Here is a 144,179-nt window from a genome sequence, read left to right as displayed (position 1 = left end):
TTTATTGTAATGCTAATGTAGTGCATCTGGAAAGTATATTCCCACTGAAATCAAAACTCGATACGCCTCAAAAGGCAAGTATATGATACCTTGCTTCAAAAAGGCTTGAAATTGAATCTAAGACAGCAGTAAAGGTAGAAAGAGAGCCTAGTGGATTAGTGAACAAGCAGGAGCTCAAAGGCAAGATATCCAACAGTTAGTTGTAAAGGAATGAATTCCAGGAAAAGATATATGTAACAAAGGGACCCAGATAGCCAGGTGGGCTGGTGAAGTAGATATCTTGTAGGGATAAAGCAGTTTACTCTGGAGAGGGTTAGTTGGAGAGAAACTATAGAGGCCTTTGTCCTAGTTCTATAGTGAATGCTATTATGCTAATGATATGTAACTTGAAACTTACATGCCCTGGAGAGGCATGCTGTGTTGAACATTTTCATGCCTAAGAGAAACTGAGATATTTAATGTTTAAAACATCAGCATTTACCGTCATATATTTAATAGAAGCTGATCTCATAGGCAACTGAATTTGACACACATTTAAGATGGCGTACATATCAAGCGCATCAATTTGAGTGTACTAAAATTGCGCTTAGTAATAGGGTTTAGGTCGGTTTATCGCCCATGAAAACAGACGCCTGGTAGACTTTGTTCAAGCATACCCATTTCAGCTGGAAAAGCACATTTCCAGCTGAATATCTAGCTCGACTGCCATATTTTCCAGCTGGAAAAAAATGATATTCCAGCTAGAGGCTTGACTGGAGGTGTAAATTTTTCGGCTGGAATTTTTCAAATTTCCAGCTGGACATGACTTCTGGTTCCATAATCTAGCAGAAAATAGATGTCATTCTAGCTGGAATTGCTTTTTCCCAGCCTGAAAGCACAGTTTTCCAGTTGGATAATTTCGGTACACGGTTCAATAATCCAGCAGGAAATTAAGTGTTTTTTTCGTCTGGGATGAGCTTTAACATCCCAGAGCGACTCAGGCTATGCGACATGCTAAAGTGGAGGGCTCCGTAAATGTTTACCACCTATGCACTGACATCGCATAGCACATGGACACCTTGCTTTTTGGCGCTGCCAAAAAACGGTTTCCACAGCCATGAATCGATCCCATATTCTTGAATAGAGCAGTCGAGCACCCAATCACTGAGCCATCAGGTTGGAGCGCTATTTAAATACTTATACTTATCATGTAGATTGTTCTATATATAGACATATGCAAATCAAATGAAAAAAACTGAAGGTATCTATAAGCGGCAAAATGAAACTGCATTTTCACGTCACTGTACCATGCATATTCTGCAGCATACAGTTTTACTGATTCTGACATAATGTATATGATAATATCGATAGTATTAATTGGTAACTCATGGATGCATTTGGAAACACTGAGCTTTGTTCACCACTTTATGCAGCATATAACTACAGTAGAACCCCGCTGTAATAAACTCGGATATAGTAAAGTGAAACTGAAGTCCCATCTTCCGTAGACAGCTGTACTTTTCCCCCTTTTATAGTAAAGATATTGTTGGTAAAAATTGGTTATAGTAAAGTGGGCCTGGCCGCGGCGACGACTCCCAAGATATGACATCGCCGCCTGCGCACTACCTAGAATCGCGAGAAAAATATTTTTTTTTTTTTTGTATTTAAAAACAAAAATAACACCGAGTGTCTTTTTTAAGTGGCTTTACCACCAGGCCTATCAATATTCAGAAGAAGCCTACTTTACGAAGGCCTTGGAGCCGTGAGGGAAAGCACGCAGCGCGTAGGAAAAAAAACGTAAAGCTGTCTACAAACATGGAAAAGAGGTGGCGCGGTCCGTTCAGAAAATAAGGGAGAGTAAAAAGTGCACCAAGAAATAAGGAAGGGGAAGACACGGGCGAACGTTCCCAACACTGTGCAGCACAATGCAATGAGGCAGCAGAGCCAAGAAGGGGAGGTGCAGTGTGTGTGGTCTTGCAGCACTTGACTGCCACGCACATTTTCGTTTATTGCCTTTTAAAAGACAGAAACAACAAAAAGTGACACTATGTTCATACAAGACTTTGATTTTTACATGGAATCAAACTTGGTTGTATTTGTAGCCACGTCCTCATGCTTAAGAGGTACTTCCACTAGATGTAAAAAATTTTTGTAACTGAAAAAAAAAAAAAAATTGCATGAAGAGATGATAAGGGAGGGATGAAAGCTATTTCAGAGTGTTTTTTTTTTTTTTTTTTCATTAAGCAACAAGACATGTTCATTAAGTGCCCATTCAACTACTAGACAGCATCTTCAGGACCATGTCATCACCAACAACTGATATAGCAAAGACCCTGATATAGTAAAGACTTTTGCTGGTCCTAATGACTTTACTATAAAAGGATTCCACTGTATGTCTAGTGCAGGAGGGCTCTCACATGAACCTTGTTGTGTCAGCTATAGTGGCTGACACAGCAGTCAGCTCAATCGCCATAATGTGTTAATGTGAAGATATGAAGCAATTTGAGAACAAATTATGTGTTCCATATGACAAGAAATGAAGCTCACTAATGTAGCAGTTTGAACATGTTTGTGTTGCATAATTTTTGATGCACATATGAAAGGGACAGAACCGATTACATATATTGCAAAGAGAGTGTCACAGTCTGTTGGCATCCTTTGCAGATGTCTCAGAATTTTCTTCAAATCTAAAGTTGATAATCTACAACACAATATTTCAATCTTAACTATCGCCATTTGGTCTGGGCCACCACATCAAGCACTAACATTATTAAGTTACTAATGCTTCAAAAGAAAGTAATTAGATTAATTGTCGGGGACAGTTATACAACTCATAACAGCAGATGTTTTTCTTAAATATGAGATTATTTGTATTAATGTCCTCTCTAAATACCAGCTAGTATATTATCTGAGGTTCTCTTCTCTAACAGCAGCTGCTTTTCCTGTGTTCCTCGCTAAATTAAAACAAAAAGAGAAATATATTTTCACCCGATGCACTGATAAATGGGTTCTGCCACCCTTAAGAATAAATTATGCAAGACAGTGCAGGTGCTACAGTTCTCATTGCTTCATTTAATTGGTAAATAAATATACTTCCAAGGTAAATGATTTCTTTTCCCCATCTCTGATGGCACTGAAGTTGCATTTCGTCCTGAGTATGGTTGATGTACACCAACATTATTATTCCATTATATATAATATGTATACATATATAAAAAGTTAGCGTGTCAATGGAATTGCATAGCGCAGCAGCTCTTTCCGCACCTTTGCCTGGATCCACATTCGTTTCCGCTTCGTGGCCCCCTGAGGACGTTACGCATCCGTCGTCGCCTCATATGGATAGGGCGGAGGCATGGCATCGAGCACAACGCTATCGTCGAAGCATACTCCAGCACTTGGCCAACCCTGAGCAACTATATCGCCGCCCAGATAGCTCAATCCGGAGAGTGGAGGCAGTACTCCTTCGCCGAGCCCAGACTGGTCAGCTTCTGTCACCCGCGAAGCTGCACCTCATAAACCCGCAGGTATACCCTTCTCCTCAGTGCCCGACATGCCCGGCCAGAGGCACGGCCGAACATCTGTGGAGCTGCCCTACTTTTGACGCAGTACGGGAGAGAGCACTCAAGTCCCTGGGCGGGCTTCGACCTGCAACCCTGCAGGCATGGGTCGATCCCCCATCGCACATCGGGCCATCAGACGCAACCCGGCTCTGGCGAACTTTTCTTTCTTACTTCAAGGAAGAAGAAGGACCAGGCCATTACTTCGCGGAGCCGACCTCGGGACGACCCTACGTCGAGGAAGAAGTGGACACCGGTCCCTCATATCTATCCCAACCTTCACCCCCACCCCCACCCATACCCTCACCCCCACCCTTAACCGCTCCCCCACCCCTACATCCATGAAGCAACTTAGTTCTGCCGCAAAGTAAACGCCTACCGTAAGCAGAAATAAAGACGTAATAAAAAAAAAACAGGTTTGGGATGCGACCTGATGCCGGTGAACACCTCCGGCAACGCACTCCCTCACCAGAACAGGAGTTGGCCACCCTGGTGCAGTAATTGGCCGCAACCTCTCATGATAAGCTCCACAAAACCCCGGCCCTCAGTCACCAGCGGCTGCGGAACAACTGACCACGGCGGCGGTCAGACCTGTGACGCAGCAGGGGGTGCTAAGAATGCCTGGCTCCGCTGGACAGGCCGCCATTGGAAACTGACTCTGGCAATGTTTAATACTAGAGCCCTAGCTAGTGAAGCTAGTTTAGCAGTGCTGTTAGAGGAACTAGATGGTATGAAATGGGATGTCATAGAGCTTAGTGAGGTTAGGAGGCCGAATGAGGCATATACTGTACTGAAGGATGGGCATGTACTGTGTTATCGAGGTTTACCAGAGAGGTGACCACTAGGAGTAGGTTTCCTTGTCAATAAGTACATAGCTGGTAATATAGATGAATTCTATAGACCTCCTTCATGTTTTCAAACAAACAAGACGATCGAGGTGGCGCTGCTCTCGTCAGCGATCCCACGGTAGGCAAAAAGCACGACCGCGGCCGCGGCACTGTGGCTAAGCTTGCCAAGGCCGTGTGATCTGTAGGCGCCTTCTTGGCAGACGAAATGACCATGTGCTAGTATTTCGTGACCCTCAGCGGTGAAGACAAATACGATACATTGAAACGTACACGGCGTGCAGCGTACGCACCCGCACGCCGTACCGATGGAGATTGGGTTCAAGGCGCCCAAGAGAAGCGTTGCTGCCAGCCAGAGAAAATGGCCGACGTTGACATCTATTCGCTGTTTTCTCCCAGAAAATTAGGCGCGGAACGTATAGAGAATTACAAAGCTTCGGATGCTTACAACTACTTTGAGTCGAGTAAGCTGACGGTGATTTTTCTCGCCATAAATTGCGCGCGCAAACCGCGTACGAAATAGTCCGCTCGAAGCATCATTGCGTTATCGGATGATTCTTCACACCGAGCGGCAAATGAGCGTTCTTGATAAGCACCAAGCACCTCGATTGCGTCGAGTGGCTGTATGGTTAGGATGATTTAGGTCAGCACGGCAACAGTAGCCTTGACACCGCAAGGATTTGCGTACCAATTCGTTGAAATCACAAAGCGGCGCTTCTTTGATATCTGCTCTGTTCGTGGGCGGCTGTCGTCGTTAATGCTAGCAATTTTATCCCGGGTAGTCACGCTTAAAGCTTCCATTACCATTACGAGCTGCAGTGGCCGCTGTGGTTCCGTGGGTTCCGGCAAAATCGTCCCAGGAAAAAATGGTCCCGGAAAAAATGGCCCCAGATAAAACGCCCCCAAACAGATGGAATCAAACGTACTGCAAAGTCGAGCTTTCGCCTTGCCTGGTGCTTGGCTTATCAGCGATGAATAGCGCTCATTCTAATCAACTTTTACTGTTCTTATCTTACATCTGCGTTTGTGATTTTAGCTTGAACATTATTTATATCTTGAATCCCGCCGTTTTATTTTTTTTTTTCACGTTTTGTAGTTCTGTTTACTAAAGGCGTAGACTGAGTTTCCTCGTGTCTATAGCCGCAGTAATGTATGCTACAGTGATTCTTTCTACCCGTCCACTTGAAATTTGCAAAACATGGTACTGATGCTATGCGTTTACAAAAAAAGAAATCATTATGGCGCCGAAATTTGTGCGGTCGAGGACAAGCACGTCTCTCGAATGTGTAATATTACCCGAGTGATTAGACCTATAATAAAGAGAGATATTTCCCAGCTTGGAAACTGACAACTTATGCACTGCATAATACTCGCTGGATGTTATATAGTGGTGGGGTTCTTTTCTTTTTTTTTTTTTTTTCGCAATGCTTTCTCGCCAAGCCTTCTCCAGTTCCTGTAAATGTGTAAAGCACCCAGATGACCCAGTGCCCCGACAATGGTTATATCTATTTAAAAAAAAAAGGCATCCAATAAGATGTTCAGTTTTTTGTGAAGTGAGTTCCGGGCAGATTTTCAATCAATTTCTTCGGTGACATTTTTTCCTAGGAGCCGCTTCCTGAGGGTACCTTTCTGCACGTTTTTTTCGGGGCCGTATATTCCACGGACCTTCTTTTTCGGGGCTGTATTTTCTGGGGACCTCTTTTCTGGGGTCGTTTTTACTTTCACCCGTGGTTCCGTAGTTAAGGCGGCCCAGTTCGGTCTCGGCCACTGTGGCCGCGTCAATGTAGGATAAGCCCTCCCAACTCGCATTCACAATCAACCGCTGTGAATACAAATAAAAGCACTCAGCATAAATAAAAAAATGCAGCTCCAACCCTATTGATTAGTATAGCTGCCAACGTGAAGTGGGAATGTTCATCAGGAAGTAGATTAAAATAATTTGACGTGAACGTGGCCAAGGTTATGCAACATATATATACCACGGATCGAGGAGTGCAACACTGATCTCTCGCGTAGCAGCTCACTGCGCATACATACAATTACCAAAGTAAAAAAAAAAAAAACGGGCTTGAGGAACAGTTTACATAGGTAAAACATCTATGCATGCTCCAACAAAGAAACAGGCCTACGCATTATAACATATATATGACGGCCTCGTCTACATATGTTACCTGCGCACCCGCACCCGCGCCCGCACCGGCACTAAAACAGTACCAAGATCCCATCACGCGTCGTAAGAAGGCCAAACCCGAGTTATTCGCGACCTTTAATCCGGTAGATCGCTCTGGCGTAAAGGTGAATAAGCTCCAGCTTAGCCGTGACGAAGTGTTTGCCGCATATTCGATGAGCAGGCATCGGTAGCCAGCCTTGGCGCTTCACCGCGGCGGCCCACCACTGTTTACGGCGACCATTGTAGGGCAAGAAACCTGTGCAAGCTTACTAAACTTCCTCTAGTGTGCCTTTCAGCACATGTCATAGCGACGCGATGAGTCGGCATGGTGCTCTGCATTTCCCGGCAGCAGCAAGCCATCGCGTAATCACGGTAGGCAAAGCGACAGAAGTGTTGTTTTGCCTACCAGGCGAAAGTCACTAACGACGACAGCGCCACCGCATTTTCGTGACGTAGCCGGAGTGAAGGAGGTCTATAGTATTAATGAGAGGGTGGCAGGCATCGTAGTTAGGCTTAAGCGGTATAAACTGAAGGTTGTACAGGCCTATGCAGCTACCTGTAGTTATGATAGCCAGGCAGTTGAAAGCTTCTACGAAGATGTAGAATCGGCAATGCGAAAAGTAAACGCAGTATACTGTACTAATGGGCGACTTCAATGCCAAGGTAGGGAAAAAGCAGGCAGGAGACAAGGCAGTAGGTGACTATGGCATTGGTTCTAGGAATAGCAGGGGGGAGCTACTAGTTGAGTTTGCAGAGCGCAATAACTTACGAATCATGAATACCTTCTTCAGTAAACGGAAGAACCGGAAATGGACATGGAAAAGTCCGAGCGGGGAGACAAAAAATGAAATCGACTTCATAATGTGTTCAACCCCCGCCATTATACAAGATGTAGAGGTAATCGGGAAAGTGCGATGCAGGGACCACAGGATGGTGAGGTCCCGAATTAGCCTAAATATGAAGAAGGAGCGCAACAGATTAGTAAGAAAGAAACCCATCAACGAATTAGCGGTGAGGGGGAGGGCAGAATAGCTCAGGATCTCGGTACAGAATTGGTATTCAGCTTTTTTAGGATGGCGACATTACCCTAGACGCAAGGAACAATAATTTCAGAGATATCATTACTGAGTGCGCGGTAGAAGTAGGCGGTAGGATAGTTAGAGAGGATACCGGTAAGCTGTCTAAGGAGACGAAAGATTTGATTAAGAAACGCCAGAGTATGAAAGCTTCCAATCCAACAGACCGGATCGAATTGGCCGAGATATCAAAGCTAATCAATAAGCGCAAGGTGGCCGATATAAGGAAGTATAACATGGAGAAAATTGAGCATGCTGTAAATAACGGGGGAAGCCTTAAAGCGGTAAAGAAGAAATTGGGCATAGGCAAAAACCAGATGTATGCGATAAGGGACAAGGCGGGCTACGTCATCACGAATATGGATAAGATAGTCAAAGTAGCCGAGGAGTTCTATACAGATCTCTACAGTAGCCAAAGTAGTCAGGACCGTAATGATATTGGCGGTAGGGAAAAACAGTCAGACGTTCCTGACGAAGGACGAGGTCAAGAAAGCATTAGAAACTATGAAAAGGGGGAAATCAGCTGGAGAGTATCAGATAACTACAGATTTGCTGAAGGACTGGGGGGATATCGTGCTAGAAAAACTGGCCACCCTGTATACGCAGTGCCTGGTGTCATCGACGGTACCGGAACCATGCAAGAATGCAAACATTATCCTCATTCAGAAGAAAGGGGACTCTAAGGACCTTAAATATTACAGACCAATCAGCTTACTGCCTGTTACGTATAAGGTATTTACTAAGGTAATCGCTAATAGAATCAGGACAACCTTAGACTTCAATCAAGCAAAGGATCAAGCAGGGTTTCGGAAACGGTGCTCTACTATCGATCATATCCATACCATCAATCAGGTGATAGAAAAATGCTCGGAATATAACCAGCCTTTATACATAGCATTCATTGATTACGAAAAAGCATTTGACTCAGTTGAAACCTCGGCGGTGATGCAGGCATTGCGAAATCAGGGAGTAGACGAGCCGTACGTGAAAGTGCTGGAAGATATATATATCGTGGCTGCACAGCAACCATAGATCTGCATAAAGAAAGTAGCAAAATTCCCATAAAGAAAGGTGTTAGGCAAGGAGACACAATCTCCCCAGTACTATTCACAGCTTGCTTAGAGGAAGTATTCAGAGACTTGGAATGGGAGCAGTTAGGGATAAGGGTAGATGGAGATTACCTCAGTAATCTGCGATTTGCTGATGACATTGCCTTGCTAAGCAACTCGGGGGATGAACTGCAAATAATGATTGATGGCCTAGACAGGAAAAGTAGAAAGGTAGACTTGAAAATCAATATGCAGAAGACTAAGGTAATGTTCAACAGCCTCGGGAAGGAACAGCAGTTTACATTAGGTAGCGAAGTACTGGAAGTAGTAGGCGAATATGTCTACTTAGGAAAGGTAGTCACCGCAGATCCGGACCATGAAAAGTAAATAACAAGAAGAACAAGATTGGGATGGAGCGCATTTGGCAAGCACTCGTAGATTGTGACTAGCAGCTTACCGGTATCGCTAAAAAGGAAAGTATATAACAGTTGCATCTTACCTAAACTCACCTATGGCGCTGAAAAGTAGAGGCTAACCAAGAGAGTTCTACTTAAGTTGAGGACACCCCAGAGGGCTATGGAACGAAAAATGGTAGGGGTAACATTAAGAGATAGGAAGCGTGCAGAGTGGGTCAGAGAAATAACTCAAGTTACCGACATTCTAGTGGAAATTAAGAAGAAGAAATGGACATGGGCAGGACATGTAGTGCGAAGAGAGGATAGCCGATGGTCGCTTAGGGTAACAAACTGGATTCCAAGGGAAGGAAAGCGTAGCAGGGGGCGGCAGAAAGTTAGGTGGGCGGATGAGATTAAGAAGTTCGCAGGGGTCCAGTAGATGCAGCTAGCACAGAACCGGTTTAAGTGGAGAAATATGGGAGAGGCCTTCGCCCTGCAGTGGGTATAGTCAGGCTGATGATGATGATGTGTGTGTGTGTGTGTGTGTGTGTGTGTGTGTGTGTGTGTGTGTGTGTGTGTGTGTGTGTGTGTGTGTGTGTGTGTGTGTGTGTGTGTGTGTGTGTGTGTGTGTGTGTGTGTGTGTGTGTGTGTGTGTGTGTGTGTGTGTGTGTGTGTGTGTGTGTGTGTGTGTGTGTGTGTGTGTGTGTGTGTGTGTGTGTGTGTGTGTGTGTGTGTGTGTGTGTGTGTGTGTGTGTGTGTGTGTGTGTGTGTGTGTGTGTGTGTGTGTGTGTGTGTGTGTGTGTGTGTGTGTGTGTGTGTGTGTGTGTGTGTGTGTGTGTGTGTGTGTGTGTGTGTGTGTGTGTGTGTGTGTGTGTGTGTGTGTGTGTGTGTGTGTGTGTGTGTGTGTGTGTGTGTGTGTGTGTGTGTGTGTGTGTGTGTGTGTGTGTGTGTGTGTGTGTGTGTGTGTGTGTGTGTGTGTGTGTGTGTGTGTGTGTGTGTGTGTGTGTGTGTGTGTGTGTGTGTGTGTGTGTGTTGTGTGTGTGTGTGTGTGTGTGTGTGTGTGTGTGTGTGTGTGTGTGTGTGTGTGTGTGTGTGTGTGTGTGTGTGTGTGTGAAGGAAAGAAGCCAACAGTCGGCGAGGCGAAGGAAAGCATTGGGGAGTACTTTGTTTTTTTTTTATTTTTACTTCTAATCACACAAATTAGTAATGTAATCTGTCTAGGGGAAAGATAAAGATTTATGCGATTAGCGAAGTAAAAATTTAAAAAGAGACAAAGTACAATCCCCAATGATTTCCTTCGCCTCGTCGACTGTTGACCTCTCTCCTTTATGTATTATACCCTAATTTCCCTATATATATATATATATATATATATATATATATATATATATATATATATATATATATATATATATATATATATATATATATTGCCATGTAACAGTTAGCTTTGTTTGCAAACTCCCTTGTATGCCATTTTATTAATTATGTTGATTTTGTACTGGGTCACGCACTTTCAAGATACAGAGTGGTAGCTTTTTCGTCTGCTGTCGCTGAGTCACAACCATTCTCCAAGCAGAATTTAAGGTACGTGTGGCATCGAGGGTCCATCGAAGGGATAGATGGTGCAAGATGGTTGAAGGTCAAAACTAGTTGAAAGTACGCAGCAGCACTCACTGTTGTGTCAGCTACAGGCATAGTGGTGCCATGGTAACATCTTGCCATCATGGCCGAAAAGGGAGGGGGAAAGAGACAGGCGAAAATGTTTATGGCGTGAACATTACCAAGTGCAAGCTGCTGTGGTCAAGTGTAAAATATATAATGTTCATTCATTCATTCATTTTATGGTTAAGGAGACATGAAGCAGTAATCTACTGCTTTTGAGTACTGCAATTACTTTATTTATATTTGCAGCCTTCTGAAAATGAAGCTTCCAGTACAGCACTTGGAAAATATTATTTAAAAGATAAGATTGTTGGGACTGTGGTTGTTTCAAGTACCAATGAAGAGAAACAGGCCATATATATCTCCTGCTTGCTAACTTCACCTTGAAAATAAACTTGCGTCCGACGTACAGACCAAACGCCTAGCCACTTGAACTGAAATTAGTATAAAACCTTGCTACAGCAAACACGGTTACATTTAAGGAAAACTCAGGTCCCAGTTCGTCTTCCGTAGACGACTGTAATTTTTTTCACTTTTATAGTAAAGGCATTTTTGACAAAAATTTGTTATAGTAAGGTGCGTCTGGCCGCACCGACGTACTTCCCATGAATTAAATTACATCGCCGCTTGCCCGATATACCATAGAATCTCAAAAGCAAGATTTTCTTAAACTATACCACTAGGCTCAGCAGTTCTGATAAGAAGTTAACTTTACATAGGCCCTGGTGCTATGAGGGAAAGCATGTGAGGGAAAGGATGTGTAGGAAAAAACAAAAGTAGAGCTGGATACAAACGTGAAAAGAAATGGCGTGGTTCATTCGCAGAATAAAAGGGCAGCGAGAAGTAGGGAACGAATAAAACGGCCATCCATTCGCAGCAATTAATGTGCAGCGCGAAGCGCGAGGCTTGCAGTGGCAAGAAGTGCATGGGGACGCAGCATGTGCTCCTTTGCTGCACTGTACATTTCCCGTTTATTGCCTCTTCGATGACATAGCGGAAAGTGATGCTGTACGTCTTCTTGCAAGGCTTTGGTTTACACATGACATCAAACTCATTTGTATAAATTTGGTCGTTGCATACATGTTAAGAGCTCGAGGTATATATATACCTTCAGGCTGTAAACACAAAACGTTATAACTGAAAAAAAGAAAGAAAATTGCACAGAGAGACGATATGAAAGAGATATGGAAGGTATTTAGAGTTTTTTTATAAAGAAGTATTTGATTAGGCAGTTTAATTACTAGACCATGCTGGTAAAAATCGTAACTGCTTACATGGATTATAGAACAATTCCCTGTTGGTTCCCAAATTCAGTTCCTAATGAGTTCCCATTGCAACCAATGGGAACTTAGTTGTAACTCAATTAGAACCAACTGGTACCAGCTAGGAATTGTTCCATAAACCAGTAAGACCAGTTACGTTTTTCAATAGTATCTGCATGGGATATTATCACAATTACCCTAGCTGATATAGTAAAGAAATTTGCTGGTCCGACTGACTTTACTATAAAGGGGTTCTACTAGTACTTATTCAACCTGAATCAATGCTTTTGGGGCTTGCATTATACGAGCTCACTCAAAAAAGACCAATTGGATATTTTCAACTGCAACCATTTAATTTTCCAACTGGAACCAATGGTGTTTTTGGACACTTAACCCATTGCAGTCAATGGGTGAGACCAATTGCACTCAGTGGGTCCAATGGGATGTGCCAATGGTATGGGTCACACTCATTGCATACAATGGGTCCAATGGAACATACCGAATGGGACAATAGGAAGACTGACTGACAATTTGCATGGAAACTGGTAACTACATGCTTGATGGAAATCAAGGAGTACAAGCAAGCATACGTCTCGCATAAGAAACAATACTGTACAGTTTCACAGAAGATTCCATACACCCAGCAAACATACTTCTTCCTACTCTCATGCTGGGGCCAGTCTTGTCATTCGAGTGCAGTTATTTCATTTAATTTTGTAGGCGCAGCGATAGTAAGAGGACCAATTTGGTTTTACAGGTTAAACTACTGATAGTCATATATCCAAACCAACTCGTCCAGTTTTCCGTCTTCCAGACGTTTACTGCTGATAGTTGTTATTACGAATATTGTGTTTGTTTTATTTGTGAAAAATGGAAATGTTCCCATAGATACACTCAATGCAGTTGGCCAGACCAATTGGACTCAGATGGTAAGTCTCACTGTATGCAGTGGGTTTGACAAAGTGGGCTAACCAGTTGGCAAAGATTCATCTCACCGAGTAATCATTTCGAACATATATGAACTGATTAATACTATAGTTATGCACAGATGACACTCTATAGACTACTTTGCACAAGTAGTAGCAGGATCCAATTGGCCTATCAAATTGGAATCAACTGGAATGAGATATCCATATGGAATACACTGTTCCAAATAGACTTTCGAATGGGTTTCATATGGAATATGAATTTCAACTGGAACCCATTGAGCCCAATTGGGCTGTCACTTGGAAAGAAAATTCCAATTGCAAAAAAAATTGAGTGCATCAGTACCGACTGACATTCCAGTTGGTTCCAATGTTTTTTTTTTTTTTTTTTTTTTTTTTTTACTGGGGCCACTTTAACTCCCTTTTTGCCATTGCACAGATGAATCGTAAGTGTATTATACTTTTTTTGTGGTACACTAGCTTCGACGTTGAGATTTGTTAGCACTACATGTTGACAGAATTTACCAGACAGAATTTTCAACCTCTAGTTGCTTATTTCATCTGGCAGTTTTCTAAATGACATGAAATGAGGAAAAAATTTGGTCATATATAAAAGACGAAAGAATATTTTCCAAGGGCCTTAAAAAGGTTATTCTAAGCCACCTCGACATAGCCAAGCACAATATTTTATCAAAATCTCGGCTTTCGAAAGGGCAGGTCGATCCGCCCTTCTATGGTTAAAACATTAAGGCTGACAAATGCACTTTTGGCATTTTTGTTTTATTTATTATGCCATGTAACTCTTCTTAATAAATTAGATTGCTATGGTGTCCATGCTCTTTTGCAATCATATCTAACCGGCTGAACTTGGTACATTCACATCAATGGCTATCATTCAGATTTGCTATTCCAGGTGAAAACCTTAACTGGTCTAACTGATTTAAGAAACAAATTCCCAGTAAATCGCAGTTGAATTACAGTTGGAGATCCATTGTTATCCAACTGAGATGAACTCTAAATTTGTTCCTTAAGCCAGTTAGATGGATTTGCGCCTATGTTCCGCAGGGCAGCCTTCTTGGGCTGTTCTTAAATCTAATTTATACATAAATGATCTCATGCATCAGCTTAAGTTTTTTTTAGCTCAACTAATAAACTTGATATATTTGAAATGACTAACAGCTAGTGCACTGTAAAAACTACTTGAACTACCAAATAAACAGCCTAAACATTGATGAAACTAAAATCGAAGGAATTTTATTTGCGCCTAAAAACAAACATGTTTCCCCAAGCCTCAATTTAAAATTAGGAAGTCATGAAATTAACGTTGTGAAACAGCATAAAATCCTAGGTGTATATTCTCAAGTCAACTGACATGGGATATTCATATTGAGCAGGTATCCAAAAAACTGTCCTGTGTTGTAGGTATGCCCTCTTTCAGGCCCAGTATCAAGTTTACCATGTCATATTCTGTTCCCACCTCAACTATTGCATGCTGGTATGAAAGGCAACTACTAAAAGAAAAAGATGTCAATGCACTTCTGCCTCTAGAAAAAAAAAGCCGTTTGTTGCATAAACAATATGTACTGTCAAGCTTCAACACAGCTAATCATTCAGCATCAAATTGTCTATCTATATTATTTCTTTATAATTTATAATTACCATCTTTTTTATCACTTGCACTTTGATAAAGAAAAATGTCAGCAATTTAATAACCGAATCAGGGGCAACATTGCTTTAATATTTTGTACCTGTGAAAAAAAGGATGATTTCAGATTGCCAAACTAATTACCTCCTTCAGTCTTTTAACTTGTACAGTGCTGGTTCTACTAAATAAACTGTGTATTTTTCCAATATCAACCATGTGAGTGACAAAGTTTTGTGTTCAATATTTCTAGAGGGACCTGTTTTCTATTTTACTGTGCAATGCATGGTACCTCATTCATTGAACCTATAAACGGGAATTTCGTGTGCATTTTGCTATGCTATTTTAGGAACAGTAATTTTGCATATTGGCGGTACTTTGGTTCATCTTTCATTTATATGCATGCACTCAGAAAAGGCTGAATTTGTTAGAAATTTCTTGTTTGAACTTTTGATAATTCTGTCACTGCAGCCTTCCTTACTTCGTCCTTAAACTGTCTTTGCAGCTTTTTGTTGGAGAGTTCGTAAATGAAATGTTTAGCATAAATTCGATGAACTGAATTAAAATGATTTGAATTACAGCTGGGCTTTTGAACGGGAAATCACTTCTTTCCAGCTGGAAACCATATTCCTGCCAGAATGACATAGTTTTGAAGCTCGATTATTGAACTGGAGAACCTGTCCATCTGGAATGTATTTTTGTTTCCAGATGGAAAACTTACATCGCCAGTCAAACAGCTAAATAATTTTTAGCTAGAGTGACTCCAACAAGTCATATAGTGACATATATATGACCCTGCAAAACACTAAACAACATATACAACTCAGTGCACTCGCGTCGATACCATGCATGGAGCCAATTGCATATAATAACCAGGCCATAAATAAGATGTGCTATATAGTACCTGGTTTTATATGCTAGTGTACTGATTGTGTTTGTGTGATATTATGTAGATATGTTAACGTAAAACTGAATGTCAGACCAGGTGGTTCATATGAGTGGGTGAAAATGAGTAGCCAGAGCCCTCTCCTTTATTGTTCATGTAAATAGAAAAAAAAAGGGTGCCCCATGGGGTAGTGATGAATGGGTAGTAAGCAAACCTTTCTAACAAAACACTATATCTGTGCATGCGCTCTGTTGCGGGCAGAATTTAAGGGATTTAGTTGCAATGTAACGTTAGTTAAAAATGTCTTTGCGGTAAGAGACAGGGGGAAAATTCCGCAACCCACTGCTTCAAGTATATTTTTATTATGTTGTTTTATAGTCATTATTGAAAAAGTATATAACAATGTAGAGAAGACTATATCAAAGAGATTTTGCTTTGTAATGTTCAATAATGTTTATAATACAACATAATAATATTCTTTGATAATTTATAACAACATAATAATTATAACATTGAAAAGATCAGCTAATTACTTATGTAACACAAACAATAATACAACTTACAGAATAACTTTATTATTCTAATGTTGCTACCTAGCTGAAGAATTATTTGGCAATTGCTGATTTGCTTCTTGTTCATTGTTTATTGGCATAGATGAAGCATGTATCTATGAGCGAAAACAGGTCTTGTCATCACCTTTGCATGCGGTTCTCTCTGCGGACAAGCACTTTACATTAACATAACCAATACATGTGCAGCAATCCCGTCCTTTGAGCTAAATTGTAGAATATAGTTGCAGCAAAAGTTATAAATTTTCGACATGGATCTTTTTTATCACATTAACCGATCCCTAACACTGCTTTGCCGGCTTCCGCCCACGATGCAGCATGACAGCCAGTGAAAAGGATATCGGGTACTTTTTTGTAAAAAAAAATATCATATAGGGTGAGCTTTACAGCAACATAAGTTGACATGCACTGTTGACTGTTTGTCCGTTTGTATACTGAAAACGTCCTTGCATTCCATCGTTCTACAGTGTTTTCTTTTTTTTTTCCTCTTTCAAAAACAGCGTACCTGGAAAATCATTGGGACGAGGCAGTAAGTAGATATTTTCCAGCGTTGAAAAATTCGGCAGGTGTGTGCCACGTGACTATCGTTCAACCAGCATGCATTAAATAACGATTTTAGTTTTTTATTATTATTTTGCACGATCACCACAGCTCGTTTCGTAATATATTCCACCAGCTGTTATGCCCAAATGCGAGCACCCTGTTCTTTCTGTGGTATATATGCCTCACTTGTATATGTGGCCCATATGATAACCTGCCGCGCGCACTACCGCAACTCTAGTGTGATTCGCATTTCATATAACCTAGAATTGCTTACACGGAAGCTCCACGGATAATATATAGCTACGCTTCGGCGTCGTTTGGTCGGATGTCCTGTTCACTGCAATTCTCTGAGACACTCGAAGTTGTATACTATCTCGTGTATAGGTTGTATCCACTGTCGGCTGCCGCGCGGGGGACGACAGGAAAAATGAAGCATTTCCACTTCCGGTCCGCCGTAGCCTTGGTAATCGTCGTCGTCTGCGGAGGTTTCATTTGGGTAGTTCGGAAGAACTCTGTGAACTCTGTAATTTGCTACAATAATGGTCAATTGCGCTGTCTACGGATGCGTCAATAGGTCCTGCAGGTGTAAAAACTCCGAGAAGAGCACAGTTGTCAACTTTTTGGGGTAGACGCCTGCTGTGGCGGGTCTTGCAATGTTGCTTCTGTTGCGTCTAGTGGTTAGAGCGCCCGTCTCGGCTGCGGGAGGTGGTTAGTTCGAAACCCACCGCCGGATACCCACCGGTAAAAATGGGTACAAGCGTCCCCCGGCCTGGCGCTCGGCTTTTCCAGGGGTGTGCGTTTGGGAGAGGCTCCGTAAACCCCGCTGCGCGCCCCTCCTCCGCAGTGGGCCCAAACCCAGTTTCGAACCTCGCAGCCTGCAAAGGTGGTTCTGTTTGTCTTGCAAAGGTACTTCCTTTGACCCTCACCTGAAGTGCTCCCTTAGAGCCTCAGCTGCAGCAGTCCTCTTCACAGGGACCATATTACTACACTGAGAACACTTCCCGCATTGACTGTTTTGGTAAGGCTCTGTTAGCATTACTGAAGGTTATATAAAAAGAATTCACAGTGTATTTATTGCATCAGTCATTTATCGGAAATTTTGCGCATAGATACTTCAATCATTTGTGCTCCTGGAAACTAAGAGGTACGGTTTCTTCACGTCGTTGGGATACAAGCGGGAGAGTGTGTGTACTTGGGAGGTTTGTGTACAGTGCGAGTTGCTTACAGCACCTTCGGTCACGTATTCTCCAAGTGTGCAGTTCTGTACTTACAGTAGTACGTAGTACATGTTATGTTGGTGCGGTAGCTACCCGTATAGCTACTCGTTGTTGCAGTACTTTTTTTTTATGTTGCTTTCCCGAGAACTGGCCCTCATATGTAAGTACATCGTTGTTGCTTTCAGCTGTTTTGCCCCCCCCCCCCCCTCCCGCTCCACTTTTGCCCTTAGGCACAGCCTGCCTGTATGCTAGCACACCGTTTGTTGTGTGTGCTTCGCCCCTCTGTACCTGTGTACTGCAAAGAAGCACCAGGGCAGATGACCATCACTGTATTTTAGTTCATGTCATGGGCCGCCGGGACTTCATGTTCTGCCTTGTTGTTCATGCTTACACTTTCGTTAACTGTTAATTTGTGAAATATAAACAAAGGTAAACTTTTCTCATATAGCTGTAAATATTTCGTCATACTGTCCAGGATGCCAAATGAGTTGTTGGGATGTCAGGCTGACGCTAGAAATATATTGATCCTTGTTTACCCTTTTGTGCTGTGCTACTACCACAAATTCTGAACAGGACCAGTCAATTCATTTTTTATTGCTGTCCAAAAAAAAATTAAGTATACTTTCTTCATCAGTTTAAAAGCACTTATGCTTGTGTTGCCTCATATATGTTCTGTTTTCACCCAGAACCTCTCCACCTTCCCCGGTACTTCAAAAAATAAAAGTAGTCACTGAGCCGAGCTTAAGTGTCCTTTGCTACTTTCACTAGAAGCACATGACCCTACTAGTCCATGTCATGGGCACGGTTAATGCAGACTTTGCAGAGTATGCTTTTCTTGTCTGCAATATTTGGACATTTTGAAACGATATTCATCACTGCTCGTAGCGGGCATGCCCAAGTGGACGAAAATACTGACTTTTCTAGTTGATGTTGGGACTTGGGTCACAGGTGCTGACTCTGTAACTACAAAAGGCCTCGAATTCAACCGGGAAGGGCATTCTTACACATCTCTTGACTGTGGACCAGTGCACTTGTGCTATTTTGAAAACATGAAATAATACAGATCAAAACAGGATTGCTGTGCTGTGTGTTTAAATGTTTGGTTACTGGACAGTAGGTACAGCAATTTCGCAAAAGTCCATGTGCCTAGTACCTTGTCACAAGAATGCACACTAAGAGACATATATATTACTTTGGTTGTTTTTATTCAAAAAGTCTTGTGAGCTTGAAAAATTCCTTCATGCTGACAAAAGTATGTTCTCTGTGCGAGTTCAAAGTGTTGTGGTGGTGCCTGCTGGCCACAAGGTCAAAAGACATGCACCCAGAGAGAGAAAGACCCTTTACTGGCGTTTAAATTTCGCTTACATGCTACTCTGTGTAGGAAGGGGAATTCGGGAGGTAAAGATGGAAAAAGAATCCTGAGGAGATAAAATGCGGCCATTAAGTGTGTTCTAAGGTACATCGTGGAGTAATGGTATAAAATTAAATGATGAAATGCATAGTTAGATAAATGTGCTTATAGAGTTCACAGCGTGAAAAATGCCCAAGGGTAGCATTTAAGATGAACTTAAAGTTTTTCTAAAAGTCCAATGTCTTTCAAATACGTAAATAAAAAGTTCATTGCAAGTCTCTGTGCCTAGGGCAGCCTAAGGGACTTAAAACAATGTCCATTGTTAAAGGCACTGGGAAGAGCTTTTCCATGCTATGTTCGTAGTATGCACGCTCGTCAGCGTACGCAGGACATTCAAAAGACATGCACATGTTTATTCAAAGCTTTGGGCACTAAAAACAATATTACTGCTTAGAAGTGTGCTTCCTGTCGTAGCAGTATGCGCACACATGCATGTCCTTTTAAGAACCAGCTGGCAGTAAATTTACTGCCAGTAGAATATTATACCTACAGCTGTATGCGCTCACATTTTCTGTGATTCAGTTAACTTGCTACTCCTGTGTGGGTAAAGAAAGATCACTTGGGCCTTACTTCTTTAGTTAATGGGTTTAACGTCTCAAAGCAATTCAGGCTATGAGAGACGGCATAGTAGAATAGTCCAGAAATTTCAACCTTCTGGGTTTTACAACGTGCACTGACATCGCACAACCCAAGGGCGCCTTGGTTTACCCATAACAAAAGGGGTCGCCGCGGCATGGAACTTAGGGTCTACCTCAGTCTTTTTGTGAGCCCAAGTATTCAATGTAAGTGTAGTTAATGCAAAAATGGTCATACTTATATCTGTACTTTAGCAAAGAGATGCCGCTCTTTTGCTGTTATACACATCTGAAAAAAATTTAAGGTTTAATGCGGGAAATTTAATAAAGCAAGCAAGAACACTAGTTTGGTGTAGTTTACTTTGATATACGTGATATATGGTGTATGTAGATGACTTTGTATCTTCTTGCCTGCTGTTCCTTGCATCGCTTAGCGCATGTTTCTCGACATTTGACAGCTGCCACAAAGGACCAGGTCTGCTATCTTGAGGTTGAAGATCAGGACAGTTTACATGGGTAAACGACATGAAAACGTGTTGCTGCTGACGTCACACGCAAATTTAACGCAAGCAAACACAAAGGCAAGTAATTTTAAGACAGATGATGTCACAGAAACAGCCGAAAAGTGGCCAGCCATGCCACCTGCCAGAGGCATGCTGTGAGGTGGGCCGTAATGTGTGCTGCTCAAACTGCCAGGAGTGACATAGATATAAAGCCCAACTTTAACCAAGCCATATGAATGTGCTTGTGTGACCTAGGGTAGCATGTCTAGCCTGGGACCCAAGAGTCCTGAAGGCGATTCTGATCTCGCCCTCCCATCTCAATGGCGAAGCTAAAGTTAGCAGCATTTGCCGATTCAACCGTGACACGTGGTCTTGTGACGTCACGGGAATCACCTGTTCGTGTTACCTGCCAACTGCAAGAGGCATCCTCAAATAGTTGAATACAGAGGCCACGGCATCATACATACCTCACATCTTTTTTATTTACTCCATGCTATATAGCTTTTGCAGTAAATTTGAATTTGACATAATTTTTTTGCTTTTTCTTGGTTATTGAAAAGTCCTACCTTTGTTAAAAAGCTAAGGTGCCATTTAAAAGCACTTTATGAAGCAGAATGTATATAATAGGTCACAATCTTTTGACTCTTTTATGAGGTACAAGCAGCCCAAAGCTAAAGATGTATGTAAGGTGAGGATGGGTCTTGTCTGCTTCCCTGAGAAACTTTGGCAGCTTCACAAGTTCCCCATTGTGCAGCTTGACTGCACACCCTAAGGCATGGGGTCTTTTGACCAACCATTCAGGTAACCTGCATGCAACAAGTGTGCTACAAAACCTTTAGTGAAAGTTCACGAGGAATCTGTGCTTGGCTTACTGACTAATGCTATTAAGCCTTATGGGCCACAGTGTCATGCAAAAGGTGCTGTCACAGATACCAAAGCCAAGGGAGTAAGTAGACTGGGCATTGCGACAAAAGCAAGCATTTTTGAAGAGTAACAAAATTATAGGAAGTGCCAGGCAACTCTACTCTCTGTTCTTGCAGAGAATCAAGGATGCCATTATTGTACTCTCGGTGGGGTGGCACAAAGAAAAAATGGGGGAGAGTACTGCTCTTCATAAACATAATTCAAAAGAAAACAAAAAACTATTGTAACAATGAGAGCCTCACATGCTTACCAAGAAAGAGGCATTATATGAAAGTGTTCTTTCTGTCAGGGCCCGAAAGGGGCTATCGGATAGCTTTGTAGATGGTGCCCGCCTGCCACCGTCTCTCGCCTTCCTTTGCCATAGTCATTGCATACAGTGCACACTAGGAGTGCGCAGTAACTGTTTAAGCTTTGCAACCTGTCACCAAAGCTGCAAGATCACTTGACTGGGTGGCAGCAGTGCCCTGAGCACTGCATTGGCTAGAGATGGCCTTAGAGCTTGAGTTTAAAGTTGCGGCCCCATACGCAGAGTTTCAATGTCTATTTATATGGGGTTTTATGGCGCATAAGCAACTTTGGCTATCATGCACCAAACACAAATGTCTGGGCTTTTGATTCATTATTGTGAAGTGTAGTACACGTAGGGTGTTAGAGCAGGGACATGGATAAAATAAACTATGGTGTGTGCCAAAAAAAGTCAAGGTTTATATACCTACTTTTTTACTTTTACCCCGCCACAGTGGCTCGGTGGTTAAGATGCTCAACCACTGAACCAGGGTACCGTGGTTTGATCATGGCCGTGGCAGCCATGTTTGGATTGATGCAGAAAGCATAGCACCCGTGTACTGTGCACAGTCAGTACCTGTTAAAGAAGTTAAAGGTGATCGAAATTATCCAGAGCCCTCCCCTACAGTGTCGCTCATAGCCCAAGTTGGTCTGGAATGTATCCAGCTGTTGTGCTTTTCGTGCGGTTCGATCATGAATTCAACCCATAAAACTATTGATTAAAGATTGTAATTGCACTGGCTGCGAGGATGTTTTAATATTTAGACATAGCCGGCGAAAAAATATGACTGAATAAACATGTTTAGTAAATGCTAAGTAATTTATCTGCATGTGTATGCAACATTCTCCATTAAGGCCCTTGGAACGTCCGATCACTGTTAAAAAGGGAGCTGTCACTAATTTAACTGCATGTGTATGCAACATTCTCCATTTAGGCCCTTGGAACGTCCGATCACTGTTAAAAAGGGAGCTGATCAGTGTCACGCCTTAACAAAGGAGAACTATTTAGTTATTTGTTTCATGGAAACCTGAAGTAAAAGCAAATAACTCTGTTGGTAGAAAGTCGTCCTAATAAATGGCGTCGCTGGTCAGCTCCGGCGCAGAATGGGGAGACTACTATTCCTCCAGTAGGTGCGCTGAATGGAGCGCCTCTGCAACATCCAGTCAAGGAACAGGCCTACTGGTAGAGTCTACCAGATATGGTTCCCTCACCACCTTGGATACACAATGCAGTCCCTGCCTATAGCGGTCGTTTGTGTGCAGCAGCCGAGTGGTCTGGCTTATATTAGCTGTTTACTTGTTCTGGTCTCACAGGAGAATGACAAAAGAAAGCGATTTACGCCAAAGGCTTGCTCTCAACAATGCCGTAAGCTAACCGGTCAAGTGAGTTGGTAAACGAGAACACAGATGTCATTTGCCCTGTGCAAAAACATGTTTAGCTATTTCTGTCTGCTCGTACAAAATCATGACTGCGACATGATGAAAAATATTGGTCCACGTAATTCACTGTCCTAGTCACCATACAGCCACCACATGACACACTATTTGAAGGTGAGCAAAAGTAAGGAACATCCCTTTAAACTGAACCGCTCAGAAATGTTCACATCCCTAAAGCTAGACTCTAGCACGCGACGATATGCACAAAAGGCCGGAAGGGCTATGTAATATATGCAAAAGACTGGCTCATTCCTACCAAATGCCTATACCTGAATTGAGCAATACTTTACATTACCAACTACTGTTCTGGAGCACCCGGGTTCGAACAAAAGAATAATAAGGCAACTTGTAGCGTAGATAAGACAGCAAGGCAGCAATTGACTACTCTCCAGCCGTTCTGTATTTCACTTCCTCGTTTTCTTGCGTGCACATGTGCAACAACACTTGGTCTTTGTCACATTTCCACCGCACTTAAACACTTGCTGGCAAATGGCTAAATATCCTCTAATACATCACAGTCTTTTAAACCTTGCGGGAAGCTTCTTTTCACATATACTTCTGCGGGGAGAAGGAAGAGTAGTAGTAGTTGCTGCTGTTGAGGCACACTTGGGTTGAGGGGGGTCTGTCGGTTCTGTGTCGGGCAAAGCCAGAAATGAGGAAGCTACCGGGCTAACATCTGCGTTATTGGAGTTATGCGAGGTTGGACTCTGCGTTTCTGGTACGTGGACTGGTCGACACTCGCGTGCAGTCAGTTGGCAACAAAATGTTTGCGGGGAGAGCCATCGAAGCCGAGGGCGGAGTTCGGCACTGAACAACTGCTTTCCTAACAGCTCATAATTTGGACGAGTGCCACTCTCGCCCATCATCCAGCAGGTATGAGACTGGGCCAATTCGCTCCCCAACTCTTAGAGGCTCCGAAACCAAGCAGCCAGCTTGCCTCGCACAATCGGCTTGCGAACTCACACATAGTCGCCAATCTCAAAGTCACAGTGCTTGGTTCCACTCCGCTGGTCTGCATAAAGCTTATATTTGGCTTGCTTCTGCTCTAGCCGCTGACATTAGAGCTTCAGCGCTCATTTACGATCAGTTGAGAAGCGCTGATCCGGGCAGGCACACAGCGTTAAGTCTTATGCCAGGCATCTGGCCATGAACTAGGATGGCTGGTGCGATTCCTGTCGTGGCATGTGGCGCACAGTGGTAGATACAGAGTTCAATAATAGCTGTACGTAGGTTACGTCGCTCGCAAAGAGCCATCTGAACATATGCCCTGAAAACCCTATTAAACTTCAAGTCCATTCGCTTAAGGGTCACAAACTTAGGAGTAGCAGTTACGTATTCCCCGAAGATGAGAATTGCGGTCCGTGATCCGACACAATCTCTTCAGGGTAACCCTCGTGAACAAATGTACCTAGAAGCAATTCTTGAACTGTGGCAGTTGTGAAAGAAGCCTCCGGCCATTTACTGTAATAGTCAGTGGGTGTTATCGCAAAGCGACAGTTACAAGGAGCTTGGTCGAAACGCCCCACGATGCCAATAGCGGGCTTATCCCAAAGCTTGTCTGGCAAAGCAACAGGTTGCAGAGAAATAGTAGAGACCTGTACAATAGCAGCACTGCTGGAGGAATCATCTTCGACTTTCTGCACTTACTGCAACGATCAGACGACTTGCAGACAGATTCCAAATGGCCCACTTTGCCGCACCGACGACATTTTCATTTGCGGGCTTGTCATGTGGAGTCGTTCGCCAGGTGGGCAGGAGAACCGCAACGATAGCACGAGCGCTCCAGAAGTGCAGATGAAGATTTACATACGTGGAAACTGCATTTGATGCAAGGGACCTGAGGGACCCGTTCTGATGTGCACTCGCATCCCACGCGCTGTAGTGGAGCGACCTCTTTTGACAGCTCCTTTACTTCGCGGGAAGCTTGCTGGCGCTGTCTAGCAAAGGCCAGGGCGCGCGACAGAGTAAAGAAGGAGATGGCGTTCACTGAAATGGTGACTAATGGTCTTCTTCACCAGCTGTTTCCTGATGTAGTCCGCGAAGCTCCCATAACCGCAGTCGCTTACACGGCTGCGAAGGGCAGCGATGTACTCATATGCTATCTCTCCGGCAGTTTGTACTCAACGGTGAAAACGGTGGCGTGCGGCGATCACATATACGGAAGATTTGTAGTGCGTCGCCACTATAAAGATAGCATCGTCACCGGAGTGCGAGGCAGCAGCGGTAGGCGCTGAAGGGGACGACAGCGACAGTGTGTAGAAGAAAATTCATTGGCAGGATAGCCCTCTCCGGTTAGCAGGAAGTGTGGAGGTATCTAGTGGAGGCACCAGACGCCAGCATGTATCTGTGGAACGACAGCTCCCATTACTCCCACGGAAGGGCGGAGGCGGCTGAAGACACGAAAAGTTTATGATGGACGGTCAGCAGTCCACGCCGAGGTCCTGGTTTAAACTAACATCCTCGTCGCCAAAATATGTAGTATCTTACACAAGACAGGAACGCAGCAATTGACTGTTTTTCTCGCTGCGCGCGTGCAACACTTCGTCTTTACCACACAACTCACAACACAAAATAATTCATGCGTACCAATAGCAATAATTAACACCGCCGCAACAAAATTAACGGCTTTAAAGCTATGACAACGAGCAAATTTCACACATATGAAACGCCACTCGGATACGGTCTTCACCTCTCTTTCTTCTATTTCTTCTACCATGGTACAAAGCACTTTCGGTGCGCCATTTTAAACAGACGCGCGCAACCACTGACGTCATCATGCATGGGTCACATGAGTGTAACGTATTTTCGTGCGTGGCAGCAGGTGAAACGTGTGTGGGATCGGCTGCTGCCACGGGTGTGACTCCAGCTTCGGCCAATATATTATTTTGTAACCCTTGGTTCAAGTTAGCTGGGACACACGGTATAGCGGCTGCGCAGCAACCATAGTTTTACATAAAAAGTAACAAAATCCCCGTAAAAAAAGGTGTCGGGCAAGGAGACACAATCTTCCCTGCACTATTCACAGCTTGCTTACAGGCAGTATTCAGAGATTTGGAATGGGAGCAGTTAGAGATAAGTGTTGATAAGTGTTGAACAGTGAGAGATAAGTGAGTAAATGGCGATTCGCTGATGACATTGCCTTGCCAAGTAACCCAGGGGATGAACTGCAAAGAATGACTAATGACCTACTCATGAAAAGCAGAAAAGTAGGCTTGAAGATCAATATGCAGAAGAGAAAAACCTGTGAGTGTGAATGAAAACAAAGTGAGGTTTCAAGTACACAGTGCAGCAGCAGTAGTAATATCAACCAAACACGACTATGCACAGATGAGAATGTGCTCAACGACAGTGTGGACATGGAATAAAAGTGAGTAAAGTTCACTGAAAAGTCAAAGCCCAACTGTTTCAACAACCACAAACGAAAAAAAGCATACCGTAGAATTTGTCACTTGGTGGTGAGCTCATACCTCTGTTGGATGGACAACAGCAGAATAAAATGGGTTTCTTAGTTTAAGACTATAATCTGGTAGCTACAGTTTATGCTCCAGGAAAGTTCACACGGCACAGTGTAAAAGCACCTGGACGTTCTTGTAGAAGCATTAGATATATTACCCGAAAAACGTCTTTCCAGATGACTAAACAAGAAGCAATCCCTGAAGCCATAACGAGCTACAGAGTGCCTGCCTGCACAAATCCGCATTTAGAAAAAAAAAAAAGACCGTGGAAACCATGGGTAGAAAATGACATAAAAGAGCATCCCCCAGCCAATGCAGTGTAAACGTGACATCAAAGGGGCATTCCTGATGGGCACGACCGAATCTATGTTCACTTCTGAACTGGTTTTGCTTGGAATAGGTGCTTCCTTTATCGCCTTTACTACCATAATGATGTTTCACTAAGCATTCCAGCCTTTATTTGCCTCTTTGGTACGTGGTTGAAAATAGCAATAGTAAAAAAGCTCACAATTGCTACATGAAGCACTAAAACAAGAGTGCCACATGCTTCCTATTCTAGATTATGTCTCTTCAAAATTGCAACTACAGCTGGGATACTGGCAGTACAGCCTCAATAAGGAATCAGGTCTCAATACTGTGTTTCAAATAACCAGCAGTTGATACTAATGGCTCCACCTATTATTTGGGCCAGTGGTCAGCAGTGAAATCCTCTAAAAGAAGCTGTAAATGGCACTTGAAGGCCTCAACGAAGTACTTTATACAGCACTCGACATGCTTGTTTATGAAGCCCGCGAAACTTAAAAGGACACTCATGAAAATCCTAACAGAAGCTTTGAAAACTATTTTTGTTGCCACAGACAGATGGAATAATGTCTCAACAAGATTGAGACAAATCTGCTCAATCACACCCATTCTGTAAATAAATGCTATATGAAATGGTACTCCAAGTACAAAGGTATATCATCAACATTGAATACAGACCCAAGAAAGAACATCCTTTAACTGACACTGCGTCAAGGGCATTTCTTCCCAATCAAAACAGTGAAAGTGAGCTCAAAATAACCAACGTCTTGATCTAGCCACTAGTGTGCAAGGAAGCTAGAAAAAATTCGCGATGCTACGAAAAAAGATGACTCCCTGCAGAAGCTAATGCAATCATCTTGTCAGGAAGGCCGCAAGAAAGCACCAAGTGACCACTGCCCATTCACTCGAAGATCAACTCAAAGTAGAGAATTACCTGATTCTAATACCTCCACATTGCGAAGTGAAAAACAACCTCTACTCATCACACATGAGCATCAAAACGCGGCTTCGACATGCATTGTCGGGAGGGCTCTCTTCACAAAAGGGGAGGTCCTTTACAAAATGGCCCCATCGTTTTTTGAGAGTGTTTTGTCATACGGTCCACACAGTAAGTTATAACAATGAAGAGTACAGTATGGTGAATTCGAAAACTTTCTGTGTATTTGGTAATTGCTGAATATTCAAAAAATTCCTAATATCAATTCTCCAAATATTTTTACACTCCTCGAGAAAACATGTTAAAGAACCTCTTGTGATGAAAATTAATACAGGTTTCTCCACTACAGTACATTTCACAGCCCCCATGCAGTTTCAGTGCATCGAACCACAATAATAGACAGGAACTAGCAACTAGAGCACACAAATATGTGTAGGTGCGGACATAAGTAAACGGAGCGCGCTTTTCCGTTCAAATTACAATCACGCTTTTTGTATTGGAGATAACAAAACATTACTTGCGCAAATTAATGCGCATAGAAAGAAATAGCATGCTCCGTCTACTTTTCTCCGAACCAGTATAGCCACCAAGACACTTGAGCAGGGACTCTTGCTCACACAGACATCTTTAAAATGATAGGTTGTGGGGGCTAGTAGTGCATGATACCCAGGAACAGAGGTGCAATAAGTTGGTAAAGATCTTATCCAAAGCAGTAATCAGTCAATGAAACCAAGTCTGAGTCAAACATAATGCCGCGAAACCTTCAAAGCTGTATTTGTTTTTTTTTTAACAATCGCCGGCATGCGGGCTTATCACTGTGATCCTGGCACGCGTATCAATTATTTATCCCGTGTTTGTTCATGTTCGCTGTCGCGATACGACGCGTTATCATTTTCTTTGTTGCGAACGATGCGCCGAGATCTGTCTCGAAGATTCCGATCACTGGCGTATGTTTCTACAATGTTCCAGGTTGTGCTAGTAGCAGTTTGCGACGTCATCTGGATTGTTCTTGGCAGCCTTTAAATTGAGCGTTGACGAGTGTGACGGGCATTCTTTGTTCGACGATCGACGAGCACGTTTGCTGCTATCACCGCCGCCGTGTTTCTTAGTTCTTTTGCGGGCGCGTCAGCCCAATAAAGAGTTAATTTCAGTACCATCAACCTTGTGTCTTCTTTTGGCGTCTATGGCCTCGTCACCATTACGTGACATCTGGTGGAGGTTCTGCCTTTGATCCTTCAAGCGAAGACCCCAGCCTTGTTCCTGTTACCCTGGAGGACCAGCCAACAGGCCACCGAACCAGTCGCCGGCTTTAAGGGCTCCAACCGACTGCTGCCGACCCCATTCGATCTCGGAAGGCATCGACGCTAATGACCCAGCCTACAGCACCGGTTGTTTTCGTCCAACCCCGTGAGCCCCCCCGCTTCCATGGACGACCGGACAAAAATTCGGAAGACTGAATGGACCTTTTCGACCGTGTGGCAGAATTCAACGGCTGGAACGATGCTGCGGAACTCAGGCAAGTCTACTTTGTTCTTCAAGGACATGTCCGAGTTTGGTTCGAAAATCACGAGATTTCTTTAAAAGATACACAGGCATATGCACATAGCACACATGCACACTCATGTACAGTTCACACGCATACTTATGCACTGTTGTGGTCAGAATGCAAACCTTGCTTTAGTGTAAACATTCTCCTGATTTACGGCAGGAAGAAAATTTCTGCTTATATATGTACAAGTAATCCAACACCATTTGCCAGTGCAAGCATTAAGTGCCATTCGATAGCAAGGAAAGTTGTTAGAATAGTCTAATCAACAAAGTATGCTACATTGTTATCACTCTACAATAATCGCAACAATAAGAACGAAACACAGCAAGAGTTGTAAAACCATATCATCGATACATATAGTTCAAAGAAAATTAGTAGGTAAGGCGTATACGGCATAGACCTGACTGTTTTCAACAGATGAGTGCTTGAAAGTACATCTAAGGAATGATTGTCCCTATCAAGGATCTCAATTATCATATCACCGTATTTTCTAGGCTATAGTCTGTGGACTGAACATGTTTAAAAGGTGACAGTTTACTATGTGTCGACTATTTGTTCGTGCGGATTATACACTGTTTAATTTTATAAGCTCGTTTGTCAGAGTTGCAGAAGCTTAGCCTGGCTGTCAGTGAAAAAAGGACCTATCTGTGTGTGCCAAATTTTACCGCTCTAAATAGCTTAGCAAAGTTAAAGTCCGATATGCAGGCAGCTTTGATACGTACATCAATATTGCTCATGATGGCCGCTTTCTATTGCTTGGTTTTTTAAGCTCATGCACAAAATATCGACGATTAATTCCAGGGGTGGTGCAGTCCTTGAATAATGGTTGCGATAGCTTCAAAAAGATGAAAAGCCTTTACAGCAGCATTTAAACTCAAATTAGTTTAGCATGAACCCAATCTAAATAAAACCTATAAACAGCGATAAGAATTCAATACATTGATGAAAAAAGTGGATGTGAGCTGCTTCCCTCTCACATCTGAAAAATACTTGCATGAAAACAGGCATGGAGATGGAGGATACTATTTGGGTCCACCCACAAAAAAGCTGGCAGTGTGGGCAGGACAGTGGAAAGAAACCAGGAATAGGGTACTGGCCATGAAAGTAAGGCTCACTGCTCGTATTTATGCTTTCAAATAACGCATCCAAAAATTCAAGCGCGGTGTGTCATAGAGCACAAGGTTTATGAAAAGGAATCGTTGTTTCCGAAACTACCTGACGGTTGGTGAAAGTGAGTCAGAAGGCTGGCACTAGAGGACTGGCACTAGTTGTATTCTGCTAACAAGCAATCTATGAGCACATCTGCAGCTGACATTTCTCACTGTGGACTGTACACAAGGTGACAGCTAACTAGGCTTATAGGAAAGGAAATGTGCAATATCTGTCACACTTTTTGGGCACTTGACCCGCACGGTAAGGGAGAGGGGAAGCGGGAGTGAGAGGAGAAATAGGTGCCACAGTGGAAGGTCACGGAGCAACCTCGTCCACCTTGGCAATTATCCCAGCGAAAACTTACTTACCCTTGCAGGCTATACAACGCTTCCAGTCTATAACTCAAGAAAATTGGATAGTCCCACTTTATTAAACGGGCACAGTGACGTTCGTAAGGCCGTGAATTCCAGCCAACCTCTAGGTTATTTGCACCGTGCGGATGTCAGTAAAAAAAAAAAAAAAGAATGACAAAAATCGGCGCTCGGAAACGAGAGTTATTCGGTTTATAAAATACTAAATACAAGAGAAAAAAACAGCGCGTCTGAGCTGATGCGAGAGGGAGCCGCTCTCCCATTTCGCTCGCCCAGCGCTCGACTTGGGCGGAACCTAAGAGAAAGCAGCTTTCTGCAGACGTATCACAAGCTATCCACCATGGTTGCCTGTCCAACCCGACCTGCAGCTGCACCTTTTGGCAGCGCCGTTACCATGGTAACGACGCTGCGAAGCTGTGTTATAAGGACTGGCTTCTTCGTTTGCTCAAAGCTAGCCAACCCCCCAAACGCTGCTCCAAACCATATTTGCCATCTAAATGTAGTGCCCACATATCGTTCAATGCTGACAATGCTTTCCAATCCAATTGCGGGTGCGTCAACGAGGTGGACCCGACGGTCAGCAAATCTGCGTCGCAGCTTTGGTGTTCTGCCGGCGTCCATCGCTGCTGCTGTCACGGATCACTAAAGCGCTACTTGTGCGAAAATTCGAGAACGAGTGCGAAAGGCGAAGACGTGGGAATGGCGCACACGAGCGAAGGCGAAGCTATAGCGAAGCCTACCCTGTACGGAAGCGAGCGTGCTTCACGAGCGATCTCGACACAACTAGTGCAAAAGGTTTCAAGCATGTGTCGCTCGCCACTATAAGGATCGGATGACAGCAAAGATGGCTCCGTCGGTGAAAGCGGCTCTTTATGGGATTCTGACGTTCTGCCAGACATGCGCAGTGCTCCACTTCATGAATTTCCCTCATCAGTGACGTCTCTAGCATGGGCTATAAAAGACTGTCCTCAGTGATACTTCACCAGTGGGCTCGGCGGGGCGACGGGGATCATGTCGCTAACGCAAAGATTCTTGCTTACTGTCCAGGTTAGTAGTGTTTGTTCGTACAGAAGTGACGAGATGTGTCTTGTCGTTATGCCATGCCCACATATGGTTTTAACTATTGTCTATGAGTGTTTCTCTACATTGATGCTATTGTTCTGCGGAGACGTTGAGCAAAACCCTGGTCCTGATCCCACTGTCACGGAATTGCTTCAGCAACTTGTTGAAGGCCAGGAAGCTATACGCAGTGACTTGGCCAATGTTATCAGTAGGCTAGAACAGACAGGAAGACCTCTCGCGAGCTTTGGCTTGCGCGTGAACGAACTCGAGGAAAACGTGAAAATAATAGCCGCAAAAACGAAGGAAATTGATGCCCTACACGAAAGCTTAGCAGAAGTGCAAAAATCATTGAAATCGCAGAGTGCAAGGTTAATTGACCATGAGAATAAAATTCGCAGGAACAATTTGATTGTGTTTGGCACTAAAAAAGAAGTAAACGAGAGCGAAGAAATATTGCGCCGTAAGGTAATCGACCAAGTTTTCTACGATAAACTTGGCCTTACGTGTAATTCTGTTACCGGCATTCACAGCTTAGGTGGACGAGGTGCGAATTCACCAGTTATCTTATACTTCAAGGATTACTTTGAAAAACAACAGGTTTAGAGTGGTGCTGGAAAGCTAAAAAGGACCGGAGTGTCTATTCAAAACGTCTATTCAGCGGAGACAGTTAAAAGGCGTAAATTACTTTGGCAGAGTGCAAAAAAAAAATGAAGGTGACAGTGGTAAGAAGATTTCCCTTTTGCATGACAAACTGCGAATTGATAACACCTACTACGTGTGGGACGATTCATTGAATACACGTGTTCCAGCACCTATCAGAGGAGGCGAGACTTCTGAAAGATAGCAGTTGCAGGCCCAAGCACATGATCTACGCGTGTTGTTCCTTAACGCCAGAAGTATTAAGAATAAAACTGACGCCCTTGAACTACTACTACTTTCTTATGACCCACACGTTCTTGTTCTTTCAGAAGCATGGTTGCATAATAAAATAAGAAATGGAGAGATTGTTCCGCCTGGCTATCATATTGTTACGGGGATGCACTTAATGTAACAGCACTGCGATGGGCTGAACTCGGCGCTGAGACTTCAGTAGCCGTGCAGTGTCCACTCTGTGTGCGTCGTCCTCTTTCTCAACGCTTTGTCGTCGTCGTCTTCGTCAGTGAGCACATCACTTTGGTACCGCGTTTCCAGGTAACACTACCCCCCTCGGCAAAAGGCAACGTCCCGGTGCGTATTACGCGTGCGATGTGGAGGGGGAGTAATATGGCTTTAGGCGGGCGACATGTACGATTTCGGAAGTGGGTGTAGCAGTCGGTGACTTTGGGTGGAGCGGTGAAATCTCATAGGTAACGTCGGTCACTGGGCGTAGTACACGGTAAGGACCTGTGTAGTGGGGCAGAAGTTTTTGACACAACCCCACACGACGGCACGGAAGCCAGAGCAACACCAGAGATCCGGGAGGGTAGTGCACATCGCGGTGGTGAGCATCGTAGCGGCGTTTTTGAGTTTCTTGAGACATGGCTCGATTCTGACGAGCAATCTGGCGAGCAGCGTCGGCTCGGGCGATGGTATCGCGGGCATAGGTTGTGACAGGGCTAGCGGCGGAGAGCAAAGTGTCGAAGGGCAGTAAGGGGTCTCTTCCAAAGAGAAGATAGAATGGAGAGTACCCCGCACCTCCACCAAGATGTTACGGGGATGCACTTAATGTAACAGCACTGCGATGGGCTGAACTCGGCGCTGAGACTTCAGTAGCCGTGCAGTGTCCACTCTGTGTGCGTCGTCCTCTTTCTCAACGCTTTGTCGCCGTCGTCTTCGTCAGTGAGCACATCACTTTGGTACCGCGTTTCCAGGTAACAATATCTTTAGAAGGGATCGTGGTTCACGGGGCGGGGGTGTCGCAGTGATTGTAAAGTCATTTTTGCAAGTCAGTCCTCAACCAAATTCCTGATCATGAAAGTCTGTTTTTAAATATGTCCTGTTGGGGCTTGACCTTTTTATTATGTGCAGTTTACCATGCTCCTGACACTGAAATCGTATTTTTTGAGAGCTTATATGATCACTTGCTATCCAAGCGTGAAAATAATGTGATTGTGACAGGGGATTTTAATTTAACAGGCTTGAACTGGGAGAGTTTAGCTTACGGGACCTGTGTTGCTGGTGATGTAATTATGGACATTATGTTAGCCTAAACCTTAACCTAATTGTATGTGACTGTACCCGTAAAAATGCTCTGTTCGATTTGTTTTTTGTCAGTGATTTGTTCTCTATTGGTAAATTGACAGTTGAACCTGGCATTTCGGATCACTATTTGTTATTTTTTTTCTTGTCCTACTGATCACGTTAAATGCAATAGAAATTTGTCTGTTGTCTTCGTCCATGATTTCGATCGCTCTGACGACACATCTATTATTGATTATTTGGATGATGCGTTGCTGTGTACCAATATAGGTGACACACAAAGCTTATGGGAACCTCTCAGGAAGGGCATTTTATATTGTACCGCAAATACCTCAGCGAAAAATTAGAAACAAGCGTCGAAACCCCTGGGTGAGTCGCGATATTATTTATATGAAGCGGAGACTCAAACGTCTTAGGCGACATCATTCCTTATCTTCTCAGCATTTGCAGAAATTAAAACATAACTAGCACAGGCACTGTCTACATCAAAATCTCGCTACTTTAAGGTTGCCCTTCCTTCATTCATAAACTCAGATCCCAGGAAATTTTGGCGATACCTTGGTCAACAAAAGGAAGCCTTAAAAGAAATTAGAACTGAGGATGGGAGCCTTGTGACTGATGTGAAGGAATTAGCTCAGCTCTTTAACAGGTACTTTCAAAGTGTTTTCGGGAGCCTTTCAGATATTTTTGCTGATGCACCCAAGCGATCCATCGATCCTAACGAAGTTCCTGTTATTTCCACAGGAGGGGTTCTTTCTTTGCTGAGAAAAATAAATATTCGGAAGGGTCATGGTCTGGACGGCATACCAAATGCCTTTTTAAAGCGTTACGCGTTGCAGATCTCGGAAAATCTGGCTAAACTTTTTACATTATCTCTACAAACCAGTAAGTTGCCAGAAGATTGGAAGAAGGCTCGTGTCGTGCCGATTCATAAAAAAGGGGACAAATAACTTGTGACTAATTACCGACCGGTATCAATTATATCTACATCCTGTAAGCTTCTAAAGCACATCGTGGCCCGCTTAATAATTGATTTTTGAAATGAAAGAAATATTCTGTCACCTTTTCAGTACGGATTCAGGAAGGGTATGTCTACCATCACTCACGACTATTGATGATTTTCATAGAGTGCTGGATAATTCGGGACAGATTGATGTGCTTTTTTTGGATATGGGCGACAGCTTTTGATAAGGTGCCACATTAAAAGCTTCTTTATAAATTGCAGTTACTTAGTATTCCGTTGTATCTTATTGAATGGATCAGAGCATATTTAAGCGGTAGAACTCAATGCGTTGATGTGAATGGCACTTTTTCTGAATCACTTCCTGTTACTTCCGGTGTTCCTCAGAGTAGTGTGTTAGGGAACTTTGCTGTTTTTGAATATATAAATGATTTAGCAGATAGCATTCCTCCATATGTGTCAATAAATTGTTCGCAGATGACTGCGTTGTATATAAAGAAATAGCATCAATTGGAGACCACCATTTGCTTCAAGAATCTTAGCTCAAAATATGTCACTGGCATGAAGAATGGAACATGGATCTAAATATTGGCAGGAGTGTACTTCTTCGAGTTACGAGAAAAAAATGTTAGTAATTACCAGTATCATCTTCACCACAGTCACATTAGGGAGGTCTCACAATATTGTTACGTGGTTTATTTACAGGGCGGGTGTTAGATGCGCTGGTCGTTAGTACACCCAGATCGAGCCAAACCAGCTTCCTCTTCAGCTTCTCCTGCAACCCCTCATCTTCCTCCAATACAGGACCACCGCAGGACATGCGTGACACTGCCCCCTTCGCAGACGAAGCCCGCCGGGCGCGTCAAGGTTCGTCACGCTGATAGCAGTGCTTCATGCGGGCCACGTGAACTACTTGAGTCTTTCGAGAACGACGACCATGGGTGGTCAGGCGAGAGACTACAAAGTTGACTGCGCTGATGCGTTCCAGCACAACGAAAGGACCACTATACTGGTGCAACAGTTTCTGGGACAGGCCGCGCTTACGCAACGGCGTCTAAGGCTACACCAAGTTACCAGGGGCATAATTAACATCTTGGTGACGCTTGTCGTAGCGTTGCTTGTAGCGTTCTTGGGAGGCTAAAGTGCGAAGTCTAGCGAGTCGGCGAGCTTCTTCAGCCAAAGAGAGAGTATGTGCTAATGAAGTTTCAGCTTGGAGCGAGAAAGGTAAAAATGTGTCCAGAGTACTTCGTGGAAGTCGAGCGTAAAGAAGAAAAAAAGGACTGTAGCCTGTCGTTTCGTGCTTAGCAGTGTTAAATGCGTATGTTATAAACAGAAGGACTCCATCCCAGTTTTTGTGGCGGGAATCGACATACATTGCGAGCATATTGCTAAGCGTACGATTGGTGCGTTCAGTAAGGCCATTTGTTTGTGGGTGGTTGGGTGGTAAGGAGTTGAACGGCGAAAATGGCATGAGCAGAGGCGAAGAAGTTCTTCTACAATTTCTGCCGTAAATTGTCGCCCCCGGTCACTTATTAGCACATAAGGAGGCCCATGTCGAAGAATGATGGACCGTAGGAGGAAGGTCGAGACATCAGAAGCAGTGGCTGACGGTATGGCAGCAGTTTCACAGTACCGCGTAATGTAATCTACGCACACGATGATCAAGCGGTTCCCATTGGTGGAACGGGGAAGTGGTCCTAGAAGGTCAATTCCCGCCTGTTCGAATTGAGTTCGTGGCGGCGTTATAGGCTGAAGATCACCTGGCGTAGAGCAGGTTGGGTTTGAAACGCTGGCACTGCAGGCAGCTGGCCACATAATGTCGAGTAGTTTGACTCATCTTCGACCGATAAAAACATTCCTTACCCTAGTGAAAAATCCCGTATCGCGACAAACGGGTTTGAACCGGTCCTGTATTATCCCGTATAAATTTGATACCGGTGTGACCAGTCCTGTATGAAGCTTAGACGGGTTTATATCGGACAGGTCATGTCCGGTATGAATCTCAATCCGGACGGTCCAGTCCAGTATAGAGTTAATACAGGGCAGTCCATTTCCCGTATGCATCTTATACATGACATTCCAGTCCGGTATGGATATGAAACAGGGCGGACCAACCCTGTATTGAGCTCATATACAGGACAGGTCATGTCCGGTTTAACAGAAACCGGACAAATCCGATATGAATGAAACTGATACGGGACTGAGTATTTCCGCTTCTCAGTACAACTCGGGCGGATCGTGAAGCTCAGCCAGATGACCACGCCGGAACGCCTTCACGCTAAATAAGCATGAAACCATACATAATAATTATACGTTAAAACTTTTCGGTATATGTGGAGTACGCGTTGTTTCGTACATACCTAGAAGATATGAAGCCGTGAATGTGTGCGCTAGCAAGTACATACATGCATCGCGTTTTGTTTTTGCGTGTGCAACAGTCACTGCAGCTTGTACGATCTTGCGGTGCATCTTCATAATCTGCGACTGAAGATCTGCCACCTTCAACGCGAAAGTGCAAGCAAGAACGTAGCGTTTCGTTAGCGCGGATAAAATACGCTCGAGAATAAATGAAACATCGCTGACCGTCGAAATATGCACAGGTCAGCCGGACATCGGGAGTCGCTTCCTCGAGTGTTTACGCATGCAAAACACTTGGTCAGAAGTAAATTCATTGACGTCGCGGCTCCGCTGGCAGCAGGTGAAGCTAAAACAAGCAGTATTACAAGTGTTGGTGCACCGCATATATCTATATCTAGAAACAATTGCATGCGTTCGAAGACGATGACAAAACACATCAGCACTAGTAAATTGTGACATTCGGAGGTTTGTCTGCAAGAAAGCGATACATTGTAAAGATGCGGGACACGGATAACCCTTCGTGATAGCCAGGAAAAAGATGCAGCGTGTTTAAAGGGCGATCGTTCAATTACAACCACAAATTCTACACCCTACAAAAATACAAAAACTACAAAAGAGCAATCTCGACTACATAAGCAGATATATAACCACCATCACCGTGTCCTGACGCCAACTAAGCGAGCGCTGTCAGATGAGAAACGGCACGCGTATCAAAAGGAAATACGGCAAATTGACAGCCGAGGTGCTGTAACTAGTGACCCTGCTACTATCAAAAATGCCTTTATAGAACACTACAATGAATAGCTTGGCCGTAAACGCGAAGTCAAAAATGGCTTTCAGGCAGAATTTTTGCGCCAAATGCCAAAACTCGATGATGATGTTAAAACGCGTCTAGAACGACCCATAAGTTTGACAGAAATAGAAAGTGCGATAGACGAGCTTCCAATGGGAAAGTCGCCAGGACTTGACGGGCTTGGCGCTGCTTCCTACAAAGCATTTAAAGATTACACAGCCCAGATTTTGCTTAAAGTGCTAGACGAGTCATACGAGCGTAAGCAGGTTCCACCTTCGTTTTCTACCTCGCACATTGTTTTGATTCCGAAGTATGATGAGCCAGGAAAACGCCTGTTGGTGGGTTCTTATCGGCTGATAAGCCTCACCAACGTGGATTACAAAATATACATGAAAGTGCTGGCGAAAAGGCTTCAAAGTGTAATACCGAGTCTGGTTGGGCCACACCAGACGTGCGGCATTAAAGGTCGAAGCATCGCAACTAATGTGCACGTGGTACGAACTGTTTTGGAGTGTTGTGACGCGATTGGATCTCGAGTGGCAATGATACAGCTGGATCTCGCCAAAGCATTCGATCGCGTTTCGCACGATGCCTTGTTCGAAGTATTGGCACACTCAAACATAGGGCGAGTGATTGAGGAAGGTGTTCGAATGGTGTATGCGAACTGCACGACACGGATAATTGTGAATGGAGAGCTCACTGACAGCATTCGTGTGCTGCCGTCAGTGAGGCAAGGCTGCCCCCTGTCACCCCTGCTGTTTGCGGCCTACCTCGAGCCTCTCTGCCGGTCTATCATAAACAATGAACGTACTGGTTTTATGCTACAGTTAGCACAGGTCAAAATGCTGGCATATGCAGATGACATCGCTGTATTCTGTTCAAGCAGAGAAAGCATTCAAGAAGTTACTGTCCTTGTTGAAAAATTCTGCCGACAGACAGGCTGTGAAGTAAATTGGGAAAAAAGTGCCGGTTTCTGGCATGGAGACTGGGATGTTACGCCTGAATACTTTTCTCGTTTGCAATGGTCAAAATTGCCGACCCAGTATTTAGGCGTGCCGCTTGAATCGTACCAAGATCCCACCCCTTTCTGGGCTGGCCAAGCAGAGAGGGCGAGAGAGAAAGCTGATTCATGGCAGGGCAAGCCGTTGTCAATGTTCTCACGCGCTTATGTGTGCAATGTTTTCCTTGTGGCAAAGATATGGTACGTAATGAATGTGCTTTCGGCGACGCGTGTTAACATTCAAAAAATTCATCGTGTCTGCCGTTTTCATGTGGGCATCAACATGGGAAAAGTGCAGCAGAACCAACCTCTTTCTTCCTGTTAAGGCGGGGGGCTTGGGCCTTGTGCATCTCTTTTTGCGACAGGTTGCCTCGCGTTTTTTTTTTTTCCTTCGTGATCAAAACGACAAATTCTTGAGGACGGTCATGCAAGTACGACTGTGTAAAATGCTTCCAGAATACGTTGTCTGTTCTGGTGAGAATATGAGTGGCGCTTTAAAAGGGTACATGCGCGAAGTTGTCTTGTCTTTCAGAATGTTACATGCGCGTTTTTCAATGAAATACTTGAGCAAAGTGTGTAAGAAGAAGCTGTACAAAGATCTTCTGGATGTGACGATACCGTTGCCGATTTACCGTGCACCACACTGTGGAGGCCCCGGACAGGATGTCTTAAAGCGTGTGAAAAAGATGCCAGTTAGGCCTTCAGTTAAAACGTTCTTCTTTAAGCTACATTCCAACACATTACCTGTTAAAACCTGGTTACATGAAAGAGGCTTATTTGTTCCCTTTACAACAGACTGTCTCCTTTGCAAAAAACCAGAGACAATCGAGCACGTCTTTCTGGATTGCTGGGACTCAGTCTTTAACTGGGATGTTCTCCAGAGAACACTAAAGAAAGACCTTCCGTTAGATCCGTATGGCATACGGTTCCTTCCAGTCGAGAGTGAGGGTATTCCTTTGGATTTAGTCATGGTCTTGGGCCTCCACAGCCTGTGGAAAACAAGGATGCAAGTTCAACATGCAGATGTCAACACGCGTTCTGTACGCGAGAACTTTATCGAGAGTGTGCTGCTCCTTAGAGAAGCGTACCGGGTGCTTTCTGATCCACCTGACTGGATCAGTGTGCTCGATGAACTGGCTGTCCTCAAGAAATTTTAAACCTTTCGTGACAGCCGAAGTCTGGTTGTTGCGAGTTTTACCATTATTGTGGATCTTTTTTTAATTGATGCGAACTCAAAACAGGCAATAAAAAAAGCCGTGGTGTAGTGGTTAAAGTGCGTGCTTGCTGTCTGAAAAGACCGAAGTTCGAATCACATGTATTTTTTTTTCCTTTTCTATTTTCTTTTTGTTTCTTTTTCTTTTTTTTTCGTTTTCAAATGTAGTGGTGTTATGTAGTGTTCAGCCTGTATCAATTAACCAGAAACCGGACGAACACGTCATTTCTGGAACTGATACCGGGCAGAGTATTCCGCTTCTAAACAGAAGCCGGGCCGATCGACGAAGCTCAACCAGAATGACCATGCCGGACACGCCAGCGCACTAAATAAGCGTGATACCAAACATATTATACAACTGTTCTGTATATAAATGGCACGCTTCGTTTCCCAAATACCTCGAAAATGCGAAGCCGTCGAAGTGTGCGCTAGCAAGCATATACGCGCGTCTCGTCGCTTTTGCGCGTACAACAGTCGCTGCAGCTCGTACGATATCTTGCGGTGCGTCTTCATATCTGCGACTGAAGATCTGCCGCCTACAACACGGAAGTAGAAGCACGAACGTATCGTTTCGCTAGCGATGACAAAAAACTGTTCGAGAAAAAATAAACAAACATCGCTGACCATCGAAAGATGCGCAGATAGCCGCACACCGGGCGACGCGTTCTCGAATGTTTACATATTGAAACCGCTCAGTCGGAAGTGTATTCATTGACATCGATGCTCCGCTGGTAGCACGTAAACTAAAACGCCCAGTATTACAAGTATTAGTGCACCGGATATATCTGTATGTAGGAAAACTTACAAGCGTTCATAGACGATGAAAAACACATCAGCACTAGTAAATTATGATATCTTGAGGTTTGCCTTCAATAAAGCGACGCATTATAAAGATACGGCACATTTGTGAACCCTCGTGATAGCCTGCAAAGATATTCAGCGTATTTAAAGGGCGATCGGTGAATTACGGCCACAAATTCTACTGCCAAGGAAAATATACAAGTACGAAAGAGCAAAAGTAGCTACATATATTGAATAATAACCACTGCAACCCTAATCCGCCGTAGAGAATTGGGCTAAGTGCCTTGGATTTTGGCATGGTACTTGGCCAGAGACCCCTGGTACTTTCGCCAACATGCAATGGCTTAGTACACCCGCGAAGTACCTAGGCGCTCCGTTAGAGTTTTACCGCGACAGTGAGCCCTACTGGAGGAATCAAGTTGGGGAAATGCGTGATAGGACGGAGAGAATGAAAGGTTGGGACTTGTCCATGTTCGCACGCAGCACTGTGTGCAATGTGTTTTTTGTTAGTAAATTGTGGTATGTGCTAAGTGTTCTGCACTGCTCGCGCGCTAATGTGCAAAAGTTTCACCGCATATTCGCTGTCTTTGTGTGGGGGTCGGTATGGGAGAGGACAAACCGTACAAACCTCTTCCGTAGTGTTGGTAATGGAGGCCTTGGCTTGTCGCATTTATACCTGCAGCAGGTAGTTAATCGTTTCTGCTTTCTTCGAGACGTGAAGGACCCTTTTTTACGCACTGTGTTACAGATCAGATTAAGCAAACTCCTACCCGATTTTGTTGTTTCTACCGAATACGTAACAGCACGTGTTGTTGGTTTTCTCAAGGAGGTCGTGGCGGCCTGTAATTTCTTAAGTGCGCGATTCTCACGCGATTATTTAGCTGTAGTAAAGCGCAAAAAGTTGTACAGGGACCTTGCAGACGTAGTTTTTCCTGTACCACTGTATCGCACCATGTACAGTGCCAATCCCGGTAGCGACGTTTTAAAGCGCGTAAAGAGAATGCATGTGGCTCCAGGCGCAAAGTCCTTTTTCTTTAGGCTCCACACCGGAACCTTAGAGGTAAAAACCTGGATGGAGGAAAAGGGACTGTACGTTCCCTGGGGTGTGAATTGTTTTTTATGCAGAAAGCCCGAAACCGTCGAGCACGTCTTCTTGGAGTGTTTGGGTGGCGTGTTCTTTTGGGACATACTGCAAAGAACACTGAAAAAAGACCTGCCACTAGACCCCCGAGGAATTCGTTTCCTAGCTGTGGAAAATGATGAAGGCGTCCCTTTCGAAGCAGTAATGCTGATGGGATTGCACTGTATATGGAAAGCCTGCATGGCAGCGCGACACGCCGACATTGATGCAAGGCCAGTACTTCTGCGAATCCGTTGCGGCGTTCGTGGCAACCCACAAGAATGTGTACCCGGTGCCCGAATGGGTATCGAGAATTGAGCCCCTTATGCACATGAAGAGTTTTTAGCCCCTTTACACCAGTCAAGGTTTGGCTGGAAGTTTTAGCCCATACCGACGCTATGTACATTTTTCTCAAGTGTTCTTTCACTTTTGTTGTGTAGCGATGTATGTCTAAGCAGGCAATAAAAAAAAAGTAGTGGTTAAGGTGCCCGTCCAAGACCATAAGGACCGAGGTTCGATTTCACATTCGGTAGTAAAATTCTTTTTATTTTTTTTTTCAATTTTATTTATTATTTTAAATGTAGTCGTTTTATTTTATATTGTTGCATGCTTTTTCCACCCTGGCGACGCGCTTTTTTCCGGAAACGAGGGCCATCAACCATACAGGCCATTCCGGTATCAGAGCTCCGCGCGGCTTCATTCCGGACTTTCCAGGGCAGCACAGGAATTTGCTGAAATAGCCCCCAATCCTGTATCCCAGATCCTGTACAGTAAACCTGTATACGAGTTCCTGCACGAATTTTATACAGGATTTTTCAGTAGGGTAGTCCTGTGCAAGGTACTGACTGGCAAAACCCAAGTGTCCAGCCGTGGGATCGTCGTGCTTTACACGAAGAACTTGACACCGAAGATTTGTAGGAACTACCAGAAGAAACCGTGCACCTACTGACGAGTAGTTTCTATTGTATAGTAGACCATCACGAATGCAGAATGAGGTCGCAGAGTTCGGGGAACTTGCAGCATCAAAAAGCGGTGCCAACTCGTTGTCGTTCCTCTGTGCAATCTTGAATTCACCAACATCGGGGAAGCTTGTAGATGTAGCAGCTATATATTCATCCAAGATCTCACCCTCGCAATCAGTACTTTCAAGAGGCAACCGTGACAGGCAGTCGGCATCACCATGCTTACAACCACTCTTAAATGACACAGTAAAATTGAATTCTTGGAGGCGCAAAGCCCACCTCGCATGGCGTCCACAGGGGTCACGGAGGTTTACAAACCAACATAAGGAATGATGGTCCGTCACAATTTTAAATGCACATCCATAAAGATATGACCGAAGCCGTTGCACACCGAAAACAATAGCTAAGCATTCCTCTTCAGTTACTGTGTAATTGCGCTCAGCCTTGCTTAAAGAACGGCTTGCATATGCAACGACATGTTCATTGCCATTGTGGCGCTGTATGAGGACCGCACCAACTCCGACTGCGCTAGCGTCAGTGTGAAGTTCTGTTGGAGCTGATGGGCATAAGTGGCGTAGTACAGGTCCTGATGTCAAAATAAATTTTAACTGACGAAAGGCGGAGTCGCAATCAGTAGTCCACTTGAAAGGCACATCTTTTTGTAGAAGACAAGTAAGTGGATGTGCTGGATTAGCAAACTTCGGAACAAAACGCCGGAAGTAGGAGCAAAGCCCCAAAAAAAACTCCTGAGCTGCGTTAACGATTTAGGCGGTTTAAAACAAGTGACAGCTTCAATTTTTTTCGGATCAGGCCTGACCCCATCCTTGTCTACAAGATGTTCAAGTACCACTGTCTGGCACTCTCCAAAATGACATTTCTTGGAATTGAGTACTAGACCAGCTTCCTCTTCCTCTTCAGCTTCTCCTGCAACCCCTCATCTTCCTCCAATACAGGACCACAGTATCGTCGCTCTATCCCAATCAAACATAACTTTACGACCAAGGCAGTTTTTAAAAGCGACGCTTATAATAGAAATGGTTGCACCTGTGTTCACCAACGCCATAGCGCACACACCGTCCACAAAAACTTCAATTCTGTTCTTTAACATTGAAATGGGTAGAGGCATAGGTAAGCTAGAATAATTTGCGACCTCACCTCCATCGATCGCACTGGCTAGTTTCCCGGAGGTGGCGACCATCGTCGGGGAGAAGGTGAGCGTCGTAAGCGCCGAGATGGTGGTGTCAGGCTGCGATCAGAGGCCGGCGATTCATTTCGTTTCAGCGCCTTTCTGTTCTCTTGTCGGCTAGGTTTTGCTCAGTACTCATTACGACCAGGTGTTCCTTTATATGGATCATCATTGTCGGCGGAAAACCTTGTACGGGAGTTCACCCACTGTCGGCAATACTGCCGGTATGGACGGCGATTGCGGCAAAAACGCGAAATGTGGCCCATCATTCCACAAGTATAGCACACCGGCGGCTCACATTCACGCGATGAGTAAGGCTCATCGTGGCTTGGGTCGAACGTTTCATGGTCTGGATGTCGACGTGGAGGACGAGCGTGCTGGCTGTTGCAAGCGTTGATGGTGGCAGGTGGTTGGATTTTCGGGCCATGAGCAGCAGAGCATCGGATATCCCAAGGAGATGTATCAGAGGGAGCATAACAGGCAGAAGGTGGAAGATCGTCTGCCGAAGAGATTCCACTGTAGACGGGTCTGCCATGACCCCCAATATCGTGATGCCTCCGAAGCTCTTCGCGGACAATCTGTCGAATTGTCTCTGCCATACTCGTCGCTTCAGGCACATCTACACTGGCGACAGTTGTGACATTTAGCAGCCGACCAAACTTGGGGATGATGCGGCGTCGCTTCAAACCTTCAAACGTGCGGCAGTGTCGGGTAACATCAGCGGCAGTATTCAAATCATCCTTGCAGATGAGAAAACTGTATACGTCTACCGCTATTCCTTTGAGGAGGTGGCCCACTTTATCTTCCTCAGTCATGCGAGCATTAACTATTCTACACAGCTTGAGGACTTCTTCTATGTAAGCTGTGCAGGTCTCGCCCGGTAACTGCGCTCGCTGAGCCAGAGTTTGTTCGGCGCTCTTTTTTCGAGCATCAGCATTGCCAAATCACGCTGTCATTTCTTCCATGAAGCGATCCCAGGTGATAAGGGATGCTTCATGATTATCAAACCATGTTAGCACCGTTTCTCCAAGAAAGAATACTACGTTCGCCAACTTGGTCTTTGCATCCCAGCGGTTGTATTTGCTCACCCGATTGTAGTGGGTGAGCCAGTCATCCACGTCTTCCCCGGGCTTGCCATAGAAGTGCGGGGTTCCAGATAGGGCTGTGTGGTGGTCGGTTGAGCTGTTGGCATTGGCTGCGTCGGAACATCTGCTTGTGCCATCTCCGTTCGTAGAGGGGGTAGCCCAGCTATTCTGCTTCGACGGGGTAGGAGAGGTTCCGTGGTGATCGATACCCAGCACCTCCACCACAGTTGTTACGTGGTTTATTTACAGGGCGGGTGTTAGATGCGCTGGTCGTTAGTACACCCAGATCGAGCCAAAACCATCTTCCTCTTCCTCTTCAGCTTCTCCTGCAACCCCTCATCTTCCTCCAATACAGGATCACCGCAGGACATGCGTGACAATATAAATATCCAGGAATTACCATAAACGAAGTGGTGACTTATCTCGCACCCAAATGTAATTCTCATGGCTTCTTTTTCTATTTGCGAGTACCTTTGTTCAGTTTCAGTCATGACATGCGATGCGTAGGCGACCGCGGTCGCCAGCTATTCTCGTGACGCTGCAAAAGCCCAGCTCCTAAACCATTTTTTGATGCGTCCGAGCTGATTTTCTTTATCTGAATCGAAAATTGCAAGCACAGGCGTGCTGCTTAAAACACTACAAAGAGCGGCCCACTCAGCGGCATGGCTCTCTGTCCACTGAAAGATTGTGTCCTTTTTGATAAGATCTTGCAACAACTTGGTCTTCTCAGCAAGATGCGGAACTTACTGTCCGAAGTAATTGACCACCCCCAGCATTCGCTGAACCGCCCTCTTATCTGCTGGATGAGCTATTTCGGCAAGTGATGTGCTGGACGGGGGATTGAGCTTTGTCGCGTTTTGGCTGATGATGTCACCCAAGAATTCAACCTCTGTGCACGCGAACTTACATTTGTTAGCATTTAACGTCAGGCCACCTTACTTTGCTAGTTCCAGTGTTCCACGAAGGTGCTCATCGTGTCCCTTCTGTGTTGCACCCCATACCAGAATGTCATCGACATACACGCGAACACCTGGAGCTCGGTCAAATATCTCTGTCAATGTTTTTGGAACACCTCCGGTGCTGAAGCAATCCCAAACGGTAGTTTCAGGAAGCAATACCGCCCGAAAAGTGTAACAAATGTGCAAATTTTCGACGTGGCCTCATCCAATGGAATCTGATGAAACCTTGAATTTGCACCGAGGCAGAAGTATTTAGCGCCAGAGAGTTCAACCTCACTGTCATCACTCTTCGGCATCTGATAGTGTTCCCGCTTCAGGTACTGGTTAATATTTCTAGGATCCATGCAGACCCTCAGTTTGCCATATTTCTTCCTGATAATGATTAGCGGACTCAACCAGTCTGTTGGCTCGCTGACCCTTTGAATGATGGGCTTTTTCTATGCGTTGCAGCTTCTCTCGCCGTGGTTCTTGCAACGCCAAGGAAACGCGTTGCGCCGGTTGTATCACTGAAATTGCATCTTCGCGCAGGACCATCCGGCATGGACGTGCTACACAGCCAGTACCTTGAAAGAGCTGCGGGAATTCTCGCACTATTTGTCAGAACGCACGTCGTCCGCGGCTTCGACTGAACACGCTAGCAGTGATAGCGTCTTAGTTGTCTGTAGTCCAAGAATATGTTTGGTTGCTCTTCTTCACATAAGAAGGTGAAAGTCTCGGACTCGTTCATGACTACTGGCAGGGTCGCTACTACAAAGTGTTTAATCACATCCCCACTGTGCGACCGAAGAATGGAGCTGCTTAGCGGCAGGGATGTCTCTGCTTTGCATTTACGAAAGACCGAATAAGGCAGCAAGTTTGTCTGAGACCCAGTATCCACTTTTAAAACGACATTCTGGTTGGCCACCTTGGCTGCCACCATCCCAACAGCTGTCCTTTCAGCAGTGCAGACCCTGACATTGAGGATTTCGAAGCGAGGATTTCGAGCTACTGCACTGACTGCAGGCTCTGTCTGGCAGCAGGCCGCGAAATGATTAGCCCCTTTGCGCACAAAACATGTGTCCCAAACGCTGGACATTTGTGCCGTTCTTGCGTCCGATTACATTTGCTGCAACTTAATCGTGGACGCTGTTTCACCAAAACCACTTGCCTTTCTATTTGGCCCCAGGACTCATTTTGTTGGGCTGACACTTCAGCAGCTTTACAGATCTGTTCTGCCTTAAGCAACGTAAGGTCTTTCAGTTTTTCTCCTGGAGTTTCGAGTTATTTGTGCCGAACACAAATTGGTCCCGGATAATCGAGTCATACAATGATGCGAAATTGCTACTCTGGGCTTGCTTTCGCAGGTCGCGCACAAAATGTTCAAAAGGTTCACCTTCTGCATGGATTTTTGACCGGAACATATATCACTCATAAACTTCATTCTGCTGCTCCCGACAGTTAATTTCAAACTTCTTTACGACTGCAGCATAGTCATCTTTGCTCTCTTCCTCCGAAAACGTGAAGTTATTAAATACCTCAGGGGCCTCGACCCCAGCAACACTCATCAGCAGAGCCGTCTTAGCCGCTTCTGTCTTTAGTTCCTTGGTCGATGCTATGGCAATCAGGAACAGCTCGAGCTTCTGAAACACCGTCCACTTCATTGCTATATTCCCAGACGGAATAAATTGGCCGGGCGGCTTGAGCAGTTCCATCGTTCCTGACGGTTAGCGGCGTCTTCTTGTTTCTTCTTTAAAGCAGTGCTCGAAACGCCAACAGTCGGTTCAGTTCTGACACCATGTTACAGCCAAGACAGGTCAGAACAGAATGAGTTTATTGAGGGAAGCTGTGCTCTTTTATACAGGCACGTGTCGGCGTCTGCGGTAGAGTTCGGTGTGGAATGTGGCTGGCAGGCACTGGCATGTGTTCTTCTACAGTCTATAAACATAACAAAACTACACTTTTCTGCTTTGTTAATATTGGTCAATGAGTGCAATTCGAATCTCTGGGACATAGTGGTCGTGAACTGTTTATTTACAAGTGTTCTGTGAAAATTCTATTTCACGTGCAATGCTTTGAAGGAGTTTTCTTTGTTAATGTGTGTGTGTGTGTGTGTGTGTGTGTGTGTGTGTGTGTGTGTGTGTGTGTGTGTGTGTGTGTGTGTGTGTGTGTGTGTGTGTGTGTGTGGGTGTGGGTGTGGGTGTGTGTGTGTGTGTGTGTGTGGGTGTGGGTGTGGGTGTGGGTGTGTGTGTGGGTGTGTGTGTGGGTGTGTGTGTGGGTGTGGGTGTGTGTGTGGGTGTGGGTGTGTGTGTGTGTGTGTGTGTGTGTGTGTGTGTGTGTGTGTGTGTGTGTGTGTGTGTGTGTGTGTGTGTGTGTGTGTGTGTGTGTGTGTGTGTGTGTGTGTGTGTGTGTGTGTGTGTGTGTGTGTGTGTGTGTGTGTGTGTGTGTGTGTGTGTGTGTGTGTGTGTGTGTGTGTGTGTGTGTGTGTGTGTGTGTGTGTGTGTGTGTGTGTGTGTGTGTGTGTGTGTGTGTGTGTGTGTGTGTGTGTGTGTGTGTGTGTGTGTGTGTGTGTGTGTGTGTGTGTGTGTGTGTGTGTGTGTGTGTGTGTGTGTGTGTGTGTGTGTGTGTGTGTGTGTGTGTGTGTGTGTGTGTGTGTGTGTGTGTGTGTGTCACTTCTCACATGGAATACACGAGTACGATCTTACGCAGAGCTTGCACCTCTGCTGCTTTTCACAGTGCGCAGGCCAGTGTGCTGTGTGGCTGGTACTGTTTGTATATATCTGCAGAAAAAAAAAAGTTTGCTACACATAGCAGGAAATATACGGCACTCATACACAAGCAATCAATTAAGGCACACCAACCAACCTAGGCGGTTGAAGAATTCCCCACAGCGCAGTATAGTAGCCGCGGGGCTAAACGATGTCCTAAATGGTGACGCTGCAGGAGTGGTGGAAAGTTTAGCTAAGGGAGTTGACGAGATCAGGGAGATAGCACAGCAGACGCAGATAGTTGTATGCACAGTACCAGAAGTGCTAGGATTGAACGGAAAGATGGAAAAGGACGTGGTGACAGTTAATCAGGACATAAGAAAGTTAAGCCTGGAGAAGCGTTTCGAAGTGGTTGAGGTAAACAGGGAGGTACATAAAGCAGGTTTTGGTAGGGTTTTTCAGCGAGATGGCATTCATTTTAACAGAAGGGTGGGAGCAGAGATCGGCTGGCGCCTGGCAGGCAGGGCTGTAGCTTTTTTAGGGTGTCTGCGAGGACTCTGTGCACAGAGGTAGTTAGAAGTGAAGCAGAAGAAAGTGTAATAATGGAGGCTGAGCCCCCAAAAATGGCAAAGAGTAGGTCGAGAAAGAAAAGTACAAAAAAGAAATTTAACACTAGGATCAGCTACATAAACATGCAAGGAGGTTGGAAAAGAGCGAAATGGCTAGAGATAGAACAGCAGTTGAAGGATGACAAAATGGGTGTGTACGCTCTTTGCGAGACTCATCTCAGGGATCTATAAGATCCGCCGTTTATAGAGGGCTACGTCTGGGAAGGGTGCAACAGAACGAGAACGGAAAAAAAGGGTGGAGGGGTAGGTATGTTGATACACCAGGGAACAAATTGGCAAATAATTAAATCATCCTGTAAAGAACATATCTGGGTTTCAGGAACAATTGCCGGCATAAGGACATGGCTAGGGGTAGTTTATTTATGAACAGGACATCAATGCAGGCAAGAAAACAGGGATCTTGTTGAATGTCTCAGTGACGATATAAGCCAGTTTGGAAACGGGGCCAATATTATTCTACTGGGGGACATGAACGGCCACATCGACGATCTGGATGGATACACGGATTGTAACGGCAAGCTAATGCTAGATTTCTGTGAGCGACACGATCTAGTTATAGTAAATAGAGAAACAAAATGTGAAGGCCAAATCACGCGGGAATTCCGCAACAGGCAGACGACCATTGACTACTGTCTAATGTCGCAGGAAATTTATAGCAAGGTCACAAAAATGGAAATAGACGAAGAAGGGGAGTGTAGTCTGGGAAGTAATCATAAACGTATTAGTCTGCAGATGGGGCCCTTGATGAAAAGAGAAATGGAACTTAGACAAAACGTAAACGCAAAATTAAACGACGATCAAATAGCGCAGATAGCAGCAGACATAGAGGAAGCAATAGAGAAAAGCCCCATGGAAGACTGGGATTATGAACAGGTAGAACTACTCATAAGGAGGAAAATTCAGGAGGTTAAAGTTTGGTTTGGTTTGGTTTGTGGGGTTTAACGTCCCAAAGCAACTCAGGCTATGAGAGACGCCGTAGTGGAGGACTCCGGAAATTTCGACCACCTGGGGTTCTTTAACGTGCACTGACATCGCACAGCACACGGGCGCCTTGCTTTTCGCCTCCATCGAAAAGCTGCCGCCGAGGCCGGGATTCGATCCCGCGTCCTTGGGAACAGTAGTAGCAAACCGCTGGAATGGAAAGAGGAAGCCACGGAGCTGGTGGAATAAGGAAATCAGGGAAGCTATTGAACAACGACGGGCTGCTTCAAGAGAACACCGAATGGCAAAGAAAGCACAGGTATCTCAGGAGGAAATCGACCAAAAATGGAAATCATATCGACAAAAGAAACTTCAAGCGCAGGCCCTCGTCCAAAATAAAATAAGACAGTCCACCGATCGCTGGATGGCTGATATACACGATGCCTCTAGAGGCGGAGCAAGAAAATTCTGGAACCATATAAGCTGGCTAGGGAAGAAGAATCAAAGAAAGCAGGATCGGATTCAAAATAACGAGGGAAATTGTTTAAAGGGAGATAACGCAGTGAACTACATTACATCAGTTATAGCCGAGTCATTTAAGAGCGACGATAGGGTAATCTCCGCAAATCAGGAAGCAACACAAGGTAGCAGAATACAAAGCAGCTTAGAACTGACCAATCTAAACTGGAAAAAGGCAGAAAAAAATATTCCTAAAAACACATCTACAGGAATAGATGGAATTCCGATCAAGCTGATTAATGAACTCGGTCCAAAAAGTAAGGAAACGTTGTTAAAAGCTCTGGAAACAGTCATAACGAATAAGCAAATTCCGGACAGCTGGCGGCAGAGTAAAATGAAATTGATTTATAAAGGGAAAGGAGGCAGGATGCACATAAAATCCTACAGGCCGATTACCATAACATCTGTTATGTACAGGTTAGCCATGCAGGCGGTGAAATTAAAGGTGCAAGCATGGGTTGAAAGTAACAAGATACTCGGAGAACTTCAGAACGGCTTTAGAAATGGTAGGCGCTTAGATTATAGCCTGTTCGTGCTTACCCAATGCATCGAAATATCTAGAGTGGAAAATAGACCTTTGTATTTGGCCTTCCTGGACATACATGGGCGTACGACAACGTAAGCAGGGAACTCCTGTGGAACATATTAAAAGAAGGTATCGGTTATGAGATAATAGAGTTCCTACAGGAAATATACCGGGATAACAAAGTAGAAATTACGTGGGAAGGGATAAGTACGGAGGATGTCAAAGTATGCAAACGATTAAGACAAGGCTATCCTCTATCCCCGGTGCTGTTCATGCTTTATATGATAAACCTGGAACGGAGGATACAAGACAGTAACCTAGGTTTTAACCTGTCATATAGATTAGATGGAAAGGCGGTAGAGCAGCGCCTCCCCGGTTTGATGTATGCAGACGATATTGTGCTGCTAGCTGAGAGTCTGGAAGAATTGCAAACTCTAGTTAAGTATTGCGGAGACGAAGGGGACGCTCTAGGCTTCAGTTTCAGCGCAGTTAAGTCGGGTCTGATGATTTTCAATGGCTCAACTGATCAGGGTCTTAAAATACAAGGCCTTGAAATACCTAGAGTAGCAGAATATATATATCTGGGGGTATGGGTAAACGAAGGATTGGCATACATTGGAAAGCATGAGCAATCACTTAAGGCCAAAGGGCGAAGGAATGCCGGGATAATGAAGCATAAGGCATTGTGGGGATACAATAGGTATGAGGTTTTGAGGGGTATTTGGAAAGGAATTATGGTGCCCGGACTTACTTTCGGAAATGCGGTTTTGTGCCTAAAATCAGAGGTACAGTCGAGATCCGAGATCCGTTGGACGATTAGCACTAGGTACCCACGGCAAAACTACAAATGAGGCGGTACAGGGAGATATGGGCTGGGCATCTTTCGAAGTACGGGAAGCTCAGAGTAAAATATTATATGAGGAACGCCTGAGGAAATTGGACAGTAACAGATGGGCAGCTAAAGTATTTAAATACCTGTACCTAAAAAGCGTTGACTCACAATGCAGGAAAAGAACTAGGAAACTAACTAGTAAGTATGCTAGTAACAAGGACGGAGAAATAAAGAGCATTAAGCAACAGGTGAAAAACACAGAAGGTAAAAATTGGATAAATTCGATGGAAAAGAAACAGAGTGTGGAATTATACCGAAAGTGGAAAATGCAGATCAGGAAGGAAGATTTCTTTGATAACTCAAGAGGCAGTGCCCTACGTTTTGAAGCTAGATCAGGGTGCCTTAAAACACGCAGCTACAAAAAGAAATTTAACAATGGAGATGACGCATGTGCTGTATGTGGAAACTCCAGTGAAACAATTGACCATATTATACTCGAATGTAATGGTATCCATCCGGAAATTGGTGCAGGCGCAATCACTGTTCCTGAAGCTCTGGGGTTTAGAGATAACAGTGGCCGGGTGAATAAACCGGCGGTGGAAACTAGCAAAAAACGACTGGAAGATTGGTGGCTTAAAAGCAGAGAAGTGGCATAATGTTAGTAATGTAGGAACAAAATTTAATAAATAGAATGGTGGTTTAGTTAACCATTCTAAATCAATAATTAAGATATAGGGAGAAAAATGAGCATGATAGCTACTGCTACCACCCCGTTTCAAAGGGGACGCCTCCTATATTCCATCCATCCATCCATCCATCCATCCATCCATCCATCCATCCATCCATCCCACAACACCCCCCTTTCTTGAAAGGTTTGATCTCGCAGGTCGAGGCGTTCTGGTCGCTTACAAACACGTCCACTTCTTGTGGTTCTCGTGCCCTGCAACGGTTGCAGGTGTCTTGCTGTACGTCAATTGCTTGTCCTCTGTCGGTTTGTACAACGTAGGACCTTGGTTCTGATGTTGGCTGTGTTACCACGCCGTGTGATGCAGCTCCAGCGAGGATGCGCACCGCTGTGCCTGGTGGTAAGCGCTCTCGGCTCCGTACCTTGTGCCGGGTGTCGTATGATCGTTTTGCACGAGCTCTGTAGGCTTCATTATTTTGTCTGAATTAGCTGTCGTCCCACTTCGGGGCTAGCAGCTTCGAAGTGGTTGGTACTGTGGTCTTCAGACGACGACCCATTAAGAGTTCTCCTGGTGAAAACCCTTCCAAGCTGGGTGTGGCCCTGTAGGCAAGCAGCGCTTCGTGTATGTTGGAAGACTTCCTCAAAAGCTGCTTTGTTGTCTGCACAGCCCTCTCAGCCATACCGTTGCTCTGCGGGTAGTAAGGGCTTGAGGTTGTGTGTGAGGCTCCCCAGTGATGCACTAGTTTTTTGAACTTCTGTGGAAGTGAACTGCGGCCCGTTGTCTGTGCGTATTGTCCGTGGAACACCGTATCGTGCAAGCATTGGCTCCAAGACTAGGGCTATGTTTTTTGTAGCTGTCCTCGGCAGCTGTTCTAGCTCGAAAAATCGGGAGTAGTAGTCTACTACTACAACATACTCTTTCCCCTCCAGCGTGAAGAGATCCGTGCCGACTGTGTCCCAAGGGTGTGCTGTCAATGGGGTTAGAAGCAGGGGTTCTGTTTCTGGCTTTCTGTGCTCTCTGCAAGTTGGACACTTTTCCACGTAGTCTTCAATGTGCTTGCCTATGCCTAGCCACCATATACATTCCCTTGCCCTCTCTCGGCACCTCGTTGTGCCCAAGTGGCCTGCATGAAATTTTTCCAGAACCTCTACTCTGATGTCTGGCGGGATGATTATTCTGTCGCCTTTGAATAGCAGACCATCAACGAGCAAAATCTCGCTAGCCACCTCGACGTACCTTTTCAAGTCAGGTGACAGCCCATGCACAGTTGGCCATGATGTAGTGCAGAAGGTAGCCATCCTGGCAAGTGTTTCGTCTGACTGGATGCTTGCCCTGATTCTGTCCAGCATTTGGTTTGAAGCAGGGAGCTGTTCAAGTACTAATTATTCAAACTCGCGCACTGCACTCTTGAGAGTTCTTTCTTTGTCTGCTGGTTTCCCAGATGGCTTCCGGGACAGAAGGTCAGCTGTGTACAGCTTTTTGCCGAGAGTGTGGGACATGGTGTAGTCGTACTCCAAAAGGCGCATCCTGAAACGTTGAAGGCGAGGACTTAGCTCGTCAAGTCGTTTAGTCGTCAGCAGCGGTATTAACGGCTTGTGGTCCGTTTCCACGTGAAAGGTTGATCCCAGCAGGTATTTGCGGAAATGTTCGCAAGCCCATGTGATTGCCAGTGCCTCCTTTTCGATTTGGGCATATCTTTGTTCTGTATCCGCAAGGGAGCGTGATACATATGCCACAGGCAGGAGCTTTTCATGCGACTGCTGTAGAAGTACAGCCCCAAGATCATATGAGGAAGCATCCACAGACACTGTGTGAGGCGACTGAGCATCGTAGTGAATGAGAATCGCCGTCCTGCTTAAAGCTTGCTTGAGTTTGTCAAAACTCTGCTGCTGACCTGGGCCCCAGTGCCAGTCGGCGTCTTGGTGGAGCAAGTCTCTGAGAGGCTTCGTAAAGTCTGCTAGCTCTGGAAGAAATCTCGCTAGGTGGTTTGCAGAGCCCAACAAAGACCTGACTTCTGACACATCGCATGGTGGGTCGAGCTGGACTATGGCCCTGACCTTTTCCGGGTCGGCGCTGACTCCTGTTGAGTTTACGACGTGTCCTAAGAATGTTACTTCTGTTTGTCGAAAGGAGCACTTGTCGATGTTGAGGGTAACACCTGCATCTTCCAGCTTCCTCAGCACCAGCAGTAGGTTGGTGCCGTGTTCCTCAGTTGTCTTCCCTGAGACAATGATGTCATCTTGTAGACAACTCACACCATCTAGTCCTTCGAGCACACGGAACATTTCTCGTTGGTAGAGCTCTGGCGCTGTGGAGATTCCGAAGGGAAGCCTCAGGAACTGGAACCTGCCAACTGGTGTGATGAAGGTTGTGTACTCGCGAGAGTCCTTGGACAGTGGCACCTGCCAGTACCCTGATCGTGCATCTAGGCGGCTGAAAACTGTTCCACCTGCTAATTTTGCAAGACACTCGTCCACCGTAGGCATGAGCACACGTTCGCGTATTATTTGTTGGTTGAGTTGACCATAGTCCACGCAGAGCTCATTGTTCTTTTTTCGTACGACAACCATTGGAAAACACCACTCGGTTGCTCGCTCGATCTTCTGGATGACTCCCAAGTCTTTCATCCTTTCTAGTTCTTTCTTTACAAGTGGAAGCAGTGAAAGAGGCACGCGCCTAGGATAACTGACTGCGTATTGCTCAGCATCCTTTTTGACTTTGATGCGGTACTCAGTCGCTCAGTCTTCATGACTTCAAGCCCAGACGTTAGCTTCGGGTATGAGGCCAAGAAGTTGGGGACATCAGTTGATTGTTCGAGGGTTTCGTCTAGCTCAAGAGGGCGCTGTAGAATCCCAAGTGATTCTATAGCTGGTCGACTGAGCAGCGGTTCTTTTAATCCTTTGATGATGAAGACTGCTTCTCGGACTTCAGTGTTGCGCCAGGTGACTGTTGCATCGATGTAGCCAGCAGTGGCTATCGCTGTCTGGCCTGGGCCAATCAAGAGCTGTTGCGTTGACTTGATGGGTCCCATGACGGTTCTGTCGTACTGGTCGTGTGCGATTTCAGTCACATCCGCGCCGGTGTCGACCTTGAAGGTAAAAGGCAAGTTGTTCACGATAGCAGTGATCCTCTACGGCGTGTTCACTCCCACTTTGATTTCGCCTAGATATAGCTCCCCGAGATCTTTTAGTCGTTGTCGGATACTCGAGGTCTCGTCCTTCGGCTTAGACATGCAGACGCGGGCGTAGTGGCCTTTTTTCCCACACTGGTTGCACGTCTTGTGTATCGCGGGACACTGTGTCTTCGTGTGGTCACGCACACCACCACACCACTTGCAGCGTTCGTCTCCCGTCTTGTGTGTACGTTGAGGGCGCGATTCGAAAGGCACCTTCGCTTCATTCCGGCGAGTTTTGACGTTTGTCTGGCCGCGAACTTCTCCCATGTCGAGAGCTGGCTGTTCGATGGAGCGAATTTCCTTGTGTTGAAGTTTCACGCTCTCTGAATTGCGGGCAACTGTGATTGCTTTTTCGAGAGTTCTGCGTCAAGCTGCAGGCTCTCGCTGAGTTTTACGTCTCGCAAGCCGACCACGAGCCTGCCCCGAATCAGTTCGTCTTTGAGAGTTTCGTAATCGCATCTTTCGGCCATCTTGAACAGTTCAGTCGCAAATGCGTCGACGTTTTCATGCTGCTCTTGTTTCCGAGAGTTAAATCGCGCTCTCTCATAAATGACATTCTTTCGAGGTAGGAAATGCTTTTCAAAAGCACTCACCACGGCGGAGTATGATGCCATCTGTTCGTCTGTCAGTTCAGCGAGCACGTCCTCCGCTTCGCCCATGGCGTAGAGTAATGTGTTGATTTGCGTCGTCTCGTCTTGTCCTGTCAGACCGGAGATGAGTCGGTAGCGTTCCCACCTGCGGTGCCATCGTGTCCAATCTTCGGGCTTGCGGAAATCGAGCTTTGTCGGCAGTTCCACGGCGAGCGGGTTGAACGTCATTCTCAGAGTGCCGCTCGCGCGCTCTTCGTTCGCAACGCGAGTTTTTGGCATGACGCTGCAGCCGCTTACGTTGGGCTCGCTGTCCTTCTGGGTGTCATGCTGCGTTTGTTATCCCGCCGCTGCCACCATGTGGTAGACGTAGCCGGTATAACAAGCAAAACTGTTTATTTATACATCGGGTAATGGCGCCCGTTTTCGCTCTGCTTGGCGAGCTCGCCCATGCCGGGGTCTCCCGGCGGTTCGCCTGGTTAGCTTGCCGCTTGGGGCGCTGTCGTCAGTGGCGCCCACAACAAGAACGAAGTTGTTGTTGTTGTTGTTGTCCAAATAACTTATGGCACATACCCACAGAGGAGGATCGGCCAAGAATTGGGTAGCAAAGAATTTTTTTTAAATATACTTGTATAAAAAAATGATTTGAGGGGTAGAGGAAAGGAAACAAAACAGGAAATAAGTGAAATATAAAATGAAAAGTGGTAACACTCACGGGAGATTGACACCATAATTGTAGAACAAGTGATGTTTAAATATTTAGCAAGGCAAACGATTTGAGTCCAGTAAAAAATTTTGCATGGCGGTAAAAACAGACCTGTGACTGTGCCCAAGGATGGTGGCGCCAAATGATAACAATGTCGGGCTGCTTAAACTAAGGCCAAGCTGTTGCAATGGCCTTTCCATCAACTGTTTTCTCAACGTAGTAAAGCGGCGGCAAAACAATAAAAAGTGATCTAATGTTTCTTGTTCACCGCAAAATGCGCATACGGGAGACAGTGCCAAACCAGACCTGTAAAGATAGAAATTTAAAGGTGGGATACGGCATCGCAGCCTTGTTAGTGAAATCTCAAGTTGCCGTGAATGACATAATTTTCTATTCCAAGAATAATTTAGATGCAGGTAGTCATCAGATCTTAAAAGATGTCCATTTTTCATATTTAATAGAACGTTTCTTCGAAACCTCGCTGCGGTGATGTACCCGGTCGCCGGAAGGATAGATAATACGGGGCCATTAAGGGACTCTTTTGCCAAATTGTCAGCATATTCATTTGAAGTCACATTGCTGTGGCCTGGTACCCATACCATATGTACAATTTTCAAATGTCTAGGGATCAGGGAGACAAAGGTTTTTACTATTGCAGAATCCACCGACGAAGAGAGAGATGAACACAAGGATAGAGAGTCGGAAATTACAGCCAGTTTAGAAAAAGAGGAGTCTAATTTCCGTAAAGCGAGTACCACAGACAGAAACTGCGCTTCAAAAATTGGGGTGAAGTCCGGAAGCCAGACAGAAAAAGACCAGTCTAAATGTGGACAATATATACCCACACCCGCCTTTTCATTACTTTGAGATGCGTCAGTAGCTACAACTAAACTAGCAGAAAAGCTTCTTAAATGATCTTCTAATAATCCGTTTAGAATAAAGGATCATATGTTTTAGCATTATTCGGGAATATGTCGTCAAATACAATTTCAATAGATGAACCGATGGTTTGTATGGGTAGAATACTAGGAAGGGAAACATTTAAAGGGTCCAGCAAATTTTTGACCATAACAACCTGCAGGGTGTGAAATTTAGGCCAATGGACACCGAAAAAGGAGGTCGGTTGACAGCAAAAAATAGACATAGATCGGTGAAACTCTGATTCATATATCCTTAAGTACGTCTGAACGGTTAGAATTTGTAACCTATATATCAAGGGTGGAATCAGGGCTTCAAGGTAGAGCACATTGTTGGTAACAAATTTTGGAAGTCCAAGACACAACCGAAGCGCTTCTCGCTCCAAGAGAACAAGCGGTCGAATTTTATAAGCTGCTGATACAGAAAACAAGACTGAGCCGAACTCTAAAATTGGACGCACATACATAACATAAATTATTAAAAGGACATCTCTCCGCATTCCAGACCTGGGACGACTAATTCGGCGCAACATGCCCACGGCCCGAGCCCCTTTCGTAGCAATATGGTTAATGTGGGGATGCCATGAAAGATTATCATCACAAGTGACCCCTAAATACTTTAATGATTTAACCTGTGGTATTATTTGCTGCTGATACATTACAGACAGACTTAAAGAATTTTTTATATTGAATACGAGGACTGCGCTTTTGTTCACATTTAATGTGAGACGCAAGCCACACAACCAATTCTCAATAGAGTTTAGGTACGTTTGCAAATGGAGATAAAGGGATTGAATATCCGATGCAGTTGCAAAAAACGCAATATCATCCGCATATACGTAAGTGCGAACGTCATGATTAACTGGTATTGAGCTGAGTAGTACGTTGAAAAGGACTGGTGAAAGGACTGCTCCTTGCGGCACTCCCCTGGCTTGCTTATATCTGCCAGAATGAACGCCATTTAATGCACAGTAAAACTCTCAGTTTTGGAGGAATTCAGATATCCAGGCTACTAAATAATGTGGAAACTGAAGATATTTTAATTTTTGCAATAGAATGCTATGCTCAACGCTATCATAGGCCTTGGCTATATCTAGATCTAGCGTTATCAAGGCAGCGTGCATTTTTTGGCGCCGCTCTAAAAGAACTCGACTCTCGAGATCAGCATGCGCATTCCAGATGGAACACTTTCGACGGAAACCAATTTGGCAAGGGCTGAGGATATTTTCTTGATTCATGAATTCCGAAACACGTATAAGTATGACTCTTTCAATTAATTTTACAATGTTTGATGTTAATGCAATTGGTCTAATATTATCAATGGACAAGGCACCGCCTTTATTCTTAAGTAAAGGAATTATTTTGGCAAGTTTCCATTCTGGGTGTATCCAAGCATGTTTGATGGAATAATTTACTAGCTCTAATAACGTCTCAGGTGACTCGTCAAAAAGAATTTTTAACATTTTTGAAGTTACTTTATCAGGACCGGGAGCAGCGGCTGGTAATCTCATAACTATAGAAGAAAGCTCAGAAACGGAAATTTGAGGATCATAATTAACTGGTTCCATTGGCATTACAGATATCGAGCCCGAAGGAAGTGCAGACGAGAAACGCTTCTCCAGTCCTTTGGCAATTGTTTCAATTGTGTCTATTGCTTCATGAGGAGTCAAAATAAAGGAATGTAGATTTTGTGCTTGCGGAATCTTTTTCCGCGAGCGTAAAAAACCAAAAAGAGCAGTTCGATTGCCAGATTTAGAGAGGAAATCAAAATGCTTAGCACCATACTCGTCCTTCGCTTTTGCAACTGTACGTTTAAAAGTAGCTGCAATGAACTTGTAATCCTGCCAGTTTTTCGGGCACTGGTTGTGGAGAAGCTTTTTCCATGCCGCCTTTCTACGTCTGTAACCTCGGGAACAATCAGCATTCCACCAAACAGCTGAAGTATTCCCCTTTGAGCTCCGTACCAAGATCTCAGACTTCTTACGGCAATCCTCAATCACCGAGCATAAGCGTTTTGATTTTTGTTCTTCATCCGTGTTAGTCAATGACTCAAGATTAGAGCGTAACGTTAACTGAAAGTTATAGTTGATAAATGACTTCAACTGAGAAGTCGCTGGAGTTACAGGGCGATTAACCTCAAACGCAATCGGTATGTGGTCACTAGAGGTGCCACAATCAAGTGTCGACCAATTATTAACGAAAAGACTGGGAGAGGTAAAAGTTAAATCTAACACAGATTGACTGTGTTTTTTTTTTATTTAGAACATACTGCAGGCCTACAGTAGGCCCAAGCAGGAGGGGCGAATACATAATATATGCAAAAAGAACAGGATTAGCAAAATTGAAAAATGTTAAATACAAGTTGTAACACAAAATACAACAATAAATACAAGGCTCAGATGCAGAATACAAAAAGTAAACGTAGAAATAAACGGCTCTCAAATTAAATGCTATGAAGAAAACATTGAGTCAAAAGAGTCAAACTTCTTATGAAAGTGGCCGAACCCGAATTTCTACAGGAAAAGTTATTATTTGTTATCCAATCCCAAAGACGCTTGCCACAACTATCTGTCTTGTAGCCCCATGACACATGATGCGAATTAAAATCACCAGCCAGAAGAACTGAGTTTCGACAATTAACTAATAACAGATCTAGAGGTTTTGTATCTTGTACACCGCTAGGGAAATAAGCATTCACTAAGGAAAACGGACAGTGCCCTGGAATTTCAAAGTCTCACAATCTATAGAAGATAGCTGGAAAGAAATCTTAGCCCTGTGACAGAATTTTGTCCAGACAAATATAATTAAACCTCCTCCTTTTGATTGGCGATCTTGTCGGAATGAATGATAATTTTGTAAATAGAAATGCTTTTCGGCTGTTAGCCAAGTTTCTTGCAAAATAATTATGGGTGGATTATATTGAGAAGAAATGTAAACTAAATCTGTTGAAGTTGTTAGAATTGAACGACAGTTCCACTGGATAACTCTTAGTGCCCCTATGATTGCGAAATCTGGGCAGCCGCAACTGCCTGCCCCAAAATATTATCCTTTGGCTTTGATGTATGCTGATGTTTCTTTGATTTTGGTTGGGACCGCGGAGAAGAATGATTGGACATGGAAGACCCACACCGTTTTAAAATTCTTACATCTGATTCCACCATCCCTGCGTCATTAATGTTTCCATCGTCATCTGGAGGAGCAGCCCTGTGAGGCGAAGCAACAGTAGTGCTTTCAAGCAGTTGAGAGCTTTCAGAGGGCATGTTTGCTATGAAAGGGGCTGTTCCTGATTGCAGGGCTTGCGTTAGCTGAACTGCCAGAACGTTAGAAAAACACTCTGTGACAGTAGCAACTATTCGGTCGACCATTTTAGTCATTGATGCTTCCACTGCAGTCATTATCGCCTTTGAGATTGATGCATCCAGAGGCACACCTGATCGGGCTGACACACCTGCATAACCGTGTAATCGCTCCTTAACTTCTGTTACAGCGTCACGACGCGAACAGCGTTTTCTATCTATTACTTCTAGCATTTGCAGCTCCTGTTTTCGAGATGGACACTCCAAGGAGTTTGCAGCGTGGTTTCCACCGCAAAGGCAGCATTTGTCGTTTTGTTGTGAACATGATGACGAATGATGACCATCGCCACATTTGGAACACCGCACGGAGGACTTACAACCACGAGCACTGTGACCATATCGCCAGCAATTAGTGCACTGCAGTGGCTTAGATTCAAGAGGATCCACACGGAAGATCAATGACCATGCTTTTATCTCTGACGGGCATGAAGTTCCCGCAAATGTGGCAATCACCGACTCTGTTGGTACCCGCGTATTATTAACCTCCCGGCTGCAACGATACACCGCTACCACACCAGCCGCCGAAAGAAGGTCGAGGGTCTCAGCTGGAGTTAAAGAAGAGTCTACTCCTCGGACCAATCCTTTTGTGCATGCAAGATGAGTAGGGATAAAGCTGCTCACCTGAAGTGATCCAAATGAATTGCATTTAAGCAGATCCTTCACGCAATTGAGGTCTGAAGATCGGCACAGTATCCCGCCACGCCCAAACTGCCTCACTTCTGTGATCGAGTCATACAGGGAAGAGGCTGCCTGGAGAGCAGCTCGAACAGTCCCAGGGTTATTCATTTTAATAAATCCGCCATCCTTGGGCACCAGCGCCACAGGAATGTTTGGAACGCCAGATCGTTGGAACGCTTCCAGAGGTAGATCTTGAGGCGTAATGAAAGCCGACCAAGGGGAGCCCCCCTGGCCGGGAGACTGCGTAGACATCACTTTACAGTTACAATCTCTCTGCGAGCGTTATCAACACGGTGAAAAGCGCAAATGCGCAGGGGAAAACAGAAAAAGAGGACCAGCCGCCCAATACTTAGCCGATTCACGCCTTCTGCTCGTAGTGGTGCCCTAATACGCAGTGGCACAGTTATAGTGCTCTAGAAGAGCACTATAGCACGGTTGACGTCCTCTTTACAATATGGCTGGAGAACATTTCACCCATTTTGAAACGGGCGAACCACTCAAACACTCGAGTTTTCCCCATAGTATCATCCTTGTATGCCGTAGTTAACATTTCAAAAGTTTCTGTTCCATTTTTTTCCGAGCAGAAAGCATACTTCACCGCCACACGATGTTCACGAAAATCAGCCGTTGCAAAAACGACGCTCACAGAAAACAGTTGTCACTGTAAACTCTGCTGAAGCAAGCAGCTAGTACGTCTAAAACCCCTCAATAAACTAAAAGTAGCGCCAACATGTGAAGTTTGCCGCCCGCCTCCTCTCCTGCGCTCTCCTTCGTGGTTCGACCCTCTCATTGGCCGAGCGCCGTCACGTGCGCGCGCGCGCTTTTTTTTTTTTTTTTTGCTGGGCGTGCAGCTTCCTCCTTTCCAGCGGGGCGGGCGGCGCGCGCGCGGCACATATCGCCGTGTGTTTTGCTGCCACGCGGACTGCTACTAAATCGTTCCCGCTGGCTATTTAATTTTTTTTTTTTCAAGCATGTTGCGCTCTTTGGCCGGCGGCTGATAGAAGCACGGTGGTGAAGGCGAGTTGAACCAACGCAGGCACCGCGTACAAATGGCGTCACGCACTGACAGTTGAAAACGGAACCGTTTCAGCGCAAAATATAAAAAAAAAACTGCTACCACGCTTCTCAAGTTTCACGGTAGCTTACAATTCAGTCCAACCTGCAAAGAAACCACACAGACTGCAGCTTCCGCAGCCTAGTTAATTTTTTTTTCAAGCATGTTGCGCACTTTTGTCAACGGCTGACGGACTCAAGGAGGTGAAGGCGAGTTAAATCGACGCCAAAATCGTGTACGTATGGTGACACACCATGGCAGCTGAACACGGCACCGTCTCAACGCCAAATATAAAAAAAAAATAACTGCTACCTCCCTCCCCAAGTTTACCGGTAGCTCACAAGTCAATCAAAGCTGCAAAGACTCCACACAGACTGCAGCTTCCGCCGCCTATAGTTAATTTGATCTGCAGCTGAAGTTGAAAATACATGGAAGACAGCTGCTGCCACACCTGCTGCCAAGTTTACCGGCAGCTTGCAATCCAGTCAACGCTGCAAAGAAACCATACACAGACTGTTCCAAAATTGTTCCTGTCCGCCGCCTAGTTACAAATTTTATAAAGCATGCCGCTGAGTGGCCAAATGTGACGAACTACGTACACACGGAGATGACGGCGAGTTGAACAAACGCCGAAATCGCGTATATGTGGTGTACGACACTCACAGCTGAAACTATTTTGGCGGGAAATCCCTGTCAACATTCGGTAATTATGTTTCAGTAGTGAGTAATATTTTAACCTGAACACGTTGCGACAAAATACAAGGCTCTGGTGAGACACGGCGCACGGCCGCCTCGATCGGCGCGCGCGCGGCGCTGATCGAGACGGCTGTGACGGGCGCCTGCTCCGGAGAGCGCGCGCTAGTCGCGCACCCCGTAGGTGGCGCCACAGTCGAAATGCGAGAGGTGGAGCGGCGGCGCCGGAGGAGGAGAGAGGAGATGGCGCTACTTTTAGTTTATTGAGGGGCTTTAAGTGCGTCTGACCCAACGTTAAAGGGACACTAAAGACAGCCAAAGATGGTATCAAAATCTAATAAACTACATTTGGTGACACTGTCGCTGCATATCCGGCAGCAAAAAATCGAATAATTGCTGAGATATTGCGATAAGAAGTTGAGGTTTTTTCTTGTTCCCGCCGGTGGAATTCAAACTGTGGCCTCCAACTACGTAGTTGGAGTTGAGTGACGCACACAATGACGTAAGCGGAGACTCCGTGATAGCTAGCGAGCCGGCGCGGCCCGCGGCGTCGGATCCCTCAAGGGCCAACTTGGCAACAGCGTACTCGCAATGACGGCCTCAGCCGAAATAAATAAAACGATGAAGAGAGTGATTTACCGAGCGATGGGCCCATAAAGGAAGAAAAAAAAAAACATAGAGCGCTTGTAATGCACAATACTTTACATGTTTCTCAAGCTTTCGCGCTCCTTCTTGCACTGTGTATAAACAAACCGAGCCCTCGGTCATCGCAACGCTTCCTGACATGTTTACATACAAATAAGATTTAGTTACCAGCAAAATAGTGTCCTCGCTGCTGCGCTTGCCAGTTTTGAAGCTTCGTCGCACTTTTTTCCTTCAAGGTTTGCGCTACAGCTCCGTGTTCAGCGAAAATTACGTCCACGGTAGCAGAACATGACCGTAGTGCCGGCGCCACTACATTTGCCAGCGCTGTGAAATTCCAAATGTTAAAATGGATCCAGTGCACAATATAGTGCGCATAGGCATCCAGAACATTGGTTGCAAGACGTGAGAGCAGGCAGCATGCGCCGATGATCAAGAAGTTGTAATTTTTAGACCGGCAGCAGAAACACTTTATTGTAAATGGGGCCATGACATAAAAACTAGAAATATTTCCGAGGTTCTTGCGGAACATTACGGAGCAAGCAGTAGCGAGTTCGAGTCTCACCGCTTCTGCTTTTTTTTTTCTTTTTTTTTACAAACCGATTTTTTTTAACCTTTTGTAATGTATTTCTGGTGCTTCGTTATTTTTAGTTTTTACTTTTTACCCGAGGCCCTTTTTATCGCCGGGTGACGAGCGCTCTCCTTGGTAGGAGCGGCAAGTATGCCCCTTTTGTTTACGACGCCTGAAAATAGCACGTTGAAGGTCTTGTTGACGCAGTATATGTTGGTCAGATGTGCCATGATTTAGTGAACAATTGAATGATAATGCGTTTTTCCTTAGGTACTTAGCATATGTATGCTTTTCGTGGCGTACGTAGCTGCAGTCAAGCGGTCAGGTCGCAGTCAAAGCGGCAACGGCGGCAATTTGTTGGCGCAGAAGTGTGAACGAAGAAGTGTGCCGGCGGTAGCGGATTTCGCTCGCTCGTGCCTCCGAATGCTCAAATGGGAACCATCAAGGCGCATCTGCTGCTCCAAGCTCGTAATTCAGACGCTGCAGGTTCAAACAAACTATCCGAGTGCGCACGAAATGCCTGAGCCGAAACATAACCAAAACTGAAGTGGGCGCCTGTGGCGCCTCCAAGTATATTTTTGTATTTGCCTTGCAACGTTTACGTTGTCTTTTCGCCGTCGTTTACGTATGATAAAAGCGTGTTACCATGTTTGAGAAAAAATGTACTACCGCATTCAAACATGCAACGTAATTCGCATTTGTCAGCCTCCGGGATCCCTAGCGCGTCACGTGATTTGTAGTTGCGAGCCTCGGCCGTTTGGCTGTGGTGGCGATACCTGTATTTCTGTTATTCTTCTTTACTACCTTATAACAGCTCTGTTTTCAGTAAGAGTGGTCTTTTTGTAATCAGGAACTGGCATTCTATTGATGCAAACCCACTTCCTTTCTCTCTTTAGTGTCCCTTTAATAGAACTAAGGGTCTGACCTTCAGCGACACCACTCGGCTGACTGACTCTGGAATGTTCACTTTATGCGCTCCTAGCGGCAAAACACGGTACTACGAAAGCGCTGCCCACCAAAAATTTAGTTCGGTTTCTTTTGGGTACCCCCTCGTATGTATGTATCTTTTGGTATTCCACACGTGCAGTTATTTTTTACCTTTCTGAATGGCGATGGACACATGCAATGCCATCCGGAAAAAGTAGTTGAGGGAAACTGGCACTTGCCCTTGGATCTAATCAGAAGTTCAGCAATGATAACTTGAATTTTATTCTCCTGCCCCGCCGCGGTGGTGCAGTGGTAAGACGCCCGACTACTGTGCCGGAATACCCGGTTTCGATCCTGGCCGCGGGAGCTGCGCTTCGATGGAGGCGAAACGAAGAGGCGCCCGTGTGCTGTGCGATGTCAGAGCACATTAAAGATCCTCAGGTGGTCAAAATTACTCCGTAGCCCTCCACTACGGCTCCTCTTGCTCTCTTTCCACTTTCACTCCCACTTATTTCCCTTCCCTTACGGCGCGGTTGAGGTGTTCACAAAAACAAGTGTGACATATACTGCACCTTTCCTTTCCTGTGAACCAATTATTATTATAATTATTTATTCTCCATACTTTTGCAGGAGGAGCCCAACCTGCTTTGTCCAGCTTAGACCTGCAAGACCAGCAACGGCTGATCGAGCGAGTGCGCAGGATAGTAGCAGCTCCCGGCATCCCGGCCTGAGGACGCTGCCAGCAAAGGATTCGATCATCATCTCACCAGTTCCCAAATATTGGGTTTCAATAAATACATTTTCCTCCTCCACCTCCCCAAGGGAAGAGCTGCCACAGCTAAGGATTTAAAAAAACAAATGATTCAAGTAGATTCTTAGTACTCCAGTTGGCCTGCTTTTTACCATGCCATCTTATCTATTTTTGCATGCAGTTTTGATATTTTTTTAGTGTAGACTGTTTATGCAGTGTTTACAATAAAGCCTAAAAAGAATCGAAAATGCTGTTTTTACAACCATGCATGCTGGTGTCCTTATGCACTTTACATGTTTTTAGAGACGGTGCATTTGTGTAAAGCTCAGCAAGCATATGTACCTGTTCGATGTAAATTTTAATTGCCCACTGCTGTTCGTGCTTTGTTGTGTTAATGAAAGTAAAGCAGAAAACAGGAACACCTGTTGCATATTCTGTTGTCTGCTTTACTGTTTCACGACAACGACATTGAGCATCAGTATGTAACCAAAATTTCTGTGACACATGATTGCTGAGCTTTGCACGAATGTTATTGGCAAATTTTTACAGCAATATGTGGCCGTGCGAGCAAGTTCCGGGAAGCATTCGAATGTCCGCCTTCGGGTGCTTGTCAGACGTGATCTGGAGTCACAAACGATAGTCCGACGGATGTCTGCGGTACGTATATCGAAAATTAACGGATTTCTGTCGGCCGTCCGCACCTCCGAAAAGAAAAAAACGTCCGCCGGTCGTCCGTCGTACATGAACGGCTTTCTGGATGTCGGATTTGGTCCTGTGAGTGGAAAAGAGCTCGCCCGTGATTTGAAACCAGGACCTTTCGCACCCAAGCGAGAATCATACCCCTTATAACAAAAAATTAAAGAGCACTGCAGAATCTGCATTGGAGTAATGCGAAAGCACGGATGCTGCTGTCGATTGCTTCTGGTCGCTTCTGATTGCTTCTAGTTGCTTAATTCACTTCTTGTTTGCACATTATAGTCTTTGGTACTTTCAAATTGCGCGCCAATCCCTTCCTATGCCCTTTTTTGGCTCGACTCCAGGTTGCGCAACATCACATCCTTGACGTTACCTTAATCGACTGATTTAATTAACTACTTTAGTGTTTGATACATTCAAATGTGGCGCCAAGCCCTTATCTAATGAGACCATTTTAGCCTTTTTACATTTTTTGCCTCTAATTTATTATACCTAATTAACCTATTGGCCTAATTATTTTCGGACACAAGATTAGGTCACCCTCTATCGATTAACACCCCTCATTAACTGTTACCCCTTCTCAATTACAACCGCTGCGGACAGAAATCTGGAAACATAGCAAAGTAATGCTTTCGCATTAAAACCTAAATAGGCAAAATTTGGTTTAGCCATCACCTCCTGTGGCATCGCTTCCTTACCCACTGTAGTTGCGGCTAAAATTTTTCTCTTTCCACTATCACTTCCTTCCTTTCCTTACGGCGCGGTTCAGGTGTCCACAGGCACAATTAGTGCGACAGATACTGCGCCTATAAATGCGGTCGTCAATAAATGGCGCTAGCTATACGTCCCTGAAGGAGGATGTGTTTGGGCGGCATAGAAACTTATGTGAGGCGGTGTTAGCGCTTCCTCGTGTATGCATATGGTTGTGTGGTTTCAGAGGGAGCGGCTTTAAAGAAAGGCTGTGGCTAAAGGTACGTCGGACGGACCCGATCGATGGTCTAAAAGGTACGTCCGACGGACCCGGTGCGTTTTTCTTTGGGATACGACGGACGGATCCGGGAAATATTTTTCAGAGGTACGGCGGACGGACCCGATCGGTAGGGTTCTTCCGACAGACCCAACGCTTTTTTCTCCGATATAGGCCTTGGGATCCGTCGAGAAAGCCGGACGGCATACGGATCCGAGATCCCCAGATGTGGTTGTAGCCATAGAGTTAATACAAAGACTTTGTATTAACTCTATGGTTGTAGCAACTAGTAACGTTGGTAGCAACAACATGGTAGCCATATGTAGCCAAATCGAAGTTGGTATGAGATGTGCGTGCAAGGTGCAAGAAGTATGTACTACATGCGTGCGTGAAATGTGAAATTACAAAGAATAGTACAGTGGCAAGAATAGTGCCTAGAATGAGTGATATACTACGTGATGGCATGATGATAGGTTTACGTGAGTTGGACCGCGGCAGGGTGGCAAGCACGACCAGAGCGCAAGCGCATGTAATCGCGGTGTTGACGGCCAGCCCGCGGCCCGCACGCCCGCTCATTTGGTCCTCGTTATCATGTGGATTAACGTCTACGACGGTCGTTATGCAGTTATGTAGTTATGTAGTTTTCATTCTTCAAAGTTTCGTCACTTCCATCTGTGATGAGATGCGTCACGTAACGCATCGCTTTCTGCTCGCATTGAGGTTTGGTGCTGCAAGTTCTACGTAGTACATATACAAGCGGCGCTGAAAAAGCTGGGTGCCGCCGGCGTGTCTCTAGCCCAAGCATCGCGTCATTCGTGTTTGTTGGAGGTGTGGTTTGTGCTTACCGTGAGATGCTGTGATGTACGGATTACGTCCTACTGGAGTGCTGTGTGAGACTACGAAGAGTGCTGTGATGAGTGCGCCGATGTCCGGACGGACATCAGTGTGTCCGTTTATGATCGGCGATGTTGCACGTGCATGTCAGTGTTTATTAGGTGCAGTGGTAATTTATTTACACGCGCTGTGCAACAATCAGACGAAAATAAGTCATCGACAATTTGTTAGCCTGCACTACAGAGCTCAAAACTCGGAAAATGGGAATGCACATGATGCAGTTTTCGCATGTTGGAGTGGACCGAAAAATAAGTGCCCAGCCCACACCGCCGGGTTGCACATTATTACAGGTGAAATGGTTCAGGTTTCTGTAAAATAGCTGCCTGGCACAGCACCTTCCTAAATGTTCAGGCTTTGTGCTATTGTTGAAGGCCACTTTATCATTAATAAAGGAACGAATATGCTTTATGTGTTAATGACTAGTGCTTTTTCAGCATATGTTCATTTTTTTTTTTCGTTTTTCCTTAGTTTCCTTTGTTTTTCATGCTAGACAAACACAAATAGTACACTTTTAAACTTGTCAGTCCAAAGCTGAACATGAATATCTGCCATGCATGTGACAGCTTTAATGCTAGAAAGGTTGACGTGTATAGCATGTACGTAGACGCTGCGACATCTTAGTGGCACGTTCGGCTACTTGCCCCAAGGTCGTGATGTTTAATGCCAGTGATGGCAGTCGCACTTTGGTGCAGGTGAAATGCAAATGCTTCTGTTTCCTGCAAGATGTCAACGTAAAGACAAAGCCCGGGCAGTCAAATTAGTCTGGAGCTCTCCACTACGGTATTTTTCATAGCTACATATATCACTTTAGGATGTGAAACCCTACATGCCACAGGTAGGCTGCATTGTTTTTTAGATTTTGTAACCTCTCATCTATGTTTTGCAACATTTGGCTAATTTTAGTTCTCAAACAGTTGTAAAAGATGAAACCGAAGCAGTTCTTGGCATGGTTTCCTGCTTGGATTAATTTGCTAATTGCAGTTCTTTGAAACTTGCAGCAATGCTGGACAGTTCAAATAGCAGGCAGTTGAATTACAGAAATGATGTGGATCGTGCATTTCAGTTCTGACAAATGGAAAGTAACGGTCCCCTCCTTGCATGCATAGGTGCCCTTAGACAAATACATACTCGGGTGTGTGACTGTGATGCATATCAAGGGTCAAAGCCAGTGTGATATTCTTCTTGAAGGCTAAAGTAAAATTGTACAACAGCTACTGTACCATGCAGAAAAAAATTGATCATTTAGTGTATGATTAACTGACCATGAATAGCGTCTTACTCAGAGTATGATGTGATATATGTCTGGTTTAGCATCCCAAAATAACTACGGCTATGAGGAACACAATAGTTGAGGGCTCCGGTATAATTTCAACCACCTGGGGTTCTTTTACATGCACTGACACCGCACGGTGCATGACAGCCTATTGTTTCGCCTCTATTGAAATGCCCCTGCTGTGACTGGAACCAAATCTGCATCTTTCGGTTCAACATCCAAGCACTCTTAACTACTGAGCCAGCACAACGGGGCCAAGTATCAAAATGCATGCCATTACATTTCCTTCTAGCCTGTGGTTTTCTTCACAGAACTAATGTATACAAGAAAAAGTAAATAGCAATAAAACATTAGTTTTATTGCACATTATATTCACATTTCAGCAAACATTCTCTAGGAAAAAATTTCTCGTAATGTTTGCATGGAAACCATGAACATCTTACAAAAACAAAACAATGCACTTACTCCACTCCAATTATTAATGGGCAAGGTTGCATCTATGCTACTACACTGCACTTATCACAAAACCACAAGCCCCATCTGCTTTGGCCAATCACTTGATGAAACTAACGGAGACAGATGTCGCACACCACAGACTGGTCGTCTCGCAACATATCCCTGCATATGTTACATTTCAATTTCATGCCTTTCCACTTAGCTTCAACTGTTGCCAGCATTACTAGTTACCCATCTTTTCTGAAATTCCTTTTTTACGCTGTTGGGATCAGCATCCTTGTTAACGATGGTCTCTGGAATTTTCGATGCTATCATTTTCACATCTTCCTCATCTGGAAGAACGAAGGAAATGACAAGCGTTGAGCAGAAAAAAAATTAGGGAGGCTCCTAATCTCCACCTTTAAGGGTATGGTGTGCCAGCATTAATGGTTCTTATCTGCAGATCCCACTGTGGATTCCCGTTAATTTACATGCCCTTTGCTACAAACATAATTACTAATTCCTTAATTCATGTCTTTGTTATCTCAGATCTACTCATTAGCATACGGTCGTAGGCTGCCCTGTTAGGTGATAGACAACCTGGCATAGACCTCTGTAAGCCTCAACCTTTCTTAATTGGAGCTGAAACGTCGCAGAACATATTTCAAATATAACTTTGTAAGCTTGACTTAACAGCTCCTGCCATGTCGTGTGGCCTCGTGACATTTGGCTCGTGGCACTTTTGGCTTGTGCACAGGGGTCATCTGTTAAATACTGGTTAACATGCATGACAAATACATTTTCACACAAACTGGTGGCAAATGGTCAAGTGGTGCACTGCAGATTCTGAAATGTATACCTAATATGCATGCAAGGATCGCACCATCACATAACATGATCAAGAGTTCTATCAGTACCTGTAGTTACATAGCATTTCAATGCCCATTAAAGGACCACCTCAGACAATGGTTGTTGTTACCACAAGACCTATTCTAACAGCGTACTGACACCATTCCACTGAGCGATGGACATGTATATGCACACCCTAGATAGCTCATGATTGTGGATCTCATTTATTTCTACGACTTCCAAGGAGTTCCTGTCGTCAGAAACCCTACACTTTATGAAATCGGGACAGTTGTCTTGAAAGGTGATGAAAAGAAATAACTAGGTTACCTTGACGCAATGCTAAATTACAGAGGGTGAATATGCTGCATGAAGATACCAAGAAGCTTGTACAAAGAAAAGTGAGAGTGAAATGGCAGGATTTTTGAAACAATGAAATAAACTACAAACTATACTTGTCAAACCTGTCATTAAGGAATGGAAATCATGCAGTAATCAAAAACACAACATGGAGGCCATTTTAGGTCATCTTCACAAAACACATATCCACACTCACACACACAGCTTCATACTTATGAAAGAGGACAAACCAATATGCAAGGAGTGTGGAGATGAACTAACAATAAACCATATCTTACACGTGCGCCAGAGTCGAGAAAATAAGAGGAAACATTTTGTACAATTTTGCAACAGATCCTTTTCCATACCAGCATGATTCTAGGAGAGACGTGAAAATTTCCTGCATTTTTGGTTTCCTAAAATGTTCCTAAACAAGCTACATCCTAAAGAACATTTTAGTCATTACACACAAAATAAATACATTACACCTTGTTCTTGGTGCATGGCAGCATTAGTTGCTTATGCACCATAAAAATCAATACAATGCTGTAAGGTATACCTTGGTTAGCTATGTTATATGAGACAAGCTTTCGGTCTGGTGTGGTCCTTATTCACGTGACAGCGCTGTCATGAGGGTCTATGTCCCAGCGATCGGAAAGTGACCTATTCCAATAATTCTACAAACTGAAGGTGATTCTACAGATTTCTAAAGACTGGAGTGCTCAACTGTTTTATCAACGTCCGCCTGCTTTGACAGCCTGGAGTGAAACTGTTGAAGAGAATACATTTTTTAACATTTAACGCGTTTCTGAAGGCGTTGTTTTCAATTACGGGGCCCACAAAAAGCAGCTGAATGTCAAACGCCGCCTAGGTCGTGGAAAATCGCTCCGCCGGTCCATCGCTGGCGCCGCTGACTTGACAGGCGAAATGTTCAAACTTATAGCTACAGACCACACCTGAAACACTGAATTGCGCATGATCAATGCAGAATTTCTCTAACACTGAGCACTGGTAGCTATCGATTTCGCGCCCAATATTGTGAAAATCTGTCCTCTCTTCGATCATTGATACGTCCACGGTTGAACATTTATGCGCCTCGGGGTAGGCCAGCCGTTGGAACATGGATGCGTGGTTGTAGCAACGATCACTTGCATGGCACACTCTGCAAAATTCCAAGAGTCAGCTTCTGCAACGAAATGTGCAGCGCACATTTTCTACCGCGTACCTAAGTCCGGCGATGCATGCATATCGATCCCGATCGTTTCAAAGCTGCGCGGCCGTTCAGTCGGGTCACGCTAACCTCGAGCATGCGGAGGTTTAAACTACATGTACGCAAAATTCAACGACAAGAAAAAGATGCAGGCTAAGCACAAAGAACATTGCTGTTCACATGGAAATCGGATCATTCGCGCTTCCGTCTTTCCGGTTGTGCACTCTTGCGGTGCGGTGCAGTAGGTCTTCGCCTCGACGAGTCGATGTGCAGCTCGCCGCAGTAGCAGCGCAGGCCTCTAGTAGATTCGGCATGTCTTCTGCCACGACTCTGAGGTAGAATTTAAACGAAGAATTTAGCTAGAAACATCCTGTTTCCTCGGTCTGCATGTGAGGAACAAGCATAATGCCATTTCACATACATACTTTGGACTGCTGAATGTTCTGCACGGCGAGGTGTGTGTGTGTTGTGCCAACGCTAGATCTTCGGAGGTCGATGAATGCTAGGAATAGCTCGCTCGCATTACGGGCAGATCGAGGTGATAGTTTAGTGCGAAGCGAAAGCTGCTCGTGAATGTGCGTATCTCGATGCCAGCTGGTGGAGCTGGTGCAGTACGTAGCATCGCCTGCAGCTATGTGCGTGACAGCGATGCTTGCCGTACACAACCCTAAGTGAAGACCGTATTCTATGTTAGAACGGATGCACTCTTCGTAGCACCTCATCGAGAGTCCGGCTAGCTGATATCATAGAGGATAAGATCATTCACGCGTAGCAAGCGGAATGTGGCCGCGTTCGACGTGCATATAGCCATGAGCCTGTATATCGACGTCCGCCGTATCTTTACAAGAATCGAATGGATACGTCGGACGTACCTTTAGACACTTCGTTAAAGAAAGGGCATACGCAAATATGCGCGTTGCAGGCGCGAATGCCGGCAAGGATCGACAGCTACTAAATGTGCAAAGGAGGAAAAGGGCAGCGGTTTTTGTTTCACCTGGCAGGCATCTTTCTAAAGCAGGCGATGCTTTTAGCGAATTGACGTCGGGTATCAATTTCTTGCCGGAGATTTGACACGCCTTCTCGCACATTATGCGGGATCGAATTGTAGTCCTAACCGGTATAGAACCTAATAATTAAAGTTCCTAGATCAGTTTTAGCTGCCTCGATCTCGATATATTTGGTGGCTCAAAATAAATACAAGGCTCGTCCGGCATTTCAACCTGGAACATCTCGCATCCGAAGTGGTTTCAAGGTTAGGCTTATCCCAACAGTGAGATAGTGATATAGTGAGATAGCGATGCGCTCTTGATCCATTGCGCAAATTTGGTAGGTTCGCGCTTGCGCATTTTTGAAACCCAGGCGCGGTGCATGGTCATATCAATTTTTCTCGGCGGGTCTTGCTGCCCTCATGTTCACACAAACGACACATCTTCGGAATGATAGCCTTGTTCGGAATTTAAAACCTGGATCTTTTTCACCCTGAACGAGTTATACTCTTCATTAGCTTATGGCTGCACATTATGTGCCGTAAAAAAAAAAATAATAAATAAAAAAGACGGGCTCGTCCGGGATTTGAACCCGGGACCTCTCGCACCCGAAGCGAGAATCATACCCCTAGACCAACGAGCCTGACGGCGTAGTAGCTGCTAACCATCTGTGGACATTTGCTTTGGTTCATTGGTTTAATCATTGCTTTGAGGAAACAATGGTTTAATCAGTGCTGCCTTGAGTTCTCCAGGAGGCATTCGTTCAGTGCAGTGTTCTAGGCCGCACTGTTCAATGTCGCATTAGAGTGCTTTGTGTTTGTAACAGGCTTTCGCAAGTTCCGGCGTCGCAATGCTCTTGCGATGAACCCAGGGCACGCCTTGCTTGGAGTTCATTCCGTTTATTTTGGGTTAAAAGGTAATTACATTCCACTATGGCTCACCTTCACGGTAAACGAAGGGCGCACGGCTCCACAAAAGAAAAAAAAAAGAAGAAAACGATAGCACGCGTCATATTTTCAGTCCGCCCCTGTTGTTGCTAGGCTTGAGAACGCGCGAGAGGTTCAATCCGCAAATCAGCAAAAGCCACCGAAGCGCGCGTCCGTGTCATAGCAACCCGCTATTTTCATTGGGACCCCAGCCCTCTCCCCAAAGCTTTTCATATAAGCACATGACATTGGGCGCCTCACATTTTGCTCCATCGAAATGTGGCCTCCGCGGCCGGGATCAAATTCCGGTCTCCCGGCTCAGTCATTGACCTTGGCTCAGTGGCCTAGCGCCCTTACCATTGATCACACCGCAGCGGGGTTCCAAAAAATAAAATAAAAATAAAACGAAGGCCTCCTCTAGGATTTAAACCCGACAGTGCTCAATGGTAATAACAACGGGCCGTGCTGGTAACATAGCTTGTCAATCAATTTGACATTAAAGGTACATTATATACTTTGATGCTTCAAAATGAACTACAATTTTGACATCAAGAGAATGTATAATTTCGCGCTTCAAAGTGAACTGCTAGTTATATAGTTATATGGGGTTTTATGGCGCATACCTTTGTCACACGAACACTTTCGATCCTCATTGACAATGCAGATCAAGGTTGTTAGGAGGTCACACCACAGTTTTCAAGTGCAATCGAGCCCGAACCTACTTGGCTCGAAGCCCCTTCCTCAATCACTCTGAAGTTTTCAAGGAGAGTGGGCGTCACCACCCTCGACGTCACCAAATGCACACGAAGGAAATTTTTCAATGGTCATTCAAAAGGACCATGTAGCACTTTATGCTTCAATCCTTCTTGAAAACCTCAATGCAGATCGAGTTTAATGAGGATCAGAAGTGTTCGTGGAAGACTGTAATACCCCTGTCACACGGACAGTTTCAATCCTCATTGAACTCGATCTGCATTCAACTCGATGCAGATCGAGGTCACACGCCAAATTTCAAGTGCAATCGAGCTCAAGCCTGCTTGACTTCAAGCCGCTTCCTCAAGCGCTCTTCTCTAACAAATGTAAGAGCATGTCTTTTCAGTCATAATTCTCTTGTTTTCCAGTACACAGTTTCTAACTCCCAATTTTACCTCATTCAGTCATATAAATATTTAGGTGTCACCATTTCTCATAATCTATATTGGCATTCGCACGTGACTAACCTGATATCATCGATTAATAAAACACTAAGTTTCTTGTAATGTCACCTGCAGGAAGCCCCACAACTCTTCCGACTACAAGCATACATTTTACATATTAGAACTAAACTGGAATATGCATCGCCCATCTGGAACCCTCATCAAGCATATTTAACAAATGCTATCGAAGCTATTCAAAACAGGGCCACCAGATTCATTTACTTCTCATACTCGTAAGATGTGAACATATCAACTCTAAAATGGCAATCAGTTTTGTTTAATCTTTCTACTCGACGTTGCATTGCCAGTCTTGTCTTGTTTCACAAGTTTTTATTCGCCATTAAAACAAGAACCATACATACTGTACTGTGCTGTGCTCTTAAATCAATTTGGGTTTATAAAAGCATCTTTATTTCAGTAAAATTGACATATTCACTATATCAGTCTAAGCTTACTTGATACTCTGCTTTATTGTTCCTTTAATCAACATTTTTTAACCTTTCTCTCAGCAAGTTTCTCTCAGCGCACTCACACAACGCAGATCCCATCACATCAATCACCCTCTTCAAATTCTGCGTCTCATACCACTGTTTTCGCCAGCTCATTTTTTTGCGCACTCACACAACGCAGATCCCATCACATCAATCACCCTCTTCAAATTCTGCGTCTCATACCACTGTTTTTGCCAGCTCATTTTTTTCCCGAGCAGCAGCTCACTGGGAAAGCCTCCCCCACCATCGCTGCCATAACATATGTTCATCAACATTTTCAAATGCCGTAGATACCTGTATTTTGTGAGCCTCACCCCTTACATTATGCCCCTAAAAGGGTAAGAAAAATAAAGTGATGAAGCCTAGAAGAAAAAAATAACAAAAGCAAAAATATGCAAGGTTACAGCCGTTGTTGGCTGATTCATTAACTTCACATTTTCTTTCTAAAATAGGCCCCCTAAAGATCTGAGCAGTGTGGAAACTTGCTGAGAGAAAGGTTAAAAAATGTTGATTAAAGGAACAATAAAGCAGAGTATCAAGTAAGCTTAGACTGATATGTGAATATGTCAATTTTACTGAAATAAAGATGCTTTTATAAACCCAAATTGATTTAAGAGCCCAGTACCCATGGTGCTACTTCTTGCAGATTTGTAAACCTGCCATGGGTGATGTATTTTTGACATTTTTCAAAAAGCTCAACTGTCCCTATTTCACACTCACATTGGGCAACTACCATTGAAATATGAGGAAATCAGTATGGTGAGAGTAACCAAGAATGCGAAGTCTCATAATTAAAAGAGCACAAAACACGACTGAGAGAAAGCCTGGATGCAAACATAAAAGCGGCACCTTTCTAAATGTGATCTATTTACGCAGCATATTACAGACTATAAGGTCCATTTCTGTTGTTTCCAAAGCCAGTGAATGGCAACAAACATTTTGATGGTGTCAATATATGCTGCACAAGAGAAAAGGGCACTTTCCAGCAGCATGGATAATTGTGTAAAGAGTAAATACAACAAACCCTAATTGCTGATGTGCTACCGAGTGCTGCATTTTCTTAGCTGCTACATTTTTTTGTGAGCCAGTCCTGTTCTATCTCCTATAGAAACTTGTGAAGTACAAACTCCACTTTTACATTACAACTGTGGTAGCAAACCCACCGGGGTGGCGCAGTGGTTACGACGCTCGACTACTGTTCCCAAGGACGCTGGATCGAATCCCGGCCTGGGTGGCAGCTTTTCGATGGAGGCGAAAAGCAAGGCGCCCGTGTGCTGTGCGATGTCAGTGCACGTTAAAGAACCCCAGGTGGTCGAAATTTACGGAGTCCTCCACTGCGGGGTCTCTCATAGCCTGAGTTGCTTTGGGATGTTAAACCCCACAAACCAAACCATTTTTGTCGCAAATGTCATCTTGTAACAGTGTTTTACACTGTGTCAGATAACACACATTCAGCCTGCGCGAAGTGGAGACAGCAAAGCATCACTCATACACTCCAACTTTTCACCTCCAGTGTGTTCAGAACCTTTTGGTGTGCTTTGCTGCGGCGATGTCACGCAGGCTTACTGGTGGAGTGAATTTTGTTGTAGTTCTTGGTGCAGTTTCATTGCTGCTGTGATGTAAGATTGAACAACCAAAGGCACAAAAATGAAACTTGCTGCAGCCGATAGTATGTGGGCAGTGCTGTATGAGGTACAGTTGCGCGAGTTGGCTCCACGGGGCTTTGCTTCTTTGACTCGCTTTCTTCTTTTTGTTATCCTGTGCAGCTTGGATAGCATAATTTGCAGATTCCAATTCCAAAAGATAGCTATGTCTCAAGCGACTGCTGCAACTGTGGCACAGAAACGCACATGCTCCCAGCTCTGTTGCTTCCCATCCACCAACAGCTGTTCGAGCAGAACGAGAACCACCGCAGGGCGTTTTGGGCATTCCACACTTGCAAGAGATAACAAAAATAATAACAAATACAATTTGCAAAGACGTACAATGAACAATATAAGCGTGCAGTACTGTTGTTTTTAACTGTTTTCTTTGACTTTGTCCTCTTTTGCGTCACCCTCAGAACCAACTTCTATTATGAACCAACTAAGCCCAAACCAATGTACAACTTGAAGGATATACAATTTTTTTCACACACAGTATTCGGACGTTATGTTTCAAGAAGGGTACACTTTTTTCTTTGCGATCTGATGAAAAACATAATAGCAAGGCTCAATTACCTCAAATATTATGACAACAGCCCTTTCAAGTTCAAAGGGGTCAGATGAGAGAGCTGATCTTGTCCTTGGAATAGTAAAGTTGTGTGTTAACAACTGTCAGTAAAGTGAAAAGCAACCACAGTCTCATCGTCATAGAGGTGGCGCAGCACCTGCTCTGCGGACAGCATGGCTCACCCAGTGCTGCTATTTGCGCAAGTTCTGCTGTGGATTTTGTATATGATGTCCACCTCAATATAAACAAGGAGCATCACCATGATACCACCTTTGGTGTCTTTCTCTGACAGCACATTCGAGGAATACTGACTGTAAGTTGTAATGTTATCAACAGCCAATGCACTTAAGGAGCAATGCGATAGCAGTCAGAGCAGAGGGCACAGCACCTGGCCTGCGGACAGCATGGCTCACCTACTGCACCTGTTGCTACAGGAGTGATGATTGGCTGCCCCGCCATGGCCTGGTGGGCTTCATTGCATTGCTATTGGTCGTTGGTTTTTAGTGATGCTACAGATGTCGGGAGATACAGAAAACTCCAGGCCTAAAATAGTTCAGCTGCTACAGACATAGACAATCAAGCAGTATCTGACTACCGGTTAAGTACTATCAGCATGGATAATAGCCAGCTAAATGAAAAGACTGATCGACAGACTGAATCTCTTACAGTAATACAGAACTGGACAAATGAATTGAATATCTTGAGGGTACATTTCGGCAACAGGCTAAAAATTGGTTGAATACGAAAGTAGCAGTCTGTTGGTTATTGGCATTTATAAAAAAATTGGTGATTCAGGCAGATTTAAAGGCATGACAAACTATATCATTAAAGATTTGGGGTTGAAGTAAAAACCATTGAAAAAATTCATCACGTAGGCAAAAAAAGTACAAAACAAACAAGGCCAATTATTATGAAATTTTATGCAGCACAGAAAAGCAGCAAGTGCTGAAAAACTGTAGCAAATCAAAAGGAAAATTCGTTAGTGCAAGTAATGATTTTACAAAGAAAACGGCAGTGATGAGAAGAAAATAGTGCGAATGTGCTTCTGCTAAAAGGGTGCTGGCCAAAAAGGTCATTTCGATCAATGACAAACTCAAAATAAGTGCCAAATTATATGCATGGGGCAACATATGAACAATGCATACTCGCTTCTAAACCTCCCAGCAACACATTCGAAGTAAAGTCGCGAGTAAGAAATATTAGCATAAATGACGAGCAAGCAGAGCTGTGGTATCTCACCACACGTCACAGTGGTTCGCAGGCATGCTTATCGGGCTGTTCTCATTTTTAGGAAGGGGGAGGGGGGGGGGGGGGTAAGACAGAAAGTAGTCTTTATCAAGCAAGCCACCGCCCGAGCGTCGAGGTGTTGCCCTTACATGACTGTGCAAGTGGCATTTCTTTTCATCCCAGTCATGACAAATAATGGCTTATTTTTTGTTTCTTTCATGTCAAAACATAAATTTCGCTGAGCCCCCCCCCACATATAGTTTGCTGAACCCCCCAATACTGAAGAATGGGAACGGCCCGGTACTCTTGTTATCAGCCTTTTCGTCGACCGCAGTGCCACGCGTTGTCATTCCGGTCACCCGTGACATGTGCTAATCATTTTTACTCACGACTGTACTTGGTAACATGCATGGCTCTGGCACCTTGGGGAGTAATGGCCAATCACCACTTAAATTGCACCCTGTCATAGCTACGAACTTATCACTGAATGCAGCACTCTTTATAAAGCGATCAAGTTAGAGCATGTATTGCAGACGCGTGATTCCGTTCCCTCAACGGTAGAGTCCTCTGAGCAGCATCACCTGGCGACCAATAGCGAAAATATTGTAAAAAGGAATAATAGCGGGTGTAAAGCTTGCTCTACTTGTTGCTTCAATGGCGCAATGGATTGACACTACTTACCTCAGCACTAAGCGAATAAAACATCTGTTCGAATCCTGTAATAGCAACTTTTTTCTTTTACTTTTATTTCTTTTTTAACGCAACATTAAAATAAGCTACCAAGCTCATTCCTGGGGAGTGTTCCCCTTTAGGTTACAATATGTAGTGTTTTTAATTCTTAATAGCCGCAAAACCAGCCGTGAACAGAGCCATGAAGTGATGACATGACAATGGTAACACTAATCAATTACCTTCACCGTAATCATTTCCTGCCTTCAGTGAGTGTATGTTACCTTTAGGTTGCGTTCAGACACCTTTCGGTAACTATCGCCGTTTAACCCGCTGAGAGGCAACCAATGAGCAGAAAGAAGTTGCGGGACCCAACCGTTGAGGAGACGGAATTACGCATTGCAGACGAAATGCCTACATGTGCTATCTATCGCAAATGAGACATGGCTGAACAAGGTCACCGTATAGTATCCAAAACTAGTAACGTTTAGATGGGCAAGAATCGACATGCATTTGCGGTGTTGCGATCATTATTGAAATATCTATACATGCAGTAATGGTTGCGCACACTTTTCTTGAAACAGAATGGTGCAAAATTACATGAATGCTGCTTATCGTACTGGCACAGAGTACACGCCACGTGCACTTCACCAGCTTTTGGATTACCTAACCATATTCTTATGCACCTACTTCAGCCATACCGCAAGACTAATAATCACCTAAGGATTTAATTCGCCAGATATTAACTGGGGCAGTTTACTACCTGGGAACGTCGAGATTTCTAGTTGCAAACAATTGCTGCAATTGTTTTTGCACAATCTGCTAATTACCGAAGACAGAGTAAGGCCTGAATCTTGGTCATTACTTGAACACTTGGTCCTTGGTCACTACTTTTGGGTAGAGTGGTTTGGTTTGGTTTATGGGTTTTAACGTCCAAAAGTGCCTCGGGCTATGGGAGACACCGTAATGGAGAGCTCCAGAAATTTTGACCACCTACGGTTCTTTAGCATGCACTGATGGTGGGACCTTTTTGATAGAGTAGGAGACTATGCAACTATGCAAAGTCTCTAAAAAGACGAGATATCAGATTCTAAGATGGTTTCTGTACACATCATGGCCAGAGTAAGCACTCATGTCCAACCATATATACCTGTGAAAGTTATATATTATAGATTATAGATGGGCAGAAAACATGTCCATTCTGGATTTTTTACAACTGTCATTAGCAGAATATGCACGTGCCTGCGATTGTGAATTGGTTAAGAACTATGGCTGTGCTTCAGGAATATTACCAAACATTGCGCTGACAGGTTTGTTTCCCCAAGAGAAAAAATTGTGGGAGTTTAAGCATGGCTTGTACTTAGTGATAGAGCAAAAGCTGTGAATGTTGCAGTGATAACCCCTGTAACACCACCTTTTCAATCTGCAGTTTTTGTTTTCCATATTTTTTTCCATCATTTATGGGGAGAGGAGGGAGCCTTACACTTTTGAGTAGACACCACGGAATGGTGGACACTTACACCTAACCAGTTCATGGCCATTTTTAATAATTTTTTCTTGTAAATTGATTTATAAAGAAAGCTTTGGCTGCGGGCGACAGAGCGTTGCATCGAACACAACTATCATTTCACTGAAAGCATCAAAGTTCACCAGCATTCTAGGCAGAATCCACTTTCATGCCCTGAGCATGCAATGCTGGCAGACAGTTTCCTGCTCCACTCGGTCAGCACTCCACGGCGGCATGTGCATGCTCAGTGCGGAAGCTACCCTTTCTCTCCTCTCTGTACCAGTGTGCACATCTGCTGAGATGCCACTACCCTCCTTCTCCTCTCCTCTATGCAATGGCACAGCAGTGGAACAGCGCAGCTGGTTGTCATGGTTATGGCACATACGCAGTAATGACTTGTGCCATATGCATGGCGACCTTGGCTTTACATGGCATAGTGAAGCTTTCGATTCAAATGAAAATAAAGCCTTACAATCCTTGCAATAATCAACCTACGAAACAGATCAAGTACAAAGTAAAATGCTTAAGCGGAAGGAAAAGAGCCAAGATGAGGTATAAAAAATGCGAAGGACTTTAAAAACAGCTGTAATAGACTCAAAAGAGTAATTTTTAATCAAAATTTAAACAGAATTGTCAAAGCAGCACTTCAGAAGTTTCGGCTTTATTCGAGTGGTAACAAAGAGGAAATAAATAGGATCCAAATTAGCAATGATCTAGTGGAAGAAAAATAAAAATGACCGATCATTTCAATCACTTTACTAGTGTTTTTTTCTAAACCAGCAATGATTACCGTGACGATTATCCACCTCCTTTTTCATGTTCATCAGAAAACACAGTCTTGACTCAGGCTGGCGTCTTTAAACTATTACTTTTGGATTCTAAAAAGGCTAGCGCGCCAGCAGGAATACGCAACCAATTTCTCAAATGGTGTGCAGGCGTCGTTTTTCTTAAGTACAATCTTTATGAAGTCCTTGCAAGCTCACTCGTTGCCAGAGGATTGGCACTGAGCAGTCGTAACCTGTATTTAGAAGCAGTAACCAAATGCAACAACTGTCGCCCAATTTCCTTGATAAATGTCAGCTGTAGATAGTTAGAAAGTATTATAAGCAAATATATACACTACCTTTTCTTGAGGATAACAAGTTCGTTTATCAGCCCCAGCACAGGTTCCAAAAAGGCCTATCGATAGCCCTTAGAAACAATATATGATAGTTCGGCCATAGATGCCCACGAACAAATCGATGTCATTTGTATAGTCTTCGAAAAAGCATCTCGCTAGGTTTCACACAGTAAATTGCTTTCAAAATTACACATAGCATGAATTAGCAAACTATTCTGCAGTGGATTAAAGCCTATTTGCATAATCAAAGGAAGGTTGTGTGCGTGGATTAGTGTTTTTCTCCTACATTAGAAAGTGTTTCCTAGTGTTAGTCAAAGATCACTTAGCTCCATTATTGCTCCAAATTTATATTAACAATATTACCGAGATTACGGAGTCTCCTGTAGAATTTAAGCTTGCTGCAGACGACTGTTTCATTTATTCTTCAATAAGACAAGCTGGAGACCAGATTAGATTAAACAGTCTGGCATTCCTGCATCTTTGGCGCAAAAAATGGGACACAATTATATACAAAAAATCAAAATTTATGCATGTTACTAATAAAAAGTGTGTGCTGCCGTTTTCTTATAATATTGGTTAAAAATAAACTAAAAAATGTTGATACCCTTTAAGTGTTTAGGAGTCATTTATTATGAATAATTATTAATGTATGCTTGACAGCTTGCCAAAGGCTTTACTTTCTGAAAAAAAAAAAGAGTTAAAAAATGTATTCAACAATGCCAAATTAATTATGTATAAAACAGAATGAATTCAAAGAATGGCAGTTTTTTGTTTAATTGAAATGCAGAATAGACACAGTGACATAAATATTAAACTCACATGGACTCGTGTTACTTGAAAATCAATGGCAAAAACCCAGATTAAAGTTTTTCTTTCAGATACTTCAAGGGTACTCTGTGGGGGTTCTATAGGGCTCTGACTCTGCTCAAAGCCAAACGCTACTTCGTTAGCTCGAGGCCCATTTGAGGTAGCGAAGAACGGCACACTGTGACATAGCCAGCGGGCCAAGCTGTTTATTGGGATTTCGCGATATGCTCTCACTTCCTTGGTAGTAGCAGCATCAGCTCACTTCGATGTCACGGCGCCATCTCTTTTCCGCTGCTGCGTGCTGCCATCGTCATGGCTTGTGGACACGCCCTCTCGGCAGCCGAAGGAAGGAGGCCAGGAGGGAAAGGGTCACAGCTGGCCACAACAGACAACAGCAGGTCATTCACCATATCAGGATAGTGAGGAGAATGTCGAATCATCACACCTTAAAGATGAAAAAAGATGTATTCAGCCCCCGGGAAAATGAAGCATCAGAACAAACCACGCCACAACAATCAAGCCTTATGACGCACACATAGATGCTTTATGTTACTTCTTTTTCCCTGACATGACTGAAATTTGGACTGCTTTTCCTCTTGAAGTTTTCAAACAGCCGGACAGCCATAAATTCGAACACTACATTGATATGCTGTATCGAGGGTGTCCAACGTGACTTTACAATGTGTCAATTTGGTCTGCTGTGGGTTGTACTGTATACCCTCCCTATAACAACCTTCAAGCAAGGGTTAACATTGCTAGTAAATAAAAACATAAATCACCAGGTCAGCCAGCTGTGTAGCAGTGCAGCTTGCATCTCACTCCAATTGCATTACAAGAAAGAAGCACTGCCACCGAAGGCATATAATGGATAACGCCAGTTTTATTTAATTCCATACTCTCTGAATGGTACCCTTTGTTAGTACTGAAGGTAGGAGCACCTTACAAGATCATGCATTTAATGGAGCAATGAACACTCCACGTCACATCAGCGTATGGCATGATGTGTTGGGCCCGATATATGTGGTGCTTTAGGCTCGAAGCATACGCACAGATTTATCATCTCAATGGTCACAAGTTGCAACTGTCTGCAGCCAAGCAGTGGTGTGAATGCACCTTTGTTACAGGCTCATAGTTTCAACTTCAGTCAGCAACAAAACAAGCGAAGTCCAAACTAACACTAGAAAAAGCTAGGAAATGCCCAAAAAATCCACACAGGCCACATTCACTAGGCGGGGTGGCAAAGATGGAAACTCATTTGGCTGGCAGCAGCACGTGTTTCAATGCAACAACTCTGACGGGAACTGATTTCTGCACACCTTCGTGCCGTATCAGTGACAGCATGACAAAGTGGCAGATATATCAAATCACCTTCTGGCACAAAAACCCTGCCTTGCAGAGGGATAGAAAATTAGGGGCGTGCGAATATTAAAAAAATACAGATTAAATATATTTGCGATTCGATTCGTATTCACATTCGAAAATCTGATATGCGAAAATTATCCAATTCACCCAGGTTCACTGCCCTATGTGCTTCACCGCAATGCTTGAAAGAAACAGCGGCTCAGTCGCTTAACTGCTATGTTAGCATGCGGATTAGGCAGCACTACAAGCATGTTAACATGAGCACGAAAAAGAAGGCTCACGAAAAAAATAAAATGGCTAAGATTTGTTCATCTTAACCACAATTTTCATTATTATGTTCTATGTGCCACAGAAGGTTTTGTGACTTTTGCAGTTTGTTAGATGCAAAACTGCTGTAACCGGTGTAGTGACACAGGGTATATCTTGAACATTTCACCGAGTTACTGCATTTTTTGTTAGCACTGGGCATATGGCGTGTAATAAAGTTCTGAATTTTTCTATTCTGTTTTTAATTGTGGAAGTACTTGACGGTGCAAACTTTTGGGATGGTGATTTTCTTATGTTTCTTCCCCTCATTGTGAGTTTCGAAAGCGTACTTGATTGCACGCTGACACTCGAGTCCTTCAAGAGCCATCCGGCCTCCAGTGGAAGGAAGCTTATTGAAAATTAGGCCCGTTCCATGATAATTGGCATCAGAATAAAAATGCCATTCTCTCAGGCTTTTGTGTTGGGTTATGGTCCAAGATCCAACACGACCTTTCATCCTGTCTGACACATTTCCCTCATAAGAAAGTCTTTACCTAATATGCAACCTCTTCACAACTTTGAGTGGCAAATAGCTACACTATACTAATGCGCTGCATCTTGAAAATTACTCCATTCAGTGAAACACTGCTTGAGCCATTTTCATATATAGAGTGAAAAGCAACTTTAAGCGTGAAGCGAAATTTTCTAGCGCAATAACATTCTGCCATTGTGAGCGGAAGGAAGGAGATTAACATCGAATGAAACATGAATTGAGTGAGCGGAATGTGAATGGGCTTTCAGTGCTGTTTAACTGTGTTCATATCATTAACTGCTTTAAACAAGAAAATTTCGCACAAGCAAAGGTTTTAGACAGGCATACTACAGATTTCAATTTCAAGCAATAGATTTCCTTAGCGTCTTGAATTGCATTCACGCCACTAAACTGAAAATCAAGCTTGGACAACGGAATCTCAAGGCACCAGCATTGCTCAACTGGGCCAGCTAAAACCAGCGCCATCGGTCAGCTTGCAGCCGAACATACTCTGGATGCTCCAGTGGGCGCAGTGTCAGCACCTCAGTATTCTTGCACCGTGGTCGTGCAACACATGCTGATGAGGCAGACATCCTTAACCTATAACAGAACACGAGTTTGTGTATGAAGGGCCTGCCAAGGCAGCCAAAAATAGAAGAAAGTTTCTGCACTTTTTTTCTGCAACCCTGATGGCGCAGGAAAAAAATTAACCTAACCATCATCGGTAAGGCTAAGCACCTGAAATCCTTTTAAACGGCCGGATGCTTGCTTTGTGAATTCAAAGCCAATGATAAGACCCTAAGCACCTGAAATCCTTTTAAACGGCCGGATGCTTGCTTTGTGAATTCAAAGCCAATGATAAGACATGGATGACTGTGGACTTATTTTTCCCAGAGTTTCTGACAAGCTTAGATCCGAAAATAGCAATAAAAGAACAGAAAAGTTTTGCTTTTCGTTGGTCAGTGCTCCGCTGAACATGGACAAGCAACACTTTGCGGGATGTACACCAGAACGAAACACTTTTGTTAATATCAGAGCCAGGTGGCCGAAAATTTCACATTCCAGTCAATGTTTAGGAGCTCTTTTCAAATCTGGTGTTAATTCCTGCCTATCTTGTTTGGTTGAATTTTCGCAAGTGATGCATTTCAAATATAAGGATGTTTTTGTGCATTTACTTGATATCAGTGTAAATATCACAAAGCAGTTAGCAATATGTCATTTCCTTCATTGTGATGAACTGTACAAAATAAGAATAAAGTGTTCTACTTAAAGTTCCTTTTTTTTTTTTTTATGTTTAAAAAGATATCACTTTTTAAGTTCCTTTTTACTGGTGGAACTACAGTGATTTGGCAAATTTATATCTGATTCACAACAACAAAATTGCACTCAAAAATGGCATAGCTGTATTTTGTAAATACTAAAAAATGTCCATGCAAAATTTCATAGTGATACAACATAGACAGGTAAAGTAATGTCCTGCACAAGCAGTAAGGTTGCTTGAAAATAAGAAACAAAGAAAAGAAGGTGTCCAAATTTCAACAAACATTTAATAAGTGAATATGACGCTTTAAAGAGAGAAAATATATCTTGGGAAAATGCAGCTAAAGGAGCTGCAAAGTAGCACGTTTCCTCAGAATTCTCCTGCATCGTATGTACACCCGTGAACAAAAGTGGAGAGACCCCACCAACTGCTATGATTACTTTTTTTCTGTATAAAAAGAAGTGCCATACAAAATTGCTTGGGCAAGACAGCAAGTATATATAGGAGGGCGCCTTATGCATATCTCAGCAATAACTTCTTCACTGTCAGAAAAGGCTGGTAGGCAGTTTTGTTAAAGCGCATTGTCTCTCCACTTCTGCTCATGAGTGTAGGTCCCTCACGTTGCCACTCCAAAAAGTGTCCTCTGAGCAAGCTTTCTTCGCCATGTCGCGACGATGGGACTAGGCCTAAGCAGTTTCTTAAGCAGACATCCTTGTGACTCACAGGCTGTCAGGTGCATTGCTCAATAAAATCAATTCACGAGAAGGAAGGATACCTAGCTTCCCCAAAACTTGCTCAAAACCTGGGTGTGCCTGACTGAAGCACAGCACGGCAACCCAACAACACGTGGTACAGCAGCTTTAAGCCAATGGCGACGGCAGTTTCGAGAGTGGCTGTACATCTTTTGGGAACAGAAAAAACTTGTTTTTAATTTTTTTTTTAATATTGCTGGAAAAACCGCAATATGCAGAAAGCTCTTTCTACCTGCCTGAAACGCCACAAAAGTGGTAGACACAGTGTTTGAAATTCGCAGCCGCCATAAGCGCAGCTCAGTTCTGCCCATTGGTCTGTCACCCAACGTGCTCACATCGCAGATTTTTATCACTTCTCGTCTGCATTTGAGGCTAGGGTTGGTGGAAATGAAAGGGGAAGGGTTAAAGATAATAAAAGCAGCAAAAACAAAAAAACACAATTTTTTGATGAAAATCGTTGTTTTTATCGCACGAGTCTCCCCATAAGTCATGTTCTTGCCTGCAGACATGAGCAACTACAGCCACTGGACATGCAAAATATTCCAGAATGTGAAGCGATTTTTCCATTTTTCCATGTTCACCCCCCCCCCAGATTGAGAAGAAATTTTCCAAGTCTATATTCTTCCTGGTGTTCTAATCTCCCAAATGACATTTCTCACCTGAAAGTGGCTGATTTTCTGCAATTGAATTTCCAAGATAAGAGCTCCTAGGAGTGAGCCATACCCCACAAATAATCTAGTGATTTCTACAGGCTACCCTGTGCTAATGACGTCATGGGTTGGTTAAGTGCGTGCAGTTTTAGGACATCGGAAGGACTTAGTTCGGTTTGGTTTGTGGTGTTTAAGTCCCAAAGCAACTCAGGCCTGAGGTTCTTCAAAGTGCACTGACATCGCACAGCACATGGGCACCTTTTTTTCGCCTCCATCGAAAAGCAGCTACCGTAGCTGGGATTCAATTACGCATCCTTGGGTTTCATAGCTGAGCGCCCTAACCACTCCACCACCATGGCGGGGTACATTTGAAGAGGGTCACACCAGTATAGCTTCCCGATTTCAAATTTATTTTGCTCTGCTGTTGGCTATATGAATTGTTCAATGCCAACGAGCATGATCTACTCTAAATTTCCCAGTGATAAGAACCTTTGTGACAGGTGGGTAAAAGTTATCTGCAGCACCAGCAACAAGCAAGGGGTCCATGTGCGCTGGGATGCTGGAAGCACTTTGCACCCAAGTTTTATGAAGACTGCGTGTACATTGGAGATGCTTTTGGGCTCGCTAAGGCTAAGGTTTCAGCAAGTGCTTGAATGCAGTCTCTGTATCAATATTATTTGAGCACAAATGCCCACCGAAGGTACCGGCTGAACAAGATGCAGCCGTCAAGGGAAGAAGGATATGGTGAACTTAGAAGCAGTATTTAACACATTGCCAGTGCAGCGAGCAGTGGACATCTGGCACCAATGTGTCATGGGCAATAACAGCAATTCTGTTAGCAGCCACACCCTCTATCGACTCATGCCAGCATGAGAAGCTGAAAAAATTCTGCTTGACGCAGAACAAATATGCTGCGTCTGCTGTATACAAAGTATGATTGCTTCAACTATGCATAATTGAATTCGTCATCATTCCTGTGCTTGCATACGCATTACATTTTTTTGTATGTTTGCTTTGTTTTGCTTTTATACCATGCAACCACACATTAGTGGTATTCTTAAAAAAGTGAGTTAAAAAAGGCATGGCATCTCCTATGTTAAGTGCGCCACAGAAGTGGTATACAGCTTGCCCCTTTTGCGGCTCTTCCTATGTAGGCGAAACTGGCCGTTGCGTTAATGACCGGCTACGGGAGCATGCAAAAAATGTAGACAATAATGATAAAAATTCAAACCTTGTAAGGCACATTTCTTCCTGCATTAGCACGTGTAGGGCAAGATTTGAGATGACAAAGATTCTAGGCAGGAGTACCCATGTGAAAGCCCGGCTTGTCTTAGAGGCCTTCCATGTCAAGAAACTTTCTGATCGCTGTGTAAGTGATGCTTCGTTGCAGATCTATGATGCTGAAGTTTCGTATCTTGATTTGTTTTTGTAAAATTTGCGGTGTTTTTGATGTGTGTGCCTGCTCTACCTTTACGCATGCTCCGCCTGTCTGTATATATGCTGTTGTTGATTCACCCTATTAAACAGTTGGTACTTGCGCTCGTGAACTGTTGTGTGTGTTTCTTCCTGTGTCCTGTTGAAGTTGTTGCGCATTTCTCTTATACAGTATTCAGTAAGTTTTGTTCAAGATGCTCGCATTTGTAGAAGCCCAGTTTCACTTTATCAGTGTCGTGTTAGGCAATACATAAACATGCATGCTATTTCATATCCCGTATTGTTGGTGTTGTCTAACTTTTTTCATAAAAAGCCAGTCTAGCAAGCTTTTAGAGCACAGTTGCGTGATTGGCAACTTGGAAAGCAGCAGTAAGAGTTGTAAGCAGGAGCACCACTTAAGCTTTTGTCAAGGTAGTCATAGCAGGCCAAAGCCAGGCCAAGCACAGACAAGGGACGCCCAGCCCAAGAGACAATGGTAATTTCATGTTACTCATGTATGCAATAATTTAACCTCCACATCTCCAAATAAAATTACTTTTGTTTACATGGTGTCAGTAGCAATATTTTGAGAGATGAAGAAAGAAGAAGACTAGGAGAAAAAAAAAGGAAAAGAAAAAGAGAGAAACCGGAAAGGCAAGAAACACGATGTAGGCCAAAGGTTGTCTGAAGGCTCTGAAAATGCTCGAAGTGCCATTACTGCCGCCAAATGCGTGGGAGGACAGGCTACAAAGCAACGAGTGGAATAACACAGCAATACAACTCCATCAGAAGGCTGAAGTGCAAGTGGCAAATTTCATGACTGTCTTTGGGCCGGACATGCCGGCAGCACTGAAAGCATTCTTGCTGAGTGAGGACGACAAGAAAAATCTCGAAGTTGTCATGCAAAAGTTCAAACAGCACTTTACTACAAAGATAAACCATGCCTACAAACTTTACAAGTCCAACCACATGAAGAAAAAAGGAAATGAACCCTTCGCCGAGTCCCTGACAGTGGCGAGACTGCAGGTGAAGACATGCCAGTTCAGATACCTGACTGACGAGCTCAGAGACCGCATCATAGTCGGCATAATGAACAGCAATGTGCAAGAGAGTCTACTGACTGATCCCAGCACCGATATTCAGAAGAACATAAAATTATGTAAAGCAAGCGTTGATACAAATGAAGGTAATAGCAAACAAGGACCCCAAAATGGTTGGCGCAGTCAAGAGCAGAACTACAAACACAAGGACAGTCACATGGCCAAAGACAACAAAGTGCATGCAAATTTACCACAAGCCTGAAAAGTGCTTAGCTTATGATAAACAGTGTCATACAGTTAAACCTTTATTTAAACCTCCACGTAGCGAATTCCTCAATATTAAGAAGTTTTTCAATTCCCTGGCGTCACCCCCAATGAAGTGCATGCATGTGAAAACTATGTAGCGGACATGTCACGGTGGTGAACCTTGATATAACGAGCTTGCGGCACCGACTGTCTCTACCTAGTGCTGAATTAACGGAAGTTTGGCAGAGGCCCGAAAGTGTCATGATGATAAAAAGCAAACTGACATGAGAGTAATGTCTATGAAAGAAACAAGCGAATGCAGTTGATACAACGCATCGTGTTTCAAAGTTGACTGCGCACCAACGTGGCAAACACAACAGCCTCCGCTGCTTTCGCTTTTGTAACGGGACATTATGATAGTTCATAATCAAGAGCGGCATAAAAAATCAGAACAAAGAAAAAAAACTCGGGGTGAGATCGTACACTCATTGCTGCCGTGCGCTTACTCGTGAGATCCTGGCACTGTTAGAAGGAAGAACATAGAACGCCGACGACACGATGCAGAGTTGTTTTCGGGGGGAAGGGGGATAATGAGAAGGAACATGAATGGATGGATAGAATACAGCAGTGTCCCCTTTGAAACGGGGTGGTAGCAGTTGCTATCATGCCCGTTTTTTTTTTCCCTATATCTTAATTATTTTTTAGATCGGTTAACTATACCATCATTCCATTTATTGAATTTTTGTATAAACATGTATGAAAATGCAGGCGCCCCCTAGCCCAGTGGCAGCGTAACTGCCCGCACTCTCTCCCTGCCATCACCTCCTTTTTCCCACCCCTTCGTGGATGCGTCGTGGCAGAGATGGAGGTTGCTGCCGTATTATGCCGCGACCTTAGCGTGATCATGAAAAGTTTCACCGCTCGCATTATGGTGATTTACTGTAAACACTGTCAAGGTAGGCTCTTTCACTTTCAATTCTTAATCTGGTTTCCATTCTGCATTGTCACTTCGAGTCTTTACATGAGAACTGTATAGCATAATGAAATGAAAACCTGGAAAAAATAGCAGACATTTTACAACTTCGTTATGACCAGATTTAACTAGAAATGTCAAAAGAGGGGGCACTTTTCCATACTGTGCCACATGAACAGATACAAAGCACAGCATCAAGTGCATCCTACTGATGATCAAGAGGATGCAGAGCTGTGTGTGTCAAAGCTGCAGATGAAACAAAGCATGGCAATGTGGCAAGGAGAAATTCACTTCAGCAGTGGTGTCACAGTCACCATGAAGCTGGACACTGGCGCAAACAGCAACGTATTACCCCTGAAGATAGAATTTCAATGTACAGCAACCACAAGATCCAAGTACTGGGTGAAGCCAGAGAAACCTGTGCAGTAAAGGTTCAACCCACAGAGCTGAAGTTCGTAGTCATCGGTGCTGATGGCACACCAATGCTAGGGCAGAATGCCAGCGAGCTACTCAACCTGGCGACAGCAGTGCACATGAGCATGTAGTGGACGTCAAAGAAAAAGCCAGAAAAAGTTTATAAAACAAACCCTCAAGAAGGATATTCCATATACCCTTGTGGATGTCAAGAAAGAACTGAACAGAAAGAAATCGTAAAAAAAAATGGCAGAGCTAACCCTATTCAGAATTGAAATAGTGGCCCCAATTAAACGTTTTAACAATCCAACAACAATGTGGTCAAACAGTCTGAACAGCTGCAGATTTGCACTGATCCAGTAGTACAGAGCAAAAACCTACAAAGAAGAAACTATCCACAAAAACACTGGAAGAAACTGCCGCAAACGTCAAAGAAGCTAGTAAATGATTCACTCTACTGGAGAAAGGATTCTGGTAGGTGGAGGCTACAATGCACAAAGAAGTAGTCAGATCTTGTTACTAAAAACACCGCATTAAGAAATTTTTTCAAATTTATGAAAATTTTTAAGATACTCATCAGATGTCCAACATTTTCAATGTAAAACCATTTAAGAATTGCAAATTTCTACATAGTGCATACTTAAACATAGCATGCGTAATTTATTTTTTCCTTTATTATCAAGAGACATCAGTATTACAAATTCAGCTAAAATGAACAGTGCCGCAACTCTTGTGTGAAATAGAAACCACCAATTCTGAGTTTATGCCTCATGGGCAATAGCTATCCCCATCCAGTTACAACTTCTAGTGCCACCACAAAGCTGTGGCTTAAGAACGGGTTTAACCGCCCATCTTTATCTCTCTGTGTTGTGCGTCATTCTCCAGTCGGTCGTTAGCACCAGTCGCATGTGCAGTCAGGTATTTTTTGTTGTGCATGGCCTTACTGCGAAGTTCGTGCGAGATCCGATGATGAATGCAAGAAACAACAGCACCAAGACGAAGCGGAAGCTGCTTGCGCCGCAGAAAAGTGGACATATTGAAAGTAATCAATGCAGGGAAAAGGCAAATTCACTTCTGCAGACAGCGTAGCATTGCCCCACCGGCCGTCAAAACCATTTTGAAAGACCAAGTTAAGATTGTCAAACTTTACTGCACAGTGAAGATGAGGTCATACCGAACTGTGATTTTCTAATGCAAATGAACACAGTCCGCATTTTCATAGTTTGGTGCAATGACGTAGCCGATGAGGCGTTGCGCAAAATGAAAGGCGTACAGGTGCTCTTAATTGGCCGTGTGTGCTGCACGTGTCAGGAGAGAATAACTGATTTCTTCAAATAAAACAGCTTGAGATTTTGCTTGTCTGCACGCATGTCTACTGCCAAGGTAGTACATCATTTTCATACCTAGGTTTGCCCACTGGCTTATAACTGCAAGTTTTTCTACAACGATATTACAAAATAACAAATAATTTTTGGCGATCCCACGTGATTCGTTATGTTGAGATTAGATTGTATCTAGCCTTTGCACACTATGGGGTAGGTACTGCTTCGAATGAGTGCCAACAAGTTATTGTGAAAATCCTTGAAGGCATACCTGGTACAGTCAACTCAACAGATGACATTACTGTGTATGTAGAAACGAGTGGACAACTTCGACAATACATTAAAAAGGTCATGGACACACTGCATGAGGGAGCTGCTAAGATCACCAAAGACATATATTTTGGATTAACCAGAAATCAAGTTTCTAGGGATGCAATCACTGCAGATGGACTCAAGATTGACCAAAAGAAAGTAGCTGCTAGCAACCAGCTTGGAGAACCCAGTAACAAAGCTAACTGCAGAGATTGCTAGGCATGATCCAGTAAAAAAAATTTCATGCCAAACCTAGCACAGATGACAACACCCTTAAGAAAGCTCATACCCAAGGATGCAGAGTACTTTTGGACACATGAGCAGAACAAGGAGGTGGTAGAAACATTTACTGCCAATATTACAGAGGGTGGAGGTGTTGTCCCCTACATGGCATTTGAGAGCCACCTCCATGTACAGATGGCCCTCTTACGAAGCAAAGGAAAGCCCTTGGAGGGCTATCCGAGCGAGAATGCATGTAATGATTTGCGCTGGTCCTTATAGGAGGTACTGGTGAGTAGTTTCTCCCAGTAATCTAGGGCCACCTTTGGTGAAGGAGGATGAGGGAATGAGGGGCAGGTGAGTAGTGTGTACACTAAGTCACCACGTTTGACACAGAGCTTGCAGGAAGAAGAAAACTGGTCAGAAAAGCAGGCGTGAGAAGGATAGGCTATGGGGCTGTGTGCGTTTGTAGCTTGCACCAATGGGCAGCTTGTGTTATTGTGAGATTCGGGGCAGGGGGTGCTAAGTCCTCCTATTTTCGCGGTGGTAGGTAAGGATGTCACGAAAGGACAGCAGGCACTCCCCGACATGTGAGGAAGACTGTTCCTCCCCAGCCTGGAAAGTGAGATCTCAGGCCAGGGAGTGAGCCTCCTTATTACCAGGGAGGCCCGCAAGCGCAGGTGTCCAAATAAAGGTGACAGATTGTCGGGGTTGCCAAAAACGCAAAAGGTGGAGCGGGTTGGGGGACACTAAACCATTGGCAAAGTTTAGGATAGTTGTTTTAGAATCAGAAAATATTTTCTTGGCGGGTGTGGATGTCATGGCTAGCGCAATGGCTGCCTCCTCCGCCTCTGTTGTAGAATCGGTGAGAATTGAGCAAGCAGAGAGAAGTTTTGCACGATTGTTAGTATCTGCTAGTACCTTACGATGGGTGTTTGCATAAGTGTTTGCATCTACATATGCTACACTGGAGTCTTCTCCATATCGTCTGTGTAAGGCTTGCGCCCTGACTGTTCTATGTTTCCCGTCCTGTTCTGGGTTCCTGTTTTTAGTCAGGGGGGGGGGGGGGGTACCAAAATTTTAGAGCGGATTGCAGGAGGTAATGAGGTGCCTCCAGGTGGGAGTCCTATTGGGGATATATGTAGAGAAGAGAACAGTGCGCGACCTGCTGGTGTACGCGAAAGGCGGGCCGTCTGAGCTGTCAGCGTGGCTTCACGGAGTTCATCATACGTATTATGGGCCCCAAGTTTTAGTAAGTAGAGTGTTGAGGTGCTGGGAGAAAGGCGCAGGGCTGTTTTTGTACAACTGCGGAGTAAGGCATTCACTCGACCGCATTCCTTGCTAGTGAGGGGTAAGTATGGAAGAGCGTATGCGACTCTGCTGGTAACGTATGCTTGTGTGAGAAGTGTATTTCTTTCATGAAGGCCAGTTTTCCGAGGTGCTACACGACAGATGAGCCGAGTAGTTTGATGAGCATGAGTCTGGATTGCTTTGATTACATCTCCATGTGCTCCATGGGAGTAGAGAGTCATTCCTAGTACTCTGATTTGAGTTACTGAGGGAATCGGTTGTGTACAGAGTGTCAGAGTGATAGGTGGGCTATCAAGATGAGTGGATTTGGGTTGATAAAGGAAGAGTTGAGATTTAGACGGTGAGCATGATAGGCCTCTCTCCTTCACACAGGTATCCATAGTGTTGAGGGCTGTTTGGAGGTGTGTCTCTATGGTGGCGTCACTGCCTCGACATGCCCAGACAGTGATGTCATCCATGAGCAAAACAAAGCACTGAGCGAAATCAAACAAGCTCTGAAAAGTGCACCAACACCGACTTACTACAACGTCAATGAGGCTATGACGCTTTCAGTTGAGACCAGTTTTAAAGCTTTGGAAGCAATTTTGCTGCAAGAAAAACCCATTGCTATGCCTCAGCCGCAATTTATAGCACAGGTGGCTATAAAATTGAAAAGGAAGCAGTGGCAGTCAGATACTAATGCAAGAAATTCCATCAGTATAGCGGGACCTCGATTGTGCAGCGCACATTTAAGCGACGACCTGCATTTTCTGACGAATCGGCGCAGGCCTGTCAAATTCCCTCATAGGAATAACGCATTAAAAATGTGATTATACGATGAAAAATTATGTACGCACTGCTTCGTACAACGACGAGCTTGTTTTTCTTTTGCCCAGTGAAGGGGGTATGAGTTTGGGGATCGACATTTATGCAGCAACATTACGTACTATATATTGCATGCTTTAACCCTTGTAGAGATCTTAAAGCGTACTTGCGAAATTGCTTAATTAGCACACTTATCTTGCAGCCTTAATTTGAAGAAAAACTGTGCAGAACATAAGCAATTGCATTAAATCAATTATTATTTGCAGGAAGAGTAGCGGGCGCATTCATTACACGAATGCATCAGTTTTGCGAGATTTCCAATCATACGACGCCCAGATTATATGATGGTTTCACGCAGTCCCCTGAAAGTTCTATAATTGAGGTTCTAGTGTATCTATGTACATACTGTATAAACCGGAATATAGATCAAGATTTTTTTCTAAAAAGAAAAGCAAGCTAAAGTCGGCCCTCGTCTTACATAGCTGCCTTTAGCCGAATTTGAGGCACAGTCTGGCAACAAGTAGCATTCCTGCTCATGAACGGACAGCTAAACCGTATCGACATGCTGCAGTTGCTGGCATTTTCTTTTTTTTTTTGTCCCAAGCGCATTTATGCCTATGAGAGTATAAAATACCTTTTTAGCAATAAATACCGGCATATGAAGGCAGTTTACAGTGGCTTTCCAAAAAAAGTGATGCTCGCCAAAGCGAACAGCAACATGGCCGCTCTCTTAGCGACAGTTCGGCGGTTTGGCATTTCAGAAAAGAGCGTGCGGTGCCGTGAACAAGATCAGCTTTTCGCATGAAATATTTCAAGAAATGCTGTGTAAGCAACACGCTTGATGGAACTAGATGACACACCCTGGAATATGGCGAGCAGCAGAGTCGTCTTCCTATGACGCTGCTAAAAGTTTGGAGTAAGATTGTAGCTCCGGCGATGCAGGCACACAGCCGATGTTGTAAATATATGCGCTTCTCCACTTTTTTTTCTTGTTTCATTTTCTTTTTTTTAACTTCACGGTAAAGGGGTCGACCTATATTCCTACTCGACCTATAATACGGTTTATATGGTATGTAGCAGATCAGTGATAATAAAGACTGACCCCAAACTGATTGACAACAATGCTAAAAAAAACACTGAGTAAGGCACCTGCAAGAATAAAAAGACAGCTACTTGATTATATGAGAGACTAAGAGTTAACGATACCAGACCTGCTAAGACGAGACAGCAACAGCAAAGAGGAACCCGAAGGATGCACAAAGGCTTTCGGGTCATGGTGATTGTCCCGGTGGCACCCCAGACCTGGGAAGGCATCAAGAAAGGTGTTGAAATGGACAATGGATTACAAGAAGTCATTAGAAGGGTGACCAAACAATACTGAAACCCTAACTGAACCAACAAAACTCTAGTGGCCAGTTAAGGATGAACTATTCATGTACAAAAGAGTGCTGTTCAGAGGTAATCGGTTTGTGATTCCGAAATCGCGGAGGAATAAGGCACCCATGAAAATATACACAGGACATAGCAGCATAAACAGCAGCCTCAAGAGAGCCAGGGAAACAATATACTGTCCAGGATGACTGCTGATATAAAGAACTTTGTAGAAAGGTACTCTGCATGCCAAGGAACCGACAGGAAGCCTCCAACGTGAGCCACTCCTCATGAAATAATTACCAAATGCTCTTTATAAAGAGTTGCATTCGACCTCTTCAACTTCAAAGGCAAAACCAATGTTGTTCTTGCAGAAAGCCACGCGGTATAAAGACATAAACGGCACTGAAGAGAAAATGAAGTTAGCTTCTATCGATAAATAGCTAGCTCCTCAAAACAACAACAAAAAAAATCACCACTCTTACTGAAGCCAAACTTCTCACAAGGTACCAAAAGAGTGAGAACAGAAGTACAGGTATCGCTACCACAGCTCGTTCTTTGCCATGATGTGCAAGAGATCCAAGAGGCTGACTAATGTGCCTTACGGTTACATGTCTAAAATGTTGTTTTCCTTCGAACTGCATGCACACTTTTATCTCCCAAAGAAGACGGCAAAAGACTGTTCGAATGTTGGAAGACAAAGAAAACCTGCGCTTGGTGGCATTACAAGCGACCAATTTTGTTTTGGCATGTTTTGGTTTTGGCGCTGCACTTTGCATGCCTCCGTGGTTTCGTTTTTGATGCGCCTTGGTTTACAAGTGCGGAGCAGCAGTTGAAGTACAAGTTCTCCTTGGATGAAGTTCATGCCTTGGCAAGTGCTTCATTATTGAAAACTCTGATAGACAGGATTGGGTATAATGGTTTACAGGCACTGTACAGGCTCACTCAATATTACTTGCTGGCACTGGTTGATGGCAAAGAAAATAAAGGCTGTAATAAGAGTCACAAGATTTAAAGTGGCACAGGTGCTTGCTAAGAGAATAAAAAAAAAAAAAAGAAAAATTCACAGCACCGAACGCCGAACGGGAGGTGAACATTAGCCCTTTGGAGCTCGAACATTTTGCCACACTGACCACTGACATGTTTTGCATTATCATTAATTGCTTTGTGTAACTGAGTTTTTTTTTTAAAGTTAATTTTCTCAAGTATTCAAATTGCCATCGTAAAGTATTAAAATTATCATCGCATTTGAACGGTTTCCCCTTAAGCGTACTGAATCTTTTGGATGGTTTTTAGGTGCTGTCATCGGTGTTCCGAATCTATAATGAGCACTGCAGTTTGCTGATGTATCTGAGGACAATTTCATTCCCCAATGTTCGCTGCATTGTCATTGTCTCAGTACACACGCAGTTCTTGCTACGCACAGAGCTATCTGGCAAATCGGTTTATGGCATAACAGGCACTTCAGTTCAAATGCACCTTGAGCAGCAGCAACAAAGAAAAATGTGTTCTCCTTTTCTTATTTTCTGCCACAACGCATGGGTCACCACTTGCTACTATTTAAAAACGCCCACACGTAGCAGTCTACTTGTCAGTCATGATGATAGCTCGGCAATGTTAGCAGCCACATCCGTAGCTTCGCTTGTTGCCATCACGGCTGCCTCGTCAGCACTTGGACATTCTTGCCAGTCGAGCTGCCTCAGCTCCAAAAAGCATCACATGCTCTGTGGAGGGCCAAGGTTGCTGAAGCGCAGGCAGTGTTTGCTGCAAGAACTTGGTTGCCGAGCTTGGGAACGAGATACTATATGGCTGGTGCAAATGAAGCGACGGCTCCCTCTGAATGTGGAAAAAATAATTTCCCTCTCTCTCTCTCTGCTTTGCCACCTGCCACTGTGGACAGCGGAGGAATGAGCCAATAAGGGCTTGCTTTTTTTTTTTTTTTTAATGGTTTTCAGGCTATCTGCCAACATGTTGGGTCTCACGAGAGCACCCAGCACCATATCTACATGAGCCAAGCCCACCTGCCCCATAGGATCATGGGTGGTGGCACATTCTCTTGGGGGGGGGGGGGGGGGGGGGGAGGGGCACTTACTTTTAAAGCCATAAAAGCCCAATCCCATATGTATCACACTCATTTGCCAGTAGGTGATCATGATTGCAAGGTTACAGAGTACCGTATTTACTCGCATAATGATTGCACTCGTGTAATGATCACACCCCTGAATTTTAGGGTCAAAATTCGATTTTTTTAAATTCCCTGCGTAATGATCGCACCCTGAACTTGTCTCCGCCGCTGTTTTTGTTTTCATGTCCCGCACTGTTATAGCGGCAGCCGCCTGTTGGTTGATCTGCAGTCATCCCGCAGTGAATGCATTCCGACGAGTTCCCATGATTCCTTGATTAAAACATGCTTTGCGGCGTTCGCCATTTTGCAATTCGGCAGCATCGCAGCATGCTTTGTGGTTTTGTGAGAGTTTACGCCATTTCACCATGGGGCAGTATGCCAGTTATACCGTCGCGTTCAAGCTCAAGGCTGTTGACTATGCACTGGAGCATGGCAACTGTGCTGCTGGCAGGCACTTCGGCATTGCCGAAATCAGGATACGCTACTGGAAGAAGCAGCGCGAGAAGCTGATAGCTAGGAACAAGACACGGTGGGCTTTCCGCGGATCCAAAACGGGCAAGTTCCCTCATGTTGAGGAGGCGGTCCTAGAATATGTGAGGGACCTGCGCAAGGATGGTTGTGCAGTGTCATTAGAAATTATACAGACGCAGGTGCGCACAACTGCCAGGAAGCTGGGAATCGCTGCAAAAGATTTCCGCGCTCGCTCCTATTGGACGACTCGCTTTATGCGACGGAATGGATTTTCCCTGAGGAAACAGACGTCGTTCTGCCCGCAGCTCCCATCCGCGTATAAAAGCAAAGTGATAGACTTCCATCATTTCATCACTAGGCTTCGCGAAAAAAGCGGCTACCTCATGTCACAAATTGAAAGCGCCGATCAGACTCCATTGATGTTTGACATGCCCTGAAATACAACTGTGAACGAGAAGGGTGCTCGGAGCATCCTCGTGAAGACGTCTGGCGCACAAAAGCAGCGAGACACAGTCATACTTGCTGTGACGGCTGAAGGGTGGAAGCTGTCACCATTAGTCATCCTCAAACGGAAGACTATTCTGAAGAAAAACTTTCCCCGTGACATCCATATACGTGCACAAATGAAAGGATGGATGACTGCAGACCTGATGGTCGACTGATTAAGACTGTTTGGGGAAGAAGACCAGGAACACTTCTGCTTCCCTCGCTTCTGGTTTTGGACAGTTTCAGGGGTCATCTTAAGGATAGCGTGCGTGCTAAGCTTAAAGAGCTGCGCACGGACATTGCAGTGATGCCTGGGGGTCTGACTTCGCTGCTGCAGCCTCTCGACGTGTCGCTGAACAAACCATTCAAGGACAATGTACGAAGGCTTTATGCAGAGTGGATGGCGATGGGCCAGCATGATTTGACGCCGAGCGGAAAGATCGGAAGGCCATCTGTGGAGATGCTTTGCTCATGGATCACAGAAGCGTGGAGCAGTATCACCGACGAGGTAGTGGCCAAGAGCTTCAAGAAGACAGGCATATCGAATGCATTGGATGGAACAGAAGATGACTCTCTGTGGGATTGTGAAGATGCTCCCAGCGACGACACTGCCGTTTCCGATGATGAGTCATGCAGCAATGAAACCGAGGATGGTGAGGATTCAGACTCTGATTAGAGTACTGAATGAGAAAAAATAAATGGGCATTGTGCAGTTCATGTGATGCTTTTACATTGAGCGTGTTTATTGCAAAGGTAAGCCTCACTCAACTTTTATTTTTGGTTGTAATCGAGATGTCTGTTCAAAGTCGTCTGACCTGCAACTTGCTTGCATTTTTGGTGCTCAAAACTTTTTTTGTAGAAAATTTACCCCGCATAATGATCGCACTCCGAAATTTGCATGTTTTTTTTTTTTTTTTAAGTGCGATCATTATGCGACTAAATACGGTACTAACTATGCCAACAGTGGATAACTCTATAAAGCCAAGGCAAACCCTTCAGACATCCATAGTACAAAAGCTTATGAATGGACATCAAGTTTTCACAAAAATCACACAAAGGAGACCAACATGCAAATGACAAATACAGTATACTAGAAACTGGCCTGCTTTGTTTGTTAAACGTACTACTATTAGTATACAGTTATGCCTCTATGTAAGGCCCCCCTCAGACTAGCGGGAAACTTCCTGCAGATGTGAAGCGTTGACGGCACCACTGCAATAGCAGCCCCCTAGAATGGCGCTCACATTGTGTGCGTTTTCCACTGCATTTGTGGTGAAATGTAGAGAGAGGAGGTGATGAGAGAGGATGTTAATAAGCAGAGTGAGAAGGAGGTATTCAAGTGAGGAGTGAAGAAGAGTAAGCACGCATTTATCCCATATCTTGATGTCCTTCCATCGCTTGCGCAGCCGCCGCCTCCGCCAACAGGCCATTGAACTTGGACTGACATCACGGTATGAGATTAGCTCCAATTGGCTACTCCATTCTGCAGAATGAGAAAAAAGTAGCCCTCAACTCCATCACTCTGCGGAATGTCAAACAAGCCAGCCTGCGGGAGAAAAAAAAAAAAAGCCTTTTGTGGGAAGCGGCACACGGAAAATGTCCTGCATTGTGCGTTTTCCCGATAGTGTGAGAGTGCCTTAACAAGCCTAGTAGCAAATTCCTTGACGTTATACTGTTTTTCAATCCTACAATGCCGCCCCCATTGAAGTATGTGTGTTTGAAAACTCCACATAACGAATATGTTGCAGAGGTTGATCTTGATATAACGAACTCGCTATGTCAACTATCTCTTAGCAGGTGTTGAATTACTGAAAATTTGGTAGAACCACGCAAGTTTCATGATGACGAAACACAACCGACACGAGAGGACCACCTAAGATTGCAATGACCAACCACACTTGATGCAACACACCGTGTCTGAGTGCCTCCGACGTCAAACGCAGCAGACTGCGCTTCTTTCGCTTTTAGAATGTCAAAAGCAACGAAAAGTGACAGGACAAGGGAAAAAGATACACGACAAGCAACGTGCACCTTCCACCATCACGTGGCTGCTCGAGAGATTACGGCACCTGCATTGATAGCAATAACAGCGGAGAGCGGCGGCAATGCGAGGTGAAGAGTTTGTTTCTTTGGGAAACAGTGGCGGACAGACCAAGAGTGGGAACATGAGTGAGGATGCTGGTGCCACTTTGCCCGGCGGCAGCACGATCGTGCACTTCCTCCCCTATCTTGTTCATGGTGCCTATGGCAGACTAACTCATCCCCCACACCCCTATACCCACCCCCTCATAGACACGTCATGCGAGCTGTAGTGGAGGTGGAGGGTGCTGCCACAGTCAGGTCATGCCCTCAGCGCAATCATGAAATGTTTCACCGATTTTAGAACTTCAAGTAATGGGGATTTACTTTAAATACTTTCAAAGTAATTTTCCCTGCATTTAATTCTTGTTTTGGTTTCTGTTCTGCACTGTCAATTCAAGTCCTCACATGAAAACTGCATATAACGAAAACCTGGATGTAACCTGGATTGCGGACTTTTTATGATTTGGTTATAACCAGGTTTAGCTGTATTCCAAAAACTAACTGAGTGAGTGAACATGGTAATTACCCATTTCGTTCATGGCATCAGATGACTGCCAGCAACTCAGCTCCTAGAGGATTCAAAGCATTGATGTTCCTCAACCAAATAGAGACAATGGAGATGGCTGCAAACCAGCCATACAAGATGACAAGCGAATGTCCGTCACCTTGCTGGTGGTTATGCTGAAAAGCATGTCTCTGTTGGTGGACGAGATATTTGGTGTCCACCTGCATATGTGAACAGAAACGTACACTTTTATAAGAGATTTTTCAGCAAATAAGGAAGTGCAAAAATAGTTCACAGCAGATGAAAACCAGCAGTAGCTCAGCAACAAATAGAAACATCTGATAAAGACATGCTGCTGAGAAATTGGGGCTATTTGTTCTTGTCCCACATAGTACTGTTTACTTCTGAGAATAACAGGTGGTACTTCATTTTTCAGACTTTACCGCCATTCTATGGTGAAGCAGTGGCAATAACAACTGTGTCACATGCCTCTGCGCCATAATACTGCCGCTACAAGATGTATACAGGCCAGACCCATTCCAATCATATCACAACAGATGGCACATTCTCAAGAGTATTCACTCAAGAGTGGTCACACAAGACTGGTTACACAATATTGGTCACACAAGACTGGTAACCTAAGAGTGGTCCAACCTTACCTCAGCACAATCTTACTCAGACAGGAGGAAAAGACTGCAGGTTTGCCTGTGATATGCAAGCTACATAAAAAAAAAAAATACCACTTACAACTTTGAGAAACAGCATGCGTCTTCAAACATAAGAGAAAGCAACGAAGTGAAAAGGATGCTAGAATGTGAGGTGAAAGGTCAGGTGGAGTTGTTACACAGTCATGCGGAAGCCACTCAGTTTCCTCCTATGCACAAAGGAATGCACACCCAGATCTCCCCTACTTTCCAACCCCTTTGCCCCCATGGGTGAGACCAAACTCTTCCTTACAATGGCCACATGACACACACTTCAAATAATCCATTAAACTCTCTCAGTATGTGCCTCTCACTCGCCAAGCCCACCTGGACAGCATTCACTCTGGCCAGTATCCCTTTTAATTAGAGAGTGAATCTTTCTATGTATGCATCTGGTGCTTGTGTCTTGGGGAGTTATATCAAGAAACACAATTCTTTCTTTCTTTTCAAAAAATGTAGAGTGCACAATATGAACTAACTGCTTCCACCTATTGAAACCACAGTCAGATCCAGATATACTGAATCCGTATATATTCGATTATTGCTTATATCAAATTGAATCCCCCCTTGAAAATCCCATGCAGAGGTATAGCACAGTTGTTGGCGTTTACCGAACTCCCATTAACGATACATTTGATCGCGGAGAACGTCTTGGTCATGTCGAGTCCTTTGATGACGCTATGACATGTCCCGTCTCAGAAGACCCAGCCCCACTTCAGCTCGATACCATTGACTTGCCTGCTTCTGTACACAATGACAACTCCACTGCAGATTTTTCTGGCTGTCTTGATGCCAGCCTTTCAGCAAATCAACGCAACCAGCTCGTCAGCTTACTTCAGCGCTTCCGTTCCTCATTCGACTTTCCTCAGGAATCTTTGGGGCGTACATCCATTGTCACTCACTGCATCGACACCGGTACGCACGTCCCGGTACGCCAGCGCCCTTATCGCGTATCGGCTGCAGAACGTCAAGTTATCACCGAGCGTTTATGACATGCTTCAGCGTGCCGTCATCCAGCCTTCGCACCGCCCTTGGGCTTCTCCAGTTGTTCTCGCGAGGAAAAAGGATGGCTCTATCCATTTCTGCGTTGATTACAGGCCATTGAACAAGATAACGCGAAAAGACGTGTACCCCCTTCCACGCATTGATGACGCTCTCGATTGCCTTCAAGGTGCCGAATTCTTTTCATCTTTGGACCTCCGCTCTGGCTACTGGCAAGTACCCATGGCAAATGACGATCGACCAAAAACCGCTTTTGTGACACCTGACGGTCTCTATGAATTTAACGTCATGCCGTTTGGATTGTGCAATGCACCGGCCACCTTTGAGCGCATGATGGACACAATTCAGTGCGGACTCAAGTGGCATGACTGTCTTTTGTTACCTGGACGATGTTGTCGTGTTTTCAAAAGATTTTACGTCACATTTGGATCGTCTCGAGCGTGTGCTAAAGTGTTTGACTGATGCCAGCCTGCAACTAAATTTGAAAAAGTACTGCTTCGGGGCTCGCCAGCTTCCTATATTGGGACACGTTGTTTCGAAAAATGGTGTTCGTCCAGATCCTGCAAAACTTCGTGCAGTAGCTGAGTTTCCACGGCCAACTTCCCTAAAGGAGCTGCGTAGTTTTATCGGGCTGTGCTCGTATTTTCGTCGCTTCTTCCGCAATTTCGCCTCGATCATCTCGCCGCTGACTGAGCTCCTTGCCGGTGATGCCATTCTTTCGTCTTTGACGTCCAACTGTGATGAGGCCTTTTCGATGCTTCGGCGCCTTCTAGTGTCGCCTCCGATTCTCCGCCATTTTGACCCTGCAGCGCCTACCGAAGTTCACACTGATGCCAGCGGTGTAAGTCTCCGCGCTGTCCTTGCACAACGAAAGCCCGGCTACCCAGAGTATGTTGTTGCTTATGCCAGCCGCACCTTAACAAAGGCCGAAAAAAATTATTCTGTAACCGAAAAGGAATGCTTGGCCATCATTTGGGCCATTGGAAAGTTCCGCCCATATCTCTACGGTCGTCCCTTTTCTGTTGTTACCGACCATCACGCACTTTGCTGGTTGTCCACCCTTAAAGACCCATCCGGCCGCCTTGCTCGTTGGGCCCTCCACTGGCTCTGACTCGACAGCTATCCCCATAGGTGCCTCATCTTCACTAGAAATTGCCAACATGCCCAATGCACAAAGGCAAGACCCTTGGATCACTTCTCTTCTCACGCTTCTATCTAGTACGCCTTCTCTGCGCCCAGCTTCTCGAATGCTTCGCCGCAAAGCTCGTCATTTTGCCATCCGCGACGACATGCTTTACCGCCGAATTTACCTTTCCAACGGACGCAAGTGGCTCCTTGTCATTCCTCGGCACCTTCGTTCGGAAATATGCGCCGCTTTACACGCCGATCCTCAGTGTGCCCACGCCGGAGTGTTGAAAACTTGCACTCGTCTTCGCCTCCGCTATTACTGGCAGGGTATGTACCGCTTCGTGCGTCATTACGTCCGCGCATGCCAGGAATGCCAACGCCGCAAAAACCCTCCACACCACTCCACCGTGCCAATGCAGCCCTTGCCCTGTCCCAGCCGGCCATTCGACCGTGTGGGTATTGATCTTTATGGGCCACTACCAGTCACTTCAGCTGGTAACCATTGGGTTATCGTGGCTGTTGACCACCTTACCCGCTATGCAGAAACATCATCTTTACCTTCTGCGTTGGCGCCGGACATTGCGTCTTTCATCCTGCACCATCTCGTTCTGCGCCACGGTTAACCTAAAGAATTGCTCAGTGACAGTGGCCGTGTTTTTCTTTCCGAGACCGTTGAAGCCCTTCTTCAGCAGTGCCGCATTGTGCACCGTTCTACCTCAGCCTACCATCCGCAGACAAATGGCATGACAGAACATTTTAACCGCACCTTGAGTAACATGCTGGCCATGTATATCGCGTCCGACCACTCAAACTGGGACCGGCTTCTCCCTTTCGTCACGTACGCTTATAATCCTGCCATACAAAGCACGACCGGCTTCTCCCCCTTTTTCCTTCTATACGGCCGTGAACCCACCTCAACTATGGACACGGTACTCCCTTATCGCCCTGACACCTCCGAATCGACCATCGTCTCTCAAGCGGCAGCATATGCTGAAGAATGTCGCCAGTTGGCCCGATCATTTAAAACCCAGAACCAAGGTCACCAGCAGTTCCTTCGCGCACCCGTCTTGTCCAGCTCCTTCATACAGCACAGACTCCCTCGTGTGGCTTTGGGTTCCTGCCACCCCCTCCGGTCTCTCTACCAAACTTGCTTCCAAATATCATGGCCCATATCGGGTTATTTGCCAGACCTTTCCGGTGAACTACGTTATAGAACCACTTGCACCGACACCGGATATGCGTCGCCGCGGGCGTGAAACAGTGCACGTTGACCGCCTCAAGCCCTGTTATGACCCGCCTGTTGTGTCGATGCCATGAGTCGGCAGGATGCTTCCTTTTTCTCCCGGGGATAATTGTAGTGTCACACCAATGTTCGGTGACTGTGGACGGTGACAAAGACGACAAGCGTATGTCGAAAAAGCGCGTGCTACGAAGAAGACTGCTGACAAAGAAGAAGATGCAAGAGACTGACGCGCTAGTTAAATGTTCGACCAGAACACAGACCTCAGACTGAACGTACTCTTACATATCAAACTGTGCAACTTGCCTCTGCAAAGGGCGCTTTTCTTAACGGCGCTCACAAGATCAATCCATGTGCATGGATTCGGATCAGGTAAGCATCCCTGGACAGCTGCTGGAAGCGTTAACACTGCAAACCCGCTCGATGAGGTGAACATCTAGTCCATTTGAAAGAGGCCTTCAATCTGAGGCACTTATAATAATGCTAAATTGTTGTTGTGCAGAAAAGTCGACGTTCAATGCACCACTTGTTATGCGGTGCACCAGTATGGCCGACCGAAGGCCTGCGGTTGCTCTCGCGTGTCGTGCTTTGCTACTGAAGGCGATGTAAAAATAAACTGTACCGTAATTTCAGTTCAGATTAACGCGTTCACAGCGCATTAGTAACATCATGAGACCTCTTATGACTGGCAGTCACATTTCCAAAACCACTGTCCACTGTTGCTTCCATGGCAAGACCCCGCACAGTGTAAGACATGAGCAGCGCGATTGCCAATGCTCTGGTTTTGCCCCATGAGTAGGAAGTGCACCCCCTCGTCAATTCCTGGTGCTGCTCAATGTGCGGTTGCGAGCACATGTGCCTCGCAACCGCACATGTGCAAGAAGAACAAGTGAGGAGCAAACAAATGAGACTCTGAGATGTAATAGTAAGCATTTTCAGGACTTCCAGGAAAGTAGCAAGTGAGTGCTATTCGTTTTGTGTAACACAGTTACATTCAATGCCAACAAAAAATCTCTCAACGACACAGTTCAGTTCAGTTCAGTTCAGGCGTTCAGTCGTGTCCGACTCTTCGTGACCCTATGGACTATGTCACGCCACGCTTTCCGGTCTCTCACTATCTTCTTAACATCACATAGCTTCATCTGCAATGCCTCGAGAATGCCATCTAACCATCGCGTTCGCTGCATACCCCTTCTCCGGCGACCCTCAACCTTTCCCAACATCAAATCTTTCTCCAGCGACTCCTCTCTTCTCATCAGATGACCAAAGTAGCTGAGTAACGACACAGGTGGCAGAAAAAAAAAATTCATTTACGGGTGTTAAGTAAGCATATACTATACTATGAGAAGCAATGCACATAAAACAAATGGTTCAGGCTTGGTTTATGGGGTTTAACAACACGAAGTGGCTCGGGCTATGAGTGACCATAAAACAAATATGTTGATACATGTCACCACATGCCTCAAATGTATCGTAATGAGATTAGATTATGACTTTTTCAATTCAGTGTCGGACACTGCTTGGTATTCTGCCCACTTGAAGATCGGCTCTTTTTTTTTATCCCCCCCCCCTCTCTCTTTCTCTCTCTCTCCCCCCCCCCCCCCCCCTTCCTAGCTGAAATGGCCTTTTAGGACCGCCCACAGGCCATAGTGAAAGAATGCATCACAATTTTGCATGCACTGCCAATCTGAAATTTCTGCATGCTTGAGGACATATCGCCATCTAGAAGTGCAGTCTGACATCTTAACTTTCAGTTTTGGCCTAGCTTGCTTTTTCTCAGAAAGCAGCAACGCTTAAGAGATTATAAACTGGAGCATGGTGGTGGTGGAGCTATGGAAACAGGGCATGAAATTCTCGTCAAGTTGCGCAAAATAACCAGTGTCAATCGCGCAATTCAGCCACTTCGGCTACAAATTTTTTTCATGATACCAGTAGTAAAGAGTGAGAAGACGACTTTGGAAGCTACGATTTCAGCTCAGAGAGTGATACAGATGTGTAACATTGTGGACCATTAATTGCTGGCCAAATATGACCAGTTTCTGTTAGCTTGGGAGGAGGAGTGCATGATCTCAAAATTTTAACACTATTTCAGCTCTATTCGATAGGATTTCGTCAAACTATGATAAAAATATCCTCCTGTCAGTGAAGAAGGCTGTTCAGTTTTTGCTGAGATGAAAAACTGGAGTGCACCTGAGTGAAAGTGTGGACATGGCATTCAGAATTGGATCATAGAAGTTTTCGACTGCCCTAGACATTCTCTTACATTTTTTCTTGCCCCAAGTGATACAAGATATTTGTGAAAGCACAAATAAATATGCCTAGATGAATTTTTGGTTTCTCCATCTTGATGGTGCCGAGCAAGCTTGCATTTCTTCACCACCCTCTGCAGGACACCAACTCAACAAGCTGCAAAAGATTCATAAACAAAGATACTGCAAGCTGTGCTATGAAAGGAAGAATATCCATCTCCAAACTTCTGTTTATTGCAGTAAATGCAAACTTAAATTGTGTCTCGATGCTTCCCAGAACTGTTTCCATAAGTGACATAAACGCTGGGCACAGAACAGAGTGGTGAACAATAGTGCAAGAAAGCACAAAAACAAACAAAAAATTGTAAATAAGCCTGCTAATTCCTTGTACCTCACAGTTAGGAAAAAAAAAAATACTAGAGGTGTTCGACGCGGCTGAACCAGATGTTGAGCGATAGCCCTGCTGATATAAGACACAATGCTGATTTCCATGTTTCTTGTAATCATGTCTCCCATGCTGTAACATTTACGAACATTAGCTTTATAGGCGAAACTGCCGCAGTTTCTATGTTGATTGATGGTGTTGTAAATTGGTAGAGAGGAAAGGAAAGGTGCAGTATCTGTTACACTTCTGGATGGACACCTGAAACGCTCCGTAAGGGAAGGGAGAGAATGAAAGTAGGGTGAAAGAGGTGCCATAGTGAAGGGCTCTGGAAAAATTTCAACAACCTGGGAATGTTTAACCTGCACTGACATCCCATCATCAGCACCTGCATTTGAACCTGACACCTGCAGTCGCATTTTGATCGAGAAACACAAAGGCACCCGTGTGCTGTGCGATGTCGGTGCACGTTAAAGATACCCAGGTGGTCGAAATTTCCGGAGTCCTCCACTACGACACCTCTCTCTCTTCTTACACTCCTGCCTTTCTCTCTTCCCTTACAGTGGGGATCAGGTGTCCACGCAAAAGTGTGACAGATACCGCTCCTTTCCTTCACGTGCTGTGCGAGCTATTGTTAAAGAATACTAGCAGTAGAGCTAACGGTCTAAAAGGCAATATACCAATCTTGTGCTTTCGGGAACTTTTTATTGTAGTTTTTTACTGCTGCAGTAAAGTATTTCCAACCGCTTTATGTTTGTTTTTACAAAAAATTTTACATTATTAAGTTTAGGCATCTTAAAGTTTTGTTCAGTGAAAACCCATTTATTTACCTGCACTTTTAAGAAGCATGTTATAACTAGGTTGTGCAGAGTAATAATTTGGTAAAAAAAAAAAAATTATTTTCTAATGCCTAACAGAACTGCCTGTTTTTCTGCAGTCCTGCCAATTTCAAAATTAAGGGAAAAAAACCCTACATCATAACATTCATATTTCTGAAACTCATATTTTCCGAAACAGGCAATTTAGCATTTTGCATGCTCTGTAATTGTTTTATTGCAGCTTTTCATATTCACTTTTATTTTTAGAATATTTTAGGATTTCAGATTTTTTTAATGCCTCTTGTACACAGTTAAAGCATCCATATTTTTTTTAATGCGAAACCCAATTATTCAGCTGCATTTTGGCAGAGTAAAACTTGTCACATTAATTTGACCTTCCATTAATTCAGAAATTCAGATAGTTCAAACTAGCGAAGTGGTCTCAGCTGACTGAACATTAGTTAATTTAAACAGCTAGTTAGTTATATTGGGTTCTTTGGTGCAAAAGCGACCAAGGCTATGCTGCGCCAAACACAAGGTTAAAATACGATGGTATAGGTAAGACAGCTTGATACTTATAGTTTGTTTAAAATGCTGGCATCTTTGAGGAACTCAAAAAATTGCACAGAATCAACAAGTGCTTGTCCACCTAAAAGGAGCATGGGGTATCGGTTATAAGATGTGTTTTTATAAAATAATTGTTGTGTTCTGTTGGTTTTTTTTTTGGCGCATAAGCAACTAAGGCTATCATGCGCCAAGAGCAAGGTTATTTTTTGTGTGTGAAAAAAAGGGGGAAAAACGCGTGTGTTCGAACTAGAGTTTATTTAGAAAGTCTCCTTTTACGAAACGGGTTGTGTTGGTTTTTATGGCGCATAAGCTGCTAATGCAATGATGTGAAAAGCTTGAGGTTATAATTTGTTTACTGATGCACACTTGATTTATTCTACAGTTTGCATAAGACATTTGCTTCTTTTAGAAAACTGAAAACACAAGACAAATCTACAAGTCCATCTTCACCTAAAATCAGTTTTGGGTGAAAAGGAATGTGTTGTTTGTAAAATGGGGTAAAATATTTTTTTCTTAGTGTTTCGAGACCTGTGCACGATAATAAGACGTGGTTAATAGTTAGTTGTTCTCCACATTATTTGCATTGAGGATTGTCTCTTTTTGTCAGCAGAAGATTGTGTGTCAGGTGTGTGTGTCCAATGCGGAGGTGGCATAGTATTACTTCTATGAAACGTTCCTGATGCCGGCACGACATCCATTCTCCTAAAATGGGCTTTACTAAGTGTAGTTTGTTATCCACTTTACTATTCCAGGAAGACTGCCATTTTTCTTTTAGTTTGTGATGTACAAGTTTCATACAGTCTTTGTAGGGTATGTTTATACTCTTCATTGGCTTGTCACGGGCTTTAGCAGCACATGTGTCTGCTCTCTCGTTGCCTTTAATGCCCATGTGACTCGGGACCGAACAAAATTTTGTTATATCCTCGAGCAATGACTGTTGTTATACTGTGTATTATGTCTCTGAGTAAAGGAGCGGCTGCATTTCTTGGATTTAGAGCTGTGAGAACGGCTAGGGAGTCTGTGTAAATCATGCTGTTTGTAAAATTCTCTTTTATTATTTTCTCTACGGCAACAGAAATGATGTGGGATTCAGCAGTGAAAATAGATGCGCAGTGTGGAAGTCTTATTATTTCCTCGGAATCTCCTCACATGACTGCACTTTCCGTGTACACAGCTGTTTTCGATCCATCGGTATAGAACTCTGTGAAGCTTCTGTATTCTTCCTGAAGTTTAAGGAATTCCTGAATAATGTGCTCCTGTGCGGTTTTAGTCTTTAGAAACTGTGTGAGAGTGAGATTACAGATTGTGGGAAGATTGTATCATGGCGGTAGAGGGCTGTTGTTTTGAGCGATATCCGGTAATGTGTCCAGAATATGGAGTTTGCAACATATCTCCTCAAACCGCATTATCAATGGCCTTGTTGACTGAGGCCTATTTGTGAAAATGACTCTGGAGGGGCAAGTTGTGACTATTGAATAGCACAAATATTGCATGAATATTTTCAGCTGTACTTCAGCCAGCAGACTAAATCATCCAACTTAAAAACAGAAAAGCGCTTTCTCTGACGCAATACGTCTTTTATTTGAAGCAAACAACGAATGAATTAATTCTCTAATTGTGGAGCTTTTTTTAATCAAAGCTCCCTTACTGACGCATTGAAAAATTGTTGAACGGTCACTAGGTGAGTTGCGATAGTTTAATGCAGAAAGAAGTCTGAAGGCATGCCGGTTAAGGCATTATGCGACTCAGCAATTCCGACGAAATACTGCATATTCGGATAGGTTGCTAACTTTCTCGGTTTGTCATCTAGATGCTCGCAATATGCATATCGGGATGTCACTTACGTTCGCCCTTTGTTGACTTTAAGTTGTCGTCCATCCTGCAAAGGCCCCAATTACGCCCAGTTCTAAAAGGTGCCCTTCACAAAATGTTCTCATCTGGTTGTGAAACTGATAAATGCAAAAAAAACAGAACTTTATATCTACAGGTGCAGACATAAGTAAACGGAGCACGCTTTTAAGTTCAAATTAAAATCACACCTTCTACATTGGAGATAAGAAAATATTTGTCCTAGTGAAAAGGCACTGGCGTCTAGTACTGGATCGCACATACTACGACTGCCAATTTCAATTATGCAACGCATGAAAAATAATAGAAAAAAGCGCGCTTCGCTTACTTTTGTCTGCAGGGGTACGGTACGGCAGAAGCCACATTATGAAGTGCAATGAGCAGCGCCCAAACGAGAAGCTCAACAATCCCCCGTACTCATCCAGTCTGCTTTCGTTACAGAATTCATTTTTACTATAAAAAGTATTGTGCTTAAAATGCATCCCTGAGGTACGCCATTCTCTTGGGTGAATGTCATGGAGTAAGTTGTGCCTAGACGGACCCTGAATGTGTGGTCAGCTAGGAAGTTGCTCAAACAGTTCAGCATCCTGCCATGGATACCTAGGTCTGCTAAGTCGCAGAGGACACCAAACTTCTACGTGATATTTTAAGCCTTCTCCAGGTCGAAGAACACCCTGATGTAATGCTGCCTGTGAATGCCTCCCTGACTGTGTTTGCTAAGTGGACAAGATGATCACTCATTGAGCAGGCTTTTTTAAATCCACACTGACATCTATCCAGAAGTTGACAGGTTTCAAGAACAAAGGTTAGTCTGATATTTACAATGCTTTCTAATAATTTTGTGACACGGCTGGTAAGAGATATTGCTCTGAACTGCTAGGACTTGTTGGTGCTTTTCTGGGTTTCAGTAAAGGTACTGTTATGGCTTCTTTCCATGCTGCCAGTATTTTCCCTGTTACACAAATTTTGTTAAAGAATGTCGACAGCACCTCTATGGCAGCTTCCGTTCATTTGAACAATGGATGGGCTTGCTCCAGTTAATTTGAATGAGGGACTGTGTTGAGATATGTTGCATTTTGCCAGAAATCTCCAAAATAGACTCCCTGAGCCTCAGCTGCATAGAACGATGGTTACCGTTCACTTCAGATGCACTACGGAAGGCATGACGATAATAAGAAGTTCCCTATTACAGAAACATAGCACAGTTACATAGTTTCGGTTTCGCTTTAGCTTCACGCCCTCCCGCGGTTGTGATCGGGAGCATGCACTGGGGGCCTCTCGCAGCATTTCGGACTTTGTTTGGTGCATCACTGCTCTTTAATTTTTATTTCAGAATGGTCTAATTCTGTTCTAACACTTATGCATATATCCCTCACATGCATTCACATGCTGCTTCCGGTACACTGAAATTACTTGAAACTGCATGTTGGACATGTGCAGCTGCGATGGGATGGTTTTGTGGAGGCACCACTGAGACTGCGTCGCACAGCGAAAAGGGCAACGGAGGCCTTTACGATTTTACAGCCCTTTTTGACAGTATGTGCAAAGTAGAGCACTTGAAAAAACTGAGAAAAACTGTCGTTTTTTGTTTCCACCTCAGATGCAGACAATCATCATACAAGTGTCTGTTAGATTAAAGGGACAGAACACCGGCCAAAATATGTCACGAGATTATGGTGGAGATGAAAAGATCTTGCCTCGTACAGTACAGATCGAGCACTACAATATCAAAGAAAAGAGGCTTTACAATTTTAATTTGCCATTGAAAATAGCATAAAAACGACCGAGGCGCTATCTAGCGGAGAAACGCTAGTACTTTCAGTGTAGCCCCCCACGTGACTACATGTCAGCAAAATATCGCTGATTTTCGTAACTGCACATTGTTCCCTTTTCTTCTAGGAGTGCTTGCCAAAATTTATTATATTTTGCGCTCTCTCCAGTGCGTCCTTAAATAAAAACCACCCCTGCTTTCGCACCGCGAGAGGTATGCTTTCAGGTTTTGCCACTAGATGGCACCACAGTGTTTGCAATTTCGTGAATGAAGCAATGACAGTGCCCACTAAAACTTTCGTCAACAATCGTGCGTTATTGTGTCGTAGCAGCATTGAGTGTGAAACTGAAAAGGACGTTACTCTATGCAAAAAATGTCTGATTACTGTCTAGCGAGTGGAAGTTATGTTTGTTTCCGGTCTTTTTTGTCGACCACCAGTCGTCATTACGGTCGCTGCTCATGGTTTCCAGCATCGAACTACATAAAAACGGGCACACGCATTGATCGAAAAATTCCCGGTAAAAATTTTCTGCAGCGTTTCTAACAAAACCGTTATGGAATCGAACATTTTAGACATCAATCTTTCCACTGCGGCAAAAAAAGATCAAGACCTAAATTATAGTGTTCTGTCCCTTTAAATTACAGGACTGCAAACAGTTTTCGGCAGTTTTTTCAGGACCGTTCAATGATTTGAACATCCAATTAGTTTCAACGTTTCTTCCGGTCCCTTTAATATTTATCTATTTTTTTTTTCAATTTTTGACCAAATTTGATAAAACCTAGTATTCTGATTCAGTTTCTTGCACTGATTTCAAATATGTAACTATTTTTCCAATTGGCCAATTAGTTAAAAAACAAATGAAATTAATTATTCATAATTTGCAGGAAATTTGGAAAAATAATCGCACTAAAAATATTCATATGGACCATTTCACTAGGTACTAGAAAGCATAATGAATACAATGTAAGAAGCACTTTGTTTATATAACAAACATTAGCGACATTATAGCAGTTCAAAGTTCTTCAATTCAAGTCAGTGCAAAAGCTTCATTGATTAATAAATAATTTCTAGTGCCTATCAGAATTGCATATTTTTCTACGGTGCCTGCTGTGCCTGCTGCTGTGACTGCTCCGGCATTTGAAATACAGTGTGATAAAAGTTTGGTGCCCGCCACTCATCCACTTTCATTCCCGTATGGCTTGGTACTGAAACAAGAGAATGCCCCTCAAAATGGATGCCGACTGTTATTAAACAAGAAGCATTTTTGCTACTAACTATAATTATTTCTTTAGAAAGATACCAGTATAGTGACTTCCCCAAAAAATGCACAAATGCACCATGCCAAAGCTGCTGCCCTCGACTTCCTAGGTTGCCTGAATGTATATGGGGGCAACAAGCATGTCAAGGCATCAGCAAAACTTTGTTCATTAGCAAATTCCAATTTTCAAGTGATGTCATATGATTAAACTACCTACATTCCCAACATTTTATCATTCACACTGAAGTCCACATAAAAAAAAACGAGAATAAATACTAAGACACTATATTCCACAAAAAACACTTTCACATAGACTTGAAGGAACCAGAAATGTGACTGCAGCATGAGCTTTAACTTTGTAATTGAAGTCACGTTTTCTGTAGTAAGTTGAATCAAGGCCCACCTGAGGCAGTATCAGCTGCATCCAGCAACGCACAGGCTGTAACAGTCCATCTTCAGTGCCCTTTCACCATGCTTAAAGGGGCACAGTAACATTCATCAGGTCGCTAATTCCAGCCAACCTCTAGGTTCTTTACACCGTGCCCACATCAGTTCAAAAAGAGCTACAATCGGTGCACGAAGACGAGAGTTATTGGGTTTATAAAATTCTAAATACAAGAAAAAACGAACAGCGCATCTGAGCCGGCGTTAGAGGGAGCCCCTCTCTCATTTCGCTCGCCCAGCGCTCGACTTGAGCGGAACCTATGAGAAACGCAGCTTTCTGCTGACATAGTGAAAGCTATCCACCATGGTTGCCTGTCCAACTCAACCTGTAGCCGCACTTTTTGGCAGCATCATTACCATGATAATGATGCTGCGAAGAAGCTGTGCTATGAGGACCAGCTTCTCCATCGGTCCAAAGCTAGCCTAGCCCACCAGACGCTGCTCCACACCATCTTTGTGGGGGTGTCAACAAGGTGGACCTGATGGTCAGCCAATATGCGTCACCGTAATGGTGTTCCGCCGGCACCCATCGCTGCTACTGCCACAGCTCACTCGAGCACTACTTGTGCGAAAGGCGGCGACGGAAGAATGACGTACAGGAGCTAAGGCAAAGCCTACCGTGTACCTATACAGGGCCAGCAAGGAGGCCATTTGCAAGGAACGACTATATGACAACTCCCTGGGCAGTAGACTGCTGGCGGAATCCCGCTGCGGGGGCTTGGTTGTGGTGAGTGCGCTTCACGAGCGATATCGACATAACTAGTGCCATCTGTGGAGCGTCGACAGAAACGATCAGCCACGTGATTTTAGATTGTCCAACGATTCTGCCAACCTCCGGGATCCGAACATTGTCACCTGCCTTTGGATATGAAGAGTCTGCGGGAGTGACCTTTGTACTTGTGACCATATAGCCTGGACAGTGAATTGGCGAAGTTTTTTTTAATTTATTTATTTTTGACTCCGCTGCGCAAGAAGGCAGCAGCGCCTCACTAAGAAGGGCAAAGCCACCATCACCATCATTACAGCAAGCAGACTCTCCACCGCACTTGTTCACAACGCCGCATTTACCCGAGTTTACAGTCCCTATCTTTACAAGCACTTCAAGAACACACATGGAATTAAAACACATTTTATTTGTTTTCTGCATAGAAACTTGAAGAACACTCGAATGTAAAATCTAAAGTGCTGGCTCAACCAATCAGCGCTCAAGTGAGAAGGAAACGTCATATCCATTCACGAACTTCGCTATCGTGTGTCGCTCACATCAATGCCAAAAAGCTGACTATTTAGGCAGATTAAAATATTAGGCGCTACGATTTCGTCGTTATGATTGGGCTTTGGGGCATCGGGAAGGTGTAAAGAGTCTAAAGAACGGTTGGAACTAGTGGTCTGGAGAACGTCACAGCGCCCTTTTAATGAAGGCCCTTGCTCACATTATTTGAACAGCATCCAGGGATCCCAATGCGTCCATTCAGGCAGCTGGAACATGCATATTAAGAAGTCGGAGAAAAGGTTACTTGTGCTGTCAGCCAATACATATATATGTGCAGTTAGAGATAGCACACAGCGACTTCATCCCGCGTGAAATCAACTGGAATGTTATTGTCAACGCTGGCTTTATAGTGAAAACCTGCTGCTTATTAGACTGACAGTCTCCTGAGAGTTCTCAGAAATTGAATCAGACAAGCACGTGCACACTGCCTCGTCTACTTCTTGACCGATGATTTTCTGGTACAAGAACAAGGCCAAACAGCATCAAACTTAAGGTTTTCAGTCAGCTCAGGCTAAAATGATTTGCTTAGGCATTGTCTACTGCTCACTAACTTATATACTAACATGCTACGACAAGCTAGAGCCAAGTTAACAACGTGACAATGAACTCTTTCAGAACCTTACATATTACAGAGGTGCAGAAGTACTAGTATTGTATTAGCACAATTGTAAGTCTACGATTGCATGCTAGGGGGATAGCCATTGGGCAAACAAAATTGTAACCATGCCATAGTGTCTAATATTTTGCTTGTCTTGTCTCCTTTAATAGCAGTGGTAAAGTTTACCCCCCCCCCCCCCCCCCCCCGCCTTTTTTTCGATTTTCAATTAAGAAGTCACGTAGACTTACAATCATGCAAACACAGTATTTAATTCTTAAGCTCAAAGCATAACCTCAGTGTACTGCAGATGAGAACAGGACAGAGCTGCCCATCTCATAAGCATGCTGAGGCATATGGCATTTACACTAGAGTAGACACAATAGTCTAAAAACCATGAAAAGTCTGGCCACAGGTTTCCTACGTGCTACACAGTGCATTTTTCTGCAATGCAATTCTTTTGATGATATATAAAACACTCCCTTGTACAATGCATAATTTTCTGTGTTTAGCATCTGTTAGTGTTCCCACTTCCCAGGTTCAACTTCAACTTCTTTAACCTTTAAATTGGCTCACTGATTGCATGTGGTTTCAATCATAGTTAGCAGTTACTCTTGCCAATCCACAGAAGCTTTTACTCACGTCCCTGGAACATCCCTCACTATTTAGAAGAGCAAGCAAACATTCTGCATTCCAAAAAAAAGCAGCTATCAAATGTACTTGCTGCAAAGAAAGGTACTTTTCAACGGTCATCACAACCTGCATCCATGCAGTGTTTTTGATAACTATGTGCTTATTTTGTTTTTTCGTGCTTCAATTCTAGCACTGTATGACATCGCCATTGAACTTCAAGCTTGAGGAAATTTACTGCATTAATCGCAATTTTTCCAGGACGAAAGAAAAAAATCAAAGCTGCTTCCTAGCATAAGCTTATGCTCACATATTGAAAAAAATTTGTTAATTTGACAGTGCTGACATAACTTGGAGAAATCAGCATGTAGCAAGTTTATTAAAGTACAGACATGCACAACTAGCATGAGTTATATAAAAAAAAAAATAAATAAATTGCTCAGACACCTAAATTCTAGCTGGAAAGTACATTAACTGCTGTTACTCTTGCCCATGTTCCTTAGTACATTTCAGGACACTGTATCATACCACAAATAATATGATAAATATCCTGCAGAACCATGCTGTGCATGGCAGAGGTTTCATTCTTGCCTCATTCAGAGCTTGTGAAGGCTGCCTAGTCTGTAACTTTCAAAGCATAATTAAGGCAAGAGAAGGAAAAGGAGCAGAAAATCTTCCATGTGGTCAAGTAACTAAATACAGCTACCAAAAATTTGGCCACCTCTCATAAACCTGCGGCAAGATTTTAAAACCTTCATTTGCATGACACATAATTGAAGCGCTTTCAGTTGGTGAAAGCTCTGAATACATCCTTGTAATACTGGTCTCTTTATGTTTCCAATAGAATTCATTATAATATGAAGGGTATGTTGTTGGGCTAGTTGGTAGTTGTCAAACATTGTGGTATCATAGCACTGTTAGACGAGGACAAAAGGACGAGACACACACAAGAGACAGCGCAGTTGTGTGTGTGTCTCTTGTCCTTTTGTCCTCGTCTGCCAGCACTGCGATACTATAATGCTCATTACAACACTAATGCAACACAAACAACACACTGTACTGCGTACTGTCTTCTTCCTGTGTTTTGTGATGTGTATTGCAAAGATGTATTCAGAGCAAGGCAAACAACATAAAAGTACAGGAAGAAGGCAGCATGCAGTACAGTGTGTTGTTTGCATTGCATTAGCGTATTGTACTGCACTGTCCAGACCAATTAGCCTGAGTTGCTACCCTTAATCAGTTCCGATACAATAAATGTATGGTAAAGACGAGGATGATAGCCACACCTCTTGCAAGAGGTCGGCAGGTTGCTGCTGGTGACTGAATCCACGAAGATTGCATGTTCCTACAGCTCATCATCTGGGCAACTGCCAAAATAAACAGAAAAGGAATGCTAGTCGCAGTAGCATGGTGCCACTTTATTGATCCCTGCATAAAATGCAGTACTTTCCACTGGAGTCATAACCCAAATAGCCCAAACAGCCACTGCAATGCATTCGCATGGTTCCTTCTGCTTGGTAACGAGGTGATTTTAGAGCAATTTTCTCATCAATTTCAAGCTCGAACAGCAGCTGTCACCATATTTTTCTGACGTCTCTCATAACCTGAGTTGCTTTGGGACTTTAAACCCTACAAGCCAAACCAATTTTCTGAACTCCTTAGCCAACAAAATATGCGACTTTTTGCATGTATTATCTCCCCCCCAAAAAATGAATCCGCCAGCACAAAAGGCCAAAATACATGCATCTCATACAGAGACAATGTGACACAAATCCTTCAATCAGGAAGTCATGGCAAAACAAGAAATCACCGAGCTATTCACAATAATAAACATTTCAGGTGTCGATCATTAACCAAGAAAATCTATAAGGACAAAGCCTAAGCTATTCTTCATGCAGTGAACCCACAAAATGAGGCCCAATTTGCCAATGAGCACCGACCAGCAGTCATAATATGCGCTCCCTTTTTCACCATGCAGCATCACCGCCATTATGCCAAACTATTCCATTAGAAGACATTGCCTATTATCAAAACCGAATTTTGCATCTAAGTTCCAAGTGCATCCCCAACTGATAAAGTTAGGTGCAAAAGGATTCATAGTACTAAGCAAGCTTTCATGTCCCAGACTAACAGAATATAATAAAGTGAAACTGAAGTTCCAGTTCATCTTCCATAGAGAACTGTACATTTTCCCCCCTTTATATTAAAAATATTTTTGGTAAAAATCTGTTAAAGTGCGTCTGACCGCGGCGATGACTCCCATTATATGAATCGCCACCCGTGTACTACCTAGAATCGCGAGGAACAGAATTTTTTGTATTTCAAAACAAAAATACACCGAGTGTCCTTTTAAGTGGCTTTACCACCAGGCTTAGCAGCATTCAGAAGAAGCCTACTTCACGAAGGCCTTGGAGCCGTGAGGGAAAGCACGCAGCGCGTAGGGAAAAAAAAAAAGTAAAGCTGTCTACGAACATAGAAAAGAGGCGGCGCGGTTCGTTCAGAAAATAAGGAAGAGTAAAAAGTGCACCAAGAAATAATGAAGGGAAAGACACGGGCAAACGTTCCCAACATTGTGCAGCACATGCAGTGAGGCAGCAGAGGCAAGAAGTGGAGGTGCAGTGTGTGCGATCTTGCAGCACTTGACTGCCACGCACATTTTCATTTATGGCCTTTTAAAAGACAGAAACAACAAAAAGTGACACCATGTTCATACAAGGCTTTGATTTTCACATGAAATCAAACTTGGTTGTATTTGTAGCCATGTCCTCATACTTAATTAAGAAGTACTTCCACTAAATGTAAAAAATTTTTGTAACTGAAAAAAATTGCATGAAGAGATGATAACAGAGAGATGAAAGCTATTTCAGAGTGTTTTTTTTTCATTAAGCAACAAGACGTGTTCAGTAAGTGGCCATTTAACTGGCAGAAAGCATCTTCAGGCCATATCATCGCCAACAACTGATATAGTAAAGAGCCTGATATAGTAAAGATTTTTGCTGATCTCAGTGACTTTACTATAAAGGGGTTCTACTGTAGTATAAATAATATGGTGAACTCGTTAACATGAACTTCTGTTTTATTCACACCGACACTCTGGCCCTATCAGAACAAATTTCCTGTTTCTCTATGAGCTCAAATATTGATGGTGAACTCTGCTGCAGCCTCAAGCTAAAAAACAACCCCTCAATAATATCACTGTGTTTTTGCCAAATATATCCATCTCTGGAATAAATGATTGGTCTGAACACTTTGGCCAACTGAGCTACAACTAAAATTGACTGCAATCAAGGCACAGGCAGAACATTCCTCATATAGATAGGAATCCTTCGTAGCTTTACTGCATAGCAAACACACTGTATGCTTAAAACTAATCAACATGAAGTTGTGAAAGCCACTTTTCAGAATATTTCAATGCATTCCCTTCACGTTACATTAAGGGCAACAAATGACAAAAAAATGCACATATAATGAGAGGTTTTTTCAACCCCCAACTTCTGTATGTCAGATTTCCGCTTTGCATTATAGGCAGATCAGAACAATTTTCGGCCTAAATTCACAGTTCCACTTTCATTATTATTCACTGTTATCATCATGAAGCTTCCAGCGAGAGGAGGCGCTGCCTATCGTTGGCGTAAGTTGACTGTTTCGATAGCTTCGGTTTAGATGCGATTTTGCCATGCCGACCTCGTGACGCATGTGACTGGAAACAAGCAGGACGAGTGCACCTTGCGTGACATCGGGAACATGACCGGGATCATGAAAGCAATGCTCAGCATATTTAAAAGGAAAGTAATCATAGCTGCTAAAAGCACCGGCACCATGTGGAGTGCTCCTGGTATGTATGGAACCAGAGACTGACAAGTGTAACAAGCATAGCCTACCACGTCTCATCTACTGATAGTATCAACCATCACTGCTCTTCCAGATTCCAAGAAATAAATTTTTAAATTCGCTGTCATGAGCCATGTATTTTTCCAGCCAACAGTACTCATATGAAGTGGTAATGACTAGAAGCAAGATTTTTAGGCACTGGAAAAGCAAATATCAGCACCAATAACTGGAATTTAAGATTACACCTTAGGGGCCAAAGAGCCAAAAATCGACACTATATAAGTTTTGCCAAATTGTAGCCATGTTATGCTAGGCACACTCTAAGGCTACAACAGTGTTAAGACAGCCAAAACAAAAAGAGTTCATTTGTGATGTCTGAAAGGGACCAAAGGCATTGTGCAGCCATGCATAAGCTAATTTTAAAAGGCCAGAGAAGCAGCCAAGAGGAGTGCAGTCCTTTGCATCTTGTCCTCTGCCTAGCTTTGGAGCGAAAAGCTCCACTAAGCCGTTTCACCAAGGTCACCAAAGGAGATACTTTGACCTTCAAGTGAGGGTTAGCCGGAGGTGTGTTGTGATGTCATACCACATGACTCACCACAGCTGCCGCAGTCTGTGACCTCGCCACCTGGGGCCATGTGACCAACCACGTGACTTGCTGGTTGCTGAAATAAGGAGACATACTAGTGCTGTTCGCAATCAGTTTCGCTAGGTAGGAGAGCCCTGCAGCACCTCCGTCAGCGGTTGCTTTATCGCATAGGCGGCAGGCTGCTTCAGATCACCCGGCAGATGTGGCTCAGCAAGCTGTGGCATTGAAGAGAAGATAAAAAGCTAGTTGCACTCAAGAGTAACAAAGCTTTCATTCTGTAACTAGGTTTAGAGGAATTAAACCTCAGCAATTTTTAATGTTTTAAAGCCATGTGGTACCAACTTGCCTCCCATCGTACACTCCCTCATAAGCATTCCCATCGCATGTTTAGACGCACAAGGGACTGCAGCACGGTCTGCTGAAATACTATCTTTCTATCGTTAATCTGATTATGCTGAAAACATTTAGGAGAGGCACAACCTGGTTATTCAAATGGCAGTGTGCCACGAAGCACTGGTTTGGCTCATGTTCAAGGTCAAAGGTGAAATCAAAAGCCAAGTTAAGATCAAAGGTCAGGTCATGGTCAGTCATAGGCTAAGCTATACGGGTTTTTGTTTGAAATACCTGCACATGGCCATGTGGTTGACGTAATGAAACAGCTTATCCAATCAGATCAACGGCACACAATCAAAGTTTAGTGGTGTTCAATTCTCATCTCGCCCTTCCATATCTAAAGTCATTCCAACTTGATCATGCCGTTTGGTCTCATGATGTCACATAACCAGTTGACTGGATCTTTGCCTAGCGATGCTACATGCCAACTACCACCTGTCAGATGCACGCTCATGATTTTTTGAGGCTGTGAACTTAAAATGGGTGGTGCTAAGATCCTGACAGTTGCTATGGCAACCACTGGGTGTAGGTTGCCATGACAATGGCTAATGACGTCATTCGCATTAATTATGTCACGAAAAAGCATAACCAATCAGAACAACGGCACAAAAAATTTCGATGCTCAGCTTAAGTGATCTTATAAGTGGTACTTCTCAGCACACTAAAGACTCTCTGGCAATAAGTAGGTATTAGCAGCCACAGATCAATATTTATGAAGCTGTAGCAACTGAACAAGCATGAAAATGCAAATTAAGTGTATGAAAAGCTCCCCAAAAATTTTAACACAGGAAAACAGTTTTGCTAAGTGGCAGCATTAAGGCACAATTAAACAAAAACACAAAACTGAATACACACATGCTCGCAATAAACCTTGTCGACCTATAAATCATTGCAAAACTTATGAGTACTATATCAGCACACAGTAACCAGTTTCAGGCTTCACTCTTCTTTGTAAAAATAAAACCGCAGAAACAACAGGATGCGGGCAAGGACAACACAGGGTGGTACTGACAACTTGTTTTTGAAAGCAAGCCTGGAAGTACAAAATGAACCCCTAACAGTGTGGACTGTAAGAACAATGCAATTGGAATTCCAGTCCAGTTGATAGTTTCCCTGACACCACAACAAGAATACTATTTATTTCTACAAAACAAGCATATGGCTAGCACCCCTACAGACCACAATTTAGTGAACACTTTTTTGAATCTGGTTCTTTCTCTGGTTGTAGTTATTTCCAGCATATCTAAATTTACTGAAATGTTTGTGGTGAAAGTTTCACCAGTTGTTTCTAATTCCTCAATATGCTCCCTAGAACAGTGCAATACTCACACCCGTGTGCTACGCCCCATGGCTCACTGCTCTTACTGAAGGCACACGAACCTTCCCCATCAAAGCACTTCTAGACTGCTTCTGCTTAAGAAAAGTACACACTGTAGTAATCTATGGTTTCTAGCTACCTTCTCTAGCATGTGGCAAAATCTTCTGGGAGGTGACGTACAGCTCTTGTGAAAAAGAACTACAGACCATTTTAAAATTCCCCTACCATTTCTTAACTCTGCCACAAGAAGCATTGGAAGCTGTACTATTTTCTAACCACACCCGTGGTTAGAAAAATGGGAAGTTGGCCCCTACGAAGGTTCAGCAGTGAAAAGGACTGTCGTCGTTGCGACCTGAAGCCTCACGGAGCCAGCAGCAGCCTAAAAGCCCCCAAAAGCATCCTTTCAAAGCTGGTGATTGTAGTTGCGAAATGGCCTGTGCATTTTTGACAAAGGGTGTACCTCTGGAAAATTCTTTTTGAAAGAAAACATGAGAATGTGCCTTCACAAATGCAGACATGGCTGCAATAATAAGTTTGTTCACACTGATGGAATGTTTTCTGAGCTGCGCACAAATGCAGTGAAGTACATGTGTTATACAGATGACATGTTACACCTGCAGGTAAAATGCCCCAGGAAATGCAGCCTGTGTAAAAAAGCAAAACCTTAACATATTCTCGATAATAGTACAGCACTGATGAGCATTTTGCTGACAAAGTATGCTATCTGTTCCCCATTTTACTTCACTAAAGCTTTTGAAAGCAATAGATGAGGCTTTGTCCTCTACCTGAGCCAATCATCCCAGCTGTGAAACAAGGAGCCCCTTGACATCACTTATTTTCATTCCTGGAGACTAACATGTCTGCACATTGTACTTGCGATTCCATGACACTTCATGGCTGCACCTTTCAATAACACTTATACAAAATCCTTCACATATAACCTGGATGCAGCTCCGCTGAAGCAATAAATTAAATGGTATATCTTTATAGCAGTAAATATTTGCAAAATGTTTCAACCTTACATTTTCTAGCTTTGTTCCAGGAATGTCTCCAGTGACACGAACCGATAGGAAAAGCATGCTTTCAATAAAGAAAAAAAAAAAAAAAAGGAAAAGCATGCTTTTACTCTTTTTAATGGCTACATGGCTACAATTTGGGAAAGCGACCCACGGGTTGCCTTTGCAAGTGTGAACATCGGTCAAGCTGAGCGGCTCCCTGATCGCACACCCTTTGCAATCCTCAATCGTGAATGGGCCTTTAAACTGCACGCTGGTCACATGCTGCTTACAGTCAGTCTGCCGTAAAACATCTTCAGAACACAGTGGGCCTGTTTGTAAGCAGCACAATTTCTGCTGCCAAGAAGGGTAGAAAGGCCTTTACGACTTATTGGAGATTTACATTGACCACATGCTCTGAAGTTTCTTCAAAAAGCCAATATTTCTGCTATAAAACATTAACATTTCTGCTCCATAGCTGTTTCAGACATCTGTTCTGCTTTCTGCTCCATATAGCTGCTCCAAAAAGCATATTTGCTTGCTCCAAGAGCTGCTCTAGAAACCTATTTTGGCCACCCACACATGGTACTGCTTTTCACGAGCCCCTGTCCAAAAAAGCTGGAAAAGACAATAACTATGCTATTTTGGGGCCTACTTCACGCAACTTCAGCACTCAGACTTCGACTACCTTGAAGAAAAGTCATCCTTGCTGCTCGGAGTGTTCAAACGTGGACTAGCCTCCTTTGCGCTTTATAATGGCATTCACATCCAACAGGACCACCTACTTACTTGTCCCTGTGGGCCTTTTCGATGAAATCCTACAGGCTCCTCATTCACGATAAGCCCACGGGCTGGGTGCCTAAACTTTATTTTACTCTCAGTCGCATTCAGGTTAAATAATATTGGCCAATATTGGCCTCGTCTATCTGCTAATGTCACGCACTATGTCAGGAGTTGCTGCGACTGCTAACGCCACCGAACACTGCTAAGACCTGCAGGATATACAACCAAACCAATCACTTGCGAGACCATTCCAACAGATCGGCATGGACTTACTAGGTCATTTCCCGACATCGACATCTAGCAACAAATGGATAATAGTAGCAACTGACTACCTGACTCGCAACGCCGAAGCAAAGGGCCAAAGGCTTTTCCAGACTAATTATCATTGCAGAAAGCGAGAAGCACATCATAATATCCGTCGTGTAAAAAACCCACTTCTCGTCCGTGGCATTGTCCACCTTGTATGCATTAACAGTCAGTCAGCCTGAAAGTTAAGCCGATGTAACTAGTTTCTCGCTTTAATGTCAGCACAGTAGCCCGCCACGCTGTTGCTGCCGGTTAGGAGCGGAGAAGCAGGTCAACTCCATTCTGCCTTGTGTATGGCAGGGAGCCCAAAAAGCACTGTGGAATCTACGCTGCAGAAGTGTGAAAGGCTGAGCGTTGCTGGTGCACACGGTGCATCACGTTTGCTCTCATTATCATTATCAACTAAATGCATCATTATCATTGATAATGCCGTCATTGTCATGATCACTAATTGCAGCGTCATTGTCAGCACTACTATCGTAGCATGTGAGACCACCGCCAAGCTTGCCTTGCAGCGCCGGCTGAGCACTCTGCCATAGATGGTCCAGAGAGGTATACAAGTACATCGTACTCAAGTGCTCCAACACCAGATGGATGCTTTGAATGTGAAGGTTGGCAGAGAAGTACGAAATTCCAAAAGCCGGCCTGTTAAAGATATTCCAGCTCGCGTGGAGACAGCAGATCCGCAACCAGGTTTGGGAAGCAGAAATGAAGAGATGGCACAGTGAAGCATGGGCAAAGTCATCCCTGGTGGTGTACTCCAGCACAAATTAATGCCATCGCTAATGAGAACATATATGACAACACATGAGACAGCGGACGGCAGCGGGTTACTCTGCGAGGCACGGAGTGGTTTTCTGCTGACAAGAACAACCAAAGCCAAGTACTCCCAAGGCTTGGATACTAAGCGCCAATGTGTGACGCAGCCGATGAAACCATACAGCACGTTGTGATCGAGTGCCCAAAACTGCGGTCCTCCCCCCCCCCCCCCCTACAGCTGCGACATCAGCACTGTTGGAGACTTTCGACAGCACTTGGTCTGCGGTCAATGTCATCACCCAAAGAGCACACCCTGGGTAGGGCAGTAGAGGTGACAAAGCACCGCCTTGACTGGTGGCGTAAAAGAGGATTGTTGAAGGACTCCCCCCTTCTTTTTCTTCCTCTTTTCTTTTTTCTGGACTTCTGACCAATGTACAGCAGTTGGTATTGTTTTTGTTCTTTTTCTACTCCTTTATCTATTGGCCTAATCCAGAACTCTGTGATCCCTCGCTACAAAAGGGAGTGGCCACATCAGCATCATGCAGACAAGGAGAATTATGATGTGTGTTTTAACTGTCATCCTCACGATAGACAAGGCCCCGCCGGGGTGGCGCAGTGATTACGGTGCTCGACTACTGTTCCCAAAAATGCGGGATCAAATCCTGGCCTCGACGGCCGCTTTTCGATGGAGACGAAAGCAAGGCGCCTGTGTTCCATGCAATGTCAATGCACGTTAAAGAACCCCAGGTGGTCGAAATTTCCGGAGTCCTCCACTATGGCATCTATCATAGGCTGAGTCGCTTTGGGACGTTAAACCCCGCAAACCAAACCAAATCACTGCAGACAAGATTTATGTGCAGTTCACGATACCGGGCATGGTGCAGTTGGTTAGAGTACTCAGCTGGCGATGCGAGGGATGCAGGTTCAATTCCCGGTGGATACAGGATTTTCATCTTTCTGATGGCATTAGTTTCGGTTTCAGGTGATGTCATATGACTGAAAGCTATAGTGTGACCGAACGAACGCCGACAGTATGAGCCATTAAAGCGCAGCTGCATCACTTTTCGAGAATTCTGCGATATTCAAGAATTTGAATCTCCATAAGCTGTCGGTAATGCTTGCAAAGTGTTTTTGTGCTATCATTAAAACTGATGAAGTAATCAATGATTAAAATTTGAGCTTCTCCTCACAGCACTGAAGGACTGCGTAGAAGCTCGATGATGACGTCACGGATGGTAATATTTCTTCTTTTCGTTACCTTCGCACACATCCTGCGGTGCCTTTTCTGATGCTACCAAACAATGTTTCTGGGCCTTCAATTTTGGTAGCCTTGCTTTTGCTTCTTCCAACCAAGCCATTCTATGCGGGAAACATACCGGTACCGTCAATGACGTCATCATGTGCCCCCCATGCATCGCTGTGTGGTGCAGAGAAGCCTGATAGCCGAAGCGGTTTAAATCACTATTTGCGCCATTGTTTTAAATGCTAGCGTGAAGATATCTCGCATGTTTAACCTGGAAGCTGTAATTCGATTCCTCGAAACTCGTCAAAATTTACAACCGGTGCAGTTTCCCTTTAAAGGCCCACTGTCCACCCTCCGGTCGAAAATATTTTCTTCCCCGGTGACTGTGAGACTTCGCCCCTAGAACGCAAGGCCGCAAAATGTTTTTGAAAAGAGTAACTAATAACGCAGTTACAGCCACCGCAATCACCCGATTCTGTCATGCCTCTCTCCTTCCATTCCCTCGCAAAGGTTTTTCACTCTCCTGCCCGAGGTCGTCTAGCCTCCGCAATACAAATTCCCCTTCCTCCTCCGCGTTTGGCGGGAGGTGGGGCGTGGCTCTCCGCGAGCGCGAAAAAAAAAAAGAAACAGTCGAGGGAGCGTGCGCCGCTGGATTCAGCCTGGCCGTGGCGAGGGAAAAGCGCGCTGCGAGCGGTAGACACCCATCCTTCTCCAGTCAGTCAGCTAGACGGACCAATGGACGTCGTTCCCGATACGTACGTCGTTATCGTGGCCCGTCGGGCCAGCGCAGGGAGCGGTGAAGCTGGCTTCTCAAAGGAGAGCATGAGGGAGCTTTGATTTGTATTTTTGATGCTTTGCGGCGCGCGTGTCGCTGTAGAATTTTGCACAGACTATCTCCGGTACCTGATCGAAACACTGGGCTCCTTTTCTTAAAAGGGCCTTCCCTGGACAGTGGCCCTTTAAAGGCTTTCGCCTTAATACAGCACTCGATGTCATGCTGACGCCACATGTAACGCAAAAGGACAGCCTCAGTGTACTGCCTACCTTCAGCATGCAGAAGCAGCCCGACGACTCGCCCAGCTGCGCATAAAAAGCCAGCAAGACACCAATGCCTACAATGACAATGAAAGTTACAAGCCAGGAGACCGACTCCAGTTTGGATGCTGAATCACCATCGTGGATTTAATGAAAACTATAAATTTTATGCTGTTGTTTCCGCAGATCAAGTTCACTCATTTAGATGAAATGGACTATGGAATTTTCCCCAGATGTTACTGACAGCACCCCAGGGGTGATGCATGCCCAGAAATTGTATGTTGTGTGTCTAAAGCCCCATTATAACTGATGGACACTGTGTTTATATTTTGCTTGATGTTTATTTTTGCCTATCTTTCTATTCAATGTAGAGCCTTGGGCTGATGCTTCTTTGAGGGGGAAGTCATACCACAAAGCTTTTCTTTTTTTCACGCTTTACACCACCTGGACGCAGCTTTTACTCTTTTTGTTGTACAATGATGCACAGAGATTTACCTCGAATAATTGCCACAACACAATACTGCTTCTACATTGTTCCTGGTCATTGTACTTGGCAGGTTTACCTCTGCTTCCTTGTTGCCTTTAAACTGAGCACTGGGCATTCTGTTGTTCGATGACCAGTGCCTTTGTCGTGATTGGCACCTTGTTGCAACGAAATAAACTCTGAAGGTGAATCCAGTATGCACATAATGCTGTCAAACAGAGTACTGACTTCTTTTTGGCTGATAGTAAATGATGGAATAAGAACACATGGTTGCAAAGAGCACATGTAGGCTCCTCAAGAAGTTACCTGTGCTCCTTCTGCCATTCACTTGTTAATTGGTGTAATGAACCACTAGTTTAAGAAACACTATCACCAACCAAATTATTTATTAGAGCCCATCGTTTCGGGACCAACTCGGCCCCTTCCTCAGGGGTGACTAAAGTTCGAGGCCCGCAGTAGCAGGCAGCGGCTTATGCTTCGCCGATCTAAAAGATGGCTACACACGCGCCTTTATTCAATGTGCTTCCTGCCGTTGAGCTAGCAGGACAAGAGGGTCGGTCAGCACGGAAACGACGAAGCGCCCTCGCATTGTGCTCCCATACGTGGCGGGCACCAGTGAGGCGCTTGCACGCATCCTGCGCAAACACATCTGTGTGTCGCACAAACCTACCTTAACAATCGGTCGTTTTCTGCCGCTACCACAAGACCGTATTCCCAGAGAAAAACAACCAGGCGTTATTTATAAAATCCCATGCTCCGAGTGCCCGGCCTCGTATATTGGCGAAACGAAAAATCTCTGTCAGCGGATATTGCAGCACAAAAATGATGTCCGACAATTGAACTCGAAAAGCAACCCCCTTGCCAAGCACTGCGAACGCGCCAACCACAAAATCGCCTTTGAGGAAGTGTACATACTTGACGTGGTGACTAATCCTTTCAAAAGACGTCGCGTCTTTTTTCGGTTCATCCGGCTGAGCTGCAGCAGTGAACAGGAATCCGGGGACGCTATCCTCCGCATACACAATTGAACTTCGCCACGTGTTGGGAAAGGAGAAGCATAGGCCGCTGCCTGCTGCTGCGGGCCTCGAACTTTAGTCGCCCCTGAGGAAGGGACCGAGTTGGTCCCGAAACGTCAGGTTCTAATAAATAATTTGGTTGACGATAGTGCTTCTTAAACTTTTGTTTCAAAAACCAAACCAGGCGGAGTTCCACCGAAGATGTTCTCGTACAAGTCAATGAACCACTAGGAAAAGCTTTAGGCTTTTCCAGTGGCGGGCATCGTAAAGAACCGATGAGTGCGGGGGACAAGTCTATTTGCCATGTCTGAACCTAGTCAGAGCCTCTATAAAGGCACACAAAGGACAACTTGATAAGAAGTTATCTAGCTCATTTTGGATATGTTGACATTCATTCAGCAGTAGTTATGTCTGACTGCATGGCAGTGTAGCCTAGCCCCTGAAATCTGCTTCCAAATATTGATGTCAACATACGCGGTTTACTTGTGCAATCCACTGGTGTTGGCCACACCTGAATTTTTTTTTTTTGTATTTTCCAGTCTACAAGAGTTCTGTTTCTTGCTGTCTTTTTTTGACACTCACTTTTGACAACTTGGAAAATCTTTCTTTTAACAGAGTTCAAAGCATGGAAGGACCATACGAAAATCTGTAAGGTGGCTCATTTTGTTAGGGGCAGGCCAAAGCATCCAACACCAGGAATGGCTACGTGCCCTTGCCATTGCATTACAGTGAGAAAGGGGAAGGGGGGATTTTGTCAAATGTAAAATTACAAAGCAGTATAAAGTATGATTGCCACTATTTTTTCTACAGTAGCAGGATATGTGCAGTGTATCAAGGTGAAAATTGCAGTTACTAGAAAGAATAGCATCAGCATTCTCTTCAGTAATTTAGAAAGTTACATCTGCATACCATGCAGGTTTTTGCAAATGCACATCTGTTTGCTAGCCGACTTTCAAAAATATGAGGGCTAAGGAACCTGCTCCACATCATGTTCAAAATAGGCTGTGCTTATATGCCTAAGCTGCTTCTGACATTGCCATGGTGCTTTTGATTTTGTATACACATGCTAACTGAATAAAAGGTGCCTACATATTTTGTATGTTTATTGAACTCAAGCATGTGATGGCTCACATGCATGATATTGTTAATGAAGGTCCCCAAGATACACAGCATTTAATTGATGCTAATCATGTGAAGGTAGCTGCACGTTAACCCTGTAACCGCCAAATTAACTCCCGAAAAACATACCAACATCGCCAGGTTTAGTTGTAATGTTTTTCATGCCATTCTAATTCTAAAAAGTTTCCTTCATTAGTAAAGCATGCTGTCACTTCGCCATCATTTTTTTTTACCAGTGCATGCACATCGCAAATGGGGTCAGAGTAACTGTAAGACACAAATTCTAGATTTTCAGCGAAACTGCTGTCTGAACTACTTCAAGAAATAGCTTTTTTTTGTTGAGGCATCACCGCCACCAGCACTCTTTGTGTGTGGCACTATCATAAAATGACTTTTGTCCTGCCAAAAATGTGTGCTAAAGACTGAAATAAGCATTTTTTCTCATTGATAACTACAGTTCTGTAGAGTTCAAAATGCAATCAATGGATTTACCAAATCTATTCCTTTTCTTTGGCAGTGCAAGCAATGTAACAACAGGTCAGACAAGTGCAACTTGTCACTGGCAATACTGGCACAATTGCCAATGACAAATGAAGCTCTGAGCTAAAGGACTAAACCCCTAAAGGACTGAGCTAAAGGACTAAGCACTTTTCCATATACTGTATCACCATACATCGCTCCACCACAATGTTTTCCTATCACCATCAGCCTTCTTTCCACGGCTCGACCATCTGCACAAAGTTAAGTGCATCGCGTGTCGTTCATCTGCATTTGTGATGTCATTCATACCACGCACTATCATAGAGTGGAACGATCTACCAGCACACACAGCCAATGAATCCAACGCCACCACATTTCACGATCTCATCCGCAGCGACGCTGACATGTAAAATGTACTTTTTTTTTTGGCAATACGTACACGCTGTAGTACGTTCATTTCTGTTATGCCTTATTGTCTTTTTAAACCTATACTTTGTATTCTATTGCTTTCTATAGCCTGTTTCTTTATCCTCTGGTGCTTAATTATTTTCCCATGTTATATTTAGCCTGTTTATTGTTCATTTGCTTTTTAATAATGTTTCTGTTACATATTTGTTTTTACGGACCCCCCCCCCCCCTCCCCTATGTAATACCCTCGAATGAGGACCTTTAGGGGCATGCTGAATAAATAAAATAAATAAATATGGCTTTGTGGATGCGGAAAGCTATGTATTAATTAAGTTTTTGACACACAGTCATCTGAAAGATTCTCAACATTTTTGCAATGATTATTGCAGACCTGTAATGAGAAACTAGAATATTCACTTTTACCTAGAAAAGTGATGCAGCTTCAATAGAGGCAATATGCGAAAATGCCCGTATGATATGCAGCAGTGTTAATAGTGCACAATAAAGGTTCCCAAGTGGCTAAAATTGTGACCCTCTTACAGCCTGGAAATGAAATCCCATATACTTTGCTGGTATACACAGAAATACTGCCTTTTGATAACTACCTAGACATAGGCTGCACCTACCTCCACCATCTGTGCTTGCCTTGGATTGCAATGCCTTATGTAACATGCACAAAGGGATTGTACTTTATTTTGTAATTAATTTCACATGTACATTTTGGTGAACCGTCTGCAGCCACAGGGCCTGCTTTTGAGCTGCATAGATAGTCTTTTCCTCATGGAAGTTTACAGTTGACAAGTGCATTGTTCAGTTTAAGGGGTTTAATGTCCCAAAGCGACATTGGCTATGAGGGATAATGTAGTGGACAGCTCCAGAAAATTCTGACCACCTGGGGCTTTTTATGTGCACTGACATCGCAAAGTACAGTCGCCTTGCATTTCGCGTCCATCAGCTGTCACCGCAGCTGAGAGTAAACCTGTATCCTTGGGATCAGCAATCAAGCTCTCTTATCACTAAGCCACCGTAGCAGGGTACAAGTGAACATGGCTGAAAACAGATCCACGGCATGAAAAGTTTTTGCAGCTGGTGTACCTGTAGGCATAAGTTCAGGTGCAGAAACATTTTCTAAAAAATTTTGCCTTGCAAACAAGCAACATTTGTGAACAACCTGCGCTGTGTGCAAGGAGGCTGCAGTGACAAAGCCGGCACCTCTTTTCAAAACTAAGGTAAAGCTTGACCACAAAGCTGCACATGCGAAAAATGAAATGATGCATTTTGAAAAGCCCAATGCTCAGCTTCATTCAAGGATGTGTACAAAGCCAAAATTCCTTTTGCCAAAGATGAAATCCAGGTTTCCTGCACAGCTGTTGTGCATAAGCTGCCCATCTGAAAACCGATAATCAAATGTTTCGCACCTTGCTTAACTGTGAGGAATCCATTTTATTGCATGCTTCAAGCCTACTCAAGCTGTTGGGCTGTTTAAATCCCCTTTTTTACATAAACCTAATTCGTTAGCATTGTGCAAATTGTTGCAGTGCAAGTTTGCCAGCTGGCTAATGTGCATAATTTAAAATGATGCACTCTAGCCCGCAACCCAGCTTGAAGCATGCATACAAAACTAGCCAGAGCTCTTCAATAAATTTGTATTTTGGAAACACCCTAGAGCCTGAAAGTTGCAAGGAATGGAGATTGCTAAATGGCCTTTTTTCAGCTGCACAGTGCCTTCAGTAAGCTCAAGCTTATGATACTATATGGCAGTAAAGTCTTCTACTGGCCTGATTGGTGCACTATCCACAAAAAAGCATTGGCACTCGTGCTGAGCAGGTCTAGAATAGGAGTTGTTAAATGGTTCACAGGGCAGAGCACAAGCTGCTTTATTTTAGGTGTAGGAAATTACCAGCATTACAAAATGGAGAGAGCGTACATACACAGGAAGGAAAGGAAATGGCTGACTAAATATTCTCAGCCTGTGGAGTGATCTGTCTGACTGTTGGGTCAAACGCTATGCAACCACTAGATAATTCCATTCTTAAGAAAGGGCTTGGGCTCGGCTCATGGCAAAGGCATTAATATTTCCCTATTTTGCTGCATTAAATAGCCGTATTGCTGACACAAGCTGCAAGTCTGCGAAGTGTTCACTAGACCAATACTAAACAATTGCTTTTAAGCAATGTAAACCGTGAACGCTACTACTTCTACCGTTCCACTAGCACAAGCAGCAAGCATCGGTGCCGGAGAGCTTCTAGCAAAGAACAGTCAGAAGCATAAAAGTCGCACAAAAAAGTGTCTCGGTAGTAGTTAAACCGCTTGCGTATTTCATTCCATAAGGTAAATGAAAATTCTGTGCCGTTTTGAATGTCATCAACGGAGCGAGGGGTGCAGACAAGAGTAGTAGCCAAAGGAGAAACCTGCCCGTGTGCTGTGCGATGTCAGTGCACGTTAAAGAACCCCAGGTGGTCGAAATTTCCGGAGTCCTCCACTACGCCGTCTCTCATAGCCTGAGTCGCTTTGGGACGTTAAACCCCACAAACCAATCAACCAACCTTCCTCCCCTACCGTAGTGGCATTCTATGCCATCGGGAGCAGTTCCCTCGAATACCGCGCGATGAGCCCTACGTAGCTGCAGAGGTCATCAATGTACCGGGCGAGGAAAAAAGGTTCATAAATTATATTAAAAGCGATGGAATTCGGGCAAAAACAGCGGTAAGCAGATCAGAATCGAGTTTTGACAGCGAGAGAAAAGCCTACATTTTCTGTCCTGATTCGACCTTCTTAGTCCCGGCGTCACCCATTCCTTGGCACTTAGGTGCACACTTCTGAACCTAAGCACAATGATACAACTTTCATAAAGCACAAAACCGGCGCAACAAAACGTAACATCGGGAATAATCGCGCCGTCGCGAGGACATGCGGCGGCCCTTTGACGTCTTATGTCCTTACCTGCAAGAAAAAGCAGCACCTTGGATGCGCAACGTGTTCTTTATTAGCGAATACCGTTAAATTTCGTTGTGAGTAAACATTCAGGCCGAGAAATCGTCAAAAAAGACGGCCACTTACGCGTCCCAGCGCAAAACATGGAGGCAGCCATCTTGAATGTTTTTTTTTCTTATTGGTGTAAATACACGACAGATGGCGCGAGACGCTACATAAACAATAATGATGATAATAGCTGCGAATTTTGAAAATTCAGTTTGCGCAGAAGGGTTCTTCTACCATGGAAGGGTAGCGCTTTTTGCTTAAATTAGGAGCAAATTCGACGAATTACATACGCAGACGCCAGGCGTGAAAGGGAGATTCAGTTTGACTACGAAAAAAATTTACGCCATACATAGCCTAAAAACAAATCCCAATAATAATTATTTTCGACTTCAATTACACCCGGAGACAACTTGTTATGGCAGTGTTAGCAGTGTGTCAAGGTTAGACAGAAAAGGCAAGACAGGCCACTGTTCCCTAGCCGTGGAAAAGGAGCCAACTCATCCCTAGTGACTTTACACTTTTTCTTTAATTTATCCCTTTCACCCGTCTCCTCGCCTTCCACAAGGCAAGAGGACCATGGCCCGTCGTCTTCCCTTTCCTGTCTGACCTTGGCCACAGTGACAAAAAAAAAAAAAAAAAAAAAAAAAAAAAGAGAAGAAAAGGGCATTCGTTAGAATATACATAAAATATGCTGACAATGAAACATGAACTGATCGGGCAGCGCCTAGCTTGTCCGTGCGACTCTCCATATCCTGTACGGCCCAAAAACTTGTGTTCCGTCCAAAAAGCAAGGAAAGGCACAAGCTTTCTAAACTGGTTCATTTTATTTCATACATACTGCAAGCCTCCTTTTGGAGGCTGTTGCAGGTTTGGGGCATAATATAAAAACAGCAAATGACTGACAATCCACACTTGTCTAATTTTTATATAATTTATATGGCAGTGTGGAACAAGAAATGGAAAAAAAAAAAAAAAGGATATGATACAATATAATCACACTGAAGACACTTTTCACTATATTTGTACAGAGGTCAGGCTACACATATACAGGGTACACAAGGAACAATTGCCAGCCGTGAACTGAACCCATCTAGTGATGAGCAATTAACCACTTCATTGGCTAAACCATTCCATTCGCGGACCGCCAGGGAAAAGAAGGAGAACATGAACGTATCACTGTATGCTCGATACTCGACTAAATGCTTGGAATGACTCGCTCTTTCGTTTCTATATGGTGACAGTTTAATGAATTTGGAAGCTGTATGCAATTAAGAACCACCACACCGTGTGTGATGCATAGCAAACAGCCTTCGGATGCTTGTCGTTGAATCCTATAAAACTGGAGTCTCTATAAAGCCTTGACCATGAACTGCAGTACTTTACGTTGCTTTTCACCTCATCTTGTTTTGAAACTTCAGGTTTAGGTTCACTGCACAGGCGAGTTCTGAGTGTAACTATAGGCAGGGGTGTTGGAAGAGGAGGAAAGGCAGGGAGGTTAACCGAAGAAGAAACCGGTTTGCTACTCTGCACTGGGGGAAGGGGGTAAGTGGATATAAAAGTGATGGGAAAAAGAAAGTTACAGAAATATGAAGTCAGTACTGTCACATCACAGCCATATCACGTCGCATCGCAGCAAAATTACAGTCTACTGATCAGGCCCATGGTTTTCATGAAGCAAAGCAGTGCCTGGGAGGTCTTCATCGCAGACGATCACAGCGGGTGTCCATATAGATGATTCAGTGCAGGGCAGAGACACCGTCTTTCTGCACTGTATGTGGTGCACTCGCAAATAATGTGGCCTATAGTCTCGTCAGACCCGCAGGTTGCACATGCAGGGCTATTAGCCATACCTATCACAAACGAATGAGAATTTGTGAACGCTACACCAACCCACAGGCGGCACAGCAAAGTTGCTTCACGTCGGGGTAGGCCGTGTAGAAGCCAGAGCTTCAGGTCAGGAGCAGGGGTGCCGAGATGCCTGTTCTGCTTATGATATAATGACAGCACCACATTTAAGCTGTAGTGAATACGTTTTGCTAAGAATGTCGCAATAAGCGGGTACCGCATGGTTGCTGATTTATCTATACATAAAAGAGTATCCCCCTTATATGATAAAGGGAAAGAAATAACCCCAAGGCGATCAAAAGGATAGAGGAAGGAGAGGCTGATGACAGCATACTTTCTTGCCACTGAAAACCTGTAGAATAAAAGAAATCAGCCTAGTGCCAAGAGACAGTTAGTTGGTAACTTGGTTTATAGGGTTTAATGCCCCAAGCATCTCGAGGCATATGACATCAAGAGAAGAGGTTATGGAAAAACCAATACTGGAATATGACAGCAGAGCTCTGCACATATAACAGTAGGACAAAAAAAGAAAATAGGACATAACAGAATTTGCCCAGACATAACAGATAAACAAATAAACAGACAAGTGTAGCAGTATAACACCAAAGCATTGTGCCTTACAACATATTTACAAATTTGCTTCCATGTGCGTGCAGGAACTTGTTATAGCCTTTTCAAGATCATGGAATCAAGCATGTTGCATGCAAGGGCAAAAGTGGCTGTAAGCGTGGGAAGAAGGTGACACAAGCCGCTGACAAGGCGAAAGCTTTGAAACAGTTCACAGAAATAGGGAACGCAAAGCACAATGAGCAGGTACAGGTCTGGACAGTATCAAGGAAGTGACAGTGGCTGCACACGATTGCGTCGCATGCATCTGAAATTTGTAGCCTCTCAAATGACATCAATGTATCCTTATGCATTTGCATTTTAGCATGCAGTTGCTGTTTGTTTGCTTTTCTTTTTTAGCGAAGTGAGGGCTCGACTATGGCAGGCCTGAACTGTTTGAGATCAAGTTAAATATTTATCTAAAGCTTTCCTGAGGCCTAAACTTACATTTGTGTTGTATCTGTGGAAATATGACTTTCCCATCATCATTCTGTTGTTCTGTATACTGATACTGTATACTAAGTGCAGCGGTAGGTGGGTGTCGTGTCCATTTTTGTTTGCGAAATCAATGCGAGAGGTGTCATTCAGCAGTCAATTAAGCTAAACAGAATACTGGTAATTAATTGTTTTTGAGCTTGCAGATTTGACAGATCAAAATTGGTGTGCGCTTTGTCAATTACTTATATCTCTGTGGCATACATGCCACCTTCTACCTTTGGAAAGCAATCTGGAGATGGTGCAAAACTCGTGTGGCTTATCAGAACATGTATCAATAAGCAGTGTAGCAAAAATGACTTTGGAAGGAATGGAATTCTTTCTAACAAAGCTTTGCGCAAATACATTTTTTTTTCTATCAGGAACTTGCGACAGCGCTACACGACAACGTAGGCACTGGGTATACTGTGTGAGCTTGTTTTACAGTTCAGTGGTCTGCTTATCTGATTCTAATTTAAGACGATTAGCATTACCAGCATTTGTTATTTTAGTGGTTATTTTATTATATATACAAAAGGAAGGAAAAGATGTTTTCCAGCCCCGGTATCCGATATATGAAGCACCTGAACTGGGGCGGTGGAATTAAAGGGATAGCAAGGAAGGGGTAGAGGAAATTAAAGAGGTGAACGATAGGGAGAAAGAACAGGGTAGGTAAAAATAAAAAGAAATTTATACACTATGACACAATATACAGTAGTTTGCTTGAGGCCCAGAGTAACGAATGCAGCGAGCTGCCAAAATGGGGCCAGGAAGGTAACTTGCTGAACTTCCTTCAAGTCATTTGCAGCTGCCTTGTTACTGTATGTGTTAGTAGACTATTAACTTGGGCTGATATCGTATATGCAATGCTGTCTGGTAGAGCACTCACTTCATTTCAGTGTTTACATGTGTCTGTGCCATTTTTGTTTCTACTGTCAGCAGCCTTGCTGCAATCTTGGAGACGCTGCTGCTCGTTTATTGTGGACAACTTTCGCATCTTGACTCCCTACATGTACAGTACATGTACCAAGGTATATATATGTGCATTATATTCAGTATTTTCAATTTATTTTTTAGTGCATGAGTATTGTTTCTGTATGGATAGCAGTTTGTTAAGTGATTGAAAAACATTTATAGCAACAATTAAAACATAGAGTGTCAATTTGTGAGGCACATTGTTGCCACTGTCGTTTGTATCATCTGGACATGCCACACCCTATACCCAATGAATTACCTGTATAGTCATTCCACCAAACTGAAAGTGAATCTGGGTTGCAATACCCACTTATGCGCTATAACCCCCCAGCACTCAACCCAACAGTATGTCTCGTAACTGCCACACTTGTTGGCTGCTTACTCCACCGAGCTACTCCAGCACTCACTGTTAACACTGCACACCCATATATTTTTATTTATTTATTTCAAATACCCTAAGGGCCTTTGCAGGCATTACATAGGGGGCAATTCATCAAATAAACAAAAATAATTTACAATACAAGCAAAGAAAAAGTTGTAAGCAGAAATAGGTGCACAAAAAACCATGAACAATTTATGCAGTGTTATCTAGGTGCTAGAATCTAAGAAAGAAGACATCTAGAATGGGAGCAGTTAGGGATAAGAGTAGATGGAGAATACCTCAGTAATCTGCGATTTGCTATGACATTGCCTTAAGTAACTCAGGGGATGATTGCAAAGAATGATTGATGACCTAGACAGGAAAAGTAAAAAAAGTAGGCTTGAAAATCAATATGCCGAAGACTAAGGTAATGTTTAATAGCCTAGGGAAGGAACAGCAGTTTACGTTGGGTAGCGAAGCACTGGAAGTAGTAGGTGAATATATCTATTTAGGACAGGTGGTAACAGCAGATCCGGACCTTGAAAGGGAAATAACAAAGAGAATAAGACTGGGATGGAGCACATTTGGTAAGTACTCCCAGATTATGACTAGTAGCTTACCGGTATCGCTTAAGAGGAAAGCATAGACTAATACCGTGTTTACAAACAAAGGGGGCGCTCGCGGCGAGGGTGAAAAATAGGGTTAGCGTCCATAGGAATACATGGAATCGAAATATTGCAAAGCAGTTTTCTCATTTCACGGGGCACCTATGATGTCGTTATTTGGTACAAAGCAGCCATGAACATCGTAGAACAGATCGTCAAAATATGAAGACTCATTACCAAGGCGAAGTATTTTTAAATACCGCAAAACATGTGGGGGTGCGAGTTGAGAGGGCGGCCCGTAGAAATACATATAAACACAACTTACCGCAACATTTTTCTCGTTTCGCACAGCACCAGAAGTGGTGGCCGGGCGTTAAACGTTGACCATCGCTTTGAAGAAGTGTGCGATAAAGTATGGTGCATCATTACGGAGGCAGTCTACTTTTAAAACTCCCCAAATAACCTGTGTTATGAATCCAGACACCGCCAAAAGGCAAGCTGGGAGTAGTGAATCGTGCAGTTTTGCTTACAGTCCGATATGCTGCCGCATAAGGTAAATAAGCTTGATAATACTGTCCCTCCAGTGATACGTCCTAGACAGAATTAAATTTAAAGCAGTTATCAAACGCCATACGACAATATGGACCAAACGAGATTCGCGCATTGCAGCAGACGACAGCTCAGCTGGCGATACCCATCGCGGCCGCCTCCAGCTCCGGAGCGTCTGCTAGCGACAGCGCCGGTGGTGCATGG

The 144,179-nt window shown here is 44.1% G+C and overlaps 1 protein-coding gene, 1 non-coding gene and 1 pseudogene across 16 annotated transcripts; all 3 read right to left on the bottom strand.

Moving 5' to 3' along the window:
- Positions 1–21,038: 21,038 nt before the first annotated feature.
- LOC146183911 (uncharacterized) lies at positions 21,039–47,436 on the bottom strand (annotated as a pseudogene).
- A 27,996-nt stretch (positions 47,437–75,432) lies between these two features.
- TRNAP-CGG (transfer RNA proline (anticodon CGG)) lies at positions 75,433–75,504 on the bottom strand. Its single transcript has one exon. It is a non-coding gene; the product is annotated as a tRNA-Pro (tRNA).
- Positions 75,505–85,205: 9,701 nt separating this feature from the next.
- Positions 85,206–138,714, bottom strand: LOC146183909 (uncharacterized). 15 transcript variants are annotated; one of them, XM_084609231.1, is made up of 11 exons: positions 138,639–138,676; positions 138,522–138,540; positions 125,383–125,454; positions 125,249–125,315; positions 122,109–122,189; positions 119,758–119,803; positions 105,073–105,133; positions 104,934–104,976; positions 99,084–99,174; positions 87,666–87,755; positions 85,206–85,390 (listed from the first exon to the last, which is right to left on the bottom strand). In XM_084609231.1, exons 6-11 carry the CDS (start codon positions 119,793–119,795, stop codon positions 85,285–85,287), a joined length of 429 nt encoding a protein of 142 aa, XP_084465357.1. In that variant the 5' UTR covers positions 119,796–119,803; positions 122,109–122,189; positions 125,249–125,315; positions 125,383–125,454; positions 138,522–138,540; positions 138,639–138,676; the 3' UTR covers positions 85,206–85,284. The 15 variants fall into 15 exon arrangements, 12 of the variants coding, with proteins under 12 accessions (XP_084465357.1, XP_084465358.1, XP_084465363.1 ...); XM_084609232.1 differs by lacking the exons at positions 122,109–122,189; positions 138,522–138,540 and having other exon boundaries at positions 138,639–138,714; XM_084609237.1 differs by lacking the exons at positions 125,383–125,454; positions 138,522–138,540; positions 138,639–138,676 and adding an exon at positions 114,847–114,881 and having other exon boundaries at positions 85,206–85,460; positions 118,284–119,803; positions 125,249–125,270.
- Positions 138,715–144,179: the final 5,465 nt, after the last annotated feature.

Source organism: Amblyomma maculatum, chromosome 7 (assembly GCF_055883805.1).
Source record: "Amblyomma maculatum isolate TAMU_Amacu chromosome 7, ASM5588380v1, whole genome shotgun sequence".
NCBI lineage: Eukaryota > Metazoa > Arthropoda > Arachnida > Ixodida > Ixodidae > Amblyomma > Amblyomma maculatum.
This window is presented reverse-complemented; position numbering and strand designations above follow the sequence as displayed.

Coding starts and splice junctions, on each gene's coding strand:
- LOC146183909 (XM_084609228.1), bottom strand. CDS start 118,304: ATGCAGCTGATACTGCCTCAG. Junction 114,882..118,283: donor TGCAGCTGATACTGCCTCAG/GTGGGCCTTGAT, acceptor GGGCCTTTGCAG/GATGGACGACAACTTAAAGT. Junction 104,977..105,072: donor TCAGCATAACCACCAGCAAG/GTGACGGACATT, acceptor TGAATCCTCTAG/GAGCTGAGTTGCTGGCAGTC.